The sequence below is a fragment of the Mercenaria mercenaria genome, chromosome 2 (genome assembly GCF_021730395.1).
Source record: "Mercenaria mercenaria strain notata chromosome 2, MADL_Memer_1, whole genome shotgun sequence".
Classification (NCBI taxonomy): Eukaryota; Metazoa; Mollusca; class Bivalvia; order Venerida; family Veneridae; genus Mercenaria; species Mercenaria mercenaria.
In genome coordinates this window covers 100923837-101068015 of record NC_069362.1, presented here as the reverse complement: position 1 = coordinate 101068015, position 144179 = coordinate 100923837, and the positions used below count along the sequence as shown (strand labels likewise).

At 33.4% G+C, this 144179-nt stretch overlaps 2 protein-coding genes and 1 long non-coding RNA gene across 13 annotated transcripts; 1 reads left to right on the top strand and 2 right to left on the bottom strand.

Moving 5' to 3' along the window:
- The first annotated feature begins 25418 nt into the window (after nt 1–25418).
- On the top strand, nt 25419–53507 carry LOC128549844 (serine-rich adhesin for platelets-like). The gene is made up of 13 exons (XM_053527520.1): nt 25419–25422; nt 26300–26366; nt 27696–27856; nt 29595–29762; nt 31890–32011; nt 32851–33031; nt 41666–41839; nt 43536–43679; nt 44413–44590; nt 47332–47487; nt 47873–47967; nt 49700–49720; nt 50401–53507. Exons 1-13 carry the CDS (start codon nt 25419–25421, stop codon nt 50433–50435), a joined length of 1506 nt encoding a protein of 501 aa, XP_053383495.1. The 3' UTR covers nt 50436–53507.
- A 10173-nt stretch (nt 53508–63680) lies between these two features.
- Nucleotides 63681–116978, bottom strand: LOC128555312 (uncharacterized). Of its 7 annotated transcripts, none has more exons than XR_008369973.1 (8): nt 116336–116978; nt 110762–110808; nt 89730–89788; nt 82426–82512; nt 77026–77091; nt 68970–69056; nt 68248–68283; nt 63681–63991 (listed from the first exon to the last, which is right to left on the bottom strand). It is a non-coding gene; the product is annotated as an uncharacterized LOC128555312 (long non-coding RNA). The 7 variants fall into 7 exon arrangements; XR_008369974.1 differs by lacking the exon at nt 116336–116978 and adding an exon at nt 111262–112834; XR_008369975.1 differs by lacking the exon at nt 116336–116978 and adding an exon at nt 111312–111335.
- LOC128555311 (uncharacterized) lies at nt 96351–103731 on the bottom strand. Of its 5 annotated transcripts, none has more exons than XM_053537374.1 (6): nt 102307–103729; nt 101655–101837; nt 101370–101480; nt 100953–101063; nt 98687–98756; nt 96355–97911 (listed from the first exon to the last, which is right to left on the bottom strand). In XM_053537374.1, the coding sequence occupies exons 1-6, from the start codon at nt 102452–102454 to the stop codon at nt 97890–97892; spliced, it is 645 nt and encodes a 214-aa protein (XP_053393349.1). In that variant the 5' UTR covers nt 102455–103729; the 3' UTR covers nt 96355–97889. The 5 variants fall into 5 exon arrangements, with proteins under 5 accessions (XP_053393352.1, XP_053393351.1, XP_053393349.1 ...); XM_053537372.1 differs by having other exon boundaries at nt 96357–97914; nt 102307–103728; XM_053537373.1 differs by having other exon boundaries at nt 96359–97914; nt 101655–101834; nt 102307–103725.
- Nucleotides 116979–144179: the final 27201 nt, after the last annotated feature.

Below are 144179 nucleotides of genomic sequence, written 5' to 3'. Positions count from 1 at the left end.
TAAAATTGACCCTAAACAGAGGGTAAGGTATGCATTTGTAACACAAGAAGTATCACTACAGCTAATACGATTTTCCCTAAAACCCCCCAAAAGAAAACCTGATTAAAGCTTCAAGCATGACCTAGATTCCAAGATTTTAAAACATAATGTAAACATACATAACCAGATTTTTAAAATTCTGTGAACATACTTAATAAAAATACATGTACTATAAAACTAAGCAAAATCTGCACGAGTTTGAAAGAAGTCATCATTTACGTTGATATTGTTGAAATACCGTCTTACACGAAGAATATAAGTGACCTGCATTGTATGAAAGTAATTTCAGATGCCTGCGTGTTTTAATCTCTCTTTGCATTAAATGAAACACGTTTACGGAATCATGTAAAAGCCATTCCTTTTTACATTCAATTTTTTTTTTATTTTTAAAACAAGAACAACGATTTTTAAACATAGAATTACAAGTTTACAACTTCGCCTTGAACTATAAACAGATAGCGAAGGCAACAATATATTGCATATGCTGCGCGAAACATTTGATTGAGCAAGTAATACTGCTCGGACGTCGATCATTTTTCTGCGTGGCTTCGGGAAAAATGTATGAAAAGGGCTATTCCCGTTTATCCATTATAACTTACACTTTCCATTTACGTACACAGCCTCACTCTCTTTGTTATGTTCTTTTTTCGTATTTACACAGCCATGTTATATAATTAATTCTAATATGTTTGTCTCTGTTAAAACACTCTTACGCTAGAATGACGTCATGTTAACGTGCAGTGACCATGGTGACGTCAATGTTTTTGTTGTGACCAAGAAAAAGCGCTACTATATTTTCTACATTTTTGGAATAAGGGAACATGTATATTAAAATCGAAATAATTTATATCAAAAGCCGTATTTTAACACTATTTATGCATTCGGGCGGTTGTACCTCCGATCGTGCATAAAAAGTGTTAAAGCACTCTTTTGCTATAAGTTATTTCTTAAACAGCTGCATTCTGTTATAAATATCTGCGTAATATTTCGGAATAACTTGTGCACTTTAAAATCATTTTCTGTTGAAAGGATATGGTAAATTAATGATACAAAGTATTATTGATACTATATTCATACAAAACAGTATTATATGATACTTTTATTGCAGCATTTTTCTATTCTGCAACTCTTCATTCAAAAAAAGTAAAACTAATGTACTCAGGGTTGTTTTTTTTCATCATAGTGTCATTATTTCACGACAACAGTACGTTTTATGAGTGACATCGTGACGTTTTCAGCTGCAACAAATAATTATGTATGTACTCCTTTAAACAACGTTTATATTCTCTTAATTTTAACAAGCTATGAGAATTAGACTTATAAAACTTAAACGTTCTTTATTTTTATTTGAGTCTCATCTATATACAAACATGTAAGTTTACAATTCAATTATACATATATAAAACTAAGTACATAGCCGCTCTATAAGTAGAGCTCTAAGAGACTATATTAGCTGTGATCCCGCTTGCTACAATACACCTGGGACCCACCACTCAGAAACCACTAACGCAAACAAGAGCTGTCCGTAATATAGCAGGCTCGATCTTTCTGAGTGCTTGACTCTGAATTAGAGCTTTGCCATTAAAAAAATAAATTCTAAGTTAAAAAGAGGCATAACTCAAAATTCAAATAGATCGAGTTATGAAGGTTGGTTCTCCTGTTGTAGACTATGATAATTACTGCTTTAAGTTTCAAGTCAAACATTTGTTTGAACATATCGTGTTAGCGGGTTTCAATACCACTAATAAAAACCCAATACTCGAAATATACAATTAAAAAAGCAAACTACAATATATGTGTCAGGTGAAAGTAAATGAGGCATTATTGAATATATACGGAACTTTAAGGTGACAACTTGTCACTGCCATCCAAGGTGTTGTTTTGATTATCTGTCTAAAACATATCAGTATAAGTATCGTAGCCTAATAGTATAATATGAATTCTAACACGACCAGCGAATAACCTACATACATGTAGAGCAAAATCTATCTCGGGTTATTCTGCAATTAACCACTCGCGTGCAATGACGTCATCCGATCCAGGTGCGTAGCACGGTCGTAAAAAGTAGTTACCATTTTTTTCTAACACTGTTGATACTAGTATGTCGTGTTAGAATCGAAATAACAAGTTCCCAAGTATGTTTTATCTTAGAATAACCCTAGTTTTTCGTTCTTATACGAAACAATATATCACTCAGGCCTTAGCCTTCTTGATATATTCTTACGCATAAGAACTCAAGACACGGGTTATTCTACGATAAACCACACTTGGGAACTTATTATTTCTTAAATAAGGCACTGCCTCAATTGGGAATCGTTACAGCTTGCCTAGAAAATTGCATTTGTATCAATTTAAAGGTAGATTTTGGAATAAAAAATAATACCAGTACTGCCCATATTTGTACTGATGTGAAAGACGTTGCTGTTCGGACAAGTTATGTGGACGCTTATTACGCACAAGGAAAAAGCATATTATTTCAAAAGATCCGAAGTCAGACGCTCTGTGCACGTGTCGGAAGACCACATTTTTTAATTCGATAGTATATCTCATTCGGTATATATAGCATGTTACCGGAGAGGGATCGATCGCGACGAAAATCGTTAGGATCGATTCCCTATTAATAAGAAAATCATAAAACCTATAGATAATCCCCGAAATACATTTATTTAATTCTAAAATGGATTTCATTAACTGGACACATACCTCGTCTTACTAGTGAAGGTTTCAGAACTCTATCAAGTAGTATATACAGAAAAGGCACGTACAAGACACGCACTTGTCCTCTCGGGAGTGAAAGTTTTTATAAAGTTTTGCTGAACGTAAGCCTAGGGTTGCTGAGAAATACTCCGGATAAGGATGGCGCTAAAGTTTATGATGATTAATAAAGGGACAATTACTCTGTGAAAAATCAACGGACAGCAGCATGTTCCTCTTAAGAGGGAAGCTTTCTGTGAATTTTCACTCAGTTCCAACAAGTGGTTGCTGAGCAATACTCTAAACAAGGAAGCCGTTATAGCTTACTAATCTTAAACAATATAAGGGGAATAATTCAGCAAAATATCATTCGACCGGACCATGTACATAACGTGTGCGTCTCCTCTTTGCAGTAAAGCGTCCTATGAAGTTTCGCTGAATTCGCAAAAAGTAAAGCTATAGATTACTAATGCTGAATAAGCAAAGTGCATTGACTCAGTGAAAATGTTTTTATACAATACGTGGAATTGTTTTTGAGTTAAATATCTATGAAACTTAACTAAATATAAGCCAGTGGTTGCTGAATAATACTTGAACAAATCAAAGCTTTCAGAAACCTGATGGAGCAGAGCGTTTGTTTTGCTATGGTTATGCTGGCGAAACGATATTTTTAAATGTTATAATCGTGAATTTTGTGTAAATTGACTTAAAATCTAGCGAATTTGCATGTCTTTTTTCATTTACAGATATTCCTAATCGTTTTTTTTCTAAAGACAAGTTTATTGTTGATTTAGTATTTATTGTCGTTCCTGAAATACAGCTTTCTGAAAGACTGAAATTGTCCTGTGGATACGGAGAAACGTTTCGACGGCTTACCAACAGCATATAAGATTGATTACACCAAACTGGAAGTGACTACTCAGTGTTACAAGTCCAAAATGTAGTGTCATGTTGTTGATGAAATCTAGTATAACGAGTCTTAAGAGGATGTGGCAGTTACATATTGGCTTAGTTTTATTGCTTATTGTATTGAGAAAAGATCTAGACCATTTTCATTGTGAATTTTCAGGTATTAGTTTTGCTCTTTGAGCAAATGTCTACATACGCGTAATTGGTAAACAGCTATTTTCAAAGGGTGGTGCTTTTTTCAAAAGAGATTAATTTTCTTATATGTAACATAACATGTCAATATTTTTCTACTTTTTGATAAGAAGACATATCATACTAAATGACCATATATGGTTTTCATATCAGTGAAATGCTCTAAAGTACTGAAAATGAATTCTCGGGATTTCATTGTTTATATAAAATAAAGAAGAAACTAATTGGTAGAGTGAGGAAATGTGACGTCACCGATAAGGTCTGCTATCTAAAAATATCACATCCATCTGTGGTCTTCCTCCATCATCAAAGCTGGGAAGTCGCTATATGACCAAAATTTGTGTAGGTGAGACGTTAAGCCCAACAAAATAAATAAATAAACATAATTAGATAATAGATTATGCATGTATTTTGCTTGTTTTTTTTCTAGTTTCTAGTCTTCACATCGCAAACAAAATGTTCCTTAATTTCTATTAACTCGGCTTTATCTATACTGAACTATAGCGCACTTTGCCAAATTCTTTAAAAATGTAGACAGTACATTTGAAATTGTATATCAATGATAGCAGAAAAATACCGAGTTTTATGGATATATGAATGGATTATGTTTTTTTTTCTATCATTCTGTTCATTTTGAGACACATCTAAGTTTCTAAAGCGGTTTAGAAAAAATACAGTCACTGAGAAAAATTTATTAATACTGATCGAGAGCGTTAATTAAAACACAAACGTTTTCACATAACAGAAAAAAAACCCAACAAATTGTTCTTCTTAGTAACCGTTATATATCATCATTATTTTTTTGTAATGTGTGTCATCCGTAAGTGTTTATGAATTTAACGCTTATAAAGTTTGTTAATATTTAATGCAAATAAATTCTTATGATCGCATAATTTGAACTGAATGTCTTGAACAACATGTATACTTTCAAAATACACTGTCATACATAATCAGTTGCGGCCACATATTCAGTTCTTCGTTGAAATAATTAGCACTTTTCAGATAAACGTATGTTCTGTTTATTACAAATGACCTCTTAGTGTGACATGTAGATATTTGACTTTCGGCAATAATTTTTTTGATTTTGTTGCTAATCTTATGGAACACCATATTTTTTCTGTCAAATCATGCACAATTATGTACCGTATTTACGAAGAAAATATTCGACGGACCCCGACCACAGCTGGTATCCTAACCACCTCATTAGCAATTATCTGTTCCTGTGAGAATCAGTTGTTGAAAATGAAATAGAATAGACCATGAACCAGAAGAGGTTTTGCTGCGCTCCCCCCCCCCCCCCCCCCCCCCACCATCAGGGGGAATTTTGTGGATCATGTGCTTTTGAAACCCCAATGTGTGGTGAACATTTTGGCATTAAGTTTGCAACTAGCGAGAGGGACTTTTCTCCGTAACCATACTTTAAAATACGTTATCCTCAAAACCTATAATTGTTTCATCAATTTTTAAAGACAAATGGTACCATTATGTTAGTAAACCATTTCAAGTTTGCATATGTTATTTCAAGGTGTTTACTAGATGCTGCAATTTGGTTAAATTTTAATGTCTAAAATGTAATGTTAAAGAAGAAAAATATCGGAAAAAGATCGTTAGCCTAAAAAACCAAACATTTTTTTGCATAAAGTTTTTACTGCATATTTAGATGACCAGGTAATTAAAAAACTGAAGTTACCATTAAAAAGTTCAAAGTTCAACCAAAAAAAAAGATTGCCAGTATAAGTTAAGAGAAAGTTGATTTTGAGCGATTCTTAAAATGTTTTTCTTAAAACTGTTCATATGAATTTTATATTAATATTGTTTAGTTGCATATAATACAACCATTTATTTATTTATCAACAAGCCTCTCACTTGTAAGATATGTTACATTGAATGCTACATTACATTTTACGTTACCAAACATACAAATTATAGTTTATGTCTTCAGTTTCTTTAAAACATACTTTATCATTTGAAAAAAACAAACAACATAATTACAATACAATTCTGTTCTTAACAGTACGGTGTTGCATTACAAACTGTAGATTTAACTTCAAACACATGTATTTATATATCAAACTAAGTTACAATTTACGTTACCGAACACACAAACTATATCTCTTGTGTTCTGTTACCTTAAATGTACTTTAGCATTTAGGTTTAACTTAAAACACATGTATTTATATATCAAACTTAGTTACAATTTACGTTACCGAACACACAAACTATATCTCTTGTGTTCTGTTACCTTAAATGTACTTTAGCATTTAGAAATAGCATATTAACAATTCAATCAAATATGTTTTAATATAGCTTTGCATTTTAACTTTAAACACATGTATTAAGAACAATCTACGTTACAACTTGCGTTACCTTACATATAAACTATTCATTTTCATGTATTCTGTAATGTGAACACATATTTTTTCTTTGGAAAATAGCAAACTTATAATTATCTTTTTGTTTTAAATAAATTGCATTCAATTTTAAACACATACATTTAACAATCAACTATGAAACTTGAACCTTATTTACATGGCCCATGATTACATCTTCATGAGAACACTACGCACACACACTTTTTTAAACACTTAATATATAATTATATGTCAGCTATTTTAGCACATTGTAGTGACGTACTTACATATACAGACATTGCCCGAAACAGTGCACTATAATGATGCTAAATCTGAAACAGACATATCACTATATTTAGAATTCTTGCACACCGGACTGGCATTTCCGGTGTTTTACCCATGCCGGCAAACCCATCTGGCACCCCCATGCCAGATGACTCTCGTGCTGTTAATGACAACAAGTGGTTCATGCACTGATAATATATTGTTCATGTAAAATACGAAAAATGCAGGTACCTTGATAGTTTCTCTCCGTTCCTTATAGTATATTTCTCGATTCAAATCACGTTAGTTTACCGAAAGAACATAACGTTACGCTACAAACGATAAAACTAAAGTGGAACTTTGTTATTGTGCGTAACGCAAAACATCATGACGTCACGTCTGCTTACGGACGTTAATTTCCCGCGCTCTACTATAAGAAAGAGTGCTACAAAGAAAGTATTTCTACCAGTTATTTGTAAAATACGGCATGCAAGAAAAATAATTTGCCAGAATAAAATGCTAACATGTATACGATATGCAAGAAAAAATATCAGTCATGTGTTTACAAATCGGATGGAAATATCCGCCCCTCGGCCACCTGCGCATGAGCGGAAATTCGGCAAGCCTCATTACCGCCCAATGCGCAGGTACCCTCGGGACGGATATTACTATCCGATTCGTAAACATATGACAGATATTATTAATCTAGTTCATGGTTATGCACACAAATTGTACATTTTGTTAACTGCTGTAACTGTGATTGTTTTGAATGTGCAGTAAATTTATTCATCAACATAGACTTCATTCAACATGTTGTCAATCTCGACTGTATCCTTAAGTAGATATACCATATACATATAGCCTCTATGGAGCCGGTATCCAGTAATGGTCATGACTGGAATACTGTGACTTTCTTTAATATTGTCTGTATATATTGATTGTAGTTCAAGACGACACTTATAGGAACTGCCTCAAAATAAGATATCCTGTAAGTGAAATTGATGTTACTCTAGTAGGTAAAAGTAAAGTTCAATATGGTACATTAGATTTGCCAAGTCTGAAGGCAAGTTCTTACAACAATAACTCTTTTGATGGCAAAATATGGGCTGTTATATCTCGATCTTCTCAGGTCGTTCAGCACGACTTTTATGTCGTGTTATTGGTACTGTTTAGTTTCTCAACATGACCATTTCGGCCTGGGTGGTTCCAATACTGCCGCTTTCATAGCCTTGGGTATTGTTTAATCACCTCTTGGATATGGTGCCTGCATTTTAATTTTGTCTTTTGACAGTTCCTGTGGTACGCAGGCTCCAGAACCTCAGATCCCCTTCCTATATTCCAGTTTGTTTAGTTCTGTCCATTGTTTTCTCGTTTGGGGCAAACCCTTTACTTTATCTGGGGACCAAACGCCGCTCTTCATGGAATTACGCGCCTCAACACGTGTATCATTGAAGGTTCCATGTTCACCGCAGTTTGAATACATCTGCGGATGTCTCTAAATTGCTTTTTTTACTTTTAGCATGTGTAAATGTTGTGTTCTACTCAACCCGGGGCTAGAGGGCGTGGCCGGTAGTATGCATTTCCACCACCGTCCATGAACAGGCTCAATCAAAGCGAGCCTGCAACATTTTCGTTTTTGTCATGTTGAGCGACCTGTGAAGTTTCCACTTTTCTCTATTTTAAACTTTATGGGTGAAGGCCATAACTCCTTGACAAGTTTATGCCAGACCGGGGCCCAATTTGAAATCCAGTCATTTGAACCTCAACTGGTTTCTAGGGGACCTAAGGTCGGAGACAAATTAACAATATTAGGGAATATTGTTACTAAAAGTCAAGCCATTTATGTGAAGTCTGGAGGTCACTTCCTTTCAAAGGATTGTGGACCTCATACTAGCAACCACATTCAACATCAAGAGCTCGCTAGCCCTTCAATCACACTGGGGTGTTGCCTTTTAATCATGTTGGGAACCAACAGTTGATTTATCCTTGTTTTGTCTAGGTCATGAGGGCATACAGGTTTGGTGGTTGCCGCCACTAGAAACCGTGTCATTGTATTCGGTACCACCTTCTCTATCAGGGTTCCATCTTCCCGCATTTAACCTAAGTGCATATGCGTCAAGTCCTCCCATGACAGCAACTATGGAACAAATATATGTTGAGCGATTCTTGTCCTGCGTCGCAAAATGTAGTGTCCTTGTTTGGGGATCTGTGTCCTTTACCTCCGTTTTACTAATACCCCTATTCTGAGACCGGTAGTTACACTACCCTTTCTGTGCATAATCCGGGGGAAAAGGATCGGGTTATGACAACAGTTACAGTATGGGCCTTGCTCCTGACACTATGGCTTTACACAATTATGGAAACATCGACTTGGACGGGTTTTGTGCAGGGTCTTCGGGATGTGTTCAGGTCTCCTGTTCTGATGGATAGACCATAGGGACACGTTGTGCCAGAGTCTCACTTATGGGTCTGGTTGTGGCTTGCTAACCCTTACTCAGCAAGTGGACGTGTGGATTTGATTAAGTGGCGGTAAGATTGATTTATCTCCAGTGTGAGACTGCAGTCTCTAAACCTGACGGAAGATATAGCTGTGCAGCCTTTATTTAACCACAACATCCTTTGTACTTGAGTTGAAGCATGAGTCCCTTCCAGATGGGAATTGGTTTTTCGGGACCTGTCGCGGGACCAGTCTGGTTTAAGCAATAGAGATCCTTGGGCTAGAGGCCTGGGGAAAGGGTCTCCGGATCATGGATCACTTACTTCGGAACCACTTTCAGATATGGGTCAGCAGAGGCAAAGCCCAGACCGGCAATAGACGCAGAAACCTCGTCCATCTCTTTTGGGCCTTTCCAACTTCCTAGGCATCCCAGGTTTATCCTTGTGAAAGATGCAGAAACTACATACATCTGTCCGCAAAATTTCCAGTAAACCCAGGTTTCTCACATGTGTATGTTTTGCTAGGTATCTTGGTTGTGTTTTAGAAATTTAGGTCAGAATGGGTTTCCCAGAGTACACATTAGTATGAGTATGTTAGTCCCATCCCAGGGCATCCCAGCACCGTAATGATTTGGTATGTTTCTTCGTGCTACTCAGGATCTTATGAACTAATGCAGTATGTGTATCCCCTGGCATACATTAGTGTCAGTATTATGGTTCTTGCTCTGGGTATCCCAGGACCTTAATAATTTGGTATGTTTTTTTAGGCATTCCAGAAGTTTATGAACTTAGGTCAGAGTATCCCATGACCTTAATTCTTGTTATTATAAAATATGTGTGGAATTACTACTTCTATATGGTAATTAACCGTTCATTGGGGAATCTCGTCTGTCCTGGTGGTCTGCTTCGCATTAGATGTATAGTCGTTATTGGTTGAAACCTCCATGTTAATTATCCAGCAGGATATCCTTGTTATGCCTGATTCTGCAAGGAATCCATTTGTGGCCTCCAAGGCCTCCTTCACACACACTTTGTTGCCCTTGTGACCCACTTTAAAAGGTAACTGTCAGAGGTCACAGGAGGAACAGCAAATCAGCGAGGAGTATCCTTTCTCGACCAGATTCCATTGAATGCAGTCGTATTTAAAGTCGCCCTTAGTGGTCAGAGGTCATACCTTAGGGCTTTATTGCTCCGCATTGCAGTGTTCATGTTATTTATTTGTATTTATGATAATTATGATATGCAGTCATACTGGTACATACAAAGAGCTATATATTCTTATTATATTTAAATAATATTGTCTAATAAATTATAAAATCTATATACATTTATTTGATAATGTTGTTCATGTCTGTTGATGTTATTTTGTAGTCCAATGTATAAAAATCCTAATCATATGTGTAAAACCAAAATTTTAAATATTTTTTTTTTAACAAAAATAGTCATATTTTGGAAAGGTAACGTATTTTACGTGAATATTGAATCGGTTAACTCTTCGGGTAGTAGTATCATAATTATATTAATTATTGAACTGTGTATTGGTCATTATCATTATTTCATAACTTAAAAAACATCATATATGTTGATCAACTTTTTAATGTTCTAGTAATTTCAAACAGAGTAACGTAAGTTACGGATAATACATAACATTTGTTTACCTAAAATGATATGTGCATATGATAATTTCAATTGTAAATGCATAAACATATGTAAATGTCTTGTTTATTATAATTAATTGAACAATTGACATGTTTATAATATTATACTAGCATATTAAATGGTGAATTGCAATGGTAACATATTTTAAATCTCCGAAACTCGCTAAAGCCCCAACGGAAACTTGTAAACTTTTGTCTGTGAATGCCAACTACCATAAGGTTTAAGAAAATCATAGTGTTGAAAATCCTCCCCCCGCCCCCCCCCCACCCCGGGGTGGTGGGGCAGGGTCAATTGTCAGCTCAAGGTCTAGAAGTTATGATTGATAACAGGTTAATCTTCTTAGTACAAAATTAAATGTTTCAAGAAATCCAGCCCTGAAGTACAAAAGTCAGTTCCAGATAACTTGACTATGTGCAATAATTGTGGTTGAAAATCAATATGTCTTGCTTACATAAAAATATTTGTCATCATCTAATTTCAGTGTTAATCCCCTTGATCTTTTAAATAATACTTTCAGGGAATGCTTTCTTCCGTATCATGTTGCATCCAGAACTGGAATGGCTGAGGACAAGTCCACACAGACCTCCAATCCGGAAACGCCCGTAACATTTATGGCAACTAGAGCGAAACTGGAAACTCCAGAAAATCGATCGGGCAACAGAAAACGGAACTAAACTACTGTGTCTGAAATTAAATGCATGAAGTATTTAAGTATTTTTTTATCATTTTAGTATATATTACCATTGCAAATCACTAAATGTTATCATTTAATACGTTTTATTATTGCTCATTATTACTACATATTAATAAGAAGTCCCATTCCTTCAAGTGTTTTACAAAACCGTTGCAAAAATCACCCAGGCAGGTACATGTTAAAACAGAAACACCCCATAAAATGCCATCAAAATCATCTTTACTATGTGTCGTGTGTATATGTACGTTAGGTTTTTATTACGAATGAGAAAGTTTGATTAGTTAATCTTTTGATAATTAATTTTCACATGCAAAATACTTCTCTAATATGAGCTGGCTCAAGGGAAAAGGGGGTAAGAGCTAAATTGTTTGAAAATAAGAAAGACATGTTTCATAAAGTTTGGCTTCTTGTGAATATTTCCTAAAATTCCATGAAGATATCTCAAGTACTTTTAAAGTTACAAGCTATTAAAGTGAAGTTACACCTTTTTGTCCGTGATTTTATTTTATAATAATAATAATAATAATATAATCGAACCAATTTAATATACATTTATACACATAACTACATGATTAAACAGTACTACCGATGACATGTTTATCAGACTGAATTCGTCATTATCAATGCCAATTACCCTAAATCCCCTTTGCCTTTAGATGGCTCATATCTATTATGTTGTTTAAGAAATAATATATTTCATCCAGTGATTTGTAAAATCATTGTTTGAAGTTCAGATGCGAAGGAATTATATCACGAGGGCGCAGCCCAAGTGAAATAACAATACCTGTTTGCTTTTAATGTTTTACTTTTAGTCTCCTACCGATATTCCCCGGATCGAACTATAGGTTTGACTGTCTATCATGAAATTTAGTCCAAAATATGTTGTTCAGATTGTGTAGCATTTGATATATGATTTTCCTTAATCAAACCCGTTCATAGGAAATTGTCTGTACTGTATTGTTCTTTGTTTTCATTCAGTTGTTAATTTTATAATTTTCTGTCATAAGGTTGTTTGTAAATACAAAGGAAATGTTTTTGTTGCATTTTACCTTTAGTCTTGTACCAGTTATGTTTAATAGCAGAGCGGACCATAAGTTTAACTGTCTATCATGAAAATGCATCAAATATACGTATTTCAGATTCATTTAAATTGATACATATTCATAGTCTGTTTTTTGTGTGGTGTGTCTGATACAAGTGCCAAAACAAAACTCAAAAAGGTCGGATAACACTTCGTGGTAAACTATTAGTGTTTTTAGCTTTTATTTCTTTACAAATGGTATTCATTTTCAAAGGGAGACAACTTTTTCCGATTATTTCAAGTACAAATGGCATTCATTTTCAAAGGGACACAACCTTTTCCGATTATTTTAAGTAATCATCGAGAAAAAGTTGTCTCCCTTTGAAAATGAATGCCATTTGTAAAGAAATAAAGATAAACAATTGCTGAAAACTATGTTCTATCTTGTTATGTGAAATTTATCCACTCGCACGCTATTGCAAATGCATCAAAACGAACATGTGTAACATTTCTTTGAAAATGGTGAGTTTTTAAAGGCGCTTGACTGTCCGGAAGTGGGGCCCCTTTAGGCAGTCATTTTCTGGAATTCAAAGTTTATATCAGTATACTGACACTTGTTTCATAAAGTAATATACATGTTTTACATGCTGTTCAATTTTTATGTCAAACAACTCTTTCTTTCTATGATTTGGTGTTGTTTGATTTTTGTTTCTCAAGGCCTACTTCGAAACCTTAAATAAAGTTTGAGTTTTAAAGTTAAAAAGTACGATACTTCCATAGCGGATAAATGTACACACGTTCAATATGCAATTGGAAGAAGCGATGTGTGCATATGTATTACCTTTGTGGCTTAAAAACGGTGAAGCTTTCTGTAGAGAGTTACCACAGTGTATATACGTATGTATGTTCCAACTAATAATACTGCCATAGTGTGTAAATGAACACTATTTCAGTCTAGAAAAATCGTATGTACTAAATAGCGATTGCACATCACAATCGATTACCACAGTGCAATTTTGTATTTTACTGGAAAAGTTCAGAATTACCGTAGTGCCACAGTTGAAGTAATTGGAGAAAAGTCTACACAACGAATCAGTGGCAGATCTGTGGTTTTCAGACTCCTTGAATGCCGAAGCCGCATAATGCAGACGCAGTAAAATAGCTTTAAATACCGTAGCGTAGAAATGAGTAATTAATTAAGTTTTAAAAACTGAGTTTGGTAATTACAGCGACGAGCAACCTTCAGAACTCATTGGTATTTTTGGAGAGCAGTTATTCCTTAATTGCTTGAAAAATATTATCTTATCAACAGTTTGCGATAACAATGATTTTAGAATATATTTGCACACGAGACGTTTGGTATTGTTTTTAAATTTAGTGGACACCTGTAATTTTGAGCGTAATACTATTTAGTATGTCATATGAATGACTTAACTTATTAGTTTAACTGATTTCATACCGTTTTGTTAATTACATTAATGAAAGTTTAGACTTCAGATGAAATTCTGCAAAAACTAAAAAGCATTCAAATTCCCCTCAGATACAAAGAAAAACTAAATATTTCCGGTAGTTCTACGCTGTACGATGTCTTTAACGTTGACCCTCGTTTTGATGGTACGTTTTAAACGTCTGCGGTAGTCGGTCGGTGTATGATAGCGGTAATAGCGACCCCCGTTTTATGGTACACATTAGTTTGCTATGGTGGCCGAAGAGATAAATACATATTCGAGATAAGATGTCGAGCGCTCGAGATAAGATGTCGAGCGCTCGAGATAAGATGTCGTGCGCACGAGATAATTTAATCTTAAAAAAATAAATGCATGTCCTAAACATACCACCATACTTTTGAATATAATGAGTACATTTTTCATTACAGCCCAGATTTATACAAAATTTCATGTTATATAACCTTTTATATGTTATATTATAACTGTATGTTTATATTTCGTAATAAGTAGTATTAAAAATGTGCTTATATTTTAATATTACATTATCATCTTTTATGTTTCAATAACAAATAAACAAGTTAGATAATCGAATTTTTACTTTGATTAAATACATAATTCTTTAACTTATGTTATTTGTTTATTTACATGTAACAACCGATCTTTGTATTGCATTGTTATGCATTTATGACGGTGGTGGTAATGATGATGATGATGATGATGATGATGACATTGAATCCATTTATCATTATATGTTCACATGCGAATCTTTCTGACATAATAGGTTTGATTAAAACAAGTTTTCCATTAAATAAATGTTATTAAATTATGTTTAGCTTTTGTTAATTTTACAGATTTTTACAGACTCAGACCTTAAATCAATAAATGAGAACTAAAGTATTTCTGGCATTCAGTTTTTATGTTAATCAGGGTCTGACGTATGTTTTATAACAAAGCTTTTCTACAGAAGCCTCTTTGAAATGCAAACTAATTTGAGCCGCACCATGAGAAAACCAACTTAGTGCATTTGCGATCAGCATGGATCCAGACCGGCCTGCGCATCCGCGAGCCATGCTGTTCGCTAACGGTTTCTCTAATTGCAATAGGCTTTAAAAGCGAACAGCGTGGATCATAAAACATACGTCAGGTCATGGTGCGGCTTATTTTAGTTTCTATTAAGGATTTTTTACAACCGCTTAACTCAATTTATAGTAGTCAATAATAAATTAAAGTTAATCGCGTAAACACCTTTGATACTTAAGTTTGAACGCACGTGTTGTGCGTACAGATCTGTTAACACCTACCACGACTAAACTGAAATGAAAGGCGACTAACAACTTGAGGGTTAATGAACTTTAGGTATAAAAACAAAATTAACATAACGATTTTTATATACAATCAGTTTCAAACTGGTTATCAATATGAGAAGTATTCAGTGACGTTTTTGAAGAGTGGTATATTAGTTTAATTTTTTATAAACTTCAATAAATAAATAACTGTTTTGCCAAAATAGCTAATCGAATGTACCCTTCGCTTTTGATAACATTTAGTTGTGATATCGTTGCTGAAGACATAAGGTCGTAAATTTTTTTATTTCTTTCAGTATTTTTTGTCACAAAGAAATGAAGAATAGCTATATTTCCATATGGATTATTCTTCTATATTTAGATGGGAGTTATTCACAGTTGACCCGTAAGTATACCATACATTTAAATGAAATGTGCTTTCTGCTTTTATTAGAGAAAGCTGCATGAATATCACTATTTTTATACAATATATTGAAAAATCAAGGAGCAGTGCTCTAAGTAGAATATTTAATTTTTTTTTTAAAAATTTTCTTTGAGTTTTAATCCTCATTGAAGAGATATACATGAGCTTAAGTAAGATTTGTTTTAGTCTGTTTTATGGTATCCCAATTCTATGATCTTAAATATCTTTTCGTTCTGTAAGTCTTACCTAAGTCTTACCTAAGTTAAGAAAACGCCTCTCTTTTATTATTTGAACAATACTGTCTATTGTATACGTGGTACTTGCAATTGTATATGGATTGGTTTACATTTTCATGCGATGGTTTCAGTTGCACATGCGGTGATTACAACTTTACATGTGGTGCTTTTAACGGTATATGGGGTAGTTTAACCTTTCGTTGGTCCTCCTTTCGTTATGTGTAGTGCTTCGATTTTCATATTCGGTACTTTTAATTTAATTTGCGGTGATTTCAAATGCATATTCTGTGCAAACTTCATTGGACTTGCTGATCTTATGTGTATAATTATATGAAATAATTTGTAAATATGGCTTATTTTCGTAGAAAATCTTATTTTCGCGAAATAACCTTATTTTCGCACTTTAGGCTTACCCTGAACCGGTGTAGAAAGGGCAGAATGCTCTCGAATGATATCCTATGTCGAATGTTTACGGCAATATTCGTTGTTTTGTAATATTCTTTTCTCATAATGTAGTTTGCACATAATGTTATTTGCACCGCATATAAAGTTGAAAGCACCCGATATAAATATAAAGGTACCGCATATAAAATTAAACGAACCGTATACACAGTTGAAAGCACCACATACAATACATTGCGCCACATATAACTTAAAATCACCGCATGTAAGTTTAAAAGAAATGCGCATACAATTGCAGGTATCACATATTAGTCATCATGAGTTGGCCACCTTCTATGTTATTGTTAGTTTTTAACTTTTAAAACAGTAGATGCATTTATTTAAGATATGAAATCATATTTATTTCGGTGTTCATGCGCAAAGAACGACAGAATATGGTCCGTAAATCCATGTTTAATTTGCCGATGCTATTCTGTCGTACACATTTTGCATGAACACTGAAAATTTCCTACGATATATTTCCAATTCATTTGTAAACAAAATTATATTATAAATTTTAACACATTCTATTGCATTTCACATTAAAATCAGCTTCGCGGCTATTCTATTCACCTGACGGAACAACTGCGACGTCATCTAAGAAACATTCTCCCTGCCTATACGCAGACGTCGTCAGAACGACGGCCCGTTGTCTCTGCGGAGCGTTGACTTAAGGAGGTAGGCTACCTTCATATTTGCATGTGCGCATGTCCAACCGGAAGCTAACGTGATGATTTACGACGACGTTTACGACAAACTAAATGTGTTTGTATATTCATTCTTCTGAAAACAAATCATGAACCTGTCTTCGATCTGATGATTTATGGTTTAATAATTCAGAAATAATGAATAAATTGCCGCAGAAACGCTTCAAAACAATGTTGCCTTAAAATGACGTCACTGACGTCATGACGTTACGTGTCAGTTACCGCGTAAAATTAATAGTTTTTGTCTTGAAAGTACGTAATTCTGTGCATTTTTTTAAATTTTAACTATTTTCAAATAACCATTATTTGCTGAAATATTTTTATGAGTCTTTTGCTCTGAATAAAAATCAAGATTTTGCTTCTTTTATGTAGTTATATTGAAATGTTATGCGGAATGTAAGAAAATGGATGATGGTAACCAATGTTATTTGGAATATAGTTGGGTGAAAGGTTACTTGTTACTGCCATTTTCAAATAAAATATCTAGCAGTTTGATTTGTAATACCTATTTTTCAGGTTCCGTTGATAATTTGTTACTTATATACTAAAACTAAGATCTAAAATTGTTCAAATTTCGGTAGAAAAATGTGGTTTCTTGAATTGAATTGATGTTACCATGGAAACGAAGCCCGTGACCTATGTATCTAAATGTATAATTCAAAAGCGTTGACACTGGTCTATTTAAGAAACACAGCTTCGGCTTTTTATTTTCATTTCAACAATATCCATGAGAATAATAGCAGCATGCTGAACGATTTTTCCATGAAAAATGCCAGACGAGGGGTACTGCTGTAAGTATTCTAAGCTGTGAAATTTGTTTGAATAAATGTAAATAACACGAAAATATAACTTACGTTAGAAATAATATGTTTTATAGCTACATTAACTAGAAAGGTAATCTTATTCAATATTTTTTATAAAAAACTACGATAAAAAGCAATATATAAGCTATTTTAAACATCTCTGTTGCCATGGTTACTTTAAACTTTAAGAAAAATAGGGTACCATGTAAAGTGCTTGGTATTTTGCTAATAATATTACCCAAATATTCCATGTTGGTCATTAACAGAATGGCACTGAAGCCGTCGAAAACCCCTATTTTTATACATAGTTGTTTAAAAATGAGAGAAAATGCGTTACCATGGAAACACGAGCCCCGCGACATATACATTTTAAGCTTTTATTAGAAAGATAACGTGCATACCATTAAAATTATCAATTATGCAGACTTCTACGGATATCAATGAAACTAAAATACACTGAAAAGTGTTAAATATCCGTATTTTCCTTCTTCTTTCAATATGAAATACCTTTGGAGGATCATGTTCTTCAAACCTGGATAAAAATTGAACTTGAAGGGACAGAGACAAACGAAATTGAGATTGTAGCAGTTAAAACTTCATATTACACGAAATACAAAAATGTGCTGCGGTTCAACTAGTTTGAATTTACCCTTGTAATAAGGTAGCCTACCTCCTTAACGTTCCGCCTCATATGTATTGAACGTCATAATTTTCTATGGAAAATAATAGGGCGAATGTAAATATTTCTCTATTTACGACATAAATCGTGTATAATTATCATCACGTAAACACAGTACATGTATAATAAAGTTATTTTGTGATGGGTCTTTAACCTTTAACCTACTGGCGGCAAGTGATTTTGACTTTGCGGCCAGTTCTGTTCGTTATTCTGTCAGTAAATATTCATTGAACATCTGTTTGAAAAATAAGTACAGTAGATCTACTGTCCAAATTAAATGATAACACATTCTTGCACACCGGACTAGCATTTCCGGTGTTTTTACCCATGCCGGCAAAACCCATCTGTCACCCCTCCCCATGCCAGATGACTCTCGTGCTGTTAATGACAACAAGTGGTTCATGCAATGATAATATATTGTTCATGTAAAATACGAAAAATGCAGGTATCTTGATAGTTTCTCTCCGTTCCTTATAGTATTTTCTCGATTCAAATCACGTTAGTTTACCGAAAGAACATAACGTTACGCTACAAACGATAAAACTAAAGTGGATCTTTGTTACTGTGCGTAACGCAAAACATCATGACGTCACTTCTGTTTACGTACGTTAATTTCCCACGCTCTACAATAAGAAAAAGCGCTATAAAGAAAGTATGTCTACCCGTTATTTGTAAAATTAGGTACGCAAGAAAAATAATCTGCCAGAATAAAATGCTAACATGTACATGTATACGATATGCAAGAAAAAATATTCAGCCTCATTACCGCCCAATGCGCAGGTGCCCTCGGGACGGATATTTCTATCCGATTCGTAAACACATGACAGATATTATTAGTCCATTTAAAGAAAAGAAAATAGTGGGTAAAGGTTAAGGTAGTGTCCCATTGTGTTCTTGTATGTTCGTTTCATCCTTGTCGTCTAAACGTTTCACTTTGTATTCCTGGTAATTATGTTACATCTGCACAGCATAACGTTTTCAGGGTACTGCGATCTGTGAAGGTATTTTTTCTGGTTTTGTAATATTAATTCATTTTTTCAGCTTGTACTGGAGACTTTGCTGGCGAGAAAGACCCCAAAAGAGACAACAACGACGAGTTGGGTCTGACTGGTAGGTTAGAAATGCGTGTTATTACATACCTTTCTACAAAATGTCACACAACTGCCAATGTCAGACATTATAAGTGAAAGTGGGCATTATGTATAGATTAATACATGAGAGAGCGGTGTACCTTTGAGCGATAATGGCCTTGGCAAAGTGATAATAGCCCGAGATAGCCTGCTTAAGTAGCCTGTTTTTACCTATAATGCAGTATGAAAAACGTTTAAAAGTTTAGTGTGCAATTTTATGGACACTAGGATCTATTTTTTTTATAGGCAAGTAGATTAGAATTCTAGTTTTCATTTTACTTTTTTGTATTGGTTACAGAAAAGCTTAGGACTGAAAATAAGTGTTATTGACGAAAAATACACGAAGTTACGCTTCAGAAAATAAAAATAAAATTAAACTATTCACTGTCTTGCCTGTATGAAACGTCATTTTGTTTACGGACGTTAATTTCCCGCGCTAACGACAGAGCCATTATCGAAACTGGCCAACAGGGCCATTATCGATAATGACCCTAGGGCCAATAATGTTAATATGATAAAACATGAAGCAATGTGATAACTATTCATTGGTATTCATGTGATAAACTTAAGAAATAATATATCTCATCGGTGCTTTGTCGCTGAATAAATCACTGTTTGGAGTTCAGATGCGAAGGAATTATATCACGTGGGCGCAGCCTGAGTGATATAAATCTACGCATCTGAATGACAAACAGTGATTTATTCAAGAGCAAATCACTAAATGAGATATATTATTTCGATTCTAACATGTTACCAAGGATTTTGAAGTACATCCTTGTCGGCATTCATTAAATATTTGCCCGTTTTCAATCGGTTTCTTTTCCAGCGCGCCGCTACGCTGTTTGACGCTGTGACGTAATAATCGTGACGTCAGAACAGTGAATTGTTGTTTAATAGCCTTCTTCGTTTAATAGGAAAATGAATCATTTCAATTTTTTTTCAATTCAATAGTTTATTTGGCAAAACATATACAATGTTCATCGCCAGTACTGTATGGCGGTGTTAAACAATTATAAAGAATATGAGAAAAGCATGAATATACATGTATAGACATACAAACATACAGGTGATAGGTATAAATTGTAATACAAGTACACAATTGCAATTTAACCTCTTAAAGCAAATGCTTGATAAATATATTTCGCTAACTTATTAACAATACCACTCTGGCAATTACTTAACAGAGTTTTAAACTTATTCAAATTAGGCCAATGACAATAATAGTTTGGTAGAGAGGTATTTCGTAAATCTCTATAAAATGGACACACTAACAAAAAGTGATATTCATTCTCAATTGTATTCATGTTACACCTTGTACATAATCTAAGATTTCTGTCTATATTTCTATGCCTTCCTTCTTCTATAAGTAAATTGTGAGCTGAACATCTGAATCTAGACAATGCATTTCTGTAATTATCGTTCTTAATCGGATCGTGTTAGAATGACTGGTATTTTTCGCCAGGTCATGAATTACGTTAAGGATGTTCGAGGGGTGTACAATAAATACCCGGAAAATATGCTCATTTCTTTATTTCTGGTCCCATTAAATGCTAACATTGAAAACTATGACGGATATGAACCTATTAAATGCAAATATCCAAATCATGCAAAATTATTCTCTTGTCTGCTTGGCAACGTCTGTACCTCCAAAGCGCCCAACGTCATTATGACACTGTCATATCACATGCAATTAATCAATACAGCTCATGATTACCATTGGTTCAATGTTTGGGGCTGTGAAAATATTGATATAATTGACCGTTTTCAATTAAAATATATAAAATTAATCCTCAATCTTAAAGAATCTACTCCTACTTTTATGATTTTTGGGGAGCTGGGTATTTTACCTATATCTCTACAAATAAAAAGTCGTGCATTAAATTTTTGGTGTAAACTGTTGCATTCTAAATCTGATAAAATTTGTCATGTATTGTATTCCACAACTAGAAAACTATATGATGTCCATAACTTGAAATTTCCATGGCTAAAATATATTCATACTACTTTAGATAGTTCGGGTCTTACAAACTTTTGGAATAATTTTCCATTAGATACTGTTTCTGTTAATCAGTTCAGAAATATATGTAAAACAAGAATTAAAGACCAGTTTATGCAAAACTGGAGCTCTTTTGTACATGAATCTAGTAAATGTTTAAATTATCGGCTGTATAAGAATGAGTTTGGATTTGAAAGTTATTTTAATATTTTGCCTCAGGATTTAGCTATTTCCTTTCTAAAATTTCGTTGTAACAATCATAAGATGCCTATTGAATCTGGTCGTTTTTATAACTTGCATCGGAATAATAGAATCTTGAATTATGCGATCTTGAGCAATTAGGCGATGAGTATCATTATCTATTATGTTGTCCCTTTTTTAATAATTTCAGAAATAAATATATTGATAGTGAATATTTTTCATATCCTAATACTTATAAGTTCTCTCAGTTAATGAACATAGATGATAAGGCAAAATTGTTAAATCTGTCAATATTTTGTAAGAAAATTATTTCTTTTTTTAACCAGTAATACAGACTCTCATTCTCCAATATTCATCATTTGTTTTACTGTCATCCATTCAACTTTGTGTATTTTGTCATATTATATCATGCAAATAAGTTGTTTCTTCTTTTTTATATTGATCATTATTGTTTTGTTTTCTTGCTATTTGTATGTGCTATTCTGTTTGTTGTTTATTGTCATATCACATGCCCAGTTGGGCCTTGATTTATTCAATAAACTGAAACTGATAAACTGTTTATCGCCATTAAATGCATTTTCATACCTTCCTACGAATACACAAATACTGTTCATATGATATTCCTGTCGTATTAAACAATTAGTACACTGAACTCTGATGCCGTATCAAAGGAACTCTTTAATTTATAAAACGTAACTGAACTTTATTTTTCATGTCTGTACCACGAGTCGTCAACAATGTTCTCCTGACCAATTATAAGCGTCCTGTCCATCTAATAAAGTTTTGTTTTCTTCAGGGCATTGTCCTTTAAGCCTGTGGCAACAGAAAACTTATCTCTTTCTTAATCTTCGATTCAAAACACAATATGTAATCTCTCATGTCCCCTTTCATCACTGATTTTCAAGCGGTGACCAACACAATATGCCTGCCAAACATTTTAATGATGTCAAATTTATAATTTGACTTTAATGGCACAATGCTTACACTTCACATCAATATTCACCTAACTTAAGAAAAGGTAGCTTGAAACTTAGATAAAATGAAGTAATGATTTGGCACATGGAATTAGAAAAAGAGACAAAATTGGGTCGGATGACGTCACATGGCATTGCCATGGAGACTGCCATTTACTTGTAATTTATTTAGTATAATCTTGACATATTAACTAAGTATTTTCTAGTTTACAGTATGTAGCAGTTTCGTTTATTTTTGATGATTTATATAGAGAATATCAGGTTACTGTCTGATAAATTTAAATCTATTAGGCGAGTCGAAAAAGATATATTAGGCGAGGCTCTGCCGAGCCATATATTTTTTTCGTAACCTAATAAGTTACTTTTTTTCAGACAGTAATCTAATATTCTATTTATTTTAGAAAAATGGGGGAAAAGTCGTTGGAAAGAGGAACAGCGTGCAGATGTGATGTCTTTTCCAATACAATGATAATGGTTTCAGTGAAAATTAAAAAAAAGTATTTTCAAAATTTCCGGCTGAAGTGCTGTAAAAGTGAAAAATAGCAATGACTTTTTTGTTTCTAGATAAAATCATATTATTTGACCACTCATTTTCTAAGTTCAACATTTCAAATACAATGGTGACAGTTTCAATGCAAAAATTTTGATAAAATATGTGATTTCAAAAGTTCCCACAAAAGTGATACCTTGACACTTACTAAATAAAGCAAAGTTTATTAGGCAGGCCGATTTTGTGCTATATCTTGTATAAGGGTAGGATAAATGAACAATTGAGAGCACTTTACCAGGTATTTATTGAATATTGATAAAACTATCCTCGATCTTCATACAAGAACTCATACCTTGGTACAGATATGTAGATATCATGGTAATAGTCCACCCTCACCAGGACTCTGACCTGCGACCTTCGGATGAAGCGCTCTGCCTGTACATCAATACGCTCCTGTCCTCATGACACATTTTTTTCTCACGAGGACGATCATAAACTTGCTGCTTTTAACTGGATTTTAACTAATAGAGCAAATACATAGATCTTCTACTTCTGTTTAAGAATTTAGCAAAGTTATAAAATCAAAATGTATAACATATTATACTTTATTTTTATGCTAACTGATGAAATACTGTGTTTTATCAGTGAGATATAATCCATGTCACTCATTGCATATCACTCACTGTAAATGCCGATCTACTTGTACATTGTGTATAAATTTTAAATTATTTGCTTAAAACAGGATGAAATTTGTAGTCGCACTTTGTTCTTTATAGTATATTTCCCGATTCAAATTATTTTAATTTATGAGAATTTTATAACGTTATGCAGCAAAAAAATAAAAAAAAATAAAATAAAGTGGAACTTTATGTTGTGTGCGTCTTTCTAACGTCACAACAGGTCTGACGTCATGTCTGTTTACGCGCGTCTTTTCCCGCGCTGAGACTAAAATTTGTTGCAAAATGCACATCTCAACGTAATTAAGCATAAAATAAAAAGAAAATATGTTTGCTTTTCGTTAATATGGAATATATCTCACCGCGAAGTGAGAAAATTTTCACATTTTCAACGGTATAGGCGCTCGTGAAGATATTTGAAATTTTCTCGTTTCTCGGTGAGATATATTCCATATTCAATCAAAACAAACAAATATCCTCTATATATTGTACCAGATTTATTTAGCGCACTTTTCATGACAAATACGTCCAAGGTCGCTTTACGTAAAAGGGCAATCACTCAGAGTGCTAAATGCATCATTTACCAGTACAGGCACAGAGCGAAGAGGGACAGAGCGAGAGAAAGCCCCCAGAACAGAGAGAGAAAAATCCTTGAGATACAGATATATATGAGCCGCGCCATGAGAAAACCAACATAGTGGGTTTGCGACCAGCATGGATCCAGACCAGCCTGCGCATCCGCGCAGTCTGGTCAGGATCCATGCTGTTCGCTAACGGTTTCTCCAATCCCAATAGGCTTTAAAAGCGAACAGCATGGATCCTGACCAGACTGCGCGGAAGCGCAGGCTGGTCTGGATCCATGCTGGTCGCAAACCCACTATGTTGGTTTTCTCATGACACGGCTCAATTATATATTAACATTAACATAGTCTAACATAGCCTAGCTTTGTGCAAATCAACAGTCAGGTTCAGTAATGTGTCTGGTGCCTAGCACCGGTAGCCGTTTTTTTCTGGGAAGAACAAGTAATTGCCTCTTAATTAGTTAGCCTGAAGAGTATCTCAGAAAATTCAAGTGTCTGGACCGGGATTCAAAACCCGGATCTCTATATTGACAGCCAAGCGTGTTACCAATAAACCACCATGCCCTTAATTTGCGGTTTGTGGTCGATTTTATCGTGAATGAGAATCGAGTGAAAACGATTGAAGCACACATGGACTTACTTTTTTTTCAGATACTTATTTTCTCGCATGTGATGGAAATTATATTTTTGACTGTTGTGGTTTGATATCCGAGTGGCGTTATAGATCGTTCGCTGCCGGAAATGTTCAGTTACAGGTATGGCGACCTACTATCTCCGGATCCTATCGACTTATCAGCTCTACTGCACATACTGCCGCATCAGGTAAAAATCGTGATATGGATTTAGACGGTTGAAATCGTATTAGCTGACATCTAGCTAGCTTGAAATCGGAAAATAAGTATATACAATTTACAATTATAGCTCGTTTATAATTTAGCGAACCCTGTTAGCATAATAATAGATAGTTTTGAATTACAAATCCATGCGTTTTACAAACCGAAATATACTGTATGACAAATCTAAAGGCAATATTTGTACGAAGTGTATTTTTTAAATTATTTTTTTCAGAAACAAATATATCACGGGAACATGAGTAATAAATGATAACCGTATGTAATTGTCGTTATTAATCAAAATGAGCCGCACCATGAGAAAACCAACGTAGTGCATTTGCGACCAGAATGGATCCAGAACAGTCAGATTCCATACTTCTCGCTTTCAACCCCTACTGCAATTAGAGAAACCGTAAGCGAACAGTATGGATCCTGACCAGACTGCGCGGATGCGAAGGCTGGTATGGATCCGCACTGTTTGCAAATGCGCTATGTTGGTTTTCTCATGGTGCGGCTCAAATATTGATCGTGTCGAAACGAAACACAAGATCAGCATGATACTCAAAAGACAAAAGACACAGCATATGGTACAAATTTTATACTGTGAAGTATATACTATTGTAAAAAGTTCACATACTTTAAGATCAACATCATCGTGGCAAAGGAAAGACATACATGCCCATTGTTATTTACAGAGAGAGTTAGTTCACAATAAAGTATATCGGATCAAAGGCAAATAACATAAATGATAATTAATACTCAAAAGTAGAATGATACATACGCTTTAATACCACAACTGTTTCTATATATAGGATTTCATTAGTCAAAATTATATCAAATTGACCCAAATTTATCGCTAAACCATGACTGTGTCGTTAATGACAATTCTTAACTTTGTAATAATATGTATATTTTCATTACAGTTCAGTTTATTTTATTCTTCGCCAGTAAGTCTTTGAACACAAAAGTGAAAAAAACTTACTTAATTTTGTGTTTCACAATTTTTCTTTTTGTTCTAGATATTTCCCTTCCTATGCCCTTGTTGATTTTCTTGCTGGAAAGCTGAATTTTAACTTAAGGGTGTTTACAGCTGGTCTACATGTCTTTTGATCATGAGCTTTTGACATTACTTTACAGATAATGAAGATGTGGAATTTACTCCTGCGATTAGGTATCTTGTGAAGCCAAACGATTGTATAGGATGGTGAGTTGATTCGTTCCTTCGACTTTTACTTGATGACTCGGTAAGATTGTCAAAGTGGTAAGTCGGTTCGTTCCTTCGGCTTAAACCTGACGCCGCCGGGAGATTTCATCAACTTATATCTAGTGACACCGGAAGATAAGTTTATACAACAGCTATAAACTTCATTTTAAGTTTATAACACATATCGTTTACTTTATCATTGAAAATGCAAGTTAGTTAGATATTTGAATACCGTTGAAAATGCATTAAATGCAACTATCGAACCTATAAACACATAAAAGAGGGTATAAAATAGCTGTGGCATTAATCCTTAAAATATCACTTGTAGTTTACACGTTTAAGATTAATTATATTTCAGTTTACAAGCTTTATTTTAAGGTATATTAAATCCAAATTGCATGTCTAAAATCATGAACAATTACTTTATATCTTTTATATGAACATAAGATTAACAAGTTTATGTGTATGAGTTACTGTAGTACTATGCATTTGGTTTGAAATAGTACACACTGTAAACACTACAAATAAATGTATACTAGCTACCACTGAAACACTGGCTGTTTTTAGCCAGAGCTTTAGCAACTGGCATCAGCTCTCAATCAACTATCAAGTTTCAACTTCGTGTCGTTTGAGTTTTCCTTCTATTTCTATGTGACCGCATTACACAAATATTCTAGACGTGTAAAAAATAGTCCGACATTTATCTTTCATAACCTTGGTATTGTGTTAGTGTGTGAGCAACTAAGGACTACCATTTTAAACAACAAAAGCAAGCAGCAACGGATTCTAGAATAATTATGAACTTTATATTCACATTCGAAATATTCGGAATCGCTCCGCTCACTCTGTCTTTTGTATCAGTTTTTCTACATGAATACATTCTCGCGCATAGCTAAATTCTACTCGTAATGCAACACGTATGAATGAAATTCCGTGAGCTTTGATTGGTTAACAGCATGGAGAGACGGCGTTTTGATCTGTTAACAGCATAAGTGGTGCCAAATTCTAGGAAAGTCGAAGTTAACCCTAGACCTAACCCTGAAATATCAATCAATAAGCACTGGATATCAGTTCTTTCAGGGCTTTGATTTAACAATCAACTGATACTACATATATATTTAGTAAAGTAAAATACATCCGTTAAGGGTTTTAAACATTTGAAGTAAATATCTAAAGATAAATTATTCAACTTTAAGATGAGCATTGGATATCTTTAACAATCATTTGGCAATGGCAACAGGGGATGTATATAATTATGGTATACATGTAGTTCTTTAAGCGTAAAAGGCACACTTTTATTGAACTTTAAACGGTTAGCATTCATTTCAGGTATGCCGCTGGGGCTGAAGTAGTTGGTTATAAGGATGGTGGAAATAGAGCCACTGGCTGGTATCAAGCTGCAGCTGGCGTAAATACCGCTACAGATGAAAACTGGTCTGCTGCATCGTCAGAAAGCATGGAATGGGGAATAGGCGCTGAAGTTGTAGCATGTAAGTGTGACTGGAATAGATTTGATATAGGTAAAAAGATATGTTTCTACAACACTTGAATGAAAACATACTATGGATTGAACTTATAATAGACCTTATGTGACTGTATTGTACACTTATGTGACTGTATTGTACACTTAAGTGACTGTATTGTACAATATGGTTTTTATCTATTCAAACTTTTAAATTCGAAAAAAACAAGTAAACCTATTGACATATCAAGTTAAGAAAAAAGAAATTTATAAGGTGAGGCGAAGAAAATATAACTTTTATTTTTTTCGTAGTCAAATATGGCATGTCAAACGTTGCTAAATTATATATGTATGTTATTATTATTGTATGTTTGTTATTGTTATTCAATGTCGTGTCATTCATAAGAATAACGAAATATAGAATAACAATAATGACTTTTAGAATATGAATGACAAGACATTGAATAACAATAACAAACATACAATAATAATAACATGCATACATAATTTAGCAACGTTTGACATGCCGTAGTCAAACCTAATAAATCTAAATTTATAAAGACAGTAACCTATGTTCTTTTTATCCGACCTTCTGATTTAAAATCATTTCTAATTGAAATTTACCACCAACTAGATATGTGTTTGCCTTATAGTTAAAAAAAAGAAAACACACATACTGCATTAATATTCCGATTATTATAAAAAAAAAGCTAACCTTTTGTTTTATACCCGACCTCTTTGTACTGCTGAACATGAATGAATTTTAATTTGCTGCCAAGTGAAGTTTTTGATCCCAAGTTTAGTTGCAAAAGTCAAGGCATACTCTATACGATAGTGACATAGTCTCACGTACCTAATAAAAGTGCGTTTATAAAAATAAATGCATAAATATGTCTTTTCGCAGTTGTACTCGAAAACAAGATGGCGTTGTTTAAAAAAAAGAAAAAAAAGAAACAAATAAATAAATAAAGAAGTCCGCCAAAAGTTTATTTAGTCACTGACCTTATAAAACAAAATTGAGCCGCGCCATGAGAAAACCAACATAGTGCGTTTGCGACCAGCATGGATCCAGACCAGCTTGCGCATCCGCGCAGTCTTGTCAGGATCCATGCTGTTCGCTTTTTCAAAGCCTATTGCAATTAGGGAACCCGTAGCGAACAGCATAGACCCTGACCAGACTGCGCGGATGAGCAGGCTGGTCTGGTCCCATGCTGGTCTCAAACGCACTATGTTGGTTTTCTCATGGAGCGGCTCGATTATTTATTATACTCCTAGATTTTGGCCTTTATTTCGCATGAAGGTAGGATAAAAGAAATTATTTCATCCTTTTTGAAATAAAGACTACTGGTATATTGTATTTGAAGTCTGATTGTAAATTTTCGATAATAATCCCTTTGGTCGCGTTTATTATAAGTAGAGCAGAAAATAAGTTGAAGGTGAGGAGGGTGTCACAAAATAAAGAGAAAATATTGTAGTAAATTCTTTATTATTCTGTATAGAGATTGCAAATAGTGTAGAAAGGCAAGCTGTCCAGATGTTAAATTACAAATTAGAACCCATCTACACTTGTAGAGAGTTTATTTCGTTATTCAATGGCTATTTATTTAAATGCTGCTATATGTAAAATCCCACACATTTGCTTCCAAAGTTGTTTATTTTAAAATAAATAATGAGATAATTTCAGAGTCTGCAGATGTATGTACTGCTCATGGTTCCTTTTACAATGACATAAACCCTTACATTTGGTATAAACATTTATCATTCAGCCACGTATCCAACTTTCTCCGGGACAGATGTCGGTGCCATAGACAATGGGGCTGCTATAAATGATCCCGTGGGAACAGTAACATTTACAGACGCCGATAATGCGGACGAGCTTGAACTGGCGATGTCAGACACATTGTTTGATATAACTGACAACGGCGATGGAACAGGTAAGAATGCAAAACAATTGAAATTTAGCTAACGAACTTAAGTTTTATCACGGTAAATTATTCATTTATTTTATAAAATAGCATATAAGTTTTAACTTAAGGTAGTTTTGCACGTTTGATAAACCGGAAGTGATGGCGTAACGTCATTTATTCGGAAAACGTAGAATAAAACCTAGATTCGGAGTACGGAAATGAAAATCATTTTATGAATTAATAGCAAACTATAAGTAAATGTATGACAATGGCACTGTTACTGTCTTTCTGAAGTTAAAATATGATATTAAAACATCTGACACATAAAAAATTCAAATTAATGTCTTAAAATTAGCGTGAAAAGTGCGGTCCACTTTAATCGTGCTCAGTTATCTCAAAATTAAGCACACGGACCTACACTCAGTTCCAAAAGAAAGTGTGCACTTAGTTTTCTGTTATTTTTTCTCGGTTATTTTCATGAAAACTTATAATGTTTGGTACCAAAATTTAAATCAGTTCGTAAACAAATTGGTGTGCATTTTAGATTTTGAGTTATACCTGAGAGTTAGTGTATGAAAAAATGAAACAAAAACGTGGGGGAATTTTTTGAAATATTTAAACTTAAAAAGTGCACACTTTCTTTTGGAACTGAGTATATATATTTTATTTCACCACATTATAGACCATATGTTTATTTACAACTGTGGGAAGTTTCATTAAATTCTACTTTGTAGAGAAATTTCTATTCGCGAAAATGTTATGAAAGTTATGATTTTCCCATAGACTTCCATTATGAAAAGTGCGTGCGGTCAAATTTTTTCAAATCAGTCTAGCAAAACATCAAGCACACGATCCTATCTTTTTTATTTGCTGAATTTTTTAGGTATATTCTGAAGTTTTGAAAAATCAGAGTTTAATCAAATTCTACATTATAGAAAAGAAATCGATCTAAACGTGCAGAACTACCTTAAGGTGTTTCTCCACGTTTGATAAACCGGACGTGATGGCGTAACGTCATTTATCCAGAAAACGTAGAATAAAGCCTGAGGCGTGCGGAAATGAAAATAATTTTATGAATTAATGACGACCTGTGTGTAAATTTATTACAATGACACTGTTACTATCTTTCTAAAGTTAAAATATGATATTAAAACATCTCACATGTTAAGAATTCAAAATAATGTCTTAAAATTAGCGTGAGTTTAATCAGACTCTACATTGTAGAAAGAATTTCGATCCGAACGTGGAGAACTACCTTAAGTTTAAACTTACGCAATACGTTTTACGCATGCGTATCTATGTCGCATTAATTTGGGTAAACTAACGCTTAGAACAACGTTCATAGTTCTCGCAATATATCCACTTGGTTTCTCACTTGTATATAAGGTAACTTTTCAGTCATCTGATATGTTTAATTATTTTTTATGATGATTCAAACTAAAATAGACTACCTTTGTATTTGGTCATTGTTAAAATCAGTCATTGAGACAACCTTATTATGAGGATTTGGTTTAAGGCCAAGACGATTCTCTCATTTATTCTACGTATTCATTTTCATAGTTTTAATCATGTAAATGAGAGATCGGTGAAGACTGCGAGTTTTGCGAAACCTTCAACTACACCATGTTCTGGCGTCATGTTCTACGGAGAGAAGATTACGGCCTATTTTTGCTACACTCATGTTATGTGCTCGGTGTTATTTTCCTAATCTGACACTACGCTACTCTAATGTTTGCAAAACCAAATGGCTCACTAGTTTCAAAAAAATTTTATTTTTGCGTTTTTGCATTTTTTATTCTGTTCATCAATTGTTTGCGAGCAGTTATATAAAAAGAACAAATATTGAAAAGTTCAATGCAACTCTTTCTACTTATTTGGGTAAACTGTAACACCATATCACCCGAATGACGTATTGCTGAAAATGTACTACGGAAAATGTGATTTATTTGCGTTGTTAAAATCAAAATAATAAACATGTTCCTATGTTTTAAATAGTAAATGAAATATGGGCGGTCCTTCGAATGTATTTGTGATGTGATATATTTACCGTATTACGAATCCTAAATTTTTATGTAAAAAGTTGTTTCATATATACCAAAAGAAGAATATATTTTCAGTAACACTAATTTGTTCATGTTCTTATATGTATTTAAGCAACAGTTATTGTAAAGGCTTCGTTGACTGGTGAGAGCGGGCCAAGAACTTTGACTATTACCGCTGAAGATCTCTGTGAGCAAACTGTGACGGGCACTGTTACTGTTACTATTATAAATACAGTAAGTAGAAAAAGTATAAATGCACTCTTTGCTTAACCTTTACCTTGCTAAATTTCTTAAATGGACTGGTCCATCATTCACTTTGGACAGTACCATTTATTATTCGAAGGGGTGTTCACTGAATACTTACTGATAGTGCAGACCATGATCAGCCTGTACCTAAGTACAGCTAATTTTGGACAGCGCTGGTCGCAGAGGCAGAATCATTTACCGTCAGAAGTCTAAAGGTTAACAACCCTTTCATAGAATAAATCTCTGTATGTATTTATACCACTCACTTAATTCATTCAAAGAAATAGAAAAGTATTGAATTATCACCCCGAAACTTTCATAGTTTTAATCTACCTGTCATAGAATAATTAAGAAGCCGAAGATAATTATCAAGTTACCAGTCAAACAACTGACCGTTAAAATATAATCTTCTGAAGCGAGTACCAAAAGCTAAAAGAAAGAAAAAGTTAATTGTGGTTGTACTTAAATGAAACGAATTGACTTCTAAGGAAACCCAATGATCGTGTATTCACCTAACTCCTCGACTATAAAAAACGAGTTTGAGAGAACAATATTAATATTACTTTGACCAAAATATCCAACCCTCTGTATCTAAAACAGTTCAAACAATAATTTAGACACAAAAAGAATTACATTGGCACGATTATATATCTCACTGATAAAAGTGTACAGTGAAAAATTAAACATAACTCTTTTTATAATTAGAGAAGTATCCCTTTTTGTACTTTACATTTCGAATTTGTAATATTTAAGATGATAAATGTAAATCATACTTTGTAGTGAAACAACCACCTTCAGTGATAGCTCTTAATTCTTTATTTTAACAGCCACCACAACTCAGCGGTCTTTCAAGTTCTACCTCTACACCCGAAGGCATCACTTCGGAAGTTATCCTTTCAACATTCACATGTAGCGACTCTTCTGGAATTGCTGACGTGTCAATATCAGTCTCTCCTGCAAACGTCCCACCATTTTTCTTCACAAACCTTACTGGCGCAGCTACCAATGGTTAGTTATTTGTTTGTGAATATCTTTGGAAGTCAACGTTTTTCTTGCGTTTAGCTTCATTTTTGGTTGCGGGTTTATCCCGTTATCAAAGTTAAAGTTTATTTCTGACAACCATGCGATCTTTATTTTTTTCCATATCACATACAAAGGATGTTCATGTGCTATACAAAATAGTCCCATTCATGAACAGTGCGGATGAACAAGCAGTTCTTATTCAACCTGTGTTCACTCGCACTGATCATTTATATTATTAAAAATCTATCAATGATAAGGTATTCCAGCCCATGGTTACATCACAAGCTGGGTCAGGCAGAGTTATCTTAGATATGAGGCACATTAAATTTGTATTTGTTTCTCGTCATATATATTCATAGACTGGCATTTAAACACAAAATAAATCTACCAAAAACCCGCAACCATCAGGCATTTCAAGGCTTTGATTAATTTCTGTAGCATGGGCAGTTAATAAAATCAATGATCCTGGATTCTGCATCAGTACTTACCTATTCTCCACAAGTAACATCCAGTTTCTCTGCATGAATCAGAGGTCGCAGAGGCAAACATATACGTTACCTAGGGATCAAAATCGCGACAAAACTTTTGAAGTTTCATGTTTATTTAATATATTCCCAGTTTGTATACATAAGTACAAAAATATGAGAAAAGAGAACGTATAAGCACGGAAACAATTAGGGCAACACGAGTCAAATGAATCGCATCATTTGTTAAAGATCCACTACTAATGCCAGAACGATTATTATATGGAAACCCTAGAGTTTGTAGCTCAGACTTCATATGTACTGAAAATATGACCCTCTGTATCTGATCTGACCAAATGAAAGTATAAATATACGTTGTGCATTCGGGCGTAAATGTACTTTTAGTATTGAACTAATCCAAATAAAGGGGTGCTATAGTGTACTGAATATATATTTTATACATAAAAAGACACCAACCAATTGGACGTACTAAACTTGTCTCGTTGGCGCAGTAGGTTAGAGTGAACGTAGCATACAATGTATGAGATGTAGGTGTGGGTTCGAATTCCGGAAAAAGGTGACTTTTTCTTTTTTGATAACTACATTGTATAATATTCAGCTTTTTTCACGAAATAAACGTGCACTTTTATAAAAGCAAGTTTTTGATTATACTTTGTGTAAAATATGTACCAGTAACAATGTCGAAACCGGTGTGTAGAAACAGCGATGACGCTAGAGAAATACTTGGAAACGTGTACAAATTTTGTATGGAAGAGAAGGAATCTGGTTTGAAACTTTCACATGCTCGTGCCCGGGAGAGAATCTCTGCACTCACCGGCGTCAGCAGATCTATGACATAAAAATTTGTTACTTGGAAAGATGCCAGACAATAGAATGAGAAGACAAAGAATAACATCATCTTCCATGATTTCAACCAGGCAGGCCCGTAGCCAGAGGTAAAATATAGGGGAGGCACTTTTCTACGAAGGTCTTGTGGCATGCTCAAGGGGCGGATACGGGATTTGGTGTTAGAGGGGGCGTAAAACATTGACATTGGTAGTATAGAACAATTAGTGGGGTCCGGGGGCATGGCCCCCCCCCCCCCCTGAAAAATTTGAAAACAATGGTTCCATCTGGTGCATTCTGGACATTCTGAGGTACTTTATTTGGTATTGACAAAAGACATTTTGTGACAAAATCAACATTAAATAACATGCTAATTATAGTCATGTTTTATGAATTGTCAGACTAATTCTTGCGCAAGTATCTCGGAATTTTTTAGCCCGATTTCTGACGATTTTTATGGGGAGGGTTTACCTAGGACTATTTAACATAAAATAGCTCATGAAAAATGTATATGCTCCGGCTCCAGCGATTTTTTTACGCCGTCTTAAAAAAAAAACAAGAACATGAACCAACTGGCAGCGACAGTATAAGCTGGAATACAAACTAACGGGCTCATAGCTTGTACGAACAGTATGCTATAGTATAATTATTCGTGATATTAAAAACAAATCGGAGAAAGTAGTTTAATGAACATAAAACGAATTGATAGTGCCTCAACTCGGTTATACTTTAAAACATGGTGTCTCAAAACATATCCATTTTTCTCATAATCTTGGCAGAAAAACAGTGGTCTTCGGCCTCCCTGTGCCTCAGTGTGACTACGGGCCTGCAAGGGTGTGGTGCGCAGAACTATTGCAGGGATGTACGCTGGCGAACGTTCAAGTTGCGCGTGATGAGATTCCTGAACCAGTCGTTATTAACATTAATGATTCAACGGACGATTCAGAATCTGACACTGCCAGCGAATCTGAGGATTAACCTTGTTTTTGAATTGAAATAATATATTTTTCTGTTATAAAATAAATTTTGAGAGAAAATATAAAAGAAATTGAATGGGAAAAATGAAGAAAAAAATATTAAAAACAGTAAATATTAAAGTCCAGGCAATGGAATATGATACGTACGTTTTGAATTATAATTCATAGTACAATAAAAAAGATTCTAATGGGGTTCGAACCAACAAGTTGCGTGCATGCCATGTATCAGGGACAATCACATTACCAATACACTGTGCAGTCTTTGCTCGCAACTCGGTTAATTTGAAACCTTACATACCCATTTCTTACGTAAATCATAGCCGAGTTGATCTGAATACCAGATCCACCTTAGTTAATGAACTCGCCAAAAGTCATTTTGAAGATCAAGGTATATCTATACCGCACGGTAATATGGCGTTTTTATTTTTAGCAACATGTAAATAAACAATCGATACTTAGCACTCTCTTTTAAAACAAAAGATATAGGAGGTAAGTTCAATAGTTGGCTTGAAGGCGCAGTAGGTTGAGTGGATAGACATGTAATTATTTTGTAGCGATAGTTTTGATGGTTCGAACCTTGCATCCGTCCAATATATTTTTTTTTCATTTTGCATTTAAGAAAGAAAATTACATAGTTTGTGTAAGTTTGTTTTTCTCTGGTTTCTAATTCATTCACGAACGCTTCAAAAACATTAGATCATATTAAAGACAAAGCGGATTTAAACATATCTACGTGTTATTGTCCGTAAGTATTGACCTGGCACTCATTAATCTTCAACAGTATTTTCGGGCGTTTTCGTTAATTTACGCAATATTTGTATCCTGAAAGTATCTTTATTACTAAAGTAACACATAAAATTAACCGATGACACATTGGCGTAGAGGTAAGGTGTCTGACTTCCACGCAGGTTATCACGGGTTCGAAATCACATAGACTTTTTTTTTATACTTTAATGTATTGTAATGTTACCGATACCTGTTTTACATTATTTTATGTACTAGTATCATATTTCATGAATTTTAATTCTGTCCTTTTGTAGTATTTTTTTCTGGATCGCTGATGACAGGTTATTTATTGGTCTTTTTTATCTACGATACTTTTAAAACAATTTTATTCCATTTTTTTACAACGGGTAAATATGATTACCGTTAATAAATGAACCATGAATATCACGATACGTTTGTTCAAGTAAGTAGTAAGTCTGCATATAAAATTTGGGGACAAAAGAGATATGGTCAGACGTAGGACTCGAACAACCCTTCAGCTGATTATTCATATCGATTATTTCATTGTAGAAATAAAGGTTGATGAGGGTATCTATATATATATATATATATATATGGAATTAGTTTGTACACAGTGCAGTATCAAAGTATATACACTTACATTTGATCAGTTAAAACTTTCTAATACACTAATTTATATTTACACAAATTTATATTTCCCTTTTCTCGTGCAGCTCGTGTTTTACGTACACTCCTTTTCAATAATAGGTTGTGCCTTATTATGTATTATTATACAAAGGTCAACCATCGGGGTCAAGTTGCGTCCACTATACTATACTATCATGAAATAGACAAAAATACTGTTATTTTTGGCGCGTTTTTAAACGGACATTCGTTTGAATTAATTATAAAATCACGTGATTCCGAAGAATTTCTGATTGGTTACGGAAAAACGATAAACACGAAAGTAGGACAAAATCACACCCATGTCAGTCTAAAAAAATACAAAAGATCATTCGTTTCTCTGCACATGTTTTGACTTGAAGGGAATATTGCACGGCTATCGTAATGTTTAGATGTATATTTCAAAATGTGTAGTCTTTTTTTAAGATTTGAGCCGTGCTATGAGACAACCAACATAGTGGGTTTGCGACCAGCATGGATCCAGACCAGCCTGCGCATCGGCGCAGTCTGGTCAGGACACAGTCATGCTGTTCGCTAACAGTTTCTCTAATGGTAATTGGCTTTAAAAGCGAACAGCATGGATCCTGACCACCAGACTGCGCGGATGTGCAGGCTGGTCTGGATCCATGCTGGTCGCAAACCCACTATGTTGGTTTTCTCATGGCAAGGCTCATTTATACATTTTTTTATTTGTCTTTATTTGGTACCTTTAATATTATCTAGGTCATCACCATAGTTTTAAGACACTTATGACCACTTCGTGAAGTAAGCCAAGATTCATTATTTGAACAAAATTTTCGCAAAGCCAGGTTTAAACGCAAACTCATAACGGTGTATGGTTTAGCTCTAGTTTACTTTCCTAGCTACTTTCATTGATGGTTTAAGTCAATTATTTAAAACAGGATAGTTTAGATATCCCGTGTTGTCGGTGAACTATGATCTTTCGAAAATTGCAGCGTGTCAGTCTGACAAATCTTAAAAATACATAACTATTTAGCCTTTATCCGCAAAATTACAATTTTCTGACATAAGCGGAGAAACATTTATAAAATTAAAAAATTAGCGTATACCTTAATCACTGTTATTATTTATCCAAAAGGAGTGGAGATTGATATAAAAGAAAGACGCTTTTAATGCAGTCCTCCGCGTCGTAGTAAGAACAAACGAGGGGAATTCAGAACATTTTGAGACTGTCCATATAAAATGAAAATAAATAGTAAATAAGCAATTTTCAAATGAGAACAGCGGGTTCAACGTCTATTTCTTTGAGTAAAGGCTTAATGAATTTGGTAAAGACTGTTTACTTATTGTAAATCCTTAGAGGAGGCCTTTTGGCAAGCGTAGAGAGTCCATGCACATTCAAGTCAAAACATACGGTTAAACAAGGCGACCAACGGCGTTGTATATTTGTCTATGGTAACATCTAGTATTGTTTTCAAACCAAATAAGAAAAGTAAAAGGGCATGTTGCATAAAAAACTACTTTTTTACTGGATTTGTCCATGTATTAACGGGAGAAAAATCGTGTGCAAACAAGGCAATTCACGTGCTGTTTATACCCGATTTTTTATTTTTATTTTTAAAATGCTTTATCAAGGACGTATAATGTATTTCTGCATAGACTGACATCTGGGGCCGTATTCATAAAGCATCTTATGTATAAGTTTTGACTTAAGGTATTGGACCCCTAATAGTGATGTTTAAAAAATGGCATTTGTTTAGTATATTCTTAATAGTTGACCATGTTTCGCACTGTGTTGCAAATTTTAAACAACTTTTACCGTTCCGTTTTTTTTTAATTTTGTATAATTTATGGTACTCCTCAAGCTCAAGTAGAGACCAGTTTCAGTGAGATGGCCACTATCTAAAACGTTTGCAGAGAATTCATTACAGCATTAATTTTGATAAAAGAAACATCAAACTATTGTTAAACAATTATAAAACACAAAATAAAACTGTAAATATCATTTTTTCTAGGGTGCCTCAAGTAAACAGATTTAATGAGACAGAATTCTAACTCCAACATTGAAAAATTAAGGTCGAATCCTGTGGGTCTGGTTTGAATTTTGCTCACTTCATTCAAAAATAACCTTGGGGCAGAAGTAAAACCTACCTGCATTTCTTCCACAATATGTAATCTAAAGAATGAAGGCAAAATAGAGAACTTTTACCGCATGTAACTCAGTATTTTTAAAGATGTCTAACTCTACCCCTCCTGATTCAGAGGTAAACTCACTTTGAACAGCAAGAAATCGCTTATAAAATGAAAATTTTCCGCTTTTGTACAATACATCCATAATAAGTCTTGAAAGAAGTAAAAACTTACTAGAAAAAAGGAAAATATGGAAAAAAAAATTTTTGGTCCCAGTGGGGTTTGAACCTACGCCCCCCTCAAAATTGCAGTCAAAGTAGGTTTATGGTAGGAATTGAATACTCTTCAAAAAGGAGGCGCTCTATTACGGGTCCAATACCTTAAGTTGAGGATTTTACTTAAGTTTGTGTTGATTTCAGCTTAAGTCTAAGTAAAATACTTAAGCCCTATTCATAAAACAGCTTAAACTTAAGATACGTAAGAAATGACTTAAGTCAGAAAACAAAATGGCGGCGTGAGTACGATTAAAGTGCTGTTTTTCAGATAAAAGCACTTTATACATAATTGTGCATGTTGCATCTGTCTGAAATTAATGTTTGTTTTTTTAATGTTTTCGTCCACAATAAAAGCCAATAATTACTTATTAAGTTGTTTTATGAATAACAAAGATACTTAAGTAAAATGAATTTCTTACCTAAGTAATACTTAAGTAAATAATTAATTTCTTAAACTTAATATGCTTTATGAATACGGCCCCTGGTATTATTAGTAATGTCATGTTTGCAATAACAAGAGATTAACATACTGGTTTTAAACCTTCATTATGTGCTGTTTGTAGTATTGTTGATTTCTGAGCTCTGGTTATGGATAGTTAAAACATGTTTAACCGTTTCCAAGAATGGTAATTTAAAAATGTACCGGAATCGTAAAGGCATCACATATAAAAAGAATACATTTAATCGTCGTGTTATGTTGTTGTTTTTTTATGCAAGAATAACGACAATACACGTTTGTTTGGTATATTACCGTCTGCAGAAGCACTTGGGATATGTTTGTGACCGAGACCGAACATTCCCGCGGGCTTCTGCTGACTTTAATACACAAAATGTGTATATCCCTATATACTTTTAATCATCTGTTGAAATATTTGACTATCTTGGCATACCTTTTTAGCTTCCAATCTATGAGGAAAAAAATTGAAAAAAGCACTTAAAAGTGCAGTCAACAGACTTTATGTAACGAAATCAGTACCTTCCTTCTTGTGGTATCATATTATTGACAATTCATGTCCCCGGTGTTGAAGACCCGAGATGCAAATAGAATTTAAATTGTTCGTCCGTCACACTTTAATTTTTACTCGACTTGTGCTACATTGTTTTCGTGGAATTCGAAACAAATTCGGTTTGCATAATCAACGTGGACTGACTTGATGTCCAATTGTTTTCATTTGCGTTACGGTCCTTGTTTTGGACTTCCCGTATAACAACTACATATGTACATTGTATATTATTAACAAATGGCGGATACGAGGACATCATCGGAATTTCAATATCCAAATATCAATTTTAAAGCCATTGCCTTTGTTGTACTTTGTTCGCCACATAACTCCTACAGCTTCCATTAAATTTAAATGAAATGCCGTATACATTTGTCAGCATAAGCATATCCTTATTGTAGTATTATTCATGTCTGGTTATTATTTGGCTCCTATTTGGGACATATTGCAGTTATACATGTAACTAGTTTACTCAACGCTTATTACAGTCTGGTTATTATTTGGCTCCTATTTGGGACATATTGCAGTTATACATGTAACTAGTTTACTCAACGCTTATTACAGTCCGGTTGAGATGAAACATGGTAATTTTATGTCAGATTTTGTTTTGCAGCTGACCGCTTTCCGACTAACAATAATTTTCAGGTGACATGTTTCATACTTGCAGATGGTTTTGTTGCACTTTGCTTGCTGACTTTAGATAAAACAGTGGCGCATTTTTAAAACAATATATTTTATAATCCCTTTTCCATGTACAAATAGTGTCAAACTCTAAAGCAGAGTTTACATATCATTCAAAATCTCGTCCAAATTTAATAACCTGTGCAGACAAGCCGAAAAGAAAATTTATTAAGAATAATTTTTCTGACATGTTCGCATATGCTTAAGACACAATGTCCAGTAAATTCTTGTATATTCCAAAGACTATGGTCGATACACAAATATTGAAGTCCCACGTTTTACCATCGATCTCTAGCAACTGAAAACAGCTATACATTGGTAGAAGACAAGCTTGATGCACGAGCATTTTCTTGTGATTTATTTACGTTAGAAAAAGTGGAAAACCACTGGTCGCCTAAACCCGACATAACATGAAAATGTCACAGGTTCTGTTTGAAGGAGGCTGTTCATAGCCGGTGACGGAAATGCAAGCTACCGTTAACGCCCTCTTGCACCGGGTTGAACAGAACGCAACATTTACACATGTTACAGGTATCGAAATAGTGCAATTCCATGAATAGCGGCTATGGTTCTAAGTTGAAACAATGGTTTTCTAAAAAGAGAAAAGAATGGGCAGAACTTAACAAGATGGAATTTAAAGAGGGGATCTACGGTTATGGTGCCTGTAAATGGAAAAGAGGCAAAGAGCCTAGGGGTGATTAAACAATACCCAATGCTATCAAAGCCGGAGTATTTGAACCACCAAAGCTGAAATGATCAAGCTCAAAAAGCAAACAGTACACTAACTAACACAACATAAATGTCATGCTGAAATATCTGAAGAGATTGGGATATCACACTTAAATATTTCATCTTAATTAAATTTCCATTGCAGAATACGGGATCTATGCACGGTCGCAGGTAAATGAATCATTGGGGCAATTCAATTATTATAGTCAGCGAGATTATACAATCACAGTTGTATGTGACGATAGACTGGACTTTGTCAGTGGAAATATAACAGTTAATCTTTTACCGAACGCGCCACCAGTAATCAATAATCTACCAGGTAAAGTATAATTAATTGCATCCAGATAAGTAAACCGGTTTCTCCTCGGAGATTTGCCGCTTGTCTGTTGTACCTGTTTGATACACTTGTACATTTTATTATTCCAGAATTCATTTCTTTGTATACAATGTCATTGTTGGCGAGTATACTTTATGTCTCCAAAATGTAGCAGAGGAGACAAGTCATATTGATTTAATACCAATTGATTTAATACTCACGTCTTTCTGTAAGTCTGTCTGTCCGTATGTCTATCACAAGGTTTGACCATGCAACTCTTCCGACACCTTTGGATGGATTTACACCAATTTTGATAAGAACGATCATGCTTTGATGATTTTCAACATTCATCAAACTTTTGTTTTGGTCACTTCTCTTATATCATTTTGCGGATTTCCACAGAATCTTTACGGAATGATCAGTGCTAAGCCTCATTCTGCATATTATTCCAGTTCAGTGATTTTCAATTTTTCAGCAGAGTTATGGACTTTGAGTTCTTTTGCTATACTTTTTCCGGGCAACTACTCCGATACCACCAAACCACTGCCAAGACAGGTTGTATAAATGAGTGGAATGTTAAAGTTCAGTGATTTTCTCTGGAGTTACGGTCCTTAATCTGTGCCATTTTACAATTCCTGCGTAGTTATTGGTGGGAGACATACGTTTTTCTTGAAAAAACAATCCCTAGTTAATATAGACATTTGAAGATTTTAGCGAATGTCGTAAAGCGATTTAGGTTACATTAAAGTATATTGTATGAGTTGTTTGTAATGACAGATTCTTTGGAAATAGAGGATGATCGCGGATATGGAAAACAGTGTCAACCTATATTATAATGTTTTAAACAAAGAATTTATTTTACAGTTTCTAAAAGCGACACGCCTCCAGATAAAAATTAACATATCATTTTTCTAAACCAGCTAGATATTGACAACAGTATTGAATATAATAAACAAAAAATTATATTTTAATGTATGTGCAACTACAAACTTTCAAATTTATGTATGACTTAAACTGCGGACTAACGCTTTTGAAAATGTTACAAATCCATATGTATTTTACTATCTACAATTTCGATATTTTAGATATAATCTGAATATTTAGAATAACTATAAAATTATTCTTATTCACCTATCGCAATTGATACGCTATGAAATCATTTTATGAATACTTGAACTATTGTCGCAGATCTGGTGGCGTGCTGCTTTAAATTCACTTGGTTGAATCTAAGTTCTTAGTAACCTTGGCAGTGACAGCGTTGTCCAGAGATGCAATATAAACATATTGCGAATATTCAACTACGGATTCAAAACAATAACGTTCTTGGTCAACCAATTTTTCTATGAATGTTTATCATTGCAGAGTTGGTGCAGCCGATTGCGCTTGCGGGGAATTATTATCAAATGGAACGCACGGCAAAAATACTCATTTTTTTGCATGTCCGCACGCATTTAGTGTATAATGTGCATAATATACTGACTAAAGGTTAGGGTTAGAATCACCATGGTTACAAATATATACATTTAAGGTATTTTTGTTCAAATTCAGTTAATCCGGTATATAACGGAGTCTGTAATATATCACGGGCGCACCAACTCTGTATTTAGTCACAGCCTTTTTCTATATACAACACTTTACAGCATATCAAATTGCAGTTAGTTTTGTCGAACTCTTATAATGTATAACCACTTTTTATTAGCGACAGGGACATTAATTACTGTAGATACGTCTACCCCGCCTGACACCGTAGTTTTTACAGTTGATTTTACCGATCCCGAGGACAATACGGTCACGGTCACCTTTACTGCTGATCCTTCTGACTGTCCATTTGACGTATTAGACTGTAAGTAAAACTGATTATTTGCTGTTTTGCAGTTTATTTTTTTTACAAAACATGATAAATATAAAATATTTAGAAACAAAGAGTCATATCGTGACAATAATTTTCTAGAGGTATATTAAATAGGTGTACCAACTCTGAAATCAAGTCAATAAATTATAAAGTTTCTCTGATACATAAGTCCAATGTGTAAAATCAATCATGTTTTTCGCTTTTTACATTATATCTTATCACTCATGTGACTAAGCTGTATAATAGCTAGTTATGACAGGTGATATATGTAGGTCTTACTTTGTGTCTATTAACAAACTGTTTCAATACAGCAACTGTAAAAGGAACGTGGAAATTATTTACGAAGTCATAGCTATGTACTAAACTTGTACTAGGATTGACCTTATTGATGCATGTTTGTGGTTGTCATTACAGTATAATCGTGCTTAAGCTTTTTTGAACATGAATATCTACATTAACTACCACGTGTCATACCTTCTACATTGCCCAGATATTTTTAAGTTTGATTATGAGTTTCAATTTTTGCTTGGCTTAATTCTTTTTCATTAAAATTTCACATTCGTATTTTAGCGCAAAGCAAATAAATCATGCTATCCAGGACGTATAATTTTGATCCATCGTACCAGTGTGTACAATATACTTATAAATCGCATTTCTTTGCAAACCATATATAACCTTGTTTTCTCTCTAAAGTGCCAGTATAAAGTATTTGCTTACCTTTCAGCGGGACATGTTACTGTACTTAATACAATAACAACGTACAACACCTCCTCTACATGTGACATTCTTGTGGGCGTGGCCGACAAAAGGAACCCTGGCATAAGCAGAACCTTGAGTATTATTTTGTCCACCACCACAACAGTGGCAACCACAACAACAACTACATCTAATTATCCTGATAGGTAAAAATTTTCATTACGATACTTTTAATTCCGATAAGAATAATTTTTTACGATACTTTTTTATTTCATTCAGTAAGGAATTTTTTATGCGACACTTTTTATTTCGACAGGTATGATTTCTATCACCGTACTTTTTATTCCTCTTCGAGTATATTTATTACGATACCTTTTATTCCATTTTAATAATTCTTACTACGATCCTCCTTTTTATTCCGACATGTTCAATTTCTATTACATTACAATACCTTTTATTTCTGTAAAGAGAATGATGCAAATGTAAACCATTGCTTTGAAGACCAAAACTGAACACCAGTTCATGTCTAAATAGGCTAATTCACGTACATCGACGCTTTGCTCGTGTATATATGGGCTGAAATAGGAATTATTACGTGATTATTTCAGTAAAATTTTGAACGTTTGGTCAAATAAACTTTAATTTCTCAGCAATGTTACTACAACTATTGAGCGCAAAAAAACTTTAGGATATGGATGCTTCTGTAACACACTAATTTCCGATACGAGGCAAAATATGATTCTTTTTCTAAACAAACCTTAGTTCAATGTGATGATATATTTATTTGAATTCATAACAAAATTATGAGCGTTTTAAAATATAATAACCCGTTAGGATGTTTTATGAGCTTCACACACGTAGTAAGATATCGGTATATTATTTTGGACCCCAAACGCGGATAAACAACAAACAGAGGCTTTGAAAAGGGTTAGAACGACCAGTTATCGCTGAAAGAAAGTTGCAGACGGGTTCCATAAACATTTTTTAAATTCTAATGGCCCTGTTGTGCACATACTCAATGCAACAAGTGGATCTATTTCATGCAAGTTTTAAAGTGACAAAGTTCTACATTCCGGTTTGCAACATTACGTTTTACGTTGACTACAAATATGTTTACGGAACATTTGCCTTTTCATAACATTGCATATGCCCGCAAAAGGAATATTGTACAGCATTATTTACAGGACAGACAGGCCAAACAGGCATTGCCACACTTTCCATATTCACCCAACCTATATCTCTGTGATATTTTTCTCTTTCCTTAACTGACAAATTGCTGCACCGCACGTGCGCAGTGTCTGCATAATATTCCAAAGGCAGATTACCCCGTGGCTTCAGATCATGAATAATGCATTGCAGTTAAGGGTGAATATTATAAAGGACTGGTGTAAGCCATAAACTTTATTATAGGTTTTCTATAATTCATATGGACAGTCTAAAAATGTCTGTATTCCCCTGGTTATAGACAGAGTTCATAAAGTGAATTCTTCGTAAAAAAGAAAACGATATGGAGAGAAAAGGAGCGTAACGGAGCGACTGAATGAGGTTTCTTTTTCTCGAAGAATTCTCTTTATGGACTCTATCTGACATAGTGCGAAATCTGCGTTTGAACAATCAGAACTGCAGAGTCAGTCGTGTCAACGCTCTTCAGCGTGTAGAGCTGTTCTTCGAAAATTATTGCTTCAGTCACAATGGTCTTCAGGAATAAGACGGTTTCAATACATATACGGGCCAAAGTTTCTTCAAAATTGATTCAATTTCTATAAAGTAAATGTAAGGACAATCCACATCTTTGTGTAGTAATGTCTTGTGAATCCCTATTGATTGTTGATATGACTGATACAGTCGTAAATGCAGAAAAAGGAGAAATAAATAAGAACAAAAAAGGGGTGATTTAATCTTGCATAAAACAACACAAAAGTTTATCGTTTGTAACAACAATGACTTTGTTTTCCAGGAATTTTAAATTATCCTTCTCTATATTCTCAGAAACGGCCAGCATGATTTAAATATCAATGACCGGGGCGCAGAAATGAACGACACTTGAAACGACACCTTTTTATTTTTAAACAAAGTCTCATTTTTACCTCAAATCAATATAAACACGATGTAAGCGATACTTTCGTGAAAACTCTGTCATTAATTATTTGAGCCATGCCATGTGAAAACCAACATAGTGGGTTTGCGACCAGCATGGATCCAGACCAGCCTGCGCATCCGCGCAGTCTGGTCAGGATCCATGCTGTTCGCTTTTAAAGCCTATTGGAATCGGAGAAAGCTGTTAGCGAACAGCATGGATACTGACCAGACTGCGCGGATGCGCAGGCTGGTCTGGATCCATGCTGGTCGCAAACCCACTATGTTGGTTTTCTCATGGCACGGCTCATTTCTTAACGGTTTGGGTTGAGTACGATATAGAATTGAACTGATCTTAGAATTTAATGCATTTTTGATTAGTTTATTAAATACGCACCGGTTTATACTGACCAACATGGTTGATATGATTCTTAAACATAAACAATCGAAAAAATTACAAATAAATTCTTATAGTAACGGTTACCGACGAGAAATGTAATAGCCTTGGTTTTCGTACGTCGAGTTAGAATGAGAGTAAACGCGGGGACTTTAAAGTACTTTAGCTTAAGCGGATGTATACGACAGTGTGTTTATATTAAAAGCTGCTAATTAGTCTCAAACCATACTGTGTATAGCATTGCAATAACTCATGTGCTTCAAAAAGAGACTTTATATAACCGATGTACATTTGTGCAAGAAGACATTTAACAGATTCCTTAAAAGTAAAAGTAGCTCTTTTGCAAAAAAAAAAAAACAAAAACAAAAAACAGATTCAAGTGTTGCTTTTTAACGTATTCAAAACATTTCAACGGAGTAATATCACAAACCATCACATGATTCATTTGTTTTTCTTTTAAATGTTGCTTTTCAGGTACAAAACATTTTTCGATGACATACGGAATATTATTTGGTTCGTACTTCTAATGGTACTTCTCGCAATTACGGCTGTTGTAACACTATTTGTCTGTTGTAACTACGTTTGTATGCCATGCTGCTGCAAATGTCCATGTGTAGGTGGAAAGAGAAGGTATGTAAAGCTACGAAATTGTATGTTTGCTAATTATCTGAGTCTAATTAAACTTTGCCAACCATTACAACATGGCATTAAGCGCGAAATCGACATGTCTGCTAAAAATTTTTAAAAATTGTATATTAAAAAGAAAAATAAGGATATGTTAGCAGATGTTGCTGCAATATTATCTGAGGAGCTTTGGATATTTTGTGATGGTGAAGCACATGTCTAATATTGTATAGGGTGTTGCATAGGTACTTTTACTAAGCATCTGTGAGTTGAAAAAGGATACTTTCTTATAAGATTTTTTAAGGCTTCTTGCTAGTTTTGAACTTAAAATATTACGAAAACAATAGAAATGTTAATATAAATATGTTATATTGTATCCGTAAAATTAAAGTTATGGCTGGAGACCTCGTCATATTGAAAGGGAATACACGCCACCTCCAAGGAAGCCTAAGCCTAAGAGACCAAATAATCCACAGCTACTCTCCGGTAAGTTTAACCGACAAGACGGTTCTCTTTTCTAATGTTGAAAGAAAGTACGATACCAAGGATATTCGTTAGATTTTTTTTATAGATTCGGACGCGTGTTTTGTTAGCTCACCTGTCACGTAGTGACAGGGTGAGCTTTTGTGATCGCCCTTCCGTCCGTCGTCCGTCTACAATTTCTTGTCTGCACGATAGTGGTTTCATTTTTTATTTTATTTTAACCAAACTTGCACACAACTTGTATCACCATAAGGTCTCGGTTCCTTTCTTGACCTGGCTAGATCCCATTATTGGTTCTAGAGTCACGGTCCCTGAAAGGGTCAAAATTAACTATTTTGACCTTGTCTGCACAATATCAGCTTCATTTATGATTTGAATTTAATCAGACTTGCATAAAACTTGTGTCACTATAAGATCTCGGTTCCTTTCTTGATCCAGCTAGATCCCATAATGGGTTTCAGAGTTATGGCCCCTGAAAGGGCCAAAATTAGCTATTTTGACCTTGTCTGCACAATAACAGCTTCATTTATGATTTGATTTTAACCAAACTTGCACACAACTTGTTTCACCACAAGATCCTGGTTCCTTTCTTGAACTGGCCAGATTCCATTATGGGTTCTAGAGTTATGGCCCCTGATAGGGCCAGAATTAGCTATTTTGACCTTGTCTGCACAATGCAAGCTTCATTTATGATTTGAATTTAATCAAACTTGCAAAAAACTTGTGTCACCATAAGATCTCGGTTCCCATCTTTGAACTGGCCAGATCCCGTAATGGGTTCCAGAGTTATGATCCCTGAAAGGGCCAAAATTAGCTATTTTGACCTTGTCTGCACAATAGCAGCTTCATTTATAATTTGATTTTAACCAGACTTGCACACAACTTGTATCACCATAAGATCTCGATTCCTTTTTATACGCCCTAAGGGACGTGTTATGTTATCGCCTCCGTGTCCGTCTGTCTGTCTGTCTGTTGGTTAGCAATTTCCCTTTCGCTCTGTAACTCTTGAACCCCTTGAAGGATTTCAAAGAAACCTGACACAAATGTTCACCTCTTCAAAACGATGTGCAGTCCGCATGTTTCGGATGGCTCACTTCAAGGTCAATGTCACACTTAGGGGTCAAAGATCATATGACTTTGTTTTGTGTGTATATTGCTCTGCATTTGCACTGCATTGCAGTGCTCTTGTTTTTATTTGGCAGATCCTTCTTTTGTTCACTTACAATATTTTTTTTAATTACTTCCCTTTTATGTTACTATAAATAGCTTATTCAGTAACTTTTTTATTATTGGCCGTAGGGTAAATCCGAGACCACTTTTCTGTGGTACAACATGAATGGTACCTCCAATTTTAGGTGTATTTTGACATATCTGTACGTTTAAGAAAATTTCAACTGTCCTTAAGTGCAATGATAACAGGTGAGCGATATAGGGCCATTATGGCCCTCTTGTTATATAACTAAATTAAAGGTGACATGAGTGAATGAATTTGTTCTTATAAATGATGTCACTTAAATGTAATGCATTGAGACGTAAATCTATAACAAATAAACACATGTCTTTACTTATAACAATGTTTCTCTAAATATAAGAGAGCGTATACTTTTCAATATTATTTTAAAAAGTGGTATTCGGATCATTGACATTACCAAGTCCATGACTTTCTAATTAATTGTTCTAGCTTTAAAGTATGATTTTCACTTTAAAATAATTTTCCTTTATTTGATTTTGACAGTTCGTCGGCCTCCTCCGCCAGGTTTGTACTTGCTTCGTTACATTTATGTTTTAAATGTGTTTTTGTTGATTTTCCCTCTGCAAAGGCATTGGAACCTAAATCTATGAGAACACAAATTTTACAAAAATTATCAAATTAGTATTCATTGGTGAAGAACGCAAAGTTCAAATGATCATGGTTGAAAAGCGAATTCATAATTTTTCTTATAAGACAAACATTTATAGAAATAAAAAAAATGACCTAATCTTATTTTAACAATTTATTATTTGTGACAGCAAATATTACTCCTAATGTTATATTAACTGTAACTTTTCAAGATGTACATACTTTTCGTGAAAGAAAAACAGTTGAAACTGAACTTATTATAGTTTCTTAAACCGAACAGTTTGCTCGAAACGTCTGGAGCGGTTTCGACATGTACACATATGAATAATGCATTATTTGTATATTTGTATTTAAAAGCGTTGCTTACCCAACAAAATGGGTTAATTTCGCAACTGCCAGTATTCAAGATTTTTTAAAAAATAAAAAGCACCTATCACTAACTTTTCGATTCTAGCTTAATGTCTATTTTTAGCAGGTGTTAAAAGACTTTGAAATAAAAAAAGCTATTTCTTAAAAATGTGTCAATCGCTCTAAAAGACAGTATTGATATATTTAATGTGAGATTTATGAAAGTGTTGTTCTATTTTCTTTTTCAGTACATACTTGGAAAAGTGGTGCGGACAGATACTAAATATGTAATGGGACCGAGTGAAACTAGAACCCGTTCAAGCAAGAACTATTTGCAAATACCGTTATCTAATCCAGTTTGATATCTTTGCCTATTAATACATACAAACTGCAATGAAAATTATTATTTAAAGATAACTATAACATTACAATAAGTTATGAGCATCAATAAATTGACATCATTAATATGAATTCATTAAATTAAGTCTCCTGTGACAGAGTTGTGTTACGGTTTTATTAACATCAAATATATAGATGTATTATTATTTCTTTTGAGTGTGCAGACAGAAGTGTCGTTCGTAGCACAGCTATTTTAAATAATCTATTCCGATTACAATTTCAGAAATTTCAGAAATTCCGCTTCTAATTTTAGCATATATGTTTAGTAAGTTCGATTATAATGTTAATACTCATTCATATAACAATTGTATAGAGACGTACCCTAAGCCTTCTTTACACAATCTCTTTATATAGCAAAATTGTTGAGTGAACACCGTTTGTTAATCCTAATCCATGTTATATCAGTGCAAAGGAAAAGCAACCTATCTATGTTAAATGCTATGCATGATAACACAGTCATGCATCTAACATTCCTGAAATTGATTTCTTTGATTTTCTCATATATATTTCTAGATATTTTCCCCATACTTTGACGCATATATATATGGGTAGTAGAGATCGTTCTCTTTCTAGCAGTAGCCTTTTCAACATATTTCACCTTGTGAAATTCTGTGGTTTTTTTTTTTTTTTTTTTTTAAAAATTGTCTGTTTGTTGACAAATTTCACCACAGAAAATGTCACACTTTCCCCAGGGCATTAACTTATTTGATCTTTACGTAGTTTTCTATTAAGATGTGGCAAGTATGCATGCTTTTTCCCTGCCTAGAGGTAAAACGCGCATAGTTTGCATGAGGTTCTAGGTCAATAGCCACCTAAGCTTACCATAAAGTCTTAGCGGAGTTGTTTCCATTTTTTCCAAATATTTTACCCGGAATCATTTTTCTCAGCTCAAATAACTCTTTTTCGGAAAATGATAATTTAATAATTCTTTCAGTCTACGTACTTTGATGCAGTTAACTACACATATATCTAAAATAGATAGTTCCTACTTGAAGTTTGTATTTTTAGTTACACTGCCTAAATTGTATTTCGAGCATGTTTACAATTGTAGTCTTTTTTCATGCGTAAAACATCTTCAGAGTAGCTTCTAAAAATTTCCAAAAATTTTGAGACACATTTTAAGTTATCAAGTTTATAATACATAATGCATTTTATAAAAAAATGAATTTTCCAAAACTTTCCTACATATGAATAGAATATAAGAAAATAAAGATTTTTTTGCACGCAGTTTTGTATTAATAACGGAATATGTTTCAATATCTTTTCAGAAAATTTTGTAAATCTATAGCGATAAAACAGGTTGGACGAGGATCATATTACTAAGAAACAAAGTTTATAATTTAAGAAAGTAACTTTGTCTGCTCAGGAGAACTTTTGACTGATATTGAAAAAGCTATCACTGAGGTCAAGTTCAAACATTAAAAGAATATGAGAAACACTTAACACTATTCAGTATCAAATAAAAAAGCCGGAAATTATACCCTCAATGAAAACGGTTTACTATGACAATTGAGAAAAACTATATTACACAGATGTTGATAAAGCTACACGTTCCAATGATTGTTTTGTACCTCTCACGAATATTTACGATAAAAATGTTTATCTTACAGAAATACGAAAAAAAAAAAAAAAAAACAACAGCAGAAAATTTAGTATCCAGTACCATTATTACAAAAATATCATTGATATTGTATCCATTCTTGACGTCTATAATGCAATTAGTTTAGATTTATTTAGTCATAAACTGATAAAGTAATTACCCTGACGAAGGTCCTTATTGGGTCGAAACCAGTAGACAGTAAATTTAGTTAAAATTTCCCAAGTGTTTAACACACAGTTCCTCTTTATTCTTCCATTTTAGTGTAGTAATAAAGTTTTGTAAACCACTTAATATTCAGTAGCTAAACATTTATGCTTAATCATTTATAGGTCTCTAAATGAAGGTATATTTCCTGTTAGTTCACGACACGTAAATTCCGCTTATCTCATTGTCGGTAATTGAACACATAAAGGTCCATAGACAGTGATATTCGCCGCAAAAAGTGATATTCATGTAAACAAACTTGAATAAGAGACTATTCTTCAAAAAAGCAAATTACGAGATATTAACAACACTATTGTGCGTTTTATTCAACCTGGTGGGTGGGGGAGCTTGTTAATCTCTGACTTATGCAAATAAAAGTAATGTCAAATAACGAGCAACATAGGAACAGCAATACAATTGTTTAATTCCATAATCTTTCGGTAACCAACGACGAAAATTTAATGCTACATTGGTTATAATGTAAGGTAGATGGCCACTGAATAAGAAATTAGGTTACCAAATATACTACATATCTAGCACAATAATGCAGTGGACCGTCGTGAAACCCCGCAACGTCAGGTTGATTAAAACGCACAATACACTACTTTAAGTTAAGTCGTAAAAATAAAACATTTACTGTATGATACTATCGGTGAATATCCAAGTATATGGTCCTGACCAAGGTGATATTAACCTCATCACCATACCACTAACTGTTTGATATTTTGTTTCCAGAACTATCTAGAATTAGTTCTTGGGCATAACACCTGAAAAAATAGAATAAAAACTCAACAGTCAACAAAGCAATAATATCCAAAGTACCAGTACTATATGACATATAAAGTATACACTGAAATCACCAGATCTCGGCTTACTTTCTGTTTTCTTCTCCCTATTTTTATTTTATTTTCAATATTACTTTAGGTATCAATTTGTAAACAGCAGTACATTGTACAAAACTGCATGAACAGCAGTTACTATAGTTTGTAGCCACATCTTAAGTAAGAGAATATTGTTAGGAGAAAGGTATTTAATAATGCTGTGAAAAACTTGTTATCTAACCCTTTTGCATTTATTATAATTCATTCTATGTTACTGATATGTATACGCCTTTATAATGTAAAGGAGTAATACAATAAAATATATCAAAACCAAAAACTTTTGTCTTTTCTCTAGCTTACAGTTAAGAATAAATCATTGTTTGGAGTATTATATATAATATTACACATCTGAACGACTAACAATGATTTCATCAGCAAGAAAATCACTGTTTGAGATACTTTATTTGAGCCGCGCCATGAGAAAACCAACATAGTGCATTTGCGACCAGCGCGCAGTCTGGTCAGGATCCATGCTGTTCGTTTTCAAAGCCTATTGTAATTAGAGAAACCTAATGTAAGGCTGCGCGGATGCGCAGGCTGGTCTGGATCCATGCTGGTCGCAAATGCACTAAATTGGTTTTCTCATGGCGCGGTTCATTTTTATTCTAACACATTAAAACTGATCTACATCCTCCACGATATTCATCTATTTGTTTAATTTTGTGTAGTTTTCTTTTTCAGTCCTCCGCTTTAACGTTTGACATAATAATTGTGACGTAAAAAAACTATGATTTTATTGCACACAATTTAAGTTCTCTTTAGTCAATAGGAAATAAATCGGGTCGTATTAGAATTAGCATTAAAACACCGTTAGACAATGAGAAATAACAAAAAGTGAAAACCTTTATTAAATATTTTAATACAGTTAAAAGTCACATGTAACATGAATATTTTGCTCATCCTGTCAAAAGCTAAACTCATTTTGAAGCATATATTTGGAACTGAACAGAGATTATTCTTTAAAATTGAAATCAGTGATATTCACTTTTACAAATGCAACTTAACTGACTTTATCACATGTTTGACGTCGCGGGAATGAAATAAAGTCATAACATAAATTTGATAATACACTAGTTTATAATAGATAATACATTGTTTAATGTGTAATGAATTTTACATGTATATGTGTTTGTTTAGTACTATTGCGTTTTTTCCTATTTATGGTTTTTTATATATACTGCTATAGGAAATCCTGTATTCTTATATCCGTAATGTACTAAACTTGCTATCTGTTATTCACACTAATTTATGTAATATTTTTAAAAAAAACAGTATACGTTTTTCCGCCATTCAACGTAACGTTTACTTCATGACGTCACGTCCGTTGTTTTATTATGTATTTATCCTGATGAAGGCGTAAGCGCCGAAACGTTGATAAAAGATAAATATTCACGTGTTGTTGTTGAATTTTACCATCGTATAATACACTAGTGTATTTGACACTAGCTTTGACGTCGACGTCGTCTATAGTATAGGAGACGTTGATCAAATTAACTTGCTTATAATAGTTGAAGAAAGTATAATTGTTGATGTTTCGACAGAAAAAGCTAACGTGTGATAAAAAGAATATTATATTTGTGACTTTTCTTGTCGAATTTATTAAACTCGTTGAATAAAATAATAAATTGCGAGGCTCTGTCGAGCATTTTATCAATTTTATTTATTTACTCTTTTAATATTATTCAGTATGAAATGACACTTTAATATCCTGTTTTTAATGAAGCAAAATTTATGAACGATATTTTCATAGCAAATACTGATTTCTTTCAAGAGATAAAAAGATAAACTTTATATATTTAGTTAAATGATAACTAACATATCAGTAAACTTTAAAATTGGTAGATATTACATTCCTTTAAGGGAGCGGACCAACAATAATTGACCAACAATGGAATTCGGTAGCTAACTATGTCTAAATACAGACCTGGAACGCCTGTGATATATTGCAGACTCCGGTATATACCGGATTCAAGCGATTTGATTGAAAAAGTATATTTAATGTATTTTGTAACCGTGGCTACCCTAACCATAATTTTTAGACAGTACAGATTGCTTTTCAAATGATAGAGTTACATGTATTTCAAATTGAAAAACATATAGTCATACACACTGACCAATTTACGTGTCACATTGTAAAATGGAATGAAATTCGTAGCTATATTAAATGCCGCATTAGGCTTGATATAGATTCAAGGCAGATATTTGATGAATTGTGTGTTATATATGGACCTCAGGCCATTTCAGTGCGCACATGTTTGAGGTGGGTAATAGCTTTTAAAGCTGAAAAATTATCTGTCGAAGATGATACCCGTTCCAGTAGGTCTCAAACCTCTTATAGCAACAACCAACATCGCTGCTGTAAAAGCTGTGGTCGAACAGGATGTGCGATTGCCGGTGAAAGATATAACCAGTTGTACTGGCATATCAGAAGGCAGTGTGCAAACAATTATGAAATAGCGTTTGGACCTAAGAAAGGTTTGCGCTAGTTGGGTACCTCATTTCACTGAGGAACAAAAGAAACAACGTCTCAAATGTGCCCGGAAACTTTTAGTTATTATAATAGTCGGGTTATATCTAACTTATTTCTAAATCTGGGTACACATGTTTGAGCCAAAGAGAAGGGCTGATAATAAGCAATTGTAACGAAAAGATAAAAACACAGCTGTATTGCCAAGAGAACCATAAGTTCGAAAAAGATATTGTACACAATTTTCTTCAATTCTAGTGTGCCAGTCGTTCAAGTGCATTGTCCATCTAGTCATACAGTCACTGGACTATTCTACAAGAACTCTGTACTGAAAAAATGTCAAAAAGCTTTATAATAAGAAACGTCCAAGCAAAGGATGGTCAGGAGTCCATTTTATACACGACAGCGCCTCCTCTCACAAGTGCGATGTTGTTAAGTCTGTTTTGGCTTCTGAAAAGTGGAAGTTGTAAACCATACGCCGTATTCACCTGACTTCTGTACCTGTGAGTTTTTATTTCCAAGGCTTAAGAAAATGCTTTCTAGAAAGAAATATAAGTCCAGAAGTTCTCTTGGCCGCGCCATTTATCAGTGTCTCAAACAGATACAAAAAGAAGACTATTTATCTGTTTTTCGCGACTGGGTAAAAAGGTTACAAAAATGATTTTCGGTAAATGGGGGAATACTTTGAACGTTTGTAATAAAAAAAGAATGATAAAACGTCGCACTTAAGAAATCCGAACCAAATGACAGAACAGGACCCACGTCCATTGAGTGAAATATGCATAGATTAGACAAAACTTCGGATATTATATACATGTAAAAGCAGGGTTTATAAACATCCAGTGTTGTGAATTGGTTAATTTTGATTGATTGTATCATTTAATATGCTTATCAACAACCAGTCGTTGAAACTTTGCAACCTTAAAGGAAACTGCTCTTAGATTATTATCAAAATTTCAATTATGTTTTTTAAAACAGATTTTCTATCCTAAACTGTCACAATACCTGTATATTCATATATCTCGTGAAGTAGATTTTGATTTCAGAATAAATCCAGTTTGCCAAGATAACTAATTAGAGCAGGAAGAGTTACCTTTCATACTAATTATTTTCCACATGGTACCGACTTATCGGGGCTAGTATTATATAGCAGGAAAAATGTACGATGAAAACTATATCCTCATAAAACTGAGGTACTCTAAGCTATTTTACGGAAAGCAATTTTATATACATAATAGTAGGTACTATTGCCGATGTGTGCAGTGGAGCAAGAACATTGATATAATTTTGAGAGATATTTGATGAAATGAACACAGAAATGTATTCCATCGCTTGATAAAGTGTATATGTAGAAAAATACATATTACTATGTGTATTTGTATCGTATCATCAGATCACTAAACTTAGACAGATTATTTGCACAACAGCTTACTATTTTTTATATAGATGAGAAACTTCTTATGTCGTGATTTCCGAAGCAATTATGATTGCTTATGCACATGAATTTTAGGAAGTACTGGATAGTTTACTTTTGTAAGCATCGGGCGTTTGCTAGATGGAAGATGTATTATTCAGAATAATTCATATTCGGACTGGCAATTCGTCGTTTATACGTATTTAATGCTTGTTAGCCAGTGATGTGGAATTTGATGTGTTAAGTCACTGGCACCAGAACAAAAAGAAAATGCCTCTGTACATGTTATACCTAACCCCTAGGTATTCTATAAGAACCATGGTCATGAACGGGAAAATATACTAACCCGTTTCAATCGTACATTTCTCAACTTAAACGCGCAGTTCGGTGAATGGGTACCTAGTATATTGAACAAGCGATAAATATCTTCCAACGTGCACCCGTCACATTGTCTCAATATTATATATTGCTGAGATTATCCACATGTTTTATGCTTTCGTCAACGTTACAGGAAAAAACTTGCGTGACCTTCCCTACTGAACATCCGGTCTAGAGGTCACGGCAGTGTGCACATGTTATGCGAAACGTAAACAAACAAAAACAGAATTTAAAAAAAAATCACAATTTTACACTAAAACTCGAAATGATGAATGAAATTCATCTTGTATATGATTTTTAATTTGAAATCATACATTGGTCTATATCTGTTCTGTTTATTTTATTCATTTTGCACATTTATGCTGCATTTCCACATATTAGCGAACACGTGTAGTAAAATGACGATTGACATACATTTTCACAACAGCCAATCAGAATGGTTTTGTAATCTAGAATGGAACTTCACCAGGGAAGGTCAAGCAAGTTTTTTGTGTAACGTTGAAAAACCTATAAACTACGCGTTGTTTTTGTAAGATAAGAAGTACTGAAGAAATGTGACCGGTGCACAATGGAAGATAAATTACTACTTGTTTGATATCCATAGTACACATTTACCGAACTCCGTGCTTTAGGTATGAAATGCGCGATTGAAACGGGTTAGTATATTTTCCCCTTCATGACCATGGTTCTTATAGAATACCTAGGGGTAGAGTATTACATGTACAGAGGCATTTTCTTTCTGGGCTGACGCCAGTGTGTTAAGTTTGTTAATTGTGTATTAGTGGGTAAAAAGATAAACTCGTACGCATTTATAAAAGGAAGCATGAATCCATTGAAACTCTTAACGTGTTGGACAATAGGAGAGCAGTTCTAAATTATATCAAATAAATTAGTTCACCCTGACTTTCGATACAAACACTTTGTTTTTTTCTCCATATTTGGAGAGCAACGTTGCATCATTTGAAACAAAGCATTAAAAGATGATATATGGGGCCAGAGAGCAAAAACCTTTCTCATCATAACTATAACTAGACTAACTTGTTGCGTACTATTTAATAATTTCACGAGTATTTGTCTTGATAAACTTTTTACAGATTTATTGAAGGGGCGTCAGGGATGTTGCACATTTAATTACCTCTCGTGTATAGAAATGATCAACTCGAGAGTGCTATTATTTTGATCAGTTACGTTCTATGCTTCCAATGGACCGTCTCATAGATTTTAAACTAATGAAATGTTTTAGCTTTGGTTTGATGTCATGTATTGTTGAACGATAAAACAGAATTGGGCTATATATCTATTTGGTGCATCGAAAAGACATTCGAAAATTATCATACACGAGCTAGAACTTGTGAACATATATTTATTTGTTTAGTTAAATTAGAAGCTGAAAACTTAGACGTTTTTTATATACATTAGTGAATAGTTTTAAATACAAAACATATTGATAAGAGAGGATATTTGTTTGTATTTTACAGACTTAGATGATATTATCTTTCAAGAGTTGATGTGAATATGTATCATTTTCATTTGAGTGGTGAATCAAAGAGTAAATACTTACTATTTGGTGTTTACTAGTTAAGATGTTCATCCAACATGTAAAAATAAAATATTCTATTCCATGCCCTTTCACTGGCTTTACCATAATTTACCATATAGACTAGAATAACTAGTGAAAACATATTTGATAATTGTCACTGTAAAATTATCAGATATTTTTCGCTGAAACAGTTATGTAAACATGTAATCATTACTCAAGTTCGGGTTGACAAGTATATCACCTACTTGTATGAGCAAGCCTATTGCAGAGGTAAATTTCACATTATTACTTTCATACCTGTTTGATGTAAATATTCACTGATATGGTTACGCATGTTTTATGGGGTCAAAGTTCTTGTAACAAAATTCAAACAAAAGAAAAAAAGGCAAACAAAAATGATCATAAATAAATAAATAAATAAATATGATTCAAGCGTGCAATTGCAATAGTCTTCCTCATGAAAAATGTATTGGGGAACATTCATCTAGCTTTTTATACATTAATATCCATACGCAATACAGGTTTGTGATAATTTATAGCCGAATACCCATTATTGACAACTTGCATTTCAATGCATCTGCAAACCATAATTAAATTGGCTAGCTTTCTGTCGTTTTCGAGAACAAGAGTTTATAATGCTCTCGACTTACACAGACATTTAATACTGTTATGCCACTGAAAAGTCACTGAATTTTACCTAATGTATAATAAGACACATTTTTCAAAAACAAAGAGGTTTTGGAAGGCCGTTTACAGATAAATGATCGTTAGTATAAATTATTTTAACCTAGAAAAACTTGTTTCAGCATCATTGTAAAACAATAAGCAAATATCAACTTAGAATAAACTCTTAAGTGTATTATCGTGAAAATCGCGAAATTTCTAATAAAATAAACCTTATTACAAAGAAGTATTTGGTAGTCATTTTTAACTAGCTAAAGCAAAAGAAAAAAACCTAGCAAGTCTCACACATTCTGTACCGTACTATACAATAATTTGCGCCATGAATAAGAACGGCATGTCTGAACGAGTTGTTGCCTTGCCTATTGCATTGCTTTCAAAATGTGTTGTGTAACTAGGATACAGTAACGTTTTAGAAACACAATAATTTCATTTCACCCCGTTATACATTAACAGTGGTTTCACCTTCATGATAAAAAAGGTGAGATCATTTTTGTCTTTTTACAGTATTATGATATTTGCGGTCATTGTCATTAAATCAAATGAGATTTTACTATACATTGAACGAAAAATTAATGACATAACATTGCTTGGAATAGTATATAAAGCCGATTAAGTACCGCACGTGTGTTATTTATATTTTGTTGGTAAGCTACGTTTACACTATGTTCCCGGCGGCCACGGCAATCACGGTTCAGACCACCGTGGAGAAAACGGGATGAACGTGAGACAACGCTGGGGGACGGGATAGGCAAACGTGACAGACCGTAATTGCCGTGGATGCCGGGCCAGATTTTTAAACTGTCAAAAAATTTGCCACGGCAGCCACGGTGCGGATAAGAACCGTGCTAGACCATAGTAAAACGGGAGAAACGCTACAAAACGTGACAGTACGTAATAGGCCGTTACAAAACTGGGAAGTGATCCGTAGTAGGACGGGAATCATATGTATTCCCCGGCATCTGAAGTTCCTTTCCAGTTTTGTCACGTTGTGCACCGTTCATTCACGGTTCTCACGGCATCCTAGGGTGTATAATAGCCGTTTCGTTACGTTTGAATTATGGTGCGTCCCGGTGTGTGACGCTTTGCAGGCCTGTGTGCTACGGTACGTTGAGTTCTACTACGGTCTGACACGGTGCACGCGGTCTTGAAAGGTGTATAAAAAGGCCGCGGCAGGCAGGAGAGCTTCATCTGAGTCTGAGAAGCCGACGACGAAACAATGAATAACTTGATCAAGCTTTGAAATGCCACCAAGGATCAAGCTATGAAATGCCACCAAGGAAGCAACGAACAAAGACCCCCGCCCCAATCCTCCCCCCCCCCACCCCACCCTCTCCCCGCGTCCTGCACAGGTAATACCAGTTGAGGAGTGGTCTGAAAGTCCTCTTCCCTATTCAACGCCTCCAGAGCGTTACTGCTCCTGCTGACCCGGTCCCTACCAATGAGACCGAGGAGGTATAGAAGACGACGCATGTACTAGAAAGAGGGCAGCCCCTAGGGTCGTTGCCAACTTTTCGGAGGAAGAGAAGGAGACCATTATTGACTACTTGCAGCATAATCCAACGCTGTACTCCAAGAGGTTTGCCGGTTACAAAGAAAGGCGAAAGACAGACTGTGGGCGGAGCAGGCCAGGCAGATGAAACGCACCCCTAACGAACTCAAGACGTGGTACGACAGCATGCTGCACCAAGCTTGATAAACTAAAGGAAGCGACCACCAAGTCAGGGCAAGCTGCAGATGGCTTCACTGCCACCGAACGGTAAGTCACACTTTATTTCTGCGCCGGGATTGCTCTTAATACTTGTAATATTATTTGTAGTGACAGCTTTACCTCTAGAAGTAGTTTAATAATAATAATAATAATAATAATAGTAATAATAATTATAATTTATACAGATATTTTCGTATAAGTTATAAATTTCAAATTCTATTTCATCAGGTGGATTTGGCAGCACTTCCAGTTCCTGTCGGAGCACATCACTCAAGATGCCCAGAAGGACCGTTGCGAGCTTAAATGCCCGACTTCATCCTTCTTCTTCTGCCACATCTTCCACATCTCCACCTGCTCCTGAGGCTCCAGAAGACGCTCTATCTGCCGGCACACAGATTCTACGCACACGTCTACAGCGCTAAACCAGGTGCCCTTATGGGCCTCTTTGAAACTTTCCTGACCCAGCGACAAAATAAGGCACACCCATCAACTGCGTTTGGCTACTACGTCGATGGAAGTCTTCGAAGCCTCCCACCAGCTATCCGGCGAAAAGCAGAAGCCAGAATTATAGGGCCTTCTTGCTGACGCAAAGACTGGATAACTGCAGCAAACAAACAAGAAAACACAAAATCTTCTTCGTCTTGGGCATTCATGTTCACTTGTCAAAGTATCTTGATACAATGATTGCTATTAGTTGAGGGGCTTTCTTTATACCGTGGGCACAAACGTGCTCTAAAGCTCTCCGGCGTCCACGTTTGATCCGTAGGAGGCCTTTACAGAACGTGAAAAACGCATCAGACCTGGAAGAAGACGTGAAAAGCGTGAGGGATCCCATCAGAACGCGTCGGACCGGGAAGCAACGTACATGCATTCCTGGTAAAACGCGGCCCGAAACTTAGTCCGCCTTGGAGGAGCCGCTTCTTTACCCCAACGGCCCGTCACGGATACCGTGATAATCCGTGGTGAAACTTAGCACAACCTAACAAAACTTGGATATGGAGACAAAATTGGCCAAAATCCCACGGCGCAATACGTTTTGGGCAAACTGGGCTGCCGTGGTCGCCGGGAACATAGTGTAAACTTAGTTGTAGTGTATGCCTGCATATGTAAACTGGAAACTGTAAAAATAAAGTTTTCACGCAGGACCTAAAGTTACTTTGTGTTTAACCCGTATTTATCAGTCTATTCACAAATATCATGAGAATTGCTTGAGTATACATTTGTCGAAGTAACTGGTCCCACAGTCATTACCAAATTATGTAGTGACGGTTGTATAAGACATCTTAAAACGAGCAAATGTGAACAAAAGCACCTTCCAGATGGAGAGCAACGGGGTCGATCGGACAATGTTCATTTTACTAAGGGATAATAACGATAGTCACATCAAACAATTTATCAAAATAAGTGGTCTCCCTTTGATCATCTACCGTATAATTTATGTTCCATAGCAAACCGTTGGTTGGCCACAGATGAAACCGGTCGTAAAGTTCGGTTGAAATGTAAAAGTTCTCTGTGACGATTTGTTTGTGTCTAAAATCATTCGTCCTTTTACTTCTGACATATATGAAGATGTTGGCAGTTATTGCGCGGAACAGGTAAAGTACTGGTACATTAACCGGTCAAACTTACAGAATTAGAGTAACGTTGAAACACAGCGCTAATCCAAAACAAGTTTCATTATCAGAAACATTTCTTGCACAGCACTACACTTCTTACACACAGACGGACTTTTAAAGCGCCACACTCAGTCCTAGAACATTCCCGCGTAAAGTCTGGGGTGACTTTTGGTAAGTTAAGGAAACGGAGCTCGATGTTTAAAAAATGGAGCGATAATCAAGACAGCGTTTTATGAAAGATTTTAGGAATAGTAGAAAGATGTTATATTATCCTATAAAATGAATCTGAAACTTTTAATCTGAGTATTGTGTTTCTGGCGTGTTATTATTTCTCGATCATTAGGAAAATAAAGTCCATTCAATTTCATTTCACAACAGAGCTCTTCTTAAGCCGGTGTCCGCAGTAGAAGGCTGATAAGTTTAACATGTTGCAATTACTGTCTTGAACAGACTCGATCTAACTGAGTCTGACATTCTTTGTTCAGCTGCCGTCAATTCTTTCAAAGCATCTTTTCATAAATGTGATTGAAAGTCATCAAAATTACAAAATGAACCGACATTTTATTTGAAACATTGACCTTAAGCAAAGAACAATTTCGAGATGAATGGGTAATTCAAAAATATATAACAAACAAAATATAATGGATAGTTTATTAAGATCTTCTTGTGACAAGAAGAATGACCAGTCAGTTACGAGACATTGCATAACACTCATCGACTTTGTGTCTTAATGGTCGAAGACAAAGTAATTGTTTATAACCTGTTTTCTAGTCAATAAGTATCAAAATTTATATGGTATAATTTATAAACAGGGGAATATTAAAATGAATGTATGCCAAACTGGTTCAACTATCGCTTCGAAATGTCAAACTACATAGCAAACACTCTCTGGCTGAAGTTGAACTGTTGCATCTGCATCCTTCTCTTCTTCTTTAGCCGCTCCCAAATCTGTAAAAAAATTACAACCGTTAAAACCGCTACCTTTCCCCATATTTGAAAGGAAGAACAGTGTCTACCTTGGTTCCATATTGTTATTACTTGTCCACTGCTTTAGATATATTTATTGAAAATTTCATATGCTGTACAGTTAACGTTATCTGCATTTTAACAAATGTTCACATAATTATAACTGAATCAAAAGATAACTGGAAGTTATTACCAAAGATTAAATTTCGAATTTTATGAAGTTTTGTCTGCATTAATGCTTCTTAAGTCTGTATATTTCTCCTCAATGAATAAATAAATATCGTTTCATATTTATAATGTTTTACATTAACGTTAAACTTATGAAATTGATCTTTTCAGTTGAGTGCTGAGATTGAGTTATTACAGTTTGTATAAAACAGTCACGATAATTTCCCATTACGCATACGACAGGTGTTATTGTCTAAATATATAGAAGACAATCATTTTCATCAAACAAAGTCGATAATACGCGTTTTATTTTTCTAAATGAAATTAACAAAATCGCCAAAGTAAATTCTCTATAGAATCCTATTAACAATATATATATGTATAAAGACATTGCGGGAATGAAGTAGTCTCTTGCTGAAATTAATTTATGAAAACTGTTTTGAAATGAAAGAGGTTCAGCACTTTAGCAAATTGGATGTCGCAGATATTACTATAATACCTATCTCCTGGGATAAGAACATGTGAAGTTAACCCTTATTGAACACATTATTTTAAATTGTGAAATAATAAATATATAAGTTTCTTTCTCTACTGGGTATAATTTTATTCCGTACAATTATTATGACCTGAGGCAAACTTGACTCTATGGTACATGTGGGAAAATTCAGAATTATTATTATTTTTCAAGCAGCAATTCTAAGAAGATTTCTGTAAATGTCTATCTGGTGAAAGGACAGGTCTGTCTGACTATATGTAAATAAATAAGATATTTTGACCTTTTCTCGTTGTTAAGCCATGATACAATGTATATATAGATATCAACAACCATTAGTTTTTGTGCCTGTGCAACAGTTTTTAACTGGTATCCAATATTAAATAAAAATGGTGAGTTTAACAGTATAAATATTTTTTGTACTATCTGTTTAATGCATTAGTAACAAAACGAGAACAACAAAGCGAAATAATAGTGGAGCATGTCCATAAGAGATAATGAAATGTGCAACACCACTCATGCCCCGATTCTATTAAAGTTAGACTGAATAGACATCATGCTCCCACAGGGCCGGAAAATATAATAACAATAAGTCGACGTACGGGCCGCCGCACGTTATTACTAAATAAATAAGCATGATGTCATTTTCGAACCCAATACATTCTTAGGCACAATTTATAGTTTACGTATAGCATTTAAAATTTCCTGGACATACTCTTATAATATCAATAGTTCTAAGTTTATGTACTGCTCTAAACCTAACATACTACTGGGATGTAAATGTTATATTTAAATATATACTATGAAGTAATTAATCATATATTCCAATATGAATTTAGGCTTAATGTATCTTTAATATTCGTTGCTATTTGATTACTTGTAAATCTTATACTTCGGAATCCAGACGAAGGTAAAACATGTCGTATGCTTAGAGAAGCAAGAGGGCCAAAATGGCCCTAAATCGATCGCTCAACTGAATAACATACAATAACAGTGTAAACATGTTTTACCGAATGATTTCATGGAGACAAATATTCTGACAAATTTTCATTAAGATTGGACCAAAAATCATGGCCTCTTGAGTGTAAACAAGCTTATTGTTTGATTTGACCTGGTGACCTAGTTTTTGATCCTACATGACCCAGATAAAAATTCATTCGATATTTCATGCACACAAACATTCTGACCAAGTTTCATGCACATCAAATGAACAAGAGTGTTACCAAGCTTTTCCTTTGATTTGAACGGGTTACCTAGGTTTTGACTCCATATGACCCAGTTTCGCACTTAGCCTAAGAATCATCAAGATAAACATTCTGACTAAGTTTCATGAAACTAGGGTCATAAAAGTGGCCTCAAGAGTGTTAACAAGCTTTTCCTTTGATTTGACTGGGTGACCTAGTTTTTGATCCCATATAACCCAGTTTCATGTTTGCCTAGAAATCATCAAGATAAACATTCTGACCAAGTTTCATGAAGATAGGATTATAAATGTGGCCTCTAGGTTGTTTAGAAGATTTTCCTTTGATCTGACTTGATGACCTAGTTTTTGAACCAACATGACCTAGTTTCGATCCAGGCCTAGAAATCATCAAGATAATCATTCTGTGCAAGTTTGTATCAAGTAAAAGCATAAATGAAACTTCTATATGGCTGATAGGGCCAAACTAGAAAATTTTGCACCTTTCAGGGGCAGTAACTCCAGAACCCATAAAGGAATCTAGCCGGTTTTCGAAAGGAAATGAGATCTCATTGTGACTTAAGTTGTATGTAAGTGTGGTTAAAATCAAATATAAATGTCAATACTATCGTGTTCACAAGGTAAAAATTAACAAATTTTGGCTCTTTTATGGGTCAGTCAGGGACCGTAACTCCGGAACCTATTATTGGATCTGACAGATTTATCATGGAATCCAAGATTTATTGTTGTTGAAGATATTTTGCAAGTTTGTATCAAATCAAACCATAAATGAAGTCTCTAATCTATATGGCTGCAAAAGCCAAAATAGCAAAGTTTGGCCCTTTAAGGGGTAATAACTTTAAAACCCATGATGGGATCTTGCCAGTTTTCGAATTGCTAATACAAGTTGTGTGCAAGTTTAATTAAAGTTGGTTGCAAAATGTTGACTCTATCAAAATAGCAGCGTTTGGCCCTTTAAGGGGCCATAACTCTTGAATACATGATGAGATCTGGCCAGTTTTCAAAAGGAACCGAGATATTATAATAATACAAGTTGTTTGCAAGTTTGATTAAAGTTAATTGCAAAATGTGGTCTCTATCGTGTTCACAAGCCAAAAATAGCAGATTTGGGCCCTTTAATGGGCTATAACTCTGGAACCCATTACGGGATCTGGCCAGTTTTCGAAAGGAACCGAGCTATTATGCCAATACAAGTTGTGTGCAAGTTTAATTTAAAACTGATTGCAAAATGTGGTCTCTATCGTGTTCACAAGAAAAAGACGATTTTTACATATGAGATACAGTCTGTATTTCACTTATAAGTACAAATCTATGTATAGAACTCTCTTCAGATACTGAGATATTCAGTGGTAGAGCTACTTGTTTTAGCTGCGGCATTCCATGCGTTAGAGTCTTCATCGTTTCATCCGAAGTTTCAACCCTTTTTTTTTTATAAAATTACGTCCATTTTGGCTAATATAGTAGGCGAAAAAGGTATATGTATATATTAAACGGGTCGTTAAAGCAGAAACTTGATCTACAATGATACATATCATGATACTCTGACTAATAATAAACCTATAATATCACTGTTTCCAGAATATCAAAATATCGATATACATTGTATTACTGCAATATGTCTATGGCAGACAAATTAAAAATAAATTCAATTTCTTGCAAGATCGACAAAATGCATTTCCTGTCCAAAATGATCGGTAATGTACGAGCTACAGGATCTGTGACTGCAAAGTGGAGAAAAGTAAGAGCTTCGAATTTAGTTTTCTGTGCCCGTTTTCATTATTACTAAGAGAAACATTAACATCATGCAGTAATTTGATGAAATAATAACAAGGATTAGTGCTGCTTGCAGTTAACTTGTTAGCTGAAGCAGCACTGAACTGTTTTTTTTTTTACTATTTTAGGGGCCATAACTCAACGAAATAAGTAAGAGGTGCACAAATTCATACCATGATCAAGAATCAAGCAAGGTGTCATCAATTTATATCAAATACGTTTTGAGCTAGGCGCGTTACAAGGCATTTTTGACTATTTCAGGTGCCATAACTCTAGAAATAGGGGGCGGAGACAGACGAAACATAAGAGGTGTGCAAGTTCATGAAATACTTTTTGAGCTAGGCGCGTCACAAACAATTTTCGGACGCACGGACGGACGCACGGACAAGACCAAATCTATATGCCCCTTCGACTGAGTGGTGGGGGAACTTAAAGGCATGGACAAAGTACCTTAACAAAATTACGTTCTTTTAACTTTTTTTAGAACTATTTCATTTATTTATTACATGTACTTTATGTTTGCATAATGGTTAGATTGTTTGGCAAAGTGTCAATATTTAACTATTTATCCTACACTATAACATAAAAAGAAAGTTGTGTTACCTGTTTCTTGTATTGGAGGATTGTACTCCTCAGGCACTGTAAGGAGAGACAGAAAAAGTACAATTATCCTTAAGCTTTCTCTACAATTTTCCAAACTGATTTGCTCGGAAACAAATTAAGGATTATTTTGTCCAACATTTAGAGCCATTTTTCAATAAATAGTGGAACAATTTGTCATTTGAAAACTTAATATAATCAACAAATATAAAATATAAGTTAAACTTTTATAACGTAGATTTTAATGATTATTTTGCAGTTGTAAATCAACATATTATCTTTATTAACAGTAAAATAAAATGCACTGCCGCGACCAAAGGTTTGGGATTTGCCTACGATTCACAAAGTTTGCAAATTGCAAGCGGATTTGAAGACATCATTTAAAATTATTTCACCTGTCATCTTTTTTGTTTACATGTTTTAGCTGTAGGAAGGAAACGAGTTGATGTTAATACGTAAGATTATTTTTTCTTTCCGTATGGCGGGTCTATGCTTTATTCTAATACTTCAGGTTTATGAAGCGTACAGAGCTACATTAAATGGTTAGTCCAACAAGAAAATCTTAAAATAATAAAAACTTTAACTACACATTCAAAACTAATTTAAAAGTACTTAAAGATATTTCTATTTTTCTATTTAAGCTACGTGAAAACTGAAAACCAGAACGCATGTGTCTATGTTCAAATGAAAATAAATGCAATTTAAGAAGAAACATTTTAACATACCAATTTTGGTGCCACCTAAACTTAATTTGATTAGTTTGTTGCTAATATCATATATCCACTCAGGCTTTCGTTTCCTTGCATTAACATCTGAAAATTAAAAAAACCCCCAACTTTTAGCAGCATTTATACGAATGCTTGCTCTTAATATTCTCGCTTGTTATCTTAAGCTCACGTAAGCACAATGGACTCAAAAGTGAGCTGTTACAATACCAGTGTGTCCGTCCGTCAGCCGTCAATCAATATTTGTTAACCCTTTAGAGGTAATAATATGCTAAAACACAACGAAACTTGGTTAGAATGCTTGCCTTGATAAAATTACGAAGGATTTTGATAATGCGTCATCTGTGGTTACAATCATAGAAAAACCTTGTTAACATCTAAGAACAGATTTATATGAAATATGGCTAGATTTATATCTTTATGAAATCTAAACTCGATATAAAACTGGATTAAATGGGATCATGAACTAGATTATTAGGTCATGTCATAAACACATTGTTAGTACTGTAGAGACCTAATTTCCTACAGGAAATATATCGTTAGTTTGTTTGTCTTAAAAATGCCATGTGAAATCAAAGAAAACATTGTTAAAACTCTAGAGGCCAAATCTTCAAACTGATAATTATGAAACCTAGTCAGATTGTTTGCCTTTAAAATCTGGGGTAAACCACTTGAACATGCCAGGGGTCATAGTGTTTTGCTCGCTCCATATAAAACGTTCTAGAATATTTGTCTTTAGAAGCTAGATGTTTATTCCATCTAAAAGATAATTGACGAAATGTTTGTCTTTATGACTCCTAGGTCAAGTTTGAAACTAGGTTATTTGGATTCATAAAATAGATCATAATATATATAATAAGTCGTAAAATAAATTTTATGTCACACTAGAGTAGCATTTGCTACCTGATGCACATAATGCAATCCTTTAACAAACTGTGTCATATACAAAATCTACATCCCCAGGTCGAATCATTGACTACAAAACCATTCAACGATACAGTTAATCATGACCTATATTCAAAGTCAAACAGTCAAGTTCAGATAAACAACTTTGTTCTAATGTATATTTTATATATTGCTGGAAACAATAAACTGCTTTACATTAGTTAATTAGGACATACTTCTAACTACAGCGCCCCCACCCCCTCAAAGATGCTGAAAAATGGCAATTCCAAGTACGTCACGTTTTTTATCGATGATCTAGGCTTTTGGAACATTCTGTAGAAACACTTTTTGCACTGGGAGTTAGCTTGAGCCAATGCCATGCCATGATCTGCATTAAAACAAGGAACAATGTTGGTCTGAACAATTTCTTACTGGTGCAGTTAATAGTATTTAATGGTAATAAATGTGCACGGAAAGTAATACTATATGGTGACTTTTGTTGAAATGGATGCTGTTGTTTAAACATTTTTTATTCGATGATCTTTAATTGAATGAAATGTAACAATGGATGAATTATTTTTAATGTTTACATAATTGTTAAAAAGACATAGCTGACCAGTTATAAAAAGCCGAATAGTGTATTATCAAAACAACTGACGCTCTGTTTAGTAAGCTGTAGTCAACAGTAGATATGATATAATAACATTTTTGGAACGCATTGTTTTTGTTTGTTTCGTAAAGTGTTTCAAAATTTAAATCACAATTCTTTGTTTAAAGAACTACTGCGGCTCTTAGAAGTTATCATATGTTTATTTCATATTTTATTTTATATCATTATTAAAACGTCCTTGCATACATAGTACAAGTGATCTTCCCTCTGAATGTAGTCGCACAAAAGTTAATATCAATATAAGTATAGAAACTAAATATAACTAAAACACATATCTTGGCTTGGAAATTTTCTCTTACACTCTCTTATCATTACCATGTAGATAAGTTTCTATAACGGAAGTAATTATCGTATCAAAATAACATTATAAACGAAGCACTTTTTACAATTTGAAAAAGTAAAAAAGATATGATTTGTTTGTCAGTTGTTAGTAAACTCAATCATTTCATGATAAAATGAGATGTTTGTAAACGACAACAAAATACTGATTTACAATACGTTTTATATATTGCCATTTGTAATTCATGGTTTTTTAAATGTTGTGCTGCTTTATGTGTATCTTCTTAACTATACAGGTCGATGAACAATACTTTAAATACTTTGCTAAATTTTACATTCGTAATTCAGATTTGGTTTTGAAATATGATAGTAATTTAAAGACACTTTTGCGAGGAGGTATATCAAAACCCCATTTTTTATCTGGATGTGGTCTACAAACTTCGTTAGATTCTGGGTCATGGCAATTCTTGACGGGTTATGGTTCTTTGAAGACTTTTGGAAAAGTTTGTAGGAAAATCATGTACTGACAGTGCCATCTTGGTTATTGGCGAAGAAAAGTAGAATTATGACACAAAAATACATACTTTTAGACAGGCATAACTGTAAATTAAACTTCTAGAGACTGCGACATTATATATGGAAACTTTTTCTCTTTTCCTTGAAACAATGAAAGTCTGCGGGCGCCAGTTTTGTCCTTTTTATTTCTTTTCATGTGACCAAAGATAATGTTTATTTATTTCATATGTTTTTACTGATTCAATTGCTCAAATGCTTTACTGGGCGTAGGAATAATATTAAAATATTTGTAAGCTTGCTGTGTAAAATATAACAGTACATGTAAGTTTATATTAATTTTAGTATTAACAAGAACAACATAGCTAAAGAATCACTTATTCAGCACAAGGCTTTTTTAGTGTGGTTCAGTTTGAAGCAATGTTACAAAATACAGCTAATATTCTTGTATTTTGCAAGTGTTCAGTCACAACTTGCATTATGTTAGGCTGGTCATTTTAACATTCGGGGTTGAACTAATTCCAACAAAAACTTTTTGGTGTGGAATAATTAGTATGTAAGGAAATGAAATATAGAAAAACGTCCTCAAAAATATCAAAGCACATGTGGAAATCTGAAATAACGTTTATGTGGCCCTTACTGTGGACCATATGCTGTATTGTTCTTCTACTGGTAAACTACAACATAAATGTTTTACTTGAATATCAATGAAAACGATATTTTAAGATCTCTAGCACTTACTGGTAGCCTATCTTTAGTATTTTACCATATTTGTCATAAAGCGTCGGGGTGTCAAAATTCAGAACATAGGTGGCAAAATTCAGAACATAATTTCTAACCAAATTTATACTTACATATTTCTAAGATTTTATTTATTTATTTTGTTGGGTTTAACGTCGCACCGACACAATTTTAGGTCATATGGCGACTTTCCAGCTTTAATGGTGGAGGAAGACCCCAGGTGCCCCTCCGTGCATAATTTCATCACGAGCGGGCACCTGGGTAGAACCACCGACCTTCCGTAAGCCAGCTGGATGGCTTCCTCATATTTCTAAGATAGACTAGTCTATTAACAGGGGATTCACGAAACAAATGGTAGGAGTACTTGCTAATATCAATATTTGCTCGAAATTCATAAAGAGTTTCGACAATTATTTATGCTTCTTGAACTGCTTATTATGCAATGCATGCATGTGAATAAAGAAATGATACTAGTATTTTGTTAAATTGAATTTCTTTTAGATAAATTTGCAATATTTTGTGTCATTAAAATCTAACGAAAGCTGCCCTTAAATATTACCTAATTTTCAAAGTTTGGCTTGGATTTCTTTTGAGAACCTTTTTCTCTAAGTTGTTATTTAACATACGATTAAAGATCAACATTAAATCAACAATGAAATTTCATGTTGGAATTATTTTGAGGTCCGACAATTGTGTTTAGTAATAATAGCCGCCGGTTTCTTTTTGCCACGCCGGTATTTGGCAAATTCAACCCATATTTATACGCGCTTTACAAAAATGAAAATTGCCTTAAATTGTTACATTAACCCACCTATTTTAAAGTTAGTATGTTTTGATATGATATCATTACTAGTTTTTTGTTAATCAATACGAGAAAATTACATTTGCCATGGCAAAAGCGGTTTTGCCATGGCAAGAAAATTCATGATTTTGCCATGGCAAAAATGCCATGGCAATTTTTTTTCATTTTTCTTCAAAAGCTATTTCCAAACGAATGTATTGGTAGAAATATGTTATTTCATATCGATGCATGTTTATCGCTTATTAACACCTTTTTATTAGAGGACTAGGGGTGATCATGTAATTCATTACAGCGGAAGCACTGCGTCTATGTTAACAGCCAAATTCCCGAATATTTTTATTTAAATACAAATGTTGTCAGATACAGTCAGTATGAAAATAGAAATATTTTATTGAAACATGCTTACTCTCTACGTTATTTGTATACAATCACACGGCAATATTTAAATGTATAATTATGTTTATATTGTTTGAAGAAAAAAACACAGTTTATGTCAATAATCTGTCTGTCTGTCGGACAGTCCGTCTGTCTGTCTGTATTTATTAGCATCAAGTTCAGAAAAATGTAACCGTGGTTTAGTATATTCGTAGAGCTAAACTCAAGCAGGTATAGTACACATTAATCAAAGGCCTGAATGGCCTGAGTCGGCTAATGATTGATGTACTGACAGTATAGTCTACCAGTTTCAGTTTGTTTTTAGTTTTTTTCTTAAAATTTCATAACACAGCTCGATATTTACCCAAAATATTATATCCGGATACGATTACACTTTTCTCCAGTTTGAACAATATATTTTACAAATTGTGATGATACGAAGACATTTAGCAGCAATTGGCAGTATCTGACATTGAAGTTTACGGTTAAATTACCTCTTATTTAAATCTTTTCATAAAAAAGTTGTTTCGTTTCGCCAAACATAGACGATCTACTTTCGATTTCAAAAACTACAAGAAAATACAATTTAATGTTTCGCCGATTTGTTTATTTCTCGAAAAATAAGAATTAAAATCATTTTTAATATCAGTAGTAACTAAACAAACCAGTAAGAGCTTCTTCTTCCGATAATTTATCCGTTTACTAACTGCAAAATTCAACCCACGCAAAGTTTATAGAAATCATACGATGCGTGTTTACGTTCAATGTGGGAGAATTAAGGCTGATCGGCTATGTTACCTAACGCATCCAGACGATTCAGATTTTGTTTTTTAAAAAGCATTGTGTGCGTTTCTGTAATTTTATATACGTTTTTATACGCTTAGAAATTATTAGACATGCGTATTTGCATTATTTCTATACGTAATTTACGCTAATACGCATCTTATCTGGAGCCCTGCTGGAACTATTTTTTGTCTTTCGCTGGATGTTACCCAAGCTTTGTAAGCCTGCGCAATTCTTAAAATGCACATTTATGCTTAATGAGTTACATTCGAGAATTGCACAATTACAAGTCATAAATATGACAGATTACATCGTATATTGGTCATAGCAAAGGGAATTGACACAACTTAACTTCATTCATGCAGTGAACTGTTTGAAGTTTGAGAAATCTAATGGAACTACATCCCTTCACTGTGTTATTTGGTCCATTTAGAGAATCGTTGGATAGCAAGGACTCGTCAAAAGGCTTTCAGCCTTTAGCCGACTCAAAAAAAGAATAATCTGTAATCCCTTATACTTTTGATAATAATATTAATGATAACAACAATAGTATCTATGAATAAATGCGATATTTTCTTTCCACATTATATAAGGAAAACGTGATTGAGCTGTTAAAGAGTAATATGTAAATAGAAGAAGTATTAAAGAATCAATCATGTAACATTCGTATCAACCTGTGTTTCGAAAATGTCGGTGCAACAGCATCATTTCACTTGGAATAAATCAATTTTTGTAATTTTTTTTTTCTATGATAAGATAATCCTAGTTTTAACATCTAAAATCTGTTGAAAGGGCTATAGATTGTTTTAAGCAAAAGTGGTTTTCTGATATTGCAAACAACAATGTATTAAATACTTTGTATATGTATATTAAACCTGTATTTGGTATGGAAAGTTATCTAGAAAAAATTGTTTGTAAAAAAACTAGGCAATTAGATGAATTTTCTTGCCATGGCAATATTATTTTGCCATGGCAAAAGACCGATTTGCCATGGCAAAACCGTTTTTGCCATGACAAATGTAATTTTCTCGTACTGATTTACAAAAAACTAGTAATGATATCATATCAAAACATACTAACTTTAAAATAGGTGGGTTAATGTAGCAATTTAAGGCAATTTTCATTTTTGTAAAGCGCGTATAAATATGGGCTGAATTTGCCAAATACCGGCGTGGCAAAAAGAAACCGGCGGCTATTTAATATAACCGGCCTAAGTTGATAAATATCTAATTTGCTTTCCAGCTTATTTTCAATGTTGCTGTTTGTTAATCTATCAGAAAATGCCGAAACTTAGCCAAGAAGTTATCAGGTTAATGCAGTACACTATAGAAGTAAATTAACTCTCTTAATTGTTAATAATTTCATATATCAGCTTTTAACTGTTTCAGTAAGGAATTTCAGCTTATACAATATAAAAGGAGTAGTTTGACCGGCATTGTACGTATTTCCTTAAATTGTTGTGAAAATAACTTAAAATAGCACTATAGAGATGGTTGGCAGCCATTTATGTGCAAGTATAGCCTAGCAAATTTGATATTCTTGACAAGGTTATGCCTCCCTTTATTTAAAGATGCATCATTTATACAAGTTTTTGTCTGTAACGGCAAAAGCAGCTTAAATCTAAGGCCCTGTGACCAAAAACTGATGAAAAATTGCAGTAGAGGTCTCTATGAAAGACATGTAAGGCCAAAAATACTCTCCTGATAGTGTAATCTATCTTAATATCTGCTATCGTTTATTTACTGTCTATTCAATGCTTAAGTCTATTTCAGTAATCCCCTTGGATGAAAACATGTGTTGACAATGCAGAAGAACATTTTTTTTTGTGATAGGTGGGGTATGAAAGAAGCACTCTGCTGCAGCATTGATGCTCAAAAGTATATGTAAGTGGTATTTGTTTAAAGGGGACTATATTCATTCAACTTAGCAGAAGTGTTATACATATTGCCTCAACAGTGATTTCATGGCGGTCATTTAAAAAATAAGAAAATACAGTTCTATTTTCTATTTTCAATACTATTTCAGTACGGTTTAAGACACTGTGGCACGCTATTCGTGGCTTGAATTTTACATGAGAGTAAATATGATACATTTGTAACTTTGGTAAGTTATTAATTTTAAAAATTATAATAGGTGACATACATGTATATTAAAGATTAATATTCTCTTTAGGTCAATAGTTGTTATTGAAAATCGGCTTTGAATTAATTGAAATGGTGTAGGTAGGGAACCAATAAGATTCAATGAGACGTAAGCTTATTGGTCAAAATGTATTGCCTTGGGTCGTAAAACAATCTATAAAATCTTTAAATATAATGTTTTGGTGCATTTTGAAGTATTTTATAGCTGCCTGGCTATATATGAGTCTAATGTATCCAATGCAATTAAATAAATACTAGTAAGAATTTCACCACAATGGAGGGTAGTTATCTATGAATGGAAATACAAACAAATGAATCATTTATGCTAATATAAAAAGAGTATTGTGTGTCTGTAATACAACAACTTGAATAGAGAAGTGACACCTAAAGGTTCAACAAATGTTACTAGTGGGATCTAGGGAGTCATTTTTAAAAGGTACGTCTATGGGGAAATCAATAGCAAAGTCTGGCCTAAAAGTATAATCTTGTTGAAGCTTCAGTAAATTCCTTTCACATTTGATGTACAATTTAGTTATATTTTATAAAAAAATATTCCGGGGTATGTATAAAGCAACCGAAAAATGTTTAACGCAGCCTAAGCTTTCATATACATGCTGTCCACAAATAAATTGTCTTTTTCATGTTAAGGCTAATATACTTCTGTTTAAAACTGTCCTTTCTGACCCACTGAACTTTCTTCTGTATATTCAGTTTAAGCCGTTTTTAGACAATTCTAGTCATATGGCTTTGTCTGTTATTAGCTACATTAACAAAAATGTAATCTATTGCAGAATTGCTTATTGACAGAAACTGACGAACAATGAGTCAATACAAAATTTGGACATACCAACTTCGACATTATCTCACCTAATTTCGTTTTCTTACTTTCTCGGCTATGCACCCCCTCATATGTCCGCTTTCTTGTAGTATCATCTGAAATGAAAATGTAAATAAGCAGTCATTGTATGCCTTTCATCAGTATTTTCCTCCTCTCTGAAAAATATATTTAATTCTTATAGTATCGTCCAATAATTTTCATATACTTGTTGATATTGTTCTAAAATGTATAGTTTTTGAATTTTGTCATCTTTTTGTGTGAATTTTAATAATATGAACAGAATTGTTAGTTTAGTTTAGAAGATAAAAGGAAACATACAATTATTAAGCATTGTTAATATAAAATGACTTAACATTCTTATATTGTCTTCATCTAGGAATTTTAGTTTAAATGATATTTAATTCAGAGAAACATAAATCCGTTTAAGAGTTAGGTCCATGTTTCGGAGAAAAAAGTTCGAACGTCATCAAATCATAGAAAGAAATCATTGTTTTACATGAAAATTTAACAGCATATAAAACATTTATATTATTCTACAAAACCATTGTCAATTTACTCATATACGTACTGAATTCCGGAAAGGGACTGCATGAAGGGACCACACTTCTGAACAGTTCGGTGCCTTTAAAAACTCACCACTTTTAAAAAGCTGTTACATGCCTTACTTACTTCGTCTTGATGCATTTGCAACAACGTACGAGTGTTTAACCTTTACATAACTAGGTAAAACATCTTTTTTGACAATTGTTTACATCTATTTCTTTACAAATGGCATTCTTATTTAAAGGGAGCCGACTCCTTTAGAATATTTAAAGTATTCAACTCTATTGGACAAAACAGTAAAACTTGTATTGAACAGATAAGTTGTTTGTCAAGATGCTATACGGTTACTAAAAAATTGTTGTTTTGTAATATGCTACTAAATTCTAAAGCTTTTTGCTTTAAGTTAGTGGGCATTAGTCTACATCATTACAGCTATGAATAAGACAGCAAAGTTGGTAACAACAGCTCGCTATACTGTGTTGGTACTGTAATCTCAGAGAGGCAAATGGTTAATAAGTTACACTGTCCTACAATGTAGTTTAATGTACCAGTCCTTAAGTACATAGAAATGAGACATATTACACAACAAAGAAGAAGTACATACAAAAAGGTAACCATATATCTATGTTCGAATTAAATAATATCTTTCGCAGTCATTTCTTTTTCAATATATGTGATTATTTTATTCAAATTCTGGTCAATACTGACATACTTAGTGCGGCTGGTTTTTGAAGTTGTTAAATAATGTGATACCAAATAATTTTTGTATAAGATTTTATGCAAGAAAATCATCCATAGATTATTGTAACCCATGACGACGTAGATATAAGTAATCGAGCTATAGTCTTATTTGATTAAAGCAAGGCAGTGGTTAATAAAATTAGGAAGAATTGTGCTTTGTTTGTTGAAATGGAATGGCCAAAGTTCCCGGGAAACTAATGTTGGGCAATGTGATAAAGTTTTAGCACATACATTTGTGCTCAAATGCACGGAACTTGATAGAATGCAGATTTGAAAAAGTAAGGCAACCGGTGTACAGCGTTGAAAAGAAAGTCAGGTCCCTTTTGGCCTTAACACACTTGCATTATAAAGTTGGAGAGTTTTTTTTTGTCTGACTTCTAATCACTTGCCCCTCATCGATATGGGTTCGAGCCTCACTTAGGGCGTTGAATTCTTGATGGTTCTACCCAGGTGCCACCTCGTGATTAAATAACACACGGAGGGACACCTTAGGTCTTCCTCCACCATCAAAGCTTGAAAGTCGCCATATGATCTATAATTGTGTCGGTGCGACGTTAAACATAACAAAAAAAAATAAATGTATAGTTGTTTTGTGTATATCAAATATATATCATTTACACTACGTGTTTTCTTCTCGTTATGATATTTTAGGTTTAGGTCGCGATGAGTCAGAATTTTCTCAGTGAGCAGTATTATAAGGAGGGACAAAGTGTTAAATGAATATATTGTTACTTATTAAAGGTCCATTACTAAGGGAAAGTGAGTTGGCAATTTTTTTCATAGCCAGTGCATAGACTTCTGCAAGACACTAAATGATGAAGATTGGCAGGTCAAAATTTACAGAAGGTCTTTGGAACTCAAAGAAATGTATGTGTATTATGTTGAAATTTCAATGAATCGACAGAATGACCCCCAGGTCTTTTTAACTTTCTTCATACTTCATAGAAAAATAATTGTACATATACTGCGATTTATTTCGAATTTCTACATACCAACTTTCATTTTCCAATAAAATGAAATAGTTTCTGTGCTTTTTAAAAGAAATTAAAATGTTCACTTTCCTTAGTATTGGACCTTTAATAAATCTTTTATTTCACTCTCGGGACATACTTAACCGGTTATGGTTTTTTGAAGTCTTTTGGAACAGTCTGTAGGAAAGCCATGTACTGACAGTGTCAGAGTGGTTATTGGTGAAGAAAAAATAGAAGTATGCCACAAAAATACATACTTTTAGACAGGCATAACTAACACTTTGCTCCTACAAACCTCAGCATTATGTATAGAAACATTTTCGCTATTCCATGAAACAATGAAAGTCTGTAGGGCACCATTTTTGTCAATTATAGTTTTTCATGTTACCACTGAATTTTTTTTATTTATTTATTTCATATTTGTTTTACTGATTCAGTTGCTCAAAATCTCAACTGAGCTCAGGAATAATATTAAAATCGTTGTAAGCTTGCTGTGTAAAATATAACAGTACAAGTAAGGACAAATAAGGAAAACATAACTCAAGAATACTTATTTCAGTACAAGGGTTAGTGTGGTTCAGTTTGAAGTTATGTTACAAAATATAGCTACTGTATTTTGCAAAGTGTTCAGTCTCAAGTTGCATTATGTATGCACTCTGGTGATTAAACAATAGCCTGTTGTGGACTATTTTGTTGGATAGAGCAGGAGAAGTATTTATTATTTGAACAATATTATTGAACAAAATTATTTCTAGATAAGTTTATACATGTCTAATTTGCTTCCCAGCTTATTTTCAGTGTTGTTGTTAGTCAGTTTATCAAAATAATGCCAAAGCTGAGCCAAGAAGTTATCAAAATTGAAATAGTAGTACATATTAGAAGTGAATTACCTCTCTTAATCGTTTATGAATTATATATATATAATCTTTTAACTGTACAGTAAGTTATTTTGGGCTATACAATAGTGCTTTCATGCAAGAGTAGTTTGACGTGTACTCTATGTATTAAGGTATGACCCACCTAATGATGAATATTTCAAATGTTCATAACAATGTTACACCAGTATACTGTATCCAGACTTTTATGCACAATTTAAACAACTTTTATCGTGCCGTTTTCTATACATTTTGTATGATTCATATTTCTACAAGCTCAAGTAGAGACACATTTCAAAGTGATGGCCACCGTCGTCCAAAACATTTGCACAGAGTTCATTATACCATTAATTTGATAAAACAAACGTCAAACTATTGGTAAACAATATAAAACACAAAAAAACTGTGAATATTATATTTTTCTAGGGTGTCTTAAGTTAAAGGATTTAATAAAACATAATTCTAATTCCAACATAGAAAAAATAGGATCGAGTTCTGTGGGATTCTTATAAATTGTGCTCACTTCGTTCAAAAATAACATTGGGACAGAAGTAAAACCTACCTACATTTCTTCGACAATATGTAATCTAAAGAGTATAGGCAAAATAGAGAAATTTTACCGCATGTAACTCAGTATTTTGAAAGATACTGTACCCACTTCTGTTTCAGAGGTTAATTCACTTTGAACAGCAAGAAATCACTTATCAAATAAAAAAAAACAAAAAAACTTTTATACAATAAATCAATAATAATTCTTGAAAAATAGTAAACACTTACTAGAAAAAAGGAAAATAAGAAAAGAAATTGGCCCCAGTGGGGCTTGAACCCATGCCCCCTGAAAAATTTATTCTTGGCAAAATTAGGTCAAATGGAGTCAGAAATTAGGTAACCAGGTCAAATCAAATGTAAGGCTTTTTAACATTCTAGAGGCCACATTTATAACTATATCTTAATGAATCTCGGTCAGAATGTTAACGTTGATACTGTTAAGGTCAAAGTCAAATCTAGGTCAGGTGAGGTCAAAAACTAGGTCACCAGGTCAAATGAAAGGAAAACTTGTTTAGAGGCCACATTTATGACCATACCATAATGGAACTTGGTCAGAATGTTATATTGATGATCTTTAGGTCAAGTTTAAATCTGGGCAGGTGGGGTCAAAATCTAGGTCACCAGGTCAAATCAAAGGAAAAGCTAGTTAACACTCTAGAGATCACATTTATGACCATATCTTAATGAAACCTAGTCAGAATGTTAATCTTGATGATCTTTAGGTCAAGTTCACATCTGGGTCAGGTGAAATCAAAAACTAGGTCACCAGGTCAAATCAAATGTAAAGCTTGTCAACACTCAAGAGGCCACATTTATGATAATATCCCTATGAAACTTCGTCAGAATAATAATCTTGATGATCTTTAGGTTAAGTTCAAATCCAGGTCAAATCAAATGTAAAGCTTGTTAACATTCTAGAAGCCACATTTATGAAAATATCTCTATGAAACTTGGTCAAAATATTAATCTTGATAATCTTTAGGTCAACTTTAAATCTAGGTTAAGTGGAGTCAGAAACTGGGTCACCAGGTCAAATCAAATGTAAAGCTTGTTAACACTCTAGAGGCCACATTTATGATACTATCTCTATGAAGCTTCGTCAGAATATTAATCTTGATGATCTTTAGGTCAAGTTCGAATCTGGATCATGTGGAATGTGACCTACTGACCTACGTATTTGTTTTTTAAGATACAGCCTTGAAATTTGGATGACATGTACGGTTTTGCACACCGATCTTAAAACTGACTTCAGTGACCATAAATGTGACCTACTGACCTACTTTCTTCAGGTGAGCGATACAGGGCATTCAGCGCCCTCTTGTTTTAAAAGGGTACGTCTTTGGGGAAATCAAAAGCAGAGTCTGACCAAAAAGTATTATCTTGATTAAGTTTTGGAAAATTCCTATCACATCGGTTTGATGTACGATTTAGTTATATTTTATAAAAACTTTTTCCGGGCTGTAGAAAAACAACTGAATAATGTCTAACACAGCACAAGTTTTCATATATTGCTGTTTGCAAATAAATTGTCTTTTTCATATTAAGGCTCGTATACTTCTGTTTGAAACTATCATTTTCGACCCATTGAACTTTCTTCTGTATAATCAGTTTAAGCTGTATTAAGACAATTCTAGTCATATGACTTTGTCAGTTATTAGCTACATTAACAAAAATGTAATCAATGACAAAATTGCTTATAAGTTATATCTGGAAACTGACGAACAATTAGTCAATAAGATTTTTGACATACCAATTTTGACATAATCTTGTACTAATTTCGTTTTCTTGCTTTCTCTGCTAGGAACCCCCTCAAATGTCCGCTTTCTAGTAGTATCATCTGAAATGAAAATGTTAAATAAGCAGTAGTTGTGTGCATTTATCAGTAGTTGCATTCTCTCTGAAAAATATATTTAGTTCCTATAGTATGATCTAATCTTTATATTCTTGTTGATATTGTCCTAAATTGTATAGTTTTTTCTAACTTTGTCATCATTATTGACGAGGTTTACTGTGAATTATAATCATATAAACAGAAATTTTAATTTAGTTTAGATCTACGTAGAAAATTAAAAGAAAAATACACTTATTAAGCATTGTTAATTTAAACATTCTTATATTGTCTTAACGTAGGAAATTTAGTTTAAATGGTATATAATTCAGAGAAACATAAATCCGTTTAAACTTTTTGGTTCAAGTTAGTGGGCATTAGTCTATATCATTGTTGGACAGCAAAGTTGGTTACAACAGCTCGCTATACTGTGTTGTTGGCAAATGTTTAATAAGTTACACTGTCTTACAATGTAGTTTAATGTACCAATCCTTAATTAAATAGAAATAAGACATATTTTACAACAAAGAAGAAGAACATATAAAAAGGTAGCCATATATCTAGCCATATATTTATGTTCGAATTAAATCAAATCTTTCGCAGTCATTTCTTTTTCAATATATGTGATTATTTTATTCAAATTTTGGTCAATACTGACATACACAATGCGGATGGTTTTTGAAGCTGTTAAATAATGTGATACGAAATAATTTTTGTACAAGATTTTATGCAAGAAAAACCATCCATAGATTGTTGTGAACCCATGACGACGTTGATATAAGTAATCGAGCTATAGTCTTATTTGATTAAAGCAAGCCAGTGGTTAAAAAAAAAATCTGGAAACTAATGTGGGGAAGTGGAAAAAAGTTTTAGCACATACGTTTGTGCACAAATTCACGGAACTTGATAGAAAGCAAATTTGAAAATGTAAGGGAACCGGTGTACATCGTTGAAAAGAAACTCAGGCCCCTTTTGGTCTTATCACACTTGCATCATAAGCTTAGAGATCTTATTTTGTGTATATCGAATGTATAATTATATCATTTATACTACGTTTCTTCTTCTCTTGCGATCAGTGTTATAATATATTAGGGGACTTCGTGGCCGAGTGGTTTAGGTCGCTAACTTGTCTCTCACCGATGTGGGTTCAAGTCACACTCAGGGCGTTGACTTTTTCATATAAGGAAGCCATCCAGCAAACGGAATGTCGATTGTTCAACCCAGGTGCCCACATGTAACGAAATAATACATAGAAGGCATCTGGGGTCTAACTGCACCATCAATGTTGGAATGTCGCTATATGACATATGATTTTGTCAGTGCGACTTTACCCCTCCCCCCTCCCCCGCCCGACCGACCGAAAAAAGATGATGTAATTGATAAATAGTTGTTGGAACATGACCGTCATGGAAGCTTAAACAAATGCATTAGCATTTAGCGATGTTAAGCAAAATAAATCAGAAACATAAAACAAATCATCTGTTTGAAAAGTCTACATGATTGAAACATTGTAATCAATACACTGTTACATGACAGGAAAGTGTAACAACACGTTCACACCTGAAGCGGCCATCTTCTCTTTTGTGTTTTGGTTTCCCATTATAATTTATTTCCGGCAAGCTGTGATTGATTCATGGCTGAACAACAATTGTCACTTTCCTTTCACATATTTATACTACATTTCTGGTCAATATTTACTTAAGAATTTTAAACGATTGAATAGAATGCTTATATTTTGCTTGAGTTTTTATCAGTTTCTTCTTTAAGACAAGAATATTAAGAAAGTCCATTTTCACTAACAGATAACGGAACAGTACTTATCGATGAAAAAGCCTTACTAGATAAGTAAAGTATAATATGTGCGCAGCAAAAATATGTTTTAATCTTAACAAGATCTTAAATATAGATTCTAAGATGTAAGATCAATAAAACTCTTTCATTGAAAGAACCAGTCGTTATATGGATCCTAAGTGCATGATAAATTGCAAACAAAATCTAATCAATTTGGCTTGTTTAATGAATGAACATTGTCAGACTAAACATTTAATAAACGTTATTCGTAACTACTACTATCAATGTTTATAGGAATTTATTCTATTATATACCTACGAATTTTCTGTATTTTATTCCCAACGAATACGGAAAAGAATCAATAGTGGGGATACTTTCTTCAGCTTTAGTTGTGACGTCAAATATTTAGCAAGGAATGACGTAAAGATAGCACCTTGACATTCAATATGTTTTGCTTGTTTAAAATGATTATCAAGTTTGACAGAATTTACTTATGAAATAAGTAAATGCATACAAGCAGTAACTTCATCAGCAATGGTGCATTCTGCTTTCTAGGATTTTGCCAGGCCGGATCACACTCGGCGCAAGGGCCTCAACGGATTAAGGCCCGAGTGAAATGCAGAACTGCAGGTCAAAGTACAGTAATACTGAAAGAACTAAATCTCACAGGGCTTTATTTGATACCATTGAAACAAAACTCAAATATGTTTTGTTGGTAATAAACTTACCTAATACCCAATAATATCACTTTCTAAAGTACACTCTGTTTACACAGGTGAAAACAGAAGGTGTTGATATCACATTAGATACTGTTTAAATGTATTTGAGTCATGATTCTAGTGAAGACACTTACAGGGCGTGATAGAAATACCTCTTATAACGTTATGTTGTATTTCCTTATGTTTTTAGGTATTTGTTACGTTCATTGAGACTAAATATTTGAATGCATTCATGCTCACTCAGACTGATAAACTTTCACAATATAGGACCCTGTAAAACGTTTGTGGATATTTCTAATTGCAGTTAAGCAAAAATATGCTTTACATGTGAATTTATTCATTTTATTTTTCATTTTTCGATATATTTTAGCAAAAATGTGCTGGTATCTTTTTTAGAAAGAATTTCCACTAAACAGTGCATGAGTCAAAGTAGGAAATGCCAGCTAGTTTTTTGTAAAAGATTGTAGGTGCTATATTGAATACAATAACTGTTCACCTGAATTTTACATTATGATTTGTAAAAGGCGTCATTCACACTTCAGTTAGCATAACATCTTTTATACTAGGATTATGCAAGGAGACAAAATTTTGCCAGTTTTACACAGAGGCATGTAATTGCTGAATATACAATGAGGGTAAGTTTAGAGTATATTCTACTGTTTAAGGAATGCAATAGTTTGTGATATCGGCAAAAATCCACATCTAAAAGCCACATAAATTGCCTTTTAACATGATAAACTATTTCAATCACTTTAAACTGTAAACTAATCTTTTTCAGATCATCATTGTTTTCAATACAAGTAGCCGCCTTACCAATATGTTCAAATTAATTAGAATTTATTTCATGGGTATCACACGGCTACTAAACGCTAGCGCCACCACCAAATTGTGGTGATAAGGAAAAGAGCTATCGACATTTCCGTGGTGCAGCTATCGCCCGTTTCTACTTGTAAACAAGTGAGTAAAATTTATATTTTATCTTATATTTTTATTGATAGAACTTTTTCGGAAATCAGAGAATGTAGTTCCGTGTAACAACACTTTAACTACAGGTTGGCTGTAATTTCATTAAAATATTATGCAAACTGTGGTGCCAGGAGTTTTTCTCCCGAATCTGACAGTGACACATTTTTATATCGGCCAGTATTCGAGCACCATTCTGATGAATAGACATACTGTAAGAACATATCTGTACATGCAAAAGGTGTAGAAATGATAAATAATCATATACGCACACACCATGAATAATAGAATCTCCGGTTAGAAGAAATATACCAGTATTTTTAAAAGTGGTGGCGCTATAACTGTAGTGCTGGCGCTATACAGTAGTGGTGGCGCTGTTACGGCATTCAATAATACGAACTGCTGACGCATCCGGAACAAAAAAAACACCAGTATTCTCTAATTGGTAATTTTCCTGCAAGGAATTATGTTATTAAAGAAAGAAAAACACGATCATAGTTTATTTACCCTTATGAAACATTGTCAGAAAAAACAAAAAAAACAACAACAACAACAAAAAACGCCTCGGTAGCCTAGTGGTAGAACGTCTGCTTCAAGTGCGGGATGTCGTGGGTTCGAGCCCCAGCCGCGTCATACCAAAGATGTAAAAAAAGGTACTAGTAGCTTCCTTGCTTGGCGCTCAGCATTAAGAGGATAGTGCTAGGACTGGTAAGCCCGGTGTCAGTATAATGTGACTGGGTGGGGTATCATGCCACGTGTCTACGGCGTGATATTCTAGTGAGGCAGCACTATAAAGTTGGGCATTGTGCTCACTGCTACAAGAAGACACCGTCGTTTATATGACTGAAAAATTGTTGAAAAAGACGTTAAACCCCGAACACACACACACACACACACACACACACACACACACACACACACACACACAAACACACACACACAAGAAAAAAAGAGAACAAAATACTCACCGACCCTTGGGACTTTTGTAGTCTTAGTAAATATTTTCCTTTGTTTAAAATGAAGACGTTAGGGATGTTACATATATCTCATTTCAATTCATGCACGACCAAACCGAGTCTGCTGTCATGTTTGTCGGTTTCAGTCCATGCTTCCAAAGCATCTTTTCACAAAATATATCACATTGTAAATATAAATGATAATCTCAAGTGGCACCGCTAGACCGCTCACGTAAATTGAAAGTACACTGTAACAGACAGAAATTTTACAATTAATTCAAGTCGTCGATTTCAACAACCATGAAAAGCCCCGCTGTGGGATTTTCATACATTAAAATTGAATATATTAGCCACAACAACGCCACCACTACCGTATAGCGCCACCACTAGAATGATAGCGCCTCCACTTTCAAAAATAATGGTATTTTTTCTTTTTACTGTGTTTTTCGTAATTCTTTGGTGTGCGGGAATACGTGTAATTCTTTTCCACACCATTTGCATGCGCAGGTATGTTCTTACAGTGTGTCTATTCATCGGAATGGTGCTCGAATACTGACAGATATGAAAATGTGTCACTGTAAGATTCGGGAGAAAAGCTCCTGGCACCACAATCTGCATCATATTTTAATGAAATTACAGCCAACCTGCAGTTAAAGTGTTGTTACACGGAACTACATTCTTCGATTTTCGAAAAAAGTTCTATCAATAAAAATATAAAATAAAATATAAATTTTACTCACTTGTTTACAAGTAGAAACGGGCGATAGCTGCACCACGGAAATGTCGAAAGCTCTTTTCCTTATCACCACAATTTGGTGGTGGCGCTAGCGTTTAGTAGCCGTGTATCATTGCAAAGGCCGTGTATTCTTTTCAGAAATTTGGGAATTAAACAAATTGATACAGCATGCAAATACATCTGGAAAGAAAAGATTATACAAATGTATATATTGTCAAAGTCTGAAAAGGGTCAAAGGTAATAAACAAATAATGTTATTTATTTAGTATGGTCTTTATTTAGTAGTTGAAGCACAATGTAAATTTAGAGAATCATGTCTGATGTGAGTCGGAACAATATCATCAAACTATTACACAATTTTGTACCTAATTTATTTGACACCATCCAGTGTCTTTATTTATGTTTGTGTTTATTTTGCAGAACTAAAATGGCAATGTCCTTCAAAAAATCTTTTTAACCTTTTTACATCATTAAATAAACTGAAATATTAAAGAAGCTTTAGTCATTACAAGAGCTCTCAGAGAGCAGCAATGCTCAATTTTTCATTAGCCTTGTCAAAAAAAGAAAAGTTAAATAAAAGAAAACAACGACATAAACTTGTCAAAAGGGGCAAACATTTTACTTTAAAGGCACTGACCTCCATATTTTGGCTAAAAATGATCTTTCTTTAAATTTGAAGTTTGGTCAATTATTATGAACTTTAGAATGATATTTTTTTCTAAACTATCTTGTCAATGAAAATGCCAAATGAAGAAAAAAGATGCCCTCGTCGGGAATCGAACCCAGACTGCAGCGGCAATAAAGATCTTTTCTGCTGTCGTTACAAATATCGCAGGGAGGATTTTGTGTATAAAGCGTGTTAAATACCTCTCAATTCTTTAGGAAAATAATGAACTAAAATGTTTTTGAATACATTGAACTTATTAGGAATATTCCCCAGATAAAGTGAAGCAAGCACATTGTAAATTTATACATTTATACCCTGATGTCATACTATTCCCCCAGTAATCAGAGAAAAATCAAAAGTAGGCATTATCTAATACAATAACCTGTTCTGGGTAACACAAATATGTTGTGAAAGTTCTTTAACAATTAAGCCATAAACTGTACTAATGTCACATGAACATACATGTAAAATGCCAGTCATGAAACTTACATATCAATCAGCAAGATTACGGAATCGGGTAACAGCTGTTGAGCACAGAAAAAATATGAATATGAGAGGAACATTTGATTCAACTATCAAACGCTGCATGTCATTTATTTTGTCATTCATTGTATGCATGCCTGAATAGGAATTGTAATGGTAATATTCCGAACAAAAGCTATTCAGTTATGTTTTACCTATGACAAACTTGCATCTGATATAGTATAACAAATTTTAGAAAGCAAAATTGAATCCAAAATGGTACCTGGCAGACTGACATACATTTGGTTCTCTGTTTCTTTGCATAATTTCATATTTAGATTGCCATGTCTTTTAAATTTTATCACAGGTCTATGATAATATTTGTTATGAAATGATTGCACATCAGAATACATCAATGGGAAATTAGGTCATACACAGTAGGATCAGTCTAGAGAAAAGCATTCAAATTGTTTTAAGTTCTTAACAAGATAGATATTTCGATGGAAAATTAAATTATAAATGTATTCTAAGTCGATGTTGCTTAATAGGGCAATATATGTTGCAATCTAACTGCAAATAAGGCATATTTTAATGCATCTTAATTGCTGGTAGCTTGTCTTTATTTCTTTGCATGCTACTTGTCATTTTGTTCACATGTTTTCTTATTTCATATTTAAATATAGCCTAGACTACAAAAATGGTATGCATAAAAGACAAACTGGTGCAAATTGCATTATATATGCAAGGGAAAAGAGAATTCAAACCATTTACTTTGCAACGGCGCGTGGAGAAACTGGTCCGCCATTTTGTATATATATATATATATCTGTAGATATATACGGGAAACTTGGGAATCCATTTATGTTCTATATATACATCTATGCAATAAATTATAAAAAGTAATTTGCTGTTAACAATCAGATATTACTTACATTCGTGTCTTTACAACAATCACAGAATTCCAATTTCCAACTGGGCATCACAACACCAACTGCAAAAAGGAAATTAAATGAACAACCTTTTGTTATCAGAAAGCATGTTCAGGCATGTCCGTTTATCTGGAGTATCCAAAATTATCAAAGTAAATACCGAAAGACTACTGACATTTATTATTCCCGTTTTTCATCTACTTCAAAATTTAATGTACTTCACTTCGTCTCTAAATTGCATTTTTGTCCGTATCCCATCAGTGAACCTTAATTTCTATTTACTTATTTTAAATCCAAAGTGAAGAGTCCTCCACTAAAATTAAATAAGCATATAAAAGTAATTTGAGTGGGAACACAATATTTTTACTAGATAATAGTCAGATAAAACACAAACGTTGATTAATGTCCAAAGTTTTGAAAAACCTTCAATCTTCACAGATATAAGACAAACTTTAATAAAATCTACATTTTTCACAAAGTAAATATAAGACAAACTTTAATAAAATCTACATTATAGAGGTTAATATTCCAACCTTTTTAAAGGAAGATAATCTCTATTCGGTATCTTTTAAAATGTCAGGCATATTATCAAAAAATACTTTTTTATATTGCCATAGTTTAAACTAAGCATCCACTAACTTCTTAAATAATTTTAGCAAGTTTTAGCTAGCGAAAGTAAAGTTAAAATGATCCTGTTCAAAAGAGAATGAGTATGTCTTATCACATGTCATATATTTGAACTGATATTTTACACTACTTATACCGTTTCCTATTAATAATATCTGTAATAAATTGTCATCCTTCCTGTAGTTCATATACTTCCTTCTTCAGAATTTTGCCGGCTTTTACAAGTTAAAGTTAAAATATGCAAGATCATTATATTATGATACATAATTGACTACTTGACTTTAAAAAACCAGAGAGGTTTTTTATTTACTTCCTTGAAAATTTCGCAAATCTTAGTACTTTAATCTTCTGCACATCACTCCGCGATACATCTTTCACGGAAATAAAATAGAAATGTTCCGTATTTCAGAGTGTTATATTTTCCCTGGGAATTTAGTCTATAAAATACTCATTCCTGATAAGTGTTTTACAGGTTTTGGCGTTGGCTGAATCTTTTAAAGAACAGCAAGAATCCGCGGAATCTCTGTGTAATAAATTATTCCACTCTATGGGTTGTAGGAGTCTTTCGACTGCGCATTTGAGTTTCGGTTCTTGTTACAAGAAACGCTTTGATTTTTCCATTTGTCGAAAGATAACAGTTCTTTTTACATCCATAATGCTTCTTAGAAATATTAATATCATCTATAAATTGTGATTGGTCAAGAAGTAAATAAAAGAAAACAATTTCAATATGTGTTTTTACCTCTATATTCACTTTATAAATGATTCATGTCCAGGAATAAGTGCGAATAACCCCAAGATCCTTGCGTGACAGATGTACCATCGGAGACAGCGATCTCCATGTCTCAAAGATAATATTGTTTCAAATAGTTACACAGACATCCAATATCACTATCACGTTGTTTAATTTACATAATTACATTTTGTATATGAAACGGAACATGTTTGAATCAAATACACAGACCAGGTTACACAGAAATCCAGTATCAGTACTACGTAGTCTAATTTACAAATACGAAACAGCATATACATGTACATAAATCAAATATGCAGGCCAGGCTAAACAGATTGTTTTTGGTTTCTCTTTGGTTTAACGTCGCAACGACACAATTATAGGTCATATGGCAACTTTCCAGCTTTGATGGGGAAGACCCCAGGTGCTCCTCCGTGCATTATTTCATCACGGAGGGGCAAACTGGTATAACCACCGCCTTCTATAAGCCAGCTGGATGGCTTCCTCAAATGAACAATTCAATGCCCCGGGTGAGGCTCGAACCTACATCGGTGAGGGGCATGTGATTCCAAGTCAACGACCTTAACCACTCGGCCACAGGCGCCCCTCCGGTTAAATAGAAACCCAGTATCGGTACCAGATTAAACAGAAACCCAGTTTCGGTGCCAGGTTGAACAGAAACACAGTATCGGTGCCAGGTTATACAGAAACCCAGTATCGGTGCCAGGTTAAACAGAAACCCAGTATCGGTATAAGGTTAAACAGAAACCCAGTATCGGTACCACGTTGGCCAATCTACATACGCAAATATACATGTAGGGCCTTATCACTTATTTTTAACTAATTATTTAACAACAAAAGATCGAGCATAACTGTGTCATACACTCAACAGCTCAATGTAAGCCGTTGCTAGGGGTCTCAACGATTGTAACATATTTTATAAAGTGGCAGGGAAGCAGTTTTGAATTATGGCCCCTGTCGATGTTTTAAAAACATTTAGGTAAGCTTTGTTCATAGTGTACTAATTTTTGTTTTAATTATTAAAATATTATTCTAACAGAAATCAGTGTGTGCATGCATGTAGCTATAAATAGCAGATGTGAATATTTGGCTACACCTAGATCCATAAATTTTGCGAGTCATTATTTCTGGAGGCAGATTTGAACGGATCAAGTGTTTTCTACCGCAAAACGGAAATAATTGTCTTTGACCTGCTTTTCCCCCTGAAACTTTGGTTGACAGACACTTTACTTAGCAAGACTTTACAATCAAAGGGTTGATTTATATGAAAACCTGGTGTAATTGTATGAAAGTACACAAACGAGATTATGGCATGTGTTTGAAATAAGGAAAAAATGCTCAAATTTTGTTGATTTTAAGAGAGTTCAGGGTAGGCTATAATGTCTACTCCTTCCAAAGGTGACCACATGGGTCAAGAGTAATGCTTTCATTTTGGAGCTTAGCTTAGTGCCATATCACAATGTAAAGCAGAAGTACTGTTTTATTTTCTACTTATAACCTATAAAGAAAAATAGTTGCGAATCGTGGACTTGCTTAAAATTTAGCAAAACACCGCTCCCCTGCAACCTCAGCGCTTATAAATTACCAGACATCGCGTTTGTAATGGTTTTCTTTTCTACATCAAAATAACAAAATATATCTCCCTGAGAAAATCAAGTTTTTGTACTTTGAAATGTTGATATAAATCTGAAGTATATAAAAACAGGTAAACTATCCAACTGAATTGATATTTGTTATGCATATGCGTGAGCTTCTGATTTTATTCTTGATTTGAATAGGTAACAGCTCTTGGTAATGAAAATTGGTTTTTCAGGGCCCCTGAAATACACAAGCCCCTATTTAAAATAATCTCATAATTCTTAAGACATGTATCCCGAAGTGTTTAAATTATATACACGCTCGATCATTGCGTTTACAACAGGTACATGTTTCATTCCACTTGTCTGCTGATATGTATAAAATATATATTTCATACAGGACGGACTGTATTTCTAAGATAAGAAAAATAAAATCTTGTTAATTTCTTTATAAAACCATCGATTACACTGAATTACAGACAAAGCGCCTGGCAGATAATTATACAGGATTTTTGTGAAACTATTTTGATTCATCATACATGCACGCCTTACTAAAACAGATTCATTATGGCAACTTTGATACACTGATAATGTCCATACGCAACATTTTAGATTGATTAAATGTAAGCATATGATTGTAGAAAAAAAAACGTATAAAATGGCACGAAACCATCAAAAATGACGTTGTTAAAATTCAGTGTTTAGGTATGATTTCTCTAAAGTGTTTTCAGTTACAAGTTGGCTAAACCGCTTACACGATGATACAATACCACATCATGGAAAATTCTACTGCTTGATTCTCCAAGTTTCGTAAATTTTGACTCCATGTTACAAAATGTTTCAGATATATATTACACACCACTGTACACCATTCTCAAGGAATTCATGGGCGGTAGTAAGAACACTTTGAATAGTACATAATTTATATATATCTACAACATTGACAAATGTTCTGAACTTCAAAAGTCTTTGCTTTGATAATTCTTGAAGTTAACATCACGACAACTTCAGCAGACGTGATCAGGGATCTAGGGTCGCTATCAGTTGCTGGACGAGTGACCTATTACACTTTTATACTTTCTTGTAAATCACATATCAATATCATGCACATAGCAATATCTTAAGAAGTTGATTATGAGTGTTTTATATAACGAACATCTCTAAATTCGTACATAAAAGCATCATGAAATCATATATGACAGGTCAAACGTAATGCACATGTTGTCTTGATATACGTCTTTTGTTAGCTGGATGTTTAGACCTGAACCTACTTTTAAACTGATTTTATCAAAATATTTTTTTTTTTTCTAAATGTAAAAATAAAGCACTCAGTCTTTTATATCTCTCCATTACAGACAGCGCGGTGACTGTTTGAGCTAATAACTAATGGTTCATATAATGTTTTGGTTTCCTCATCTCATATGTTGTTTTGTTTTGAAACTTTTAAACTTAATAGACTTTTGTGAATCATGTTATAAAACACATCAAATTGGAATAAGAAACAATTTTACACAGAGGGCGTTGTTTTACAAATTATACCTGCAAAATACATATTTCTATTCCATAAGATATATTACTTTGAGAGCATTAAAGATCATGTATTTATTATAGCTATCTGTTTACAATTGTTAAAAAACACGTACAATACAACTAAATGCATTTTTGAAGATGAAAAATAACATATTTCTTAATCTTCATTTCAATTTTAGATCAAGTTTATCATTTTATCTCATAGATAAGTATGTTACTCGCATTGTAACAAACAGAATTATGAAATTATGAAATTATGAAATATAAATCATGGATAATCACAGTATGTTAAGCAATAAAGGGCAAAGTGTAAATATAAACTCTAGAAAGGATATCCTATTGGTTGTTAACAATTTGAAATTTTCACTTATAAAAGCTATTGTCTGTTATGGTAATTTACGGAGATGAAACACCACCGTAGAATAATATAAATCTCTAAAATATCATGTATAAATATTTGTTTTCATTTGATTTAGCTCGGTTTAGATTTACACTTACATAATGTATGGCATATGGTTACGTTTGCAGCTCTTGGTGGTGGAGGAAGACCAAGGCATTGTTTCAGGCATGAGCGGGCACTTAATATAAACTTTTCAAGAGTATGAAATAATTCCTCTGTCTCTGCGCCTCGCACATACTGTAAGGTTTTAGTTATAAACTACGGTAATAGTTATTCCTCGTTTTGTTAATAGTTAGTCCCCGTCAGATGACAATCATGGAAGAAATCGCACAGAAGTTCTAAATAATTAAAGAACACTGGCTTCTATAATCATTAATGAAACTCTAAATAATGACAAAACAAACCAAAAATCTTATATCATTATAAAAGAAACTCTAAATAACAAAAGAACACTGACTAATATGATTATTAATGAAACAGCAGTGACTTTTTTAATAAATCATGAGGTGGATAATTGGACTCTCCAATTTTATGGGTTTTACTGTCGTGTACCTGCTTTGTATTTATTCGTCATACATGAACATTTCGCTTTCTGAAATAAAGCCAGGTGAAGCACAGTGAGGTTGCCCATAAGGCCCAAAAATGATTCCCCCTTACGTATAAATACCTCTGGTATTTTTCACCATTTTCATTCTCTCTGTTTTCCTTATAAAATCTAAGTTTTACATTTGTTAAGTAATAGAATTAAAAGCCATATAACGTCAGCTATTTTATTCATAATATCTCTCATGGTCGTTATACTGTGCTATAATAAAGAGGATTCTGCTAAGTATGCTTCTGTGTAGGAGCTCAAAGTACCAACGGTATCCAACACTTCTAAACTATTTAACCTAGCGGCTGTCGGAATCATAAACGAAATCACATCCGAAATTGATAAATAAGAAAAGTTCGTTGGATTTGGTCGAGAAAAAGAATCATGTTCTTGAGACTGACACAGAATGCTCAACATCGTCAATTTGTATATGTGTTCCATTTGTTCTGGTATTTTTCACCATTTTCGTTCTCTCTGTTTTCCTTATAAATTCTAAGTTTTACATTTGTTAAGTAATAGAATTAAAAGCCATATAACGTCAGCTATTTTATTCATAATATCTCTCATGATCGTTATACTGTGCTATAATAAAGAGGATTCTGCTGTGAATGCTTCTGTGTAGGATCTCGAAGTACCAACGGTATCCAACACTGCTAAACTATTTAACCTAGCGACTGTCGGAATCATAAACGAAATCACATCCGAAATTGATAAATAAGAAAAGTTCGTTGGATTTGGTCGAGAAAAAGAATCATGTTCTTGAGACTGACACAGAATGCTCAACATCGTCAATTTGTATATGTGTTCCATTTGTTCTTCATGAAGTGATCATTGTGTTTTCTAAAATGTAGCATGGGAGATGTAGCATGATAAAGTAGTCTCTGAGGCACCATGAGTTTTCTCCCTTCTTTCTCATAAATATAAATGTACAGAGGCTTTCATTGCAGAAAAGAAGATGCAGATTCGGTGGAATATATGACTGTCAGTATTCAAAAGCTCTTCAGATGTGAATCATACGTAAGTATGATGTTCTTGTCAAATCGTAAATTGAAAATACGATTGTTCCAGCACTAGTGATGATACCATTACCGGTGCTTATTAAAGAAAATAATTAAACGTAATTTAAAAGGAACAATTTAAGGCTTTGATAAGATTAATATTATTTTATTTTGTTTCGAAATCATTGTAGCTTAGCCATACATTTTGAGAAAGCAACAACAACAAAGGTTGTTTCACATGTAATTTGAACAGCATATAAAACATGCATTGTACTCTACGAAACAATTGTCAGTATATACTGATATATACATTAAATTCCGTAAAAAGGACTGCATAAACGAGCCACACTTTCGGACAGTTCAACACCTTTAAAAACTCACTATTTTAAAAAAAACTGTTACATATCTTCTTTTTGATGAATTTGAAATAACGTCCCAGTGCTGACATTTCACAAAACTAGCTGGAACGTAGGTTTAAATAATTGTGTTTTTTTATTTCTTTACAAATGTCATTAATTTTTAAAGGGGGAAAACTTTTTCAGAATATTTCAAGTATCCATCATACGGTACAGTACTTCAGAACATATAATGCTCAGGTAGATTTTTGGTAAGATGTTGTTTGTTTATCAAATATCTCTGTGTTTTGATCATATACCCCTAAACCTTAACCGTAAATAATATAAGTACAGCGTTGAGGTTGCAAGAAGGGACCCACTAACAGATGACTAGTAAAGTAAACATAAAAATTAAAATTCTTATTACGACTAGTTAGGATATACTGGTGGAGGCTGATTTAACTAACAGACCTGGACCGAGATCAGACCAACCGAAAAACAGCATAATTATGAATATACTTGAAATCTAGTTAACTACAGATAACGCATAATTAAGATATACCGTAGCAGGTTGACTTGATCACCAGATCCGACAGAGATCAGACAGATAAACATCAGGTCACACGAAATACAGTATTTGTTGAAAAATATATACCTCGCCGAAGACATATATTCAAAATTTAAAAAAAAATCACATATAACTGCCGATATTGCTCGTTGACCTGCAACAGCTTGTTGCAAGGCGGAGTTAATTAGTAAAGAAAAATAAAGAAAAGGAAAATAAACAAAGGTGGGGATGGAATATTAATCATTCGATTTTTAACAAAAATCAAAGCTGACAATTAAAAAATGCCATCCATATCTGTTGCTATTTGAAACATACTCTATTGAGCGATTATACAGAAAGTTTATTTTTACACAGGCATAAGCGCACCCCTTCTATATCCGTTTTGCATTGTTAACATTAAAACACATTACTGAAGTTAAGGGCAATGATAAAACGTATTTAGATGAGGCAGTAAAGACTTTATTAAGATTTATATCATTTCATTTCCGAAAGCATTATGAAATTAACTACTGATTTAGATTAAATGTATTGCAGATCAAATGAACACATTTTTAAACATAATGCTTATTAACATTTATACGTATAGATATATGAATATTGAACACATTATCTAGATATAGGTCTGTACTGTTTTCCAGAAATATTTTAATTCCGTTTTAGCATTACAACTAAGGAACCGTACACCGTACAAATGCATTATTGGTAGTTGAATAAATCAGGTGTCCAATACCGAAAGAAGATTGGTTGTGTGAATATGTCTGAGGTCATGTTGGTCCACTCATCTATCTATTCAAATTTTCATCTCTTCTGAAAAAAAATCAACATAAATCTGACAATAGAACTCATGCATATACTAACTTATGTACAGAAAAAGTTGATTATGCCTGCAAATATAATTGAAAGAAAATATTAAAAGTCCAGCATAAGATTCCTTGTAGTTAGTCAGGTGATGTATTTTTCTTTCTTTAGTACTACTGAAAATGTGTTTCATCACTGATATAAATCAACATAAATAAGTTTATAATAACGATATACTACATTAGCTCATAAGCCCGCCCGCTTCGCTCAATAGGTAGAGTGTAGATCTACGGATCTCGGGGTCGTGAGTTCGAGCCCTGGGCGAGGCGTATGTTCTCCGACGATTTGATAGAAGACATTGTGTCTGAAATCATTCGTCCTCCACCTCTGATTAATGTAGGGAAGTTGACAGTTACTCGCGGAGAACAGGTTTGTACTGGTACAGAATCTAAGAACACTGGTTAGGTTAACTGCCCGCCGTTACATAGCTGAAATACTCTTGAAAAACGGCGTTAAACCAAAAAAAAAAGCATCAAAAAACAAACAAACATCAACTCACAAGCGGCAATAGTTAATGAGTGTTATAGTTTACGGCCATAGTCATTCATTGTTCATTATCACACTATACCATAAATGTTGAATGTTCCTAAAAGGAAATCTCTCTCTCTCTCTCTCTCTCTCTCTCTCTCTCTGTCTCTTCATCGACCGACACACTGATGTATCCATTCGATCAACTATCCCTACCTGTGTACCTATTACCTTACACAACCGTTTCACTTACATAGGACTTATTCGTCCCGTTGCTGGATCACCTAGATCAACAATTGTTGCTGGATACCATGCATACTCAACTGAATAGAATAGAAGAAACGTAGATATTAGTTTTATTTGTCATCACAGTCAGTGTCTAGCACTACAAAAGAACTGATACTTATCATTAAAGTTGGTTAATAATTCAGGTAACGGATTTGTTCGAAACTTCAACACCTGATCATGATTCACTTACTTTTGTTTATTTAACGCTTAATACAAGTTAGATTTTCACTGGACGTGTATTTTGGAAGGCTCCGTGTGTACAGCCATCTGCTGCTCAACCCGGGGCTAGAGGGCGTGGACGGTAGCATGCATTTCCACTACCGTCAATGAAAAGGCTCAATCAAACAGAGCCCGCAACATTTTCGTTTTTGTCGTGTTGAGCGACCGATGGAGTTACCCCTTTTTCTATTTTAAAGTTCGATTTTCCTATCCGGGTTGCCTAAGTAAAAGTATAAATCCGATAAACACACTTTGCCTAAGTAAATATTATAAATATATAAGTATTAGGCTTTTTCTATTATATTTGTTAAAGACTAGCATTAACACTTATAAATTTACCTGAAAGTTATTAGAAATGCAAGTTTTGAAAATTACTATTTTCTCATTTTGTCTATCACGGTTGCGCAACCAAGATAGACTGGTAATTAATGAACAATTCAAAAGCTGCTGGCAGTAAGACAACTTGCCCTTTGATTCAGATTGTTATATATATCCAAATATGTAATGAATGCAAATGTTAAACTAGAAATTATATTTAGAATACTTTTTCTATACTAAAGGAGGGAGGGGGCATGTCTTACAAAATCTGATAAAAATACAAATCAGTAAAACATACATTCCTGCTGCGTAATGAGCTTTTTTATCCCTTAAATAAGTATCTAACAGAATATACAAGTACGAAAAGGGGAGTCAGACATGTCACAAAATATCACTTAAATGTGACCGACCATCTTTAAATGTAAAAAGCAGAAGTTATTGTCCGGAAAAGGTTTAAATGTTCTGGGTCACTCTGACCTTTGACCTTTGGAACTCAAAATTAATAAGGGTCATCTGCTGGTCATGACCTCAGCTGGTCATAACCAAACTCCCTATCAATTTTCATGATTCTAGGCCCAAGCGTTCTCAAGTTATCATCCGGAAACTGTTTAACTGTTTCGTGTCATTGTGACTTTGACCTTTGACCTACTTACTTCAAAGTCGAACTTGACTTGTATTTTATCATGTTACATCCATGTACAAAAAATATTATGATCCTAGACCCAAGAGTTCTCAAGTTATCATTCAGAAACCTTGTAACTGTCCCGAGTCACTGTGACTTTGACATTTGACCTACTGACCTCAAAGTGGAACTTAACCTGTATTTCATGATGTTTCACCTGTGTACAAAATTTTATGATCCTAGGCCCAAGCGTTCTCAAGTTATCATCCGGGAACTGTTTTATTGTTCAGGGTCACTGTGACCTTGACCTTTGACCTACTGACCCCAAAGTCGGACTTGACCTGTATTTTATCATGTTACACCTGTGTACAAACAATTATGATCCTAGACCCAAGCGTTCTCAAGTTATCATCCGGAAAATGTTTAACTGTTCCGAGTCACTGTGACCTTGACCTTTGATCTACTGACCCCAAAGTCAAACCTGACCTGTATTTTCTGATGTTACACCCTTGTGCCAAAAATTATATAAATCGGTCAAGCCTTTCATGAGTTATCGTCCGGAAACCATGAAAACCAACAGACCGACAGACCGACCGACCGACAAGCTCACTCCTATATACCCGTCCCCCACCCAAACTTCGTTTTGTGGGGGTATGAGAAAATGCTTTACATGAAAGTCTGCGAGTCCCTATCAGTGTTAAACGTACATCCAGTAACAAGCTAAATGTTATAATGAATGTCTCTGAGACCTTTTAGATTGTACACGTGATTTATTGTTAAGCTACACAGCCAGCTGTTCAAAAACTTGTTTATTTCACGACCTCATGTCATTTTTTTTCTCTCCCAGAGTGAAGGGTTTGTTATCAACCAGTCTTTTATAACATATGCGATATTTTAAAAGGAACCAAGTCATTTAACAGAATGCAAAACTAGTCATCTAAATATGAAAAGTTTAGAAATGCAATTTTTACAATGCTCATATCGGTTCAATTTCTAAGGTAAAAACAAAAACCTTTATATTTCAAACACAAAATGCGAGTATAAGTAAAATAAAAGGATTTGTTTGATTTACCCAATTCATTTCTGTTTCTGTTATTTTCCTCACTCCAGAAGTTCTGGATAGTTTCATCATTCACTTCAAATAACTGTCCAGTTGCAATATCAACAATATTTCTGTTATAACCTATAAGTGCAAATACCTTTCTCATATGATGTATTTGTTTCGAAACTTCAATACCCGATCATTTTTTCACTTACTTTTTTCATTTAAAGCTTAATACAAGTTAGATTTTCACTGGACGTGTCTTTAAAATCCGATTTTCCTATCCGGGTTGCAAAAAAAAAAGCAGTCATCTAAATATAAAAAATATAGAAAATGCAATTATTTACCCTGTTAATATCGGTTCAATTCTAGGGTAAAAACAAAAGCCTTTATATTTCAGATACAAAATGCAAATATATGTAAAATAAAATGATTTGTTTGATTTACCAAATTCATTTCTGTTTCTGTTATATTCCTCACTACGGAAGTTTTGGATAGCTTCATTATTCACCTCAAATAACTGTCCAGTTGCAATATCACCAATGTTTCTGTTATAACCTGTATGTGCAAATAGCTTTCTCATAACAATAAGAAATTATAATGCTAAATAACGTTTACATTTATCAAATCAGTACGAATATTAATTTACTCCTGCACGTGTTTCATTTCGGGTTGAACATATTTCCTTTAAGTGATAAATTTCCAATTTCAATGAATTTCATTGTCTCTTACCATCTAGAGAATCGATATTATTTTCTTCTTGTAATGTCTCTTCCCCTGTACCCCGGTTTAGAGAAACTGGCAACATACGTAAAGCAACTACTCCTTCGATAGCTCCAGTGATATCTGAGGTAGCGGGTGTCACATTGTCGCTGACAGTAGGGTTGGAAGTAACAGCATTGTTCCCTGCACCTACTTGAATAGTAATAGATAATTGCATTAAGGTAATGTGCTGATTTGAACGCTCTTAATTAAATGTAACGCGTCGCAAAGACAATTTTCTTGAAGAGTTTTAAATGTTTTTATTTAAAAGTGTGATTCAGAATCAACTCTCTGTAAAACAAGAGTAGACATAGTCTTTTTTCAATTCTTCATATTTGAATTACATTACTTGTGGAGATTTCAAATTTCTTAGGTTCAACGTAACCGTCAGAATGTGCTACAAAAATGATAATGAATTGTATGGATTGGTTCGATTGTATTAGATAATACCTAATATGGTGAAATGTGAACCACTTATTGTGGTTACATTTGTACATATACATACACTAATAATATTCGATTTCTTTATTTAATTTCGAGAATGTCCCAATATTCTTGCTACGACGTTCTGTAAAGATTGCCTTGAAATAACCTATTGGAAATGATACAAGCTTATTCTCACCAGAATTGTTGACAGTTACTCGAGTTTCTGCGCTAAAACTCTGAGATGTTGGATTTGCTGTATCAGTTAACTCTATTGCTTGACTACTGCTACTGTTATGAACACTGATATCCGTATAACCTTTAAAGAAAGATTTAAAATATTCCATTTATTATTTTGATATGCATTTGCATTGTACAGAAGCAACGTATTTTTTGGCGTATGAGGTAAAACTGGGTATGTAAATTAAATCAAACGTAAAGTAAAGTTCTTGTATGTAATCTGATATCTCAGTAACCACTTTTGGTAATGAATTGAAACTGCACACAATTACTCACTGTGATGAACTGACTTACACTGCACAGGCTCAATAACTCTATACAGTCAAACCTGTCCTAAGCGACCGCACAGGGGAAGTTGAGATTGTGGTGTCTTAAGACAGGTGGACTCTTCACTCAGGATAGACTCTTGAGCATGTATTTCGGTAAAGAAGCTGTTGCCTTTTTATCATGCTCCTTTTCCGGTTAAGCAATTTTTGATCAAGTTTTTGTACGTACCTTGATCTGCAATGATGCATTCTGCTCTCGATGATTTTGTCAGGTCGGATCACATTCTGCGCAAGCGCCTAATGGGATCCGGTATAGCAAAATCCAGTCGAGTCGATATATAATATCCTATCACATAATAGGTAATATATTACACTTAAAGAGAACCAAATCTCCCAGTGTTTTATTTGATACCATTGAAAGAAAACTCAAATATGTTTTGTGGGAAAGAGGCCATTTAATGTTTGAAACCTAATACCCCGCCTATAAAATATACCACTTTCTAAAATATACTCTCTTTACAAATTTAAAGTAAAAACAGGTGCGGGTATCACATAAGATACTGATTAAATTTTGTATATCAGACATGATATCTGTCGTAACTTTCAAGCGAAGACACTTGCAGTGCGTGATAAAACATCTCTGATACGATTTTCTTATGTATTTGGATAATTGTTGCATTCATGGGGATTTGTTTGAACGCATGTAAGAAAATGTAAGAACCTATCAAATTTTTTTGGATATTTGTAACTCCCAAGAGTACATTGTTCATTTTGGCAGAATAAATGCGGTATGTGTTTTCTGTCACAAAATAAAAAACCTGTTATCCTGACACTTTAAGTTGAAAATCTGATAAGAAAGTATTGAGTGTGATTTATCAAAAAAAAAAAAAAAAAAAAAAAAAAAAATTCAATTTATTTTCACTTCACTGCCGCTGACCTTGTCCAACATAATTATGACGCCTTCTTATAAAAGAAAATAACAGTACAGTAGATACTTTATTTCGTTGGTTTTATCCTTCTATGCATTTTCCTACACTTTTTACCAGCACGTTAATGTTCCACTTATACCTTGTGGTAAAAATTTCAACATTAAACGGGAAATATATAATTTAGTATTATCATACCTTCTTATTGCTACAATAAAGTGATCATAGCAACACAGTTCTAATCTAAGACTGGCTTAGTATTTTGGTTGACCTCAAGGTCCATGAAAAAAGAGGGTGTGTATCTGCCAGTGTTACCTCCAGTGTCAGTATGAGTGAATGTTGTAAAATAGAACATTTGATATGAGAGACATTCAAAATCATCGAACGTCATTTCGCCGCATAAATATACCTAGAAATGAAATGTGACACATGCTATTATTACTACTTTCTATATTTTAAAAAGCTTTTAATTTTTATAATAGTGGATCATTTACATAGATGCAGGCGAAAAATGTCTTGATGTATGTTAATAAAAGTCAAATAGCCTTCTGTCGCTTTGTCTCGCTGTTCGGATATTGTAACGAGATATTGCATTTACCTATCTACATATCTATGTACTACCGACCACTCCGAAAGAGCAATTAAACCAAAATAACAAAAGTTAAATGAATTAAGCGAAATAAAATTTCATTCCTCAATCTCAGGAGAATCCGATTTAAGTATAACATTACTAGTACATATCAAAATACACATATTAAAACACGTCAATACCTTTGAAAAAGAAAACAATTAAAATGCAACAGGTCTTTTGTTATTTGAACTTATAGAAATCCAGATGCAACAACATGTTGTTGTTCCAGATTTGAATGTGCCATCCGATCAACATCAAATACAAAAAAAGCATGTAATAATTTTATTCACTGCGTTTTTGCAAGTAATGTATGGAAAACAAAGTTTGCATTAAAATAATATTGACAGAAAATAGCACCTATACCAGTCATTGCCCAAGTGTAATAAAATTAAATTATTTTGTATGTGTACGTGTATTGGTATGAACTTGCTATTGTATTGTCAGTAGATATCGTGTTTATCTAGGCGGACATTAGTTTGAGTTTTCCCGTACGCTAATTTTACCCAACTTCTTTGATTGAAACCGCATTTCTATATCATTTACATTCCTTTAGGCCAAATACGTCAGTTGGTGTAATATAGTGTGTTTTAAAGGTGGTTTATCAGATTTCGGTCAACTAATGGATTTGTTGAAAACTTTAACAGCTAACCATTTACACTTATATGTATTCACTGATTACTTAATACATGTTAGATTTACACTGGAAGTATTTTTAAGATTTGATTTTCCTATCCTGGTTGTCAAACCAAGATTGCGTTATTTTAGCATAAATATAAATTTAATAAACATATTTTGCCTTAGGAATAATATGAATATAAGCACTTTTGAATTAAATTTGTCAAATATTTGCATTGACAAGTATATATTTTACCAAAATTTATAAGAAATGCAAATTTATAATATTATTAATACCTCCCTTTGCCTATCTCGGTTGCGCAACCAATACAGATTGAAAATAAATGAATTCCAAATCTACATGCTCTTTTATTACTTGCTTTTTGTATCAGGCTGTTTATATATAACAATATTTATCAAATGCAAATGTAAAACTAGAAATTATATTGAAATCTAAAGAAATAGTCCACTTTTTTAATACTTTTATATTAAAGGGACTTAATTACAAGTCATTTCATAGAAAGTAACAATATATACATTTTGTGTATGGATCTAACTCTATGTAATGGGTCTTTCAGTTCCTTAAATAAATCTCTAACATAATATATGAAAAGTAAAAAATGTCATGAAATGTTACTCGAATGTGATTTACCACTTTTACAGACCTATTGTCATTTTGCCACTTGTCACTACAGTAGGAATTTAGTCGACAGACTTCCTGTGTTAACGGGCTTGGGTGATTACATGATGGCACGACAGTGTACAAAATTTGTGTGATGTATTAATGTGTATTCTAGACAGAAAACATCTGAGACATTTTATTGTGAAGCCTAGGTGGGGGCATCCATATATCCCGATTCTCGTCACTTATTTGAATTTATTTAGTCACTTTAGAAACTTGATTAAAAGGTCTGTGTCTTCTGACAAAGCAGTCTTGCGGGAATAGTAATCACTCAAGTGATAGCTCTAGTTTCATAAGGCATGTTGTATTTCACTATCTAGCTTCTAAATAGTTGAGCGCGCTATCTTTTTCGGCAACTCTTGTCAATACCCGATTATCTACAGAACTATTTAAGACACACATAATGATCCTGTTTTTGAATAAAGAAGTTTGATATTCTTTACGGAACAAGGTGGACGAAACATTTATGTTAAACAGGGCAAATATATATATTTCCAAACCCAAAAATCTCAGTGTCTACGTATTTTTAAAGATTTAGTATATACGTAATGATTAAAGATTTACTCTTCTAATAAATATAAGTGGACTGCCCAGAATCCAGTCTTTATCATACATAATACAGTACATTTAACAAATAGAGAGCTGACTTTAATAGCCATTGAATACAAGATACTTAGTCTTTTTGAGTAATAAATTAGCAAGCTTCCAAAATTACAATCACATCGACTCTGAAATATGCTTTGAACTTTCTTTATGAAAAGTGAATCTACTTTAGATGTAGTCACAATCTACTACAAGAACATGCTCTAGGTAACACAAACATGTTCTGCAAGTACATTAACAATAAAGACACAAAATGTACTTATGTGACCTGAATGTTATTATGAATCTAAGATCGCCATTATGGAACCAGGTAAAAATTGCTCTTATGAGCACAGAAAAACAATATAAAGGAACATTTCAATCTACTATGAAAAACGCTGCATGTCATTTATTTTGTCAGAACAGAACAGAACATTACAGAACATACCTTTATTAACTCGAAACTTGTTACAGTTGATTGAGTATACAATGCAAGAAAACACATATTCAATTCAATATGACTTGGTGATATAAGCATGTTCGAAATGCATGAAATGACATGTATAATATTATCATAGTTGTGGTTTTGCACTCCAGACAAAAAGGTGATTAAATTACAGTATACCGGTATATATATAAAAAGTAAAAGTAAGTGGACCAAGAAGGGGATGGGGAAGTTTTACTGCAATTAACCCGCGACTAATGTTAATCTTTGAAACAACCAATACTGTGACCGAATTCTAATTTCGTAAAAAGACTACTCTACTAAAAATTATATAGAAATAGACTATAAGTTTTGACCTTAAGTTACTGTGTCAACACGTGCGCTTCAGTTACATGACTATTATGAATAGTGTGCGGTTCGGGCATAACCTATGTTTTGATATCATAAAAAGGAATATTGGTAATTCTTTCTAAGAGGTGAGTTTGTTGTTTCCTGAGCATTAGACAAAAATACTAAACAATACAATATCTACTAGGCTAAGGCTAGGAATAGAGTAGTTTATTTTGTGTGGGAGAAGAAAAGATTGGCACTAGTGAATAGTTACTGTTTATAACTCAAGCAAGTGTAAAATAGATTACTATATTAGATCTAATAAAGTTTACATAAGACAAATATTTGCTTATTGACAGCAATAAGTAAAGTAAATTGGAAAGGTGGCATAAAGTTGACCTAACAGAATCTCAGAGTGACATATGTACAGTACATAATTATATACATACATACAGAACTGTTTATATACATGTAAACAGACACTTCATATTTTTAATATCTTAGTTTAACCTGGTCAATAAGACTTTTAGAAATTTACAAAGTTTTGGTTACTGGCATGTAAAATTTGTTGTCAAAATATCTTTGTATTTAAGAACATTTGGCCTAGTATAATAGTACTTGTTCAAGTATTTTTCTGTCTTCTGAGAAAAAGGGACACTTTAAAAGACAGTGGAAAACATCAGCACCATCCATAGTATTACATAAAGAGCAAGTTCTCTGAGTAAAGAGAACATTATCCCATCAACCGGTTTCACAATGAAAAAAGTTTCCAGTATCAACCGGTTTCAGAATGAAAAAAGTTTCCAGTTCTAAATCTGAGGAGATAAATATACTCAGATTTTTTTTTCAGATTGTGCAAATATGATTCTAACTTAATGCCCTCTTTAAAAGATGAATAATTTAATCCTTTAGTTGAGTTTTGTAAACTGTCATGCCAGATTTGGGAGTTTTGATCAATAAGAATTCGTTTTACTTGTTTCTTTTGTAGTAATTTAGTTTGTATGCTGTTCTGATTCTGCCATATATCAGGTCTTCCAATTTGAGTAATAATCTGTTTTATACTTTTGATCCATTTAGATTCAAAGTATCTGAAACATATATTTGAAAACCTGGTATGATAATTTATTTTGGTTGCCTGAAATCAATCTGTTCCAATAATTGATCATTCTATATTTGATTAAGACATTTAATTGGTATCGGCCATATTCTGCATAGAGACTAGTGAGGCGTGGACATCCTAATGCAATTAATTTTTCTCAGAAACTATGTGTGTAATTTTCTAATGTATTACTTTCTCATATCTCCATGCTTTCGATGAATATAGCAAGATAGGTACTATTATTTGATCAACAAGTTTTAATATCAAGTCTAAAGGTAAAGATTTATTTATTCTTTTATAAAAGCAGAAACATAGCTTTTCTTGCCTGCTGAACCAATTGTTTTCTGGCTGTTTAAAAGCTTCCTGATTTTGAAACGATAATGCCTAGATATTTATAGGATTTTACTAACTCTATAGTTTGGTTATCTAAGGTGAATACAAAATGTTCATCATTTCTTAACCCAAAGACCACTGCTTTAGTTTGATTGATATTGATGTTCAGATTCCGAATTCTACAATATTCTACAAAATCATTTAAACACTCTTGTTATTTCATCTGGTCATCTGATATTAATATTGTATCGTAAGCATAGAATAATATCAACATTTTCAAAAAAGGGCTTATATCTCTTTCTATATCAATGAATTTAATTGCATCATTTCATTTGGATGCAAGGTAGGTTCCAAGTCATTAAATGACAGGGAAAAAGGTAAAGGGTTTAATTTTCTCCTTGACGTACCCCGCAGTTACATGAGAGAAAAGGGGATTTATCTTTATTTTAGAGACACAATATTTAAATGTTTGAATATATGTTCTTTATTACTCTGAAAAATTTGCCATTTATGTTTGCAGCTAAATGTTTTTCCACAAACCTACTCGCCATATTGAGTCGAAGGCTTGACTAAAATCTATGAACAAACAGAAAATATTCTTCTTATAATGTCTTAAAGCCTCAATTATAGAATTTAAAGTCAAAATATGGTCAGTTTTAGAGTAATCTTTCCTAAAACCTTGATTTTCTGAAAGTTATTTATTTTTTGAGAATTTTTTTGAGTTTTTCATTCAGAACTGAGGTAAACAGTTTGCTTGTGCAGCTAAGTAGTGTGATAGGCCTACAATTGTCTGGATATTTAGGATCTTATTTTTATGGGAATTACACCTTGTGACCAGTAAGTTGGCACCAATCCAGTGTCTAGTATTATGTTAGAGAGGGGAGCATAAATTAGTAGCATTATCTCTTTTGAGCTTTTAATGTATTTATTCAAAGCATGATCAATTCCAGCAGATTTGTTATTTTTAAGTTGCCCTATACAATTGTTTTTCAATTTTTGTTTTAGTAATCACTGGATTTAAAATGTTTTCATTATCTGTCAGGTCAATGTCATTTAATATCCCAGTTTCATCCATATTATGATCTTGCCTGTTATTCACACCTTTTTTAAATATATATATATATATATATATATATATATAAATATATATATATATATATATATATATATAAGTCATTTAAATTTGGTTGCTCTGCTTTTATGTTTGTTGCATTTGAAATATTAATAAATCTCCAATAATCTTTTGGCTGTTTTTTATTCATATTTCATAGCTTATTTTGATTACCTGTATTAAATTTATTTATGTATTTATTCATTGCAACTTTGTATTTGTTTTGTCATTCATTGTATGCATACCTATGAATAATTTTGGAATTGTAATGTTAATGTTTAGAACAAAATATATTCAGCTATGTTGCCCGATGACGTTTTACATGTGACAGACTTGCATCTTATATAGTATTACATATATAAGAGAGCAAAATTGCATTCAAAATGGTACTTGGCAGATTGGCATACATGAGGTTTTCTGTTTCTTTGCTCTGAAGATCATTATTCTTTTTTTGATTGATTCGAAACATCGGTCTATGATTAACATATTGATATCATATTTGTTTTGAAATAATTGCTCATCAGAATACATCAACTGGAAATTAGGTCATACACCATACCATCAGTCTAGAGAAAGCATTTAAACTGGTTAATTAGTTTTAAAAAGGTTGCTAATTTGGAAGGACATTGATGAATTCTAAGTCAATGTTGTTTAATATGTCATTACATGTTGCAACATAACTGCAAAAAAAGGCATATTTTAATGCGTCTTCATAGCTGGTAGCTTGTCCTTATATTTTTGTTTACTACCAGTCTTTTTGTTTTCTTGTTTCTTCCTAAACTTGACTTAAATTACATAAATAGTATGCACAATAGACAAGCTGATACAAATTGCATAATATAAGCAAGGAAAATTAAATTCAAAACATATACTTTGCAACGACACGTGGGCCGCCATTTTGTTCATCCCAATTATTATAGGGCCAATCGTTTCACTCACACCGGGATATACCGGTCACGTGAGCGACAAGAAATAAATTATCGGCGGTTTATTAATAAACGAATGCTTCGGTGAACACCGGCCAATAGGGCTGCGAATTAAATGAAATAATATTCCAAATGTGTTATATTTTTTTCTATTGTGTCCTGTTCCAAATAAGTAAGAAAAATATTTCTGGCTGTATGTTTCTACCTTCACTGGTATGAACTCGAAATTTCCAAATGTTTACCCAATCTTATACTGCAAAATATATTATTTGCCGTTTTGCCTATCTCGCAAGATCCGGGCAGTGCCAAACGAACGCCAAGCCGGTTGTTCGCGGCGTTACGGCGTGTGCCGCAAAATTGAAACGAATTGGCCCATATAGGGAATTCGGGAATCCATTGTTCTATATATACATCAATGAAATCAAATTATAAATAGTAATTTGCTGAATACAATCAGATATTACTTACATCCGCATCACAGAATTCCAATTTCCAACGCAGCACCCAAACACCAACTGCAAAAGGAAATCAAATGAACAACTTTTTTCATATAAGAGCATGTTCATCAAATTTATATACTGTCTGTTAATCTTACGTTTTAAAAATTATTAAAGTAAGTACGAAAAGTCTAATGATATTCATTATTCCTATTTTTCATCTTCTTCAAAATGTAATGTACATCACTTCGTCACTTATATTGCATTTTTGTCCATTACCCCCATTACCCATCAGTGAACCTTAATATTTACCTATTTGTTTTATATCCATGGTGAATATAACACAAATCCTCCGCTTAAATCAAATAACCATTAAAAAGTAACTTAATAGGAAACAAGCTAAATTATTTTGGCTACAAAAAAACCCCTAGATCAAACGCAAAAGTTGATTCCTTAAGTCAAAGAAACAGACCAAATTGTAATAAACTTTACATTTTTTAATAAAGTAAATATAAAGCTAAATATTCCAACCCGTTTATAGGAAGATAATCCCATATCATTTAGTATATTATTAAACTAACGTTTTATATTGTCACAGTTAAAACTAAACTTCCACTAACTTCTTAAATAAGTTTATTAAGTTTAAACTAATGAAATAAAAGTTATAGTCTGCCTATATATCCAAAAAAGAGGCCTAGAAATTGCCTTTGATGGCATTTTTTGTTAATGCCCGACAGCCATATTCATTGTTAACTTTATAAAAATTGGAAACTTTTCAGGGGGGCTGTCGCCTTCTAAGGGTCATAGTAAGGTCACAGCACAAGGTCAAAGGTCAATAAGTGCATCTTTATTATAAACTTCAGATTTTCGCCATTTTTGCTGCATTCTAATACAAACTTGTATATTTTTGGAGATAATTATGAATTTGAGAAGTAAAATAAATTACTTCTAATAGATTTATTGCATTTGAGACTGGCAAAATTCAAAACGACTAAGGTTATTTCTATAGAATAGGCTTAACTTTTCTTAGGTTCTGATATTTTGTTCATTTATGGAAGTTATCTTTCTCCCGTTTCTAAAACTTCCGTTTTCAGGCTAACAATTTCCATAAAGGCTGGTTGGTTACCTGTTTGATTGTCTGTATGAACAGTACAGGTAGAAAAAAATCTATGGCGCGTATTTTATAAAGACTAGTACAGTCAAACTTCGTTTGCTCGAATTCGGATTATCCAATTACTACTTTTGGCTCGAACTCAGCATCAGGACTATAATGTATATTTCACGTTTGCTTGTACTACTGATATTTCGAACACATTTTGCTTGTCCCGTCGAGCTCTAGCAAACATATTTTGACTGTACTGACTGTTGACAGATCTAAAGTTTCCTTTGGAAGCATAGAACTCAAGGACGTAAAAATAGCAAACTCGGTTTGATTAAGTCTGTTTGTGAGATGTGCAAATTCTCGCAAGCATTATCTAAAATGATCTATGCTGTCAATCAAAACTCTATTCCAGTGGTTTACGCTTGTGCTGTAGCAATTTCATGAATGTGTGGGCGTTTAGAAATACTACCTATGTATCAAAGTGTAAATATAAATATTAGATAACCGCAAATGTTATGTTTAACTTTTTTTTTCATTCCATTAGCATGAAAATGGTACTTTTCATATTTTTGAATCAGGTAAAAAAATATTTCTTTGCACATTAACATTAGGCTATTATAAGAACTGGTAACCGCTCTTCAAGTGTTTCCGATATCTACAATTTTGTAACTATTTGTTTATGTTGGTTCTATAGATGTCATAACTTCAAAAAGGCTTGATAAGTGTCAGTGAATTTGATAGTATATCGAATGTTATTAGTATGATCTTTATAACTGTGAATATAGGAGCAAAGCTTGTTTGTTTTCCTGTTACAACACCTTTAGATTTCCGAGTGATTGCTTGGTGATAGAACCGAGTAGAGCAAACTTACCAATGTATCACAAAGGAATCTACTGATGTTATAAGATAAACAAATGTGAGCTTACGCTATTGTAGCCTTAAACGTGTAAAAATAAATATATTGTCAATTAGATTCAGTGCGGAATGCTAGAATGAACTACCCTTACGTCTTAGCCTGACATGTTCATTTCGGCATTATATGTTTATTATAAACTCATCGTTTTGAATTTCAAATCGCTTCTTCATACTCTTCTCATCCAGAAGGAAGTTATTTTTACGCATTGTATATCTCTTGGTAACTATCGAACCACCATATTTCATCATTTTGATTAGCTGAACCATCATCTATCAGTAATCATGAAAATATCGGAGGGTATAACTTCAATATTTCACTGAATGAGCCTCAATGTTACTTTTATAAAAGACTCTTAATCAACCTTCTGATGTTTTTATACCTTTATTTTTACATTTTTATTTGTAAAACATCTGAATGACTAATATTTCAGTGTCAAGACACAAGCTTTGTTTTCACAATGTTATCAAGGCCATCCTGTCTGAAACCAAGTGTCAGATCTGTAAACTGTTACGATCTGATTCGTTTTCAACTTTTGGTTTGAACAAGAAGTAAGAGTGTAGAAGCAAAGTCAAAGATAAAAAGAATCGAAACAGAAATAGCGTGCTGAATTTTCAGAATAAAATGATGCAAATATCGCATTAAGAGCTTCGGTGAGAAAAAATCTAGTTCTTGAAATGTGCTACTTAATTGCAAATACATAAAATATGATGATAAATGCCTGACCGATACTAAAAATATATAACTATATTACAGAAAATCAAGGGAATAGTGTATATATTAACTAGTTGAAATCCTACAGATCTGTTCTGTTTAGTTTATTACCGTACATGTACTGTGTACACCTATGTTGTGACCAGTATTTCAGTTATTCTTCTAAAATGGTCCTATTTAACCATCACCCGCGTGGACAAATTAACATAAATATATATCATGTAATGAATCATCACCAGATTTGAAATCATTTCTTTAGGGATTGGAGAAGGATTCCATATAATATTATATATGTTACTTTCAACAGTATTTCAGTCATTTAACGGCGATCAATTAACCTAATCAGTGTTCTGGAGTCGCTAAAAGTAGTAGCCTTTTCCCCGCAAGTAACTGCCAACTCACGACCCCGCGATCCTTAGATCTGCGCCCTACTGATTGAGCTAAAAATACTTGAATGTTTGTATACATGACAGTAAAGTGATTTCAACTATTTACATGAGAATGCTATACATTTATATGTAACTCATTTTCCGCTGTAGTCTTTTTCCTCAAAACCTATCATATTTTCTCTTTCGCACACGTTTCTCAAAAGGTGTACAATATGTAAATATTAATTTTATATTATTATTATTATTTTATAGTCAGTTCAAAGCTTAACTTCAAATTTTATTGCTGCCTGAAATGCATTTGCAGTGTCATTTTATAATCATTTGCACAACAATTTTTTTAACTGAACACCTGACTTTTGTTTTTATCTCTGACAAATTTTGACAGATCTGAATGAAAATTGGACACATTGTTTAATGACCAGTTCAATTAAATAGGCGATATCAATTGTGCAATTGTGCGTACATTCGTTCAAATAAGGTACCCCCCCCCCCCAACACACACACACACACACACCCACACCTCTCCCAAATAAATGTCACAGAATGAATGCAACTTTTTGCTGGTCTGTATGCGGTAAGTACTGCCATCTGCGGGATTAATCAGTTTTGTCATTAATGTGGTGTCATTAATGACGTCACAAACCTGATAAAAAATTAACATGTTTATATTGAAAATATAGACGGATGTTTCATTAGAATTAAACAGAGTTTAGATTTTATTTTGAACATTCAAAATATAATAATTTGAATTTCATTGAATTAATAGGATCAAAGTGTACTACTTTGATTTGGAATTTACTACTTATGTGACTTTTAATTTAAGGGTTACCTTATTGTTACCCTTACAGTTAAATGAATTTACATCAGGCTATGATCGTTTTTATGTTATATTATAATTAAATAATCATTTAACATTGTGAAAAAAACATTCATTCAAATCTGTCAAAATTTGGCGATGAATGGAATAAAACAAGTGTGGAGTTAGAAAAGTTGTTGAGTATATTATTAATATACGCACTATTTTTGCTACCTTTAATAACATAGAAGTCATTTTTAAAAGTTCAGTTTTGACCTTGACATGTCTGTGACCTTGAAATTACATTGAAATAACCCTTGAATACGACAGTTCCAAATATATTTCTCTAGTTCATCCACATATAAAGATTAGCAAACATGTCAAGTAAAACACACTTTGCCATCGTATGCCACTTTTTCCAGATATATATTATTCTATATAATATTATATATATTATATACAGTCGAAACTCGGTATCTCAAACTCGCTTCCCTCGAAATTCCGCATAAGTCGAAGAAATGTTCAAGTCCCGTCGAATTTCCTTCTTTATATATGTAATTCAACTCCGGTTACGTCAAAATTTGACTTACCGAGACTCCGGTTATGTCGAAAGGGATTTTCAGTCCCGTCAATAAAATTCAAGTGCATTGTAAACTTGGTAAGTCGAAGTTAGAAAAATATGATATAAAATTTCACACATGTCATTGTGAATGTGGCTGGTACATGTCCATGTTTGTTGCCTAACCAGTAACACGTGATGCTGACATATCAAAGGCGCGGTGATTATCAAAGTGCCATGATGTCATACTTGTTGACACGTGCCATAATGATAATTGTATGCTGTAAAAATTAGATTTTTAATCAGCAGTCGTTTGTTTTTGAGACATTCTGAAAATTGCTTTTGATTTAAACTGAAGATTTAAATAGTTTGAACAGTTGTGATATTTAATAAGGATTAATTAGAGGTAATCGCGATGAGACTGTTTAAAAAAATTAACTTCTTTGGGGTAAAGCATCATTCGTTCAAAATGTCAGATCGAAATGCTGTCAAATCACCGGGAGAAGAACGTGGTACAGAAAGGAAACTTGACTCGAAAACAATTTTATTCTTCGAAAAACTGAAAACATTGATAAACACAAACTGTACGGAATCGTGTACAGGAAACAAGGGATTACAAGAAAGATTCGCACTTTGGATAATGGGACTGATATGTGTATCAATGTCATATACGTCCCTCCTCATAACTCGAATTTCGGTTATCTCGAAATAAAAAACATGGTCCCTTGAAATTCGAGATACCGAGTTTCGACTGTATATACATATTATATATTTTCATCAGTTTTATTTACAAAATACAAAAGAGCGTTGAGACACAATATTTAAACCAATTTAGATGGTATATGAAAACAAAGCGAATGCATAGCGGCATAGTTTATTTGTAAATGCACTTATTTGACCTTTGACCCCATTGTACTGTAATTAGGAACCCTAGAAGGCGACAGCCCCTTTTAAATTTCCTGTTCGATCCTAATGAACACTTTTATACTAATATCCGAGCATTAACAAAAAATGCCATCAGAAGTCACATTTTCTCAATATATTGGCAGACTATTATGTAGGTCCTGTACAAAAGAGTATTAAGTAGTCTTATCACATTTCATAAGTCATATATGTCAATTGATATATTTACACTACTTATTCTGTTTCCTGTTAATAATCGATGATAAATTGTCATCCTTTCTGTAGTCCATGTACTTCCTTTTTCAAACTTTTGCGTTTTATAAGTTAAAATATGCGAGATCATTATAAAACATAATTGTCTACTTGATTTAAAAAAACAAAACAGACATCTTTTACTTCCTTAAAAATTTCGCAAAATTTTGGATATCACTTCACAATATATCTTTCACGGAAATAAAATAGAATTGTTCCTTATTTCAGAGGTAAATAATTTTCCTTGGAATACAGTCTATAAAATACCCACTCCGTGTACAGGTATTGGCGTTGGAGAACAGCAAGAATCCGCGTTATAAATAAATAAATACTTGTAATAAATAATTCCATGCTTCTTCCGCATTGCACATTTGAGTTTCGGTTCTTGTTACAAGAACCGCTTTGTCAAAGATAATATATATTTTGTTGTTATATCCATACCGCTTGTTAAAATATTGATATTATCCATAAAATATGATTGGTAAAGTAATTAAAAAATATTTTTGCCTCTGGGATATCCACTTTATGAATAATACATGTCCGGCAGTAAGTGCGAATAACCAAAATATCCCTACGTGATGGATGCAACATTCGAGACAACGATTTTTACGACTTAAAATTAATTTTGTATTTAAAATAGATACACAGAAACCCAATACAAGTATCACTATCACGTAGTTTAATTTCGAATCAAACATGCAGACCAGGTTAAACAGATTGTTTTGTTATTGTTGGGTTAAACATCGCACGGGCACAGTTACAGATCATATGGAAAGTTTCTAGCTTTGATGGTGGAGGAAGACCCAAGGTGCCTCTCCGTGCATTATTTCATCACGGGCGGGCAAATTGGTAGATCCATCGACCTTCCATAAGCCAGCCGGAAGACTTCCTCGCATGAAGAATTCAACGCCCCTCGTGAGGCTCGAGCCTACATCTGCGAGGAGCAAGTGATTCCAAGTCAGCGACCTTAACGACACGGCCACGGAGAACAATCATGTTAGAAACCTAGTATCGGTGCCAGGTTAAACATAAACCCTGTACCCGATACCTCGTACACGAATATACATGTAGGGTTTTATTTCCTATTTTTAAACTAATCGTTTAACAACAAAAGAGTGTGCATATCTATGTCATACACTCCAAAGTTCAATGTAAGTCGTTGCTAGGGGACTCGAGGTGTGTAACATATTTAATAATCTGAATCTGCCATTGGTTTGCATGGCTGCGTTCAGGACAAATATCAGTTTGTTTTAAGGTGGAGTGCGACCTTTAGAATTTTTTTAAATACATCTATGAAAAATTAACGAAAGAAAATTGAGGATATTTCTGATTTATTCCCGTTTTCCGTTTGGCTCTTATTTAAGCCACATTTGTTTGGTGCGCTGTCAAACTTGGCCACTAACGGCACTTTTTGGGCGTCATTTCTTGGCGTCATTTTCATTGTTTCTGTAAGGTTTTCAGCATATCCCTTTTTTAGTTGGAAGCGGACACGAATGAAATTTATATATTTTTAAAATATTTAAAATTCCCTTTCCTGTGATATAAATTTCGTGAATGATCTATGACGTACCTTAAGATTATGACGCATTAAAGCGTCAGACTTACACAAAATGTAACGTAGAGTTTAGCTGGAAAGTTGTCCGTTTTTCGAGTATAACATTTTTTCGGGTCGAGGAATTTTGTGTAAATTTCAATCATAAATGCGCAAGTATATTTACTTGCGTTTGGTTAACTAAAAATTGTATGTCACCGAATTCGTTTTTTCAGTACGACCGATTTTGTTTTCCCAACCCCCGAGCTAAAATGCGAAGTTATTTGGTGGTTTTTAAAATTACGCAAAAGTTTCGGACGATTTCGGAAGACTTGTACTATGAAACATGTTGTCGACATTCTATCGTAAAAATATACGTTCAATGAAAGCATATTCTGAAATATAAGAAATAACACATATACAGTAAATCGAATAATAATAGAAAAAAGAAGTCCCGGCTAGTTTTGAGTTGCGAACTTTTGGTTTTTACTTCAATTATAATAAACTTTATTAGCGTTCGATTAAGCGCATCATTAAATTTTTGTATTATCTTCATTATTAGTATTTGATGTGAATATGTATTATAATGGACTCATGCATCGTGTTAGAATCGAAATAAGAAGTTCCCAAGTGAGATTTATCGTAGAATATATATATTTGTTTTTGGTTGGGGTTAACGTCGCACTCCGTAGAAGCAATATAAAACTGATCAGGAATGGGTATGGGTGTAGGGACAATGTCATAGCATATGAGTATGTTGTTGTCTTGGTCATTGGCTAATAAAGTTTGTGTCGGCAGATTGCTGTTGCTCTTTTATCAAAATTTCGATCAAAATTTATAAATTTTGTTGTTTATTTTTCTTGCTCCACTCGCACTTGTTATTGTAAATACATATTTAAATCTGAAAACACTTAAAATTCTAAATACATACATGATTTCAGATGCATATATACTACAGCTGCTATTGACCATAAGAACAATAAAACAGTATAAAGAAACCAAATTTCAATTCCAGCCGCCTTCTTCTTATACCCTTTACACTCATCTCCCAAAATTCAATTTAGCATTGCAGAAAAAATACATCAATCAAAATTAATCATGCCATGAATTTCCCAGTCCAATACTTCCACTTTATATTTCCCGCAGTAGTGCACTATGACAAGTCTATTTCTGCATGTAGTTCTCGTGCGGCTATCAGTGTGTAACATTATTTACCGTTAATATGTAGGCTATATAGTATTTATACGACTTTACAACTATGCTTTGCACGGAATGTCACAGGTCAGAGGGTTAGGTAGACTGGCTGTACTAATCACTATAACCTAGCGCTGAGTTAACAAACTGTAGGGAATCTAAAATGATAGTATATTCATGGCATGTAACGCGCGAAATGATTATACGTCCTACACCTTAATACGTTTGAAATACGGTAATACCTCGATTTCTTTAAAATAAAAAAGTGGAAAACCACAGGTCACCCAACACGACTTAAACGAAAATGTTGCAGGTTCGGTTTGATTGACGGTAGTGGAAGTGCAAGCCCTCTAGCCCGAGATGAGTAGAACTAAACATTTTTACACATGTTATAAGTACCAGAAAGTAATTTAGAAACCTAGGATATACATATGTGCATATTGCCTTTTGTTTGAATAAACTGTCTGTCTGTCTGTCTGTCTGTCTCTCTCTCTCTCTCTCTCTCTCTCTCTCTCTGTTTCTGTCTATCTATCTATCTATCTATCTATCTAATCTAATATAATCTAATCTTATCTAATAATCTAATCTAATCTAATCTAATCTAATAATCTAATATATCTATCTATCTATCTGTGCAATAAATACTCAGAACCAGTTAATATTTAATTACTTATATCGTCTGCACAATTCCTTTATCATTGTTTCGTGATATAGATTTTATATTTCAGCCTTAACACCTGTCACAAGACTTTTGTCTCTGTATAATTATTTACTTGATGGTTTCCAATAAAGTAGTGATTCATTTCGAAGTTTTGAAAGGAAGACGATTGTGATATCAAAAACATGCAACAGATGGCAAACAATAACTTGGTCTTGAAATCAATATAATGCTTACAACATTTTCCTAACTGCAATATTTAAAAGAGAATTTACCGTAAATTTAGGCGAAGAATGAAATAAGAATCTGTTGAAATAGCTTCATCATTTTGTCTGTTTTTAAATTGTGCGTAAGTCAGTTTGCCCTCAGCAGTCTGATCAGTTCATAGGCATTCTAGAGTATTTACTGCAAGTTACCTTGCATATATTCTGTTGTAACACGTATGAACACATGTATACTTTATTTAAGAATTGAATAATAATTTCTGTGCGTTTATACGGGTATAAAGTACATTGGGACTTCCTGCAAACTCATGAATCACACAAGCGATACTTGGCATTCCAGTGTGGTTCATAACCATATGAACGCACAAAAAAATAGCATTCAATTCTTATATTTACATTTTACGATACCTTGCTACAAAAATAACTGATTTGCTTTCTAGAAGTATCAGAAAATCAAAATAAATGTCAAGATATCCTTCCGTCATCCTATAACAGAACAGTCAAAAAGGCCCGCCCACGTCCAACGATAATTCGCCTTCCGATAAAAATAGTTCCTGGTTTTGGTTTGAAATATTTTAACTCCAGCGAAAATTCATACAGTCGTGTTCTGTGATCTTCGACACCAGAAAATTAGTTAAAGCTATAATTAAATGTTCTTTTTCAAAGTTTTGGCGTCCAGTTTTGAAATAATTTTTGGAACATGACCATTCTGTTCATTGATAAAGTATGTTGATGTTTTAATGTTTTTAAAAGTTAATGCCTTATATATTACAAAAATAATGATGCTTGTTCTACAGAAATTAGCCTTGAACATTATGCCATTCTGTTATAAAACTTCCATTTGGCAAGTGATTTGAAGACAGCGACCTTCTCGTAGAATAACCCGAGTTTTTCGTTCTTATGCGTAAGAATATATCACTCAGGTCGGCCTTCGTGATATATTCTTACGCACGAGAATTCAATCATAATCACACATTAAACTCGAATGCAAACTAAGTTAATTATGATTGAAAAAAAATCCCGAAAATTCACAGCTCAAAACTAGCCGGGACTTCATTTTTCTATTATAATTGGAATTATAGGCCTATGTGTTATTTTCTTATACTTCAGTATATTATGCTAACATTAAACGTATAAATTAACGAAATTATGTCGACAATAAGCTCCATAGTACAAATTTAAAAATACCACCAAGTAAGATCGCGTTTACTTCATTTTTGTATTATAATTCGATTTACTGCATATGTGATATTTTTTATATTTCAGTATATGCTTCCATTGAACGTATATTTTTACGATAAAATGTCGACAACTTGTTCCATAGTACAAGTTTTCCGAAATCGTCCGAAACTTTAGCGTAACTTTAAAAATACCACCAAATAACGTCGCATTTTAGCTCGGGGTGGGGAAACAAAATCGGTCGTACTGAAAAAACGAATTCGGTGACATACAATTTTTTGTTAATCAAATGCGAGTAAATATACTTGCGCATTTATGATTGAAATTTACACAAAATTCCTCGACCCAAAAAATGTTATACTAAAAAAAACGGACAACTTTCCAGCTAAACTCTACGTTACATTTTGTGTAAGTCTGACGCTTTAATGCGTCATAATATTAAGGTACGTCATAGATCATTTACAAAATCTATACCACAGAAAAGGGAATTTTAAATATTTTAAAAATTTATAAATTTCATTCTTGTCCGCTTCCAACTGAAATAGGAATATGCTGGAAACCTTACAGAAACAATGAAAATGACGCCAAGAAATGACGCCCAAAAAGTGCCGTTAGTGGCCAAGTTTGACAGCGCACCAAACAAATGTGGCTTAAATAAGAGCCAAACGGAAAACGGGAATAAATCAGAAATATCCTCAATTTTCTTTCGTTAATTTTTCATAGATGTATTTAAAAAAAATTTAAAGGTCGCACTCCACCTTAACCTGATATACCTCTGTCTTTCTTAATACAAAATGTATATCAAAATTCCTTGACACTGTGTTTATAATGCTTTTTTTTTCTTTTTCAAAATAACAAAATATATCACCCTGAGAAAATCAAGTTTTTGTACTTTGAAATGTTGAGGTAAATTTGAAGCATAAAACTGTAAAAACAGGTAAGCTATTCAACTGAATAAGAATATAATTTGATGTATATGCGTAACCTTATGATTTTAATTTGATATAAAAAGTGGTCAGCTTTGGAAATTGTAAATAGTTTTAAGGGCCATTGAAATACATAAACCTCGAAATATTTAACATAATCTCATAATTCTTAAGAAATGTATCAAGAAACCTTCGGTTTGAAAGTCTGCTTTACATGTTTAAATTATCAACACGCTCGATCAAAGCATTTGCAACAGATACACTTGTTTCATTCCTCGTGTCTATTGATATCTATAATGTAAATATTTCATACAGGACGGGCTGTTTTTTTAAGATAAGGAAAAAATCTTGTTCATTTCATGATAAAACCTTCAATCATACACTGAATTACAGACATAACGCCTGGTGGATAATTATACAGGATTTTTGTGAAAGTATTTTGATTCATCATGCATGCATGTTTTACTTTGATGCACTAGTAATTTCCTCATGTTCATTCGCATCATTTCAGATTGGTTAAATGTAAGCATATGATTGTAGAAAACAACGTACAAGATAACACGAAATCATCAATAATAACGTTGTTATAGTGAAGTATGTTTCTCAAAAGCGTGTTCAGTTAAAAGTTGGCTAAATCGGTTATATGATGAACAATACCACATTTCGTTAATTTTTTTTCAGATATAAATTATACACCATTATACACCATTCTTCAGGAATTCATGGGCGGTAGTAGGAAAACTTTGAATAGTAATATTATATCTACATTGACAATTTTTCTAAACTTCAAAAGTCTGTTTCTTTGATAATTTTTGGAGTTGACATCATGGCAACTAAAGCAGTCATGGTCAGGGTTCTAGGATCGCTAATAATTGCTGGACGAGTGACCTATTACACTTTTATACTTTCTTGTAAATCACATATCAGTATCACATAGCAATATCTTAAGAAGTTGATTATGAGTGTTTTTTTATTCTAACATTAGAAGCCTAAGATTTATCACAAAGGAATGTTTCAAAATTCTTAGATATAAAAACATCTTTAAATAATATATGACAGGTCAAACATAATGTACATGTTGTCTTGATATTCGTCTTTTGTTAGCTGGGTGTTTAGACCTTCTTTCTGGACAGAAATAAATTGCAGTTCAACGCGCATTGAAAGTCTTAATTCAACATTCATTTCAATGTTTGCTGATTTGTTCATTTCATTTATTTTTCGGTGTACCATGATCCGCAATATTATCCTTGAATTAATATTAACAGTTCATTCTCTATACTTTTGAGTTCTCAGACATTGAAAAATCCTTAAAAATATCATTTTGTCTACATCTTTTATCAAAATTATTCACCATTATCTACACTTTCATTTGTTTTGTAACTAAATTAAGTTAGTGAGATCGTTTTTGTAGATATTCTCTTCTTATCTATTTATTTGTATAAAATTTGTATTTTAGTTCTGTCAAAACATGTTTTTATTTCCTGTTTTTCAAATACTTTCACATGTTTACCGTATTTACCTCACGGTGCAAAGTTCACTTCTTGATGTCGTGAGAAAAGCGATATATGCTTTCTTTCGTCATTTGTTGTTGTTGTTGTTGTTGTAAACGTAGCCTTAGGTGTTATCTGTATAATACGTTACTTAAACTTGTGTCTTATGTTACATCTTTTTTTTTAATAGACTGGACAGTAAAACAGCGAATGAGAGGAGTACAAATAGCTTACCAAACATGTTATCCTTGTTACATTATGGAATATTTGTTTTTATTAATGCCAGTTTTTGGACAAAATACGCATTTTCCCTGCATTCAGGTCTTAATTGTTTCTCAAAACTTCAATACATTTTAACAAGATAACTTGAAAGTTTATTAACAGTCAATAACTAAATAAAGTCAAAACGGCTGAAATTTATCACTGGAAATAACCTCTCGGTATCTTTTTTTTAAAATAAATTCAAACCTAGTAGAAATAATTTTCCTGTTATATTATCACGCTTGGAGTTTTATTAAATGATCCATAATATCAATGCTATTGTCTTATATCTAAAGAGAAACAAAATTTTAAACAAACATTGTTATGTAAAACGCGAATCAAACAATAGAAGTGAAGCAAATATAATTAAAAAATCTTTTCTTAGTTTTATACGATTTAATGATACACTACTGTTAATGATAATATGTAATTTGTATAGAAGAAATAAATAGGATATCTACTTAAGTCCTTTAATTTAAATTTAAATACTAAAACGGATATTAAGTCATATTAAATTTCGCACTGAGGGCTTGATAGGGTTTTGGTAATGATATCCGGTATCACCTTGACATATGAGTAACTTTTGTGTACATAGAACGTGAGATCAAACAAACTATCTGCTTTCAAAAATAATCAGTTAGGTTACACTGAAGATTTAATCATTGGCATAAGCTGTCCAGTATATACAGTGCATCATTAAAGAATACAATAACTAGCCTACGTGTGTTACGCTTTGTTTTGATGAGCTAAAGCAATCTTAACACGTTAATAAGCTCGGGTAAATATAGTTTTCTGGCCCTATATTTCAACATGTTTTCTGTCCGTCTCGTATTTTGTGTTGTGTATGTTGTCTTGTTTGTTGTTTCTTGCCTCATTCTTCTCACTACCTCATTACCCCCATCGCCCTATCCCATCCCTTCCCCTAGCATTTACGCTCTTTTGCATTTGCCGCCTCTCTCCTTTTATTATTAGTAAGTTATCGTGCCCACCATAATTTTGAACGCCGGTCATCCTAAGGCGGTGCCCGACTGTTGTTTTTTCCTGCTTATGTGTGTGTGTATGTGTATGTGTGCGTGTTTGTCATGGGCAATGCCCAACAGTGCTGTTTTTCTTACTTGTCTGTTTGTTTATCTGTGTATGTTAGTTGCGTGTGTGGGTGCGTGCGTACGTGCGTGTGTGTGTGTGTGTGTCTTTTGTACGTGCGTGTCTGCGCTGCTGTGGTTTACGTTGTAGGAATACTGCGTTTAAGGAACGTTGTTTTTCCTGTTGAATATACATTCTTGCTCCACTTTCCCCAAACACCCGACGCTTTTTGTCTACCCCTTACCAGCCCCACCCTCCATTTTTCTGTACTTTGCATCAATTAAAGATTTACTTGTTGGATTTTTAAGCAACCCGTCTACAATATTTTTCCGTTACAGCTTCTTTTAACTAATTTTCTTGAGTTCAATATGTAAAGGTATTATTTTTTTCCGTTCTAGTTGGGAAAAGTAGAGCAATTATTTTACAGTATTAAGGAAAAACGCTTTTAATAAATATGTATACTTGAAACTCGATACCTCGAACTCGCTAATCTTAAAATATCGAAGATATGGTCAGGTTCCGTCCCGAAGAGACAAAATATCATTTTAAGTCGAATTTCGGTTTATCTCGAAGTAAGACGCCCTATCCCTTGGAGTTACCAAGTTGGAGGTACCAAGTTTCAACAGTAGTTTGATAAAACCTTTCAAAAGTTATTACGAAACCTAACCGCCAAGTATTACTCTAAAAACGATAAATGATACCACTTGTGTTAAAAACACAAAACAATGACGATAAACGCTACAAGTTACATGGTGAACTCTGTCATTTTTACTATAATTTTCTTTGAATTGAAAAGTATGTTTAAGCAAAAGATGACGACATCAATTTTATGTTTAACTGACATAATATTTAAGTCAGTGCTTTGAACAAAAACTCTGTTTGTATCTTGTATATAACATATCTGTCGCCTACATGTTACGTCTAATGTTTCAAAATCATTAACTAATGGTTCGTTCGTATAATATTTGGTTTCCTCATCTTACGTGCATTTTTTAAAAACTTTAATATCTAATAGACTTTTGTAAATCATGCTATAAAACACACCAAGTTGGAAGTAGAAAATATTTTACACAGAGGGTGTTGTGTTACAAATTATACCTGCAAAATATATATTTCTTTTCCACAAGATCTATTATATTACGTAGACAGCTAAAAAATATTTTAGTTATGTTCATAAAGATCATGTATTTAATATAGTTATCTGGGTACAATTTTAAAAGCTGTGGTCTGTTATGGTGCTTTATAGAGATGGAACACCATATTAAATGATTCCTCAGAATAATATAAAAATCTCTAAAATTCCATGTATAAATAATTGTTTTCATTTGGTTTTTTTTGCTCGGTTTATAGTTACACCGACATAATTTAGGTCATACGGTGACTTTTGCAGCTCTTGGTGGTGGAAGAAGACCCCAAGTTCTGGCATTTGTTTCAGGCATGAGTGGGCACTTGATATAAATTTTTCTCATTATGAATCATTCTGCACTTATCCTTATACACTCCCTCTATCTCTGCGCCTCTCATATACTGTAAGGTTTTACTTATTATTTGTTCGTCTCCGTCAGATTTGGCAATAGGTGATTAGAAAGAGTTTTTAAACGAATAGTTAATGAATTTGTTTGCTACGAACGGTATCTGACAATCATGACAGAAATCGCACAGAAGCTCTAAATAATGATTTAACACTGACTTATATATTTATTAATGAAACTCTAAATAATGAAAAAAACAAAACAACTTATATCGTTATAAATGAAACTCTAAACAACGAAAGAACACTGACTGATATAATAATTAATGAAATTCTAAATAATGAATAAACACTGACTTTTATAATCATTAATGAATTATGAGGTGGATAATGGGACTCTCGAATTTCGAGTTTTACTATAATGTACCTGCTTTGCATTTGTTCGCCATACATGTATATTTCCCTTTCTGAAATAAAACGAGATGAAGCAAAGTGAGGTTGTCCATAAGGCCCAAGAGTTATTCCTCTTACCAATGAATACCTCTGATATATTTCACCATTTTCATTTTCTCTGTCTCTAAAAGTCATATAACGTCAGCTATTTTTCTCACAATATTTTTTATGGTCATTATACTGTGCTATCACAATAAGGAATCTGCTGAAAACAAACACAAAATTGATAAATAAGAAAAGTTCTTGGGATTTGATAGAGAAAAAGAATCATGTTCTTGAAACTGAGATAGAATGCTCAACATTGTCAATTTATACATGTGTTCCATTTGTACCTTATTACGCAATCATTGTTATGGTTGGATTGTGTTTTCTAAACTGTAGCATGGGAGATGTAGCATGATAAAGTAATCTCTAAGGCATCATGAGTTTTCTCCCTTCTTGATAATAAATATGAATGTACATCTTGATGACAATCGAGGCTTTCATTGCAGATTCGGTTGAATATATGACTGTCACTGATCAAAAGTTTAGTTCTATAGATATTTCAGTTGAGAATCATACGCAAGTATGATGTTCTTATCAAATTGTAAATTGATAATACGCTTGTTTTAGTACTAGTGATAATACTATTCACTATTACAGATACTTATTAAAGAAAATAATAAAACGTAAATTAAAGCTTTGATAAGATTCATATTAGTTTCTTTTGTTCCCAAATCATTGTAGCATTAACTTAGTTTGATTTTAGAGTTAATGTTTGGCACTTTACATTAGTATCAACGTATTTAACGCTTAGTCTTACATTTTGAGAAAAGAATTCAAACAACACCAAAACATAGAAAAAAAGATTGTTTCACATGAAAAATGAACAGCATATTAAACATGTATTTTACTTTACGAAACAACTTACTGATATATTGATATATACATTAAACTCCGGAAAGGACTGCATAAAGGAGCCACACTTTTGGAAAGCTCAACATATTTAAAAACTCATTTTCAAAGAACTGTTAAATAGCTTCTTTTTGATGCATTTGCAATAATGTCCCAGTGCTGAAAGTTCACAAAACTTGCTGGAACGTAGTTTTTAGAAAGAGTTTTATTTCTTTACAAATGGCATTCATTTTTTAAAAGGGGACAACTTTTTCAGAATAGTTTAAGTATCCGTCATACGGGACAGTACGACAGAACATGTAATGGTCAGGTAGGTAGTTGGTAAAGATGTTGTTTGCTTATCAAATATTTCATTGTTTAGAACATAATTATACTCCTAAACCTTAACTAAAAATAATGTAAGTACAGCGATAAGAATGCAAGTAGTAAACCCAATAACAGACGCCTGGTAAAGTAAACACAATTATTACGACTAATTAAGATATACTGATGGAGACTAACTTAACCACCAGGTCTGGAAAAAGAATCCGACAGAGATCTGAACAACCGAAATACAGCATAAGTATGAATATACTTGAAATCTAGCTTACATCGTATTACGTATAATTAGGACATATCGTACAAGGCTGAATTGACCACCAGACCTGGGAACAGTACCCGGCAGAGATCAGACAGATAAACATCAGGTCACACGAAATACAGTATTTGTGGAAAAAAATATAGCTCGCTGAAGACATATCTAAAATAAAAAAAAATCACATATAATTGCCGATATTCATCGTTGAGCTGCAACATCTTGTGGCAAGGCGGAGGCCATGCAACAACAACTTAATTAGTAAAGAAAGATAAAGAAAAGGAAAACAATTAAGAGTTTATTCCCAACGCAGGTGGGGATGGAATATTAATCATCCGAATTTTAACAAAAATCAAAGCTGACAATTCAAACATGTCGTCCGTTTCTCTTGCTTTTTGAATCATACTGTAGTAAGCGGATATACAGAAAGTTTATTCATACACAGGCATAAACAGACCCCTGATTTGTAAACAATAAAACACATTACTGAAGTTAAGGGCAATAATAAAACGTAAATTTAAAAGAGACATTAAAGAAAGACTTTATTTGGGTATTGTTTAATCACCCCTTGGATATGGTTGCCTGCTTTTTAATTTTGTCTTTTGGCAGTTCCTGTGATATGCAGGCTCCATAACCTCAGATCCCTTTCCTAAATTCCAGTTTGTTTAGTTCTGCTCAGTTTGTTTAGGTAGCATGCATTTTAACTACCGTCCATGAACAGGCTCAATCAAACCGAGCCTGCAACATTTTCGTTTTTGTTGTGTTGAGCGACCTGTGGCGTTTCCACTTTTTCTATTTTATTAAGATTTATATTATTTTATTTTAGAAATCATGATTGTGAAATTAACTATTGATTTAGATTCAATGTATGACAGACCACATGAACAGATTTTTTAAAAATATAATGCTTATTTACATTCACACATATAGATACATGAATATTGAACACATTGTCTAGATATAGTTTTGAACAGTTCTCGAGAAATATTTTAATTTCGTTTTAGCACTACATCTAAGGAACCGTACACCGTACAAATGCCTTATTGGTAGTTGAATAAATCAGAAGTCCAAAACCGACAGAAGATTGGTTGTGTGAACATGTGTGAGGTCAAGGTGGTACACTCATCCGTCTATCCAAATCCTCATCCCTTCTGGAAAAAATCAACATAAATCTGACAATAAAACTCATGCATATACTCATGTATATACGGAAAATACTGATTATGCCTGCAAATATAATTGAAGTAGAATGTTAAAAGCCATGCATAAGATTCTTTGTAGTTAGTCAGGCTATGTATTTTTTTCTTTAGTACCACAGATTATGTGTTTCAGCACTGATATTAATCAATAGAGATAAGTTTATAATAACGGTGTACTGCATCTTCCTCAGAAGAGGCAATAGTTAAAGGGTGTTAATTATAGTTTACTGCCATAGTAATTGTTCATTATTACACTAAACCATTAATGCTTAATGTTCCTAAAAGACCTTTCTAACGTAAACGTAATTACGAAACGGAATACTGAATCCGTAAAATTTTAGGCTAATTTGTGGTCTATGGGAGACAATTTCATCCAATAGTAATGCACTAGTAATTTCCCTTAGACCATTATTTGCAAATAACATTTATGGATTCAGTATTCCGTTTCCGATTTACGTTTACGTTAGAAATGTCTAATAGGAAATCTCTCTTTCTCTTTTTAGCTCAGGTGAGTTTTTCTGATCGCTCGATGTCCGGCGTACGTCGTCTGTCGTCTGTCTGTCGTCTGTCGTCCGTCAACATTTAGCTTGTGTATGAGATAGAGGCTTTATTTTTCAACTAATCTTCATGAAATTTGGTCAGAATGATTACCTTGATATTATCTAGGTCGTGTTTGAAAATGGGTCATCTTGGGTCAAAAACTAGGTCACTAGGTCAAATCAAGGAAAAACCTTGTGTATGCGATAGAGGCTGCATTTTTCAATTCATCTTCATAAATTTTTGTCAGAATGATTACCTTGATGAAATCTAGGCCGGGTTCAAAAATGGGTCATCTGGGATCAAAAACTAGATCAAATCAAGGAAAAACATTGTGTATGCGATAGAGGCTGTATTTGTCAATTGATCTTCATGAATTTTGGCCAGAATGATTGCCTTGATAAAATCTAGGTCAAATTTGAAAATGGGTCATCTGGGGTCAAAAAGTAGGTCATCATGTCAAATCAAAGAAAAACGTTGTGTATGCGATAGAGGCTACATTTTTCAATTGAACTTCATGAAATTAAGTCAGAATGATTATCTTGATAAAATCTAGGTCGAGGTTGAATATGGGTTATCTGGGTTTAAAAAGTAGGTCATTAGGTTAAATCAAAGAAAAACTTTGTGTATGCGATAGAGGCTATATTTTTCAATTGATCCTCATAAAATTAAGTCAGAATAATTGCCTTGATAAAATCTAGATCAAATTTGAATTTGGGGTATCTGGGATCAAAAACTAGGTCACTAGGTCAAATCAAATAAAAAACTTGTGTATGCCATAGAGGCTGTATTTTTCAATTGATCTTCATGAAATTTGGTCAGAATGATTGCCTTGATGAAATCTAGGTCGAATTTGAATATGGGTCATCTGGGATTAAAAAGTAGGTCACTAGGTCAAATCAAAGGAAAACCTTTTGTATGCGATAGAGGCTGTATATTTTTTCAATTGATCTTCCTGAAAGTAAGTCAGAATGATTGCCTTGATGAAATCTACTTAGAATTTGAATATGGGTCATCTAGGGTCAAAAAGTAGGTCACTAGGTTAAATCAAAGAAAAACCTTGAGTATGCGATAGAGGCTGTATTTTTCAACTGATCTTCATGAAATTTTGTCTGAACGATAGCCTTGATTAAATCTAGGTCAAGTGCTAATATGATATGGGTCATCTGGGTTCAAAAACTAGGTCACTAGGTCAAATCAAGGCAAAACCTTGTGTATGCGATAGAGGCTGTATTTTTCAATTGATCTTCATGAAATATGGTCAGAATTATAACCTTGATGAAATGTAGGCCAAGTTCAAATATTGGTCATCTGGGGTCAAAAACTAGGTCACTAGGTCAAATCAAAGAAAATACTTGTTTATACTCAAGGTTTTTGCTCCAATTTTAACAATAATTGGTCAGAATATTTTTTCCCATGAAATCAGTAGGTCAAACATGTTTACACTGTTATGGTGTGTTATGGTGTGTTTCTCAGGTGAGCGACCTAGGGCCATCTTGGCCCTCTTGTCTCTCTCTATTCATCGATCGACCCACTGATGTATCCATTCGATCAACTATCCCTACCTGTGTACCTATTACCTTAAACAATCGTTTCACTTACATAGGACTTATTCGTCCCGTTGCTGGATCGCCTAGATCAACAATTGTTGCCGGATACCATTGATACCCAACTGAATAGAATGGAAGAATTGTAGATATTAGTTTTATTTGTCATCATAATCTGTGTCAAACACTACAAAAGAACCGATGCTTATCATTAAAGATGACAAATAATATTTTAGTCAAGTAACGGATTTGTTCGAAACTTCACACCTGATCATTTTTCATTTAATTTTGTTCATTTAATGCTTAAAGCTACTTTCCATGGAATCGCAAGCAGTCTTATCATTTGTCTATATTTTCTTTATGGTTTCAGACTATGCAAATAGCAATTATTTTATTCAAATTCCATTTTTGTTACTTTGTAATCGCTTATTTTCCTCGGAGTATCGAAACCTATTTTTAGAACGTGAAATTGAAAGTACTAGCTGTCGCTTTTATTTTTAGATTTGGATTTTCCAGACTGTTCCATTTATTAAATAAGGGTTTGAAATATATTTTATGAACACTGATAAATCGGAATCTTCAAAGTCACGCAAGGAACTGAAGTGTGCCATACTCTCGTAATTCTATTTATCGTTCGCTTGTAGAGAGAGTTGAGTGCCATTTTCCTTGCCAAACTGAGTATGGCTATTTTCTCAATGTGGCTAAAGTATGTAATATGCAAACGATAAAACAATTTTATCTTCGTGAAAATCGTGCACTCTCGTGCAAGTACACACCATGTTGAATAATTCACAAACAAGAAGATATTTGAAAAACCTATGTTATATGCGAAAAGAGCAAAATGATGCTAGTAATGCAATTCAAATACATATTAACATTTTCATCATTTTAAAGTGTATGTTAGCAAAGTATAAAATGAAAAAATATAAAATAAAACAAAATATTGATCTCCGTTGGAATTCAAACTCACAAAAGTTAGATTCTAGAGCCATCACGCTTACCACTGCACCACGGAGTCTTATTATCGAAAGAAGCAGTCATTTAAATATCTTTTGTAAAAATAAGTTATAAAAAGGTAGGATACCCCTCTACTGAAATGGTTTATTTCAGTAACCTTTCAAATCTATAAATAAAAGTCACAGCTAGTAATTGCTTTGCTATTTTTAGAACTGCTAAGTGTCGTCGACGACACTTAGTAGTTTACCACTGAAATCTTTGAAAATACGCCGAATTTAACAATTTTAAATGTTTCACTATTGAAACCAGAATTATTTGACCACGTACAAGTAGAATTATTTTTTTCTTTAACGAAATTTAATTAGACTGTGGAAAGCAGCTTTAATACAAGTTAGATTTTCACTGGACGTGTCTTTAAAATTCGATTTTCCTATCCGGGTCATCTAAATATAAAGATATAGAAATTCAATTATTTACCCTGTTAATATCAGTTCAATTTTTAAGGTTAAAACAAAAACCTTTATATTTTAGATACAAAATGTAAATATAAGTAAAACAAAACGATTTGTTTGATTTACCAAATTCATTTCTGTTTCTGATGTGTTCCTCACTACGGACGTTCTGGATAGTTTCATCATTCACTTCAAATAACTGTCCGGTTGCAATATCACCCATACTTCCGGTATAACTTATAAGTGCAAATAGCTTTCTCATAACAATAATAAATTATAATGCTAAATAATCTTTTCATTTATCACATCAGTACGAATATTGATTTAATCCTGCAAGTGTTTCATTTTGTTTAGAACGTATTTGTTTAAAGTGATAAATTTCCAATTTCAATTAATTTCCCTTTTCCATTGCATTTTCTCTTACCGTCTAGAGAATCGATATTATTTTCTTCTTGTAAAGCCTCTTCTTCTGTAACCTCGTTAAGAGGAACTGGCAACCTACTTAAAGCAACTGCTCCTTCGATAGCTTCAGTGATATCTGTGGTATCCAGTGTCACATTGTCGCTGACAGTTGGGATGGTAGTATCAGCAGTGTTCTCTGCACCTACTTGAAGTAGTAATAGATATTTGCATTACGGTAACGTGTTGATTTGAACGCTCTAAATCTAAGGTAACCTTTCTCAAAGACAATTTTCTTGAAGAGATTTAAATGTTTTTGTTTAAAAGTGTGTTTCAACATCAACTCTGTAACACTATAGTAGACATAAGACACATCGTCTTTTTTCCATTTATTCATATTGTAATTACATTACCTATGGTGATTTCATTTTTCATAGGTTTTACTTAACCGCTAGATTGTGTTACAAAATGATAACAAATTGTATTGTTTGGTTCCATTTTATTAGATTTAATTTTGTGAATGCCTCGATATTCTTGATATGACGTTCTGGAAAGTTAACCTCACTATAATCTATTGGAGGTGATACTGAAGGTTTATTCTCACCAGAATAGTCGACAGTTAAATGAGCTTCTGCACTGAAACTCTGACGTGTTGTATCTGCTCTATCAGTTAACACAACTGCTTGACTACTGCTCCTGTTACGACCACTTATATCCGTAAAACCTTTAGGTAAACGTTTAGAATGTTTCCTTTATTATTTACAATGGTGTTACATGTAAGTATGCAAGTGCACTGTACAGTAGCACGTGTTTCCTGTCGTATGAGGTAAAACTAGATATGTAAAATATATTTAAACGTAAACACATTCATCAACAAAATGTGGTATAAAAAAGCCAAGCAAATTTTCATGCTTCCTTTTAAGCTTGACTATTCGATGAATATATAGAGCTACTGGACTCGTTCATTCGTCGGCGTCGGTGTCAGCGTCCACGTACACGTTGACGTCGGCGTTCCGATTTCGGTAAGTTCTTGCATGAGAGTGCGTATCTCGGTAACCACTTGTGGGAATTGATTAAAACTTCACACACGTATTCACTGAGGTGAACTGACTTACACTGCACAGGCTCAATGATTCTATATCGCTTCCTTTTATAAAATCATTGTTCGACTAAGCAATTTTTGATTACCTTTTTGTATGCATGGTGGTTTCTCAGTACCCACCAGTGGGAATGGATCGAAAACTCAGACACTTGTCCACGGTGATGAGCTGACACGCAGTGCTCAAGTTCAATAACTCTAATTTGGATTTTTACAAAATTATACCCTTTTTTCGACTAAGCAATGTTTGGTTAAGTTTTTTTTGTATGTAAACTGGAATCTCTGTAGCTACGTATGGGAATGGATTAATATTTCAAACGACTGTCCACTGTGATAAGCTGTCATGTATTGTACAGGTTTCATACCTTTATTCTTAATGTTTCTTTTCGATTATTAACTTCATTTAATTCACAACGCTGTTGAATAGTCGAGCGTTGCTGTCCCTATACAGCTCTTAGTATACTTATTGGGTTTCCAGCATTTCTGAAATTAGCTAACAATAAAGTTTCAAAGGGTAATAGTAACGCATTCTTTTCTTCAGCATTTTACATAAAGGCTGATCAGGGTTTTGATAAGCAAAGTAATGTTACGGAAGAAGACTCGTGATTTGTTTTGTTGTGCATGGAATTTCGTATTCTTTTATTGCAGTCATGCAACATTATCAGTTATTAAGGTAAATTCCGGAAATAGTGTGTATGACAGTGATTTATATTTAGATCGAACTATTTATTTATTTAATACTGGAAAAGCCTATTTTTATAAAGTTAAATTTCTTACGACACTATTTATAACTAAAAGTAATCAAAACAGTCCAATAATAGTATCTTGTCTTATTATTGGATTGACTTAAACTATAACTTGAAAAACAAGTTTAACAGACTCATTATAACTAACCAATAAGAAGCATTTTATTTTTGTTTTCGCAGTCGCGACTGCCTCGCCTTATTGATGACAAGCCGGTATTTCACGCAACGGCTACGACCACTGAACGAGTAAAAGTAAGCTTGATTTCTGCTCAAGATAAAATGATTTGTCTCCTATCTTTGTTGTTAATTCTAATTGACTGACGATCGAGGAGTTGTTTAAGCGGTTGATGCGGGGTGTGATGGGTGTTGCGCATAAATTCATTTAACCACTCGGCAAAAGATGCCTGTTTGCTCTTTTGAAATAAACTGATACTTCTTATCCGGAATATATATTTCTATAAAAAATAAATTGTTTCGCTAACGAATGCGCAAAAATGTATATGTGAACAAATGAGAAAAAAAAAGATGTTGATGATTGTTAATGTAAAAGGGGAACTTATGAACATCGGGTTGTGTCACTAGTCTTTTATTGTTGCAATCTATTCAAACCCTTGCCACACAAATAAAAGTTTTCTTACCTGCCATAAGTAATTATTTCCAGCACTTTTCACAATTGTTTGTCTAATCTGTATAAACGAACTTGTTAAGAGTGCACAAGTTAAAACTACATATGCAAGCCAGTTATGCAAGACTGCATGATTGATTTGGCTTTAATAGTAAATTCCAGAGGTCATACATAGGAATATATCATGCGTAAAATAATTTGTTCTTCCTGCTTGTCATTTCTTATCAATGAAATGATTTTGCTTTTTCACGTGCTAATTTTGTTTTTTGACTAGGAACCTCGTTGCATTCAACTACTTACCATTTTAGAATTATCATGTTATCTCCAGTTTGGTCTTTTAAGCTTTTGGACGTGGAGGAAGACCCCAGATGCCCCTCTGCGCATTATTTTATTCAGTCCTTTCGTATGTAATAAGTCATGACATAACAAATGGAAACCAACGGTATTCTGACAACATGCACACGTGATAAACCATCTAGTAAAGATACTGATAATAGAAAAAGTGTTTGTCTGAGTTTGTATATGTAATGGCAAATATTTGGAAAAAAAAGATAAGACTGAACATAAATATGTTTCATGCTGTGTTAAAGTTAATTAAAGTAGCCTTAGTTTCCGAAACCAGATACAATTTCTATGAAAAATGAAATAGAAGTTTTAGAAGCATAACGTTTGATTTTTTTTAAACACGTGTAGTGTAATATGGAAACATTCAATGGTTAGCAATAAACTTTCTAAATATAAAGACTAGGTAATTATTATAATTCAAGTTTGAAAACAGCGACACATACTTCATTGTTTTATAATTAATATCAATTACATGTATCCATTAACCAAAACACTTTGGATCTTTGAAATCACTTCTTATTTTCTATCACGGTTGTGCTTTTTCATAAATTTCGAATATCTTACATCATACTAAATAAATCCATAGAACTGAATTTTAAAATTCTCATTTCTTATTTCAAAACAAAACTATACCATGATAATTTCCAGATTAAATCGTTCATCTGCTAGCTTGGTTTAAATGAGCTTTGTCATTTGTAATCAATTAATAACATTTTGCTAATGATTAGTAGACAACTTGAATACGGTCTCATTGATCATTGTGTTTACTTTATGAAAAAGTCAACGAAATGAAGAGATCATGTTAGAGTATGTCAGATCATCTAAACACCTCATAAAGATATTTTCTTGCAAAAAAGAGTATTTTTTGCATAAAACAAGTTGGAACATATTAATTATTTTGATAAAGCTACTTTCTATTCGGTTCAGTTCAGTAGTTGTATTTCTTTTATGGTTCAATTCAGTAGTTGTATTTCTTTTATGGTATATTTTCTGCTTAATAATTCTAATGTACGTAACGCATTTATACGAATTTAAATTTAAGGGAAATAAGATAAACATGTTCTTAATATTGAAAGTGTTTGGCTTGATGTTCAGTAAACTTCAATAATAACTAAGAAATATGATTTTAAAGAGGAACAAATGAAATATTTTCATATTTTAGTGATAGTCTCAGACAACTTCCTTGTTATATATCTGGTATATTATAATATATTGTTTGGCTAGTACTTGTCAAAGTAATGAGTTTATAGTCATTACTTGATTGCTTTTGCTTTCAGTATGTGATTCATAGTCAAAGTAGAAGCATTTGAGTTCAGGTCTGAACCATGCAATATTTAAGACTCCTGTTGGTCACGAAGTAGCAATAAACATTGCAATGTCATTTTTGAACTCGCACGCGTACATATACAACGTAGAATTTCCTTCTTTATATCAAAATTAGGTCAAAATTACAATTGTCAAACACTAAAGCCGTATGTTCTTAAAATGAATATTTTGCAATTTCATTGTGAATTCTTAATGAAGAATGTTCAAAGAAATTCCGTGAACAGTAATCAAAAAGAGAGCTTGATACATATTAATATTACTTCTAAACTAAGAAAACCCGATGTTAAGCGGGTATGACACTTCCACAACATATAAACGTGGTAAAGTGTTAAAAATGTTTTAATCAACAAAACACGGTCGATATGTTAGTAAATGTACAGTTCTTGATAAAGGTGAGTACTTAGGCAGATGGAAATAAGGGTATCACAAACACAGTTGATTCTTGGCGTTTAAAAAGCAAATATATACACATTGATGGAACAATTCAATATCCGGCAATATCCGGCGCAATTGATATGCTATTACAATAGTACTCGTTAACACGTTAAACGGTTTGTGCACAAAGAAACTGATATTTATACTTATGAAGTGGCAATGGTCAAGATCAAATGAGATTCATAAAAATACGCTTGCAAATGTACAATAAATACAAACTAATGCACAATGCCTGAAACAAGAAATTATCAAACAAATACAGGCAGATGTACACTTTTCAAACCAGCATACGAGAGGCGATATCAGCATACTCCTTGCTATTTCCTCACTAATAATTATGTCTCCCACCACACAGTGGTGTGGGAGACATATTGATTTACTCCTCTCTCTCTCTCTCTCTCTCTCTCTCTCTCTCTCTGTGTCTGTGTGTGTGTCACAAATCTTGTCCGCACTCTAAGTCGAAAATTCCTCATCCGATCTTCACCAAACTTGAACAAAATGTGTTTGACCATAAGTCCTCGGCCAAGTTCGATATCTAGCGAAATCGGCACAGGCACTTTGTAGATATGGCCCTTGAATTACTGAAAATCGGCCTTTTTACACTTGTCCGCGTTTTTCGTCGAAAATTCCTCATCCGATCTGCACCAAACTTTAACAAAATGTGATTGACTATAAATCTTCGGCCAAGTTTGATAACTAGCCAAATCGGCTTAGGCACTTCGGAATTATGGCCCTTGGATTACCAAAAATTGGCCTTTTTGCATTTCAGGTATATTTTTAGTGAGTAAATAGTATATAAAGACTGACTTACTATTTAGATGATTAGGCAGTTGTGGGAGACACGCGCCTTTCTCCAAAGCAGCTCTAGTTAAAATAGTAAAAAGGCATACCAAAATCGGAATAATATATAGTTTTATAGTAATTAAGTAGGTGAGTTGTGGTCTAGTCTTGCTGAAAAGACGAATTCTGGGATTTAAATTTAACGTATTGTATAACCGGTCAATCTTGTCTTATTTTATTTTGGTACGTTCAAGTTTCCCCAAGTAAGAACGGGTGGAATCATTATCATTGCAAACAAAATGTTAGCGCGTCAAGAGAATTTCTGTGGTGCACGTGTCCCATGAAATTTCCATACATTGAACTTTTTAGATAACAAAAATAATGTAAAAGGTATGTCTAGTGTCAAATGGTACGAATGAATATAAAATTACAGTAATTGGTCAAACAGTTGCCAAACGTACATTTATTGGAAAAATACAGTCATCTTACATGATTAGAAACCAAATATGATGCACTTAAGACCTCAAGTTGAAGTCTCTTAAATTTCATAAATTCAGTTGACTGAAATTCAAAATAATCTTTTCTTCCGTCTACAAATATTGAACAAAGTAATAAATACACTGATATCATTATGATACATGGTTATTAATACATTATAGGTTTGAATATGTTTACGGTCAAACTAAATGAAACAATATCAGTAAAAGAAAATAGTCAGAAAATGTGAACATTTAAAGTGTACGTTTCAATTTTTTTGTATTAGGCTAACCTACTTTATAACATGCAGATTTAGTATCACAAACAGAGAAAAGCAGTATAAATTATATCAAAAACCGCTCTTTTATTTCCATTGTTTAAACGATTTTGTATAAGAAATTAAAGTCTGTATTGATGTTAAGGGTATTGCTTAAATGATTTAGACTGCGTGCTAACTCCATAAAGAAACTGAGATCGTATACACTTTAGTCTAAGAGGAAGTAGTTACATACATTTTGTATTATGTTTAAAAGCATTTTTGTTTTGTCCCTACCATAAGCGATGCTTTTGTGTTATATACCATTTTTTCTTCCTAACATGTCTACAAAATACTACGAGAAAACTGCTTTTTCCAGATGTTATTTACTTTGACACCCTTATTAATTTATGAGAAATATATTTGAATACGTTTGGAAACATAATACTGATCATTTCTGCATGATTTTTCCCGTTAATTTTACATAAAAATAATAGTGCCATCAATGTATTTAGTTCAGTCTTTTGAGTTTTGAAATGATGTTGTTAAATAGAGAAATAAAAAATAATGACCAGTAGTTATCTCTAATATTGAGACAGACATAAGAATTGAAAACACGTAAAATGCTCGTGCAGATTACTATAAAAAAAAAACGAACCATATGCCAGTATACTCCATGCCTTTGTATAAAACAGAGCAGCAACAAAAACATCATTCAGGGTCTGACGATATAGGACAGAGAACAATCACAAAGTAGAACAGTTTCAGTAGGAATATAAAGAACCTATTGAATCTTCCATCAGTTTCTGTCGATACAATTATAGGGTGTTCTTATGTGACCACCATGCATGCAGTATGTCTAAAAGTAGACGATTCATAGCCTTTTTGAACAAACCGCTTTTTTAACGAAATAAAATCGAATGAAAAAATGCAATGACCAGAATCTAACTTACTCTGTAAGTGCCAGGTTTTCATACACGTTGGTCAAAGAAATGTCACGGAGGAGTTTTTAAATTACTATAAAATAAAGAAATCTTAATTAGCCAATAGAATTTAATAAAGTATTTCTGCAGTTTAGGAATATATATAAAATATATACGCTAGTCCATGGAAGTGAGTTTATTTGCTTATATTCTAATTAAGCTCATTGAAGTCTTCGTCACTACCAGCTCATACAAAAGATGTATACCTCATAAGATTGCTCTAGATACATCCCGATCTATTAAGTGGAAATTTACACCATTGAAATAACTTCATGTTATCTACGGTGAACGCCAAGAAGACTTTATGTTTGCTTAGCTCGGCAGATTAGGCGACTAATACTATCATCATCACGACGTATTACACTCCATTCAAGTTTAAGCCAACAATTCAAATACTTTATAAGAAAATCTTTCGACGGATTCCACAGTCTAACGGTGCCGCTGTATTAATCGCAGACATAAAGAAAGGTATGAGTAACTATTCCAATACAGAAATTTGTTGACACAGTGACGTAGTACCTTTATTTATTCATTATCTGACCTTTATAAATTACCTTTCAATATTTATGCATACACATTTTTTCCATAAAACTGCTTATATATGCTAAATTAAACATTCCCTCTTCCAAATATATACAATAGAATAACATATCTTTAACGGGATTGTCACCTGCGATTATTCAGCAGTAATGAATCTTCTGCCATTCTTTTTACTCGTATGAGGTCATGTTTTTTTCCCTGGTCGCATGCCTAGAAAGAAATAAACATTACTTCAGTCTACAATGCCGGATAGTTCTCTATATTCTTACGTTGATTAATTTCTTATCCCCGCGAGCCACTATTATATGCACTAGTAATGCTATTCGCATCAAAGTATAAAGCAAAGCATATGGCTTGTGAATCGATCAAGGCTGGTCAATGAATATGTGTGAAGAAAGACTGCAATTTGTATATGGAACAGAAAGGCAGTCCCATGTGCACAACTTCGCAGAATAGGTCAGTACCTCGCAATCAAAGTACAGTAATGCGCTATTTTGTGGTATCCGTAATATTACATTGGGTAAAGTGAAACAAGTCTAGAACACAACAGCTCGAATTCTATCAAAGACGTTTTGCCGCAGTCAAATTACCACTGGAATCAAAACCCCATTTCATTTTACAACAACTTGCAACTGAGCGATTATCTTTTTCTTTACTTTAATATATTTTTCTTATGTTTTCTTTAGTTTATTCTATCTATATTTCATGTCTTTGATTGCTGGATATGTAATGTAAATGCTGGTATTATTTTCAGTGTCTGTCGTGAAGCACGTTCGTTTGTGAATATACAATGATATATACATGAAAAGCGTGCTTTATATTAATATTGAAAATAAAAATAATAATAATAATAATGATAATAATAATGTTATTGATGATTATAATAATGGTACTGTAATTATAAGTGTTATAAGAATTATTATTGTTATTATAATCATCCTCATTACTGCAAAAAAATCAATCTTCAACAAATTAAGATTCGTTTTCGGGGATTTCGCGATTGTATCAGTCCACGAAATAACATCCAGACGAATAGCTAACAGTCCCATTCAGATGAAATCAAATCCACGAATAAATATCTCCACGAAATAGCGGTTTTGATCAAAAGCACTAATTTTCATGACCACCAAATTACACAATAATAACAGTATTACTGTTTAGAACAAATCGAAAAATCTTTCTAGAAAACTAATGTTTGTAAATATAGCATACACTTTGTAACTTATGACGCAATATGTGGCTTTTTCTCTTTTTCACTGTTGTACTTAGTTTGATCATATTGCAGTTATTCGAAATGTGCATGTTTTTGTTACATAAACAAAACCCCGAATAAATATTATCCCGTTTTGATCTAAACCACTAAATATAGTGACCGCCAAATTACACAGTTATAACAGTATCATTATTTAGAACAAATCGACAAATTTTTCTAGAAAAACATATTGTAAATATTGCATACACTTTGTAAGTTATAATGTGTGATGTGGCATTTTCTCTACGTGTTATTGAATACGTGCTACATGTATAAGAGGACAAACGCAACCAAGCCATGTAACCTCAAACTCAGCTTTATGGAGTGTTTATGAGAGGTTATAGTGCAACACTCCTCTTGCCCCTATCCCCCGCTGAATTCCATTTTGCAGTGAGGAAACTCATCCCATTAACATAGAAATACAAAAATATCAATGGCAAAATCTTTAGTATGAAATATAATGATGAATATTAATGATATATTCGAAATTGTGTTTGTTATTATTATTGTTATAAATTTAAAACTCAAACATCTATATTGTGATACCTTATAGTAAAGAAATGTGGTAGTACAGATTCCTTGAATATCTTAATATCTTAACTATTGAAACACCGACGGTGTTTTAATAGTATTGTATTGACTAAATTGTCAATTATCAACCTAAAACCATACATTCAATCATGTGTTTAGCTTTTAGCTTTGTTTTTCAAATTTAGCATCTTCAGAGATGCGTGTATTTACAAAAATGGCATTTTTGATATATGTACACTTCGTCGAACCTTTCACCGCAGTATCTCTTTAAAACAGTCTGGACAAGTGAGAGGGGATAACTAGAAAGTCTGTTTTATTGTGGAATATTGAAATCAAATTATCTATTATCTATGTAGATAGTTTTCGAGATGAAAATGAAGGTGAAAATAGACCTTTCGAAACTTTCAGCTTCTACGTTTCATATAGAATAGAAATTCGTCAAAAGCTATCCGAGGTACATATTATATAAGTTTGCCCAACAAACAAGCTTTGTGAAAACTCGGTTAGAGTCTACTATTACCTTTATTTTTTCATTGAGTTTGCCTTGCGCGACACCATTTGCATCTCTTATCACTATCTTCAACGGAACTCTATTAAACCTTATTACACCCCAGCCCGCCAACAAGAAAACAAGAGGGCCATGATGGCCCTATATCGCTCACCTGTTATCATTGCACTTGAGGACAAGAAGGTCCTCAGTAAAAATATTTAAGTCCAAAGGACAGGAACAACAAAGGGAAGAAATTTAACCAAAAAGAAAAAACAATTCTTACAAGGTACAGATATGTCAAAATGCACCTAAAAATTGGAGGTACCATCCATGTTGTACCACAGAAAAGTGGTCTCGGTTTTTCCCTACGGCCAATAATAAACAAGAGGACCATGATGGTCCTGAATCGCTCACCTATCCCCACATGACCCAGTGTTGAACTGAGTATGACGTCGTTATTTCTATTATTCGACATAGTGACCTAGTTTTTGAGCACATGTGACCTAGATATCATCAAGATAAAAAATTCTGACCAATTTTCATGAAGATCCATTGAAAAATATGGCCTCTAGAGAGGTCACAAGGTTTTTCTATTATTTGACCTAATGACCTAGTTTTTGAAGGCACGTGACCCACTTTTAAACTTGACCTAGATATCATCAAGGTGAACATTCTCACCAATTTTCATGAAGATCTCGTGAAAAATATGGCCTCTAGAGAGGCCACAAAGTTTTTCTATTTTTAGACCTACTGACCTAGTTTTTGACCCCACGTGACCCAGTTTCGACCTAGATATCATCAAGTTAAACATTCTGACCAATATTCATGAAGATCTCATGAAATATATGGCCTCTAGAGAGGTCACAAGGTTTTTCTATTTTTAGATCTACTGACCTAGTTTTTAACC

Coding starts and splice junctions, on each gene's coding strand:
- LOC128549844 (XM_053527520.1), top strand. Junction 41,840..43,535: donor AGTAATCAATAATCTACCAG/GTAAAGTATAAT, acceptor ACTTTTTATTAG/CGACAGGGACATTAATTACT. Junction 44,591..47,331: donor ACATCTAATTATCCTGATAG/GTAAAAATTTTC, acceptor GTTGCTTTTCAG/GTACAAAACATTTTTCGATG.
- LOC128555311 (XM_053537372.1), bottom strand. CDS start 102,454: ATGGAATATTTTAAATCTTTCTTTAAAGGTTATACGGATATCAGTGTT. Junction 101,838..102,306: donor AGTAACTGTCAACAATTCTG/GTGAGAATAAGC, acceptor TTACTATTCAAG/TAGGTGCAGGGAACAATGCT. Junction 101,481..101,654: donor TAATATCGATTCTCTAGATG/GTAAGAGACAAT, acceptor TTGCACATACAG/GTTATAACAGAAACATTGGT.